This window comes from Ranitomeya variabilis, chromosome 7 (genome assembly GCF_051348905.1).
Source record: "Ranitomeya variabilis isolate aRanVar5 chromosome 7, aRanVar5.hap1, whole genome shotgun sequence".
Taxonomy (NCBI): Eukaryota; Metazoa; Chordata; class Amphibia; order Anura; family Dendrobatidae; genus Ranitomeya; species Ranitomeya variabilis.
In genome coordinates this window covers 186,033,399-186,155,294 of record NC_135238.1, presented here as the reverse complement: position 1 = coordinate 186,155,294, position 121,896 = coordinate 186,033,399, and the positions used below count along the sequence as shown (strand labels likewise).

Sequence of the window (121,896 nt, the reverse complement as noted above, 5' to 3'; positions counted from 1 at the left end):
CTGTGCTCTGCCTGGGGCCCCATATGCTGCCTGGGGCCCCTGTGCTCTGCCTGGGGCCCCATATGCTGCCTGGGGCCCCTGTGCTCTGCCTGGGGCCCCTGTGCTCTGCCTGGGGCCACTGTGCTCTGCCTGGGACCCCATAAGCTGCCTGGGGCCCCTGTGCTCTGCCTGGGGCCCCATAAGCTGCCTGGGGCCACTGTGCTCTGCCTGGGACCCCATAAGCTGCCTGGGGCCCCTGTGCTCTGCCTGGGGCCCCATATGCTGCCTGGGGCCCCTGTGCTCTGCCTGGGGCCCCATGTTCTGCCTGGGGCCCCTGTGCTCTGCCTGGGGCCACTGTGTTCTGCCTGGGGCCCCATATGCTGCCTGGGGCCCCTGTGCTCTGCCTGGGGCCCCATATGCTGCCTGGGGCCCCTGTGCTCTGCCTGGGGCCACTGTGCTCTGCCTGGGGCCCCATAGGCCGCCTGGGGCCCCTGTGCTCTGCCTGGGACCACTGTGCTCTGCCTGGGGCCCCATATGCTGCCTGGGGCCCCTGTGCTCTGCCTGGGGCCACTGTGCTCTGCCTGGGGCCCCATATGCTGCCTGGGGCCCCTGTGCTCTGCCTGGGTGTAGGACACTGGTGACGTCACTTATGTCCGGACATTAGCTCCGGACATTATCTCCGGACATTAGCTCCGGACATTATCTCCGGACATTAGCTCCGGACAAAGCCACGGAAGTTGGCACAAATTGCAGGAAGTAGTATTCTAGGCAATTATATATTAGATAAGGATTTTACAATACTAGTTCTGTTTTATGCTGAATACATGAAGTGTCTATTGGGCCAGTCTCACACGTCCAGATAATTCCGGTACCGGAAAAATCGGTACCGGAGTTATCCGTGTCCGTGTGCTCATGTGGCACATCAGTGTGGCACACAGGTGGCAGCCATGTGCCGCCCGTGTGCCGACTAAGGACCACACGGACCGTGCAGGAGACAGCGCTAGAGTTAAGCGCTGTCCCCCCTGCGTGTGGTGCTAAAGCCGGCATTCATTCCTTCTCCCCAGCATCGTTCGCTGGAGAGAAGGAATTAAAAATCTAGGTTTTTTTTATTTTTTTTGTGTTTAAAATAAAGTTTTGTCAGCGCCACCCCTAGGACTGGAAGTAGTACTCTGCCGGGAGGAATAAAGGTAATTTCCTCCTGGCTGGGGGCTCTCAGTGTCGGCGCTACACGGTTTCAAAACACCATTAACCTGCAGTTTATCCCCATATGTGCTGGTAAGTAGCATTATTTTACATGACCGGTTCCCACTTAACAAGGGGTTGGTCAAGTAGTAGTAGTGTTTTCCCCTTTAATTAAGACTTTGAGGTTGATATTGTCATAGTAAGTGTTTTGAACCTATGTACAAACTCTTATTAAAAGGGTTATCCGGGATTAGAGAAACAAGGCAGTTGTCTTTCAGAAACGGCGCCACCCCTGACTTTGGTTTCTGTCGGGTATTGCAGCTTTGCCCCGTTGAGTTGAATGGAGCTGATTTGCAATAACTGCACAACCATGATCAATGATTCATCGCCCCTGGGTGTCTTCTTCATGGTTTGATAGCTAACGGTAGGCAAGTGGACATTTTTTCAAACCATGCACAAAACTTCCCATCCTTTCTCAATTCAGAATTTTCCAAACTTGTTTGTATTTTTTCTTTTTAATAATTAAAAACATTGAAACCGGCTTTGTACATTTTAATAAAATACGTAATACGACCAATTGCTTTATTTGTATCTCCGTACAGTCGTTTGGCTTCTCTTATTATATTTGCGCACATTGTCAGAGGTATCTCTTGAGAATGACGACAGCAGCTCTCTCCGGTGATTCTCCTAGTAGATGTTACTGCATTAAATGAGAATAACGCTGTGTGGTCGACAGGATTCCTACATAAATTGCTCCGTGCTAAATCAAAAAGTTATTTCCTGGCTGAGCAAGTGATTTTCTAAAAGAAAATATTATTGAAAGAAAAAAAAAAAAGTTAATATTTCTGTACATATAATACATCATAATTAGTATTCAATTAGTATTCAATTAATATTACTAAATGCAGGGATTGCCTAACGAACAGATAATCCCTGCATGTGTTGCTGTTGTCAAAAGCCCCGAGACATGCAGCCGCGGGACTCCAACATAGTATTTGAGCAGGCAGAAGACACTCAGCACCCGAGCATGCTCAGATAACACCTTATCGCAGTACGCTCGCTGATGTGTTCCTCCAGTTCTGATTGAATCCAGAGCCCGGCAAAGGGTGGATCGTCTGATACGGCACAAGAAGGAGGAACTGCATGTCAACGTTAAATAATGCGAGATGCGCCCAGAGAAGAAGTGCAGGTAATAAAAGTATATTGAAGGGCTAGGTGATAACAACGTATTTTTGCTTTGTTTTTGGAGCAGACACTGAGCAAAAATTCTATATTTTTGGATGAGGATTTGGAGAGTTTCCGCTCAGTGGCTATGTGCACACAATGTCTAAACTCAGGTGAACCAACCAAGTTTCAAGTAAAAGACACTTTAAGAAACGAGTTATCTCCCCCCCCCCCCAACTCATCTTTTGGGTATGTGCACACATTGCGGATTTCCTGCGGATCCGCAGCGTTTTTTGCAGTGCAGAAACGCTGCAGATCCGCAAGTGATTTACAGTACAATGTAAATCAATGGTAGAAAAAAAAATGCTGTGCTAATGGTGCGGAAAATTCTGTGCGGAAACGCTGTAGATTAAAAGAAGGAGCATGTCACTTCTTTTTTTGCGGATCTGCAGCGTTTTTGTACCCATTCCATTATTGAAATCCGCAGAGGTAAAAAACACAGTAAATCCGCACAAAAAACGCGTCATATCCGCACCTGCGTCTTCTGCCAAGAGATGCAGAATCCGCACCAAAAAATCCTCAGCCTAATCCGCAACGTGTGCACATGGCCTTTGAGTTTTTTCGGTCATTTCCTGAACATTTTTTGGATGTTTTTTTTCCCACCTGTTTTTTTCTGCAGGGCTTTATAAAAGGTTTTCATGAAGTCTTTTTAATGTTTTCCAGTTGTTTTTTTCCCCTCCATTGAATAATGAAGACGCTGTTAGCGTTTTTTTCCTAAGCAAAAACTATTGAAAAACACTCAGACATTCAGGCGTCATTTGAGTTTTCCCGCTGACTTGAATTGTAAAGTACAGAGCGTTTTGCAAGCGGAAAAGGCTAGAAAAATTAACTTCTTTTAACTTCTTGATGGTTTTCGTTTGTTCAAGCAGTTAAAAGACATTCATAAGCCTGAAGATATGCACAGCAAGTTATTTTTCCATATTAATGCATATGTTCATTCTTTTGAACATTTGCATTTTCTTCTTTATGTTTTCTGCTGCAGAATCTGCCTGAAAAAAGACGTGTGCACGTAATTAATAAGCGGAAATTCTCCACAAAACTCTTCAAAAACTTGGAGGTTCTGCTTAATTTCTGCTCTGAAAACCCCTCAAAGAGGCCACACAGAATCTTTTTGCAGAGTTTTTAGATTTGTAGGAGGATTTGTACAGTTTTTACTTTGGGAACATAGCCCATAGGAGATTCTTTTAACGAGTTGGCGTTGGTACATATCAAAGCTGGTCAAAAAGTAGTGGAAGAAGAAAAAAATGGCTAGCAAACTATCCCACCAGACATTCAGTTGTGTCAGTATTGTTAAGCAAATCTCTCTTTTGTCCTAAAAGTACCTTCACACTAAACGATATCGCTAGCGATCCGTGACGTTGCAGCGTCCTGGCTAGCGATATCGTTGAGTGTGACAGGCAGCAGCGATCAGGATCCTGCTGTGATATCGCTGGTCGTTGAAGAAAGTTCAGAACTTTATTTGGTCGTCAGACCGGCGTGTATCGTCGTGTTTGACAGCAAAAGCAATGATACCAGCAATGTTTTACACTGGTAACCAGGGTAAACATCGGGATGCTAAGCGCAGGGCCGCGCTTAGTAACCCGATGTTTACCCTGTTTACCAGTGTAAAATGTAAAAAAACAAACACTACATACTCACCTTCGCATCCCCCGCCGTCCGCTTCCTGCACTGACTGAGCGCCGGCTGTAAAGTGAAAGCACAGCACAGCGGTGACGTCACCGCTCTGCTGTTAGGGCCGGCGCTCAGTCAGTGCAGGAAGCGGACGCCGGGGGACGCGAAGGTGAGTATGTAGTGTTTGTTTTTTTACATTTTACACTGGTAACCAGGGTAAACATTGGGTTACTAAGCGCGGCCCTGCGCTTAGCAACCCGATGTTTACCCTGGTTACCCGGGGACCTCGGCATCGTTGGTCGCTGGAGAGCGGTCTGTGTGACAGCTCTCCAGCGATCAAACAGCGACGCTGCAGCGATCGGCATCGTTGTCTGTATCGCTGCAGCGTCGCTTAATGTGTAGGTACCTTAATGCTACAGTGTATATATTTCCCAGGACTACAGACTGTTTGTATACAGATTAGGCAATTTTTCTACTTCTAAGCAAAAATGCTTTACTCTAGATGTAAAAAAAAATGTTATTCACTAACTGCAACCAAATATCTTACAAATGGATAGTAAATGCATAAAAGCATCGTATATTACAGCATGGTATAATAGTGATGAGTGAGCATGCTGAGATAAGGTGTTATCTGAGCATGCTCGGGTCCTATCTGAGAGTCGTTGGCGTGCTCGAAAAATATGGCAGACAACACATGCAGAGTGTCTGTTTTTACACAATCCCTGCATTTGTTGTGACTGTCGAACAGCCGCGAGACATGCAGCTGTGAGGATTCGAACATATTTTTCGAGCACGCCGAAGTCACAGTTAGGACCCAAGCATGCTCAGATAACACCTTATCCCAGCACGTTCGCTCATCACTATTGTATACTTTCCGGTAATATAACACTGGAAGAGCATTTTATTTTATGTGTAAAGTATAAATCTCTATAATAAAGCATGAATCGGATTGATCTTTGCCACCTACCCTGGTCAGCTCATGGTCTTATAGTGCGCTCGGGACTCTGGCTGATATTCCATCCATTACTGCGCTTAAAATAGGAAACAATATCAGAGGACAAAACGGAAGCACAAACGCACCGGGTTCCTGAGACATGACGCTGATTCATACAGTGACATGTACTGGGGTTTCCATCAAGAAATGTGCAGTTGACTTACATGTGCATTGCTGGAAGTGTAGTAGTTGGACCGGTGACATGGTGCACGGCCTGAGGAAACCCTCCCGCTTGCCCCATGCTGTTTGATGGCATCATTTGAGGCCACATAGGATATCCAATTCCCGGCTGCATTGTGGGCGCAGCAGGGGGAAGGCCTGGTGGTGTATAGTGGTGGTGATGGTGTACTGATGATGGACGCATCTTCTCAGCTTTCAGCATGACCGGGTTCCCAATATGAAGATCCTAAAATGATGAAGAACTGTTAAAAAGTGCAATAAATGGTAAAAGAGTTACACAATATTACATACCAGATATTTATGAATATATGTAATTAAAGGGAATCTGTCAGCAAATTTTTGCTATTTAATCTGAGAGCAGCTTGATGTTTGAGCAGAGACCCTGCTTCTAGTGATTTCACTTAGTGGACTGTGTTGCTGTTTCAATAAAAATCGGTGTTTTATCATCAGGAGATTATCACTGCAGGACTAGGTGTCTCCTGCCTCCTAGTCAACTGTTTTGCGTAACCCCACCCCCACCAGTGAGTGGCAGCTTTCTGTCAATATATAGTGTACACAAATCTGCCAATCAGTGGTGTGGGCACGGTTATAAAGAGCTCAGCATTCAGAGAACTGCCAGACCTGCAGCAGAGAAAACTGGGATTGTATCAATATTAAAGCAAGCAGCTCAATAAGTGACACATCACTGAAATCAGGGTCTCTGCGATTACTTCATGCTACTCTCAGATTACATAGAAAAATCTGCTGACAGATTCCATTTAAAGGGAACCTGTCATGGAAAATAATGTTAGTAACCTGCAGATATCAGATTAATCTGCAGGCTAAAAAAAAAAAAAAACACAAAAGAACAAAAACTTTACCTGCAAGTAACAAATACTTTGTCAGTTGAAAAAACATCCTGTAAAATAACAAAAACTGCTACATTTTAAGAATATAGAAATATAGAAAAGCCAAAAGCGTACTTGTGTCTGAGGTGGCGCTGGTGGCGCATTACCAGCAGCTTGTGACAAGGCCATGGGGGTCAGTGCTTTTAGCATCATGTTCTGCATAATGATCTGGTGCATCTGGGCATTCTGCATAAGCATCATTTCTACCATATCTGTAAGAAGAAAAGGCGATTCTAGACAAATACAGCTAGCCAGGAGTATGATTGGGTAGTTTGGAAATAGGCTTAAAGCAGATCAGTCATTAGATTTCACAACTCAAACTATATATATTATTAAATAGATTTCTGAGACCTGACAAAACTGGTGTACTCACTATGAAAATCCAGGTTCAAAATGTCTGTACAATCCTAGTATTAATATTACTTGGACTCAAGACATGGGTCCCAAATAAAGAGTGAGAAATAAAGAGTGCAAGTGGATTCAATCTCTACCTGCCCAGCCTGATTGACAGCTGCAGCATGTACTGAGCACTATGACATTTTAGTAACAGCAGGGAGGAGGCACACTGAGGAGTTTGCTTAATCAGGCTAAGGCCGGCGTCACACTCAGCGTATGTAAATATGGTCCGTTTTTTACGGCTGTAATACGCAGAAATGTTCCCAAAATAGTGATCCGTATGTCATCTGTAGGCAGGGTGTTGCAGCGTATTTTGCGCATGGCATCCTCCGTATGTAATCCGTATGGCATCCGTACTGCGATATTTTCTCGCAGGCTTGCAAAACCGACATCTAATGGATTTATGTGCTCAAATGTTCGTAAAAACATATATACAGTATATATATATATATATATATATATATATATATATATATATACTAGATGGCAGCCCGATTCTAAAGAATCGTGTGTCTAGAATCCATATATACTTTATTTATTCAAATGTAAGAATAGTACAATTAATAAATAATAGTAAGAAAGAACAAAAAATGGCTGCACTCACCAGCTCTTGACAATTCTTGTTATTTAAGGTACAGAGGTACAGTTACACAGGATCCATGAACATGCTTATGAGAGGGATGAAAGACATCAGACGACAACTTTGCGTGTTGTGGCAAATGCCACAACAACGGTTCTTTGCTTAAGAACAATAATGTAAATAATAAATAATATGTATCAATAACTATGTATATTGGTATGTTCTATGACATTTTAAAATATTTCATTATTATGTGGAAGGGCTCTTAGTACCCATACTGGCGCATACTTGTGTGCCCATGAGGTATTTTCACAGTAATTTTACATCTGATGGGTTGGTATGAAACGTTTTTAATCATCTCTTGGGCTTAGCTAAGCCTTCATTTTAAATAATTCTAATAAGTACAACAGAAATAAAAGCCTTTTTGTGTACCCAAATTTTTTGTGTTTATTTTTACAGAAGTGTAAAATTTAAGAAATCAACGTTCATAGTACACCGATGGGCTAATATAAACATGCCCATCAACCACGTCACGGTAGCCTTTGAACTGATGGGTCCTAACTAACTGATTCCTATTTCTTAATACTCAGACCTCTTTCACATCTGCATGTTTCTGATATTTGCAGAAGTAATGTTAAAAACAATACAACTTCCACACTTGGCACCAAAGAACTGACCTACAACACACTTTCAGCAAGTGCCATGCAATGTAGATGAAGCTTGGAGTTAACTTGCAGTAAATGCGGCAAACGCGGCTTCGACAATTGCATTAAATGCAGCCACAACAAAAACACTGGTAAGTGGAGATTTTGTGGCGAAAACTGCAGAAACCACATGTGCCGCACCTGCCGCAAGTGAAGTACAAATTCCGTATACATTGCATGCAACTTACAGCAAGAGTGGCGTGGGTCAGCCCTTAGGCAGGAAGTGCAGAAATAGCCTTTTTTCCACCATAAATTCTCCAAATAGCAGAAAAATGTTGATGTGAAAGCAAAATCTCTATTCTTTCCCTATCTATCTAAATATGTACCTATCTATATATCGATTTCTATGTACAGAACACACCTGGAGATAGAGATGTGTGTGAACAGCCATCCCACCCGTCTCTTACCTGTTCACAAAAACCTCACCCTTTTTAAAAACAAAATGAAATCTCTCAGCAGCTATACTGCTGGAGCTTCAAATACAGGTTCCTATCACCAAATACAGGCATTTGGATGATACACATCTTACATCTTGTACTTAATGTGTGTTCTACTTACCTATAAAAATATGTATTGATATATCATATTTCTAAATTTATGTAGATATGATATAGAGTTATTAACCCTATATGCTAATGAGTACGTATGTTATATACGTATTTCCTACATAAGTACTTAAAATCTATATGTCTATGGCTACACTAATTTTTTTTTGTTTTTGTTTTTTTTCCTTATCTCTATACATAGAATTTACCTATTGCTGTCTATGTTATTAGAAAAACTGAATAATGAAAAAAAAGAAAAGTAACTTTAAACTAAAATATTTTTGTAGATAATATTACGTGTGAAGACTTTAGTACTATCAGCCAATAATTGTCCTTGAAGTGGTGTATTAACCACTTTAACCCTCACATTGCAACATTGCTTCACCCTGGAAAAAGCAACATACAATTGACCATGGGCAAAAGCAGGTTCTGGTAGATAAATGCCAACTCGATGGAGGGTCTGGCCTTGAGATTTATTTATGGTCATTGCAAATGCGGGCTTGATGGGAAATTGTCTCCGTCTTAATTTAAAAGGTAATCCAGTCTCTGATGGACACAAATCAATTTGTGGAATGAATACCACATTTCCTGCTGCTGACCCACTAATTACTTTAGCCAGTATGATATTGGCATGTAAGGCAGTGACAATGAGCCGCGTACCATTGCAGAGACCTTTGTTCGTGTTCAGATTACGTAATAACATGACAATGGTGCCAATTTTAAGTTTCAGCCGATGTGAAGGCATTCCAGTTGGTGTTAGTGAATTCAAAAACTCAAGTGGGTATTGATCGAGGTCATCAGCTTCATCAGGATCGATGGAATCATCACTGATATATTCAGTATAGTCACCTATCAATAAATCCATGACTTGGGAATTGACTTTCTCAACGTCCTCATTTTTTGGACATAAAATTGCATGAGATGCAGCTGTATTTATGCTTTCGGTGTCATTCACATCAATACAAAGATTATCTCCAAAAATTTCAATTATTAAAGAGCCAGTGCATACCATGTCTGGAGGAATTTCAATTACATCATCTCCAAGGTTATGTTCATTAGATAGTTCACCATTTCCCAGTTGAAGCAACCAACTGCTGTAGTGAGGATCAATGGAGCGCATGTTGTTAATAAGTGGCAGGCGAGTAAAATGTTGCCAGTGTTGTGAATATTTTATACAGCTCTCTACAACATCAGTTCTTGTCCCATGAGGGATGACAGGAAGACATTGTCTAAAGTCGCCTCCAAAAACAATCACTTTACCTCCAAACGGTGTTTTTTCTTTGTGAGCTACATTTGTTGTCATGACATCACGTAAATCTCTATCAATGACATGCAATGCATATTTGGATAGCATTGTGCACTCATCAATAATAAAAAGTTTAGTGCTGTGCAAATCTTTTGCTGCATCGGTATCATTCTTAATCCTGGAAACAGATGTTTCATTCACAGGAATTGGAATCCCATAAAGAGAATGAATGGTTCGTCCACCTTGTAGCAAGTTGGCGGCAATTCCAGTAGTGGCAGCAGGTGACACAATGTCTCCTTGTCCTCTTAGCTGATGTAGGAGTAGATGATATAGGTACGTTTTTCCGCTGCCACCAGGACCATCAAGGAAAAAACACTTTGCTGTAGAATTAGTGTCTTCTAAAGCTTGAGTGATAGCATCAAAAGCAAAAAGTTGGTCCTCATTTAGAGTAGCTTTCATTTCAGCAGCTGCTGATAACTCATAATCTTTATCATACTGTGGGAGGAGGTGTTGTTTCTTGACTGGACGTGGCAAATTAAAATCAGTATAAGTTTTGCCATGAGCTTTAAGAACATGTTGGACATCTGTCATAGCATAGCCTTCACAATTGACACACTCCAGAGTGTCGGAGTGGTATGCATGGCAGTAGTCTTCTACAAAGTGTTCCTTAAATTCATCCCATAAGTCCCGAGGTTTAGCTGGAGGACCAAAAATACAAATGTAGGCAAACATGTCATGTAGCTGTGCTGGCATGTTGAGAATACTGGCATCAAGTAATGTATTTCTCCACAGACTATCATCAAATAGTAAGCCAAGAGCTAATGCCGCATCTTTGAAGGTTTCATGTGTGACTCCGTGTACAGTTTTTATGCTGTCAAAACTGGTTGCACCTTTGACATGTAACAATAACAATCTTAAATAGTAGCGTTCTTGGTCTTTCACACTGACAGTATACATTCGTCCAATCACAGAACCACCTGCTCGCTTTCTAACTTCCCAAGAACCTTCTTTCCAAACATAGTTTTCGGGAATTTCACGATATAAATAAATATGAGCATGATGGTCGTTCTGATTAAGCTTGAAGTAGGCCATAAGTGTAGAATTTTGATGGAGCTTTTGTTTGATGTTTCCAATAGAGTCATCCTCATGAAAATAGAGTGGCTGAGAATGCGGTAGATGTACAGCAAGGCGAATGATGCTATGAGATTGTTTATGCATTGGATATGACAATATTCGCCAAGCTGCCTCTGGTGCACTGACATATCTTGAATCCATGAATTGGTGTGTTTCATCATGTTGGATGTTAGTCTGGCAGATTTCAAGATTGGCTTTATCATGTCCTTTGTAGACGTATTTAAATAAATATTTCACAGCCTGAATGGAACCACAAACTTCGACATTTATATGGCACTTGTATTTTAATAGCAGGAACGGATTATATGGAACCACCCACGAATTGTCAATCATGTTAGAATGGTGTTGAAAAGATGGGCCAAAGTGTCTGCGATAAGTAGGATAGGCGTCCTTAGCTATGATGGTTCTTGGTTGCAAATCTTTAGGGAAACCTTTTGTACACTTCCCCAGATCCATACAGGGAGAATTTGGGTTGTGTTCTCCACACGGACCATGAATCATATGTTGGAGAACAATTTTATGGAGCTGAGGGTAGTGGGTAGGATTGGGAATTTCAGCCCACACTATATTGTCTATGTCCTCCTCAGTCCTTAATTTGGAGTTGCTGTCCAGAATAATCAAAATGTGAGCGTGTGGAAGGCCACGTTTTTGAAATTCAATTACATGAACCATAGCGCAAACTTTCCCAAATAACACAAAAGAAAAAAAGCACCACTCTATATGAATCGCACACCACTGATAAATAATGTAAAAGGGAAAACTTATTGATACAAATGTTAAAAACAATTAAAATGGCATAATGCCGTGAATCCCCCACTGGACGCCACAGAGATACAATCGGTAAGCAGACACATATGACACACAATTAACCTGGTAAAGCAGGTAAAAAATACAATATAATGCTAGGTGTCCGCACTCTCGTTGATACATAAGATGGCGCAAGCAATGTATAAAGATCCCCTCAGAGAGACAAGAGATAAACAATAGCACCTGGTAGGGAAATACATATGCCCCTAGTGCCCAAAAAGGTATAGGGTCCAAAGTGTTCTATGCCCCCGATCCAGCGGCAGATATGCTACGGGGATATAAATAACCAAAATATAGTGATAGTAAAGCATAAATAGACCCTGAAACAAATGGTATAGTTACCACAACAGAAGGCACTACCAGAACATGTGTCCAGCCAGATAAAAAGTGCTACAGGCAGAGTACCCAAAGGTGCCAGGAAATCAATGAGAGGGACCAAGCGCCGCAGGCAGGGCACAGCATGGGGCGCAAACCCAACGCGTGTCGCCGTCACTAAGGACGGCTTCGTCAGGGGAAGGTGCAAAAAAGAACGATCAATTAGAGTTTAAATACCTTATCGTGTGGCCAGGCCGTGAGCGGAAATGACGCGGGCAGGAAGAGAGACGCCCGTACTGGCAGACGTCTGCCAGTACTGCACAATGCGCATGCGTCGGAGACATCCAACGCTGCGCATCGTGTAAAGGAAAAGCCCCAGTTGCTGTTTAACAGGGACATGAGAAAAAGGTGTCTGGCGCTGCACATGAAAACAGGGGAAGTGACCCAATGTACTCATATAGCACAATGCGTAATTTGAAAAATAAAAAAGATAAGGACAAAACAAAGAAAAAGAAAAAGTGACACTGACTAACTAGCTAAATAAGTGCATGGGTAAATAAAAAGACTTAAACAGGTATAATGAAAAAGGATAAAACAAAGACAAACAAACCAAAAATGACACATGAAAGAAAACATATCGGGGAACCAAAAAAAAAAAAAAAAAAGAGAAAATACAAAAGGAGGAGTGTATATAATGATTTGATGGTTATGACCCCTCATGAAAAGAACTAATGAGAGCGAGATAACCAAGGTGAATAAATGTACATGACTTACAACCACCAAGGAGCCCCTTGATGAAGCCTATAGATGGAATACCGAAGCAGTATATGCACCGTTGCAAGAAAAAAGTGTCTAGAAAGTACAGTAGTAAGCAGGCTGCTCAGCCGAGCAACTGAAACAAAAAAAAAAAAAAAAGGCCGTGAACATGAATCCAGCAGTTATAATACAAGACTCTGATGGAAAGACATATAGGACTTGATCAGAAAACAAAAAAGGTAAGTATACGTGCACAAGATTTAGTACAAACAAACAGTTTGCTTTGATCCGTAATCGGCCGGTTCATGACGTATTTCTGATTCTTCAAAGATTCACTTAGTTCACAAGCGTAGACGTGACATATGACAGAAACGAAGAGCATCTCCAATGAGGTACGAGCCATAGATGTATACACCAATCCATAAGTATCAAGAAGGATAGAGGCTCGGTCCAATAACATCTAGTAAAGGAATCTGAAACAAAAGGATCATTAGTTAGCTTTAGCCCAAAAAGCCTGTATAAAGAAGATCCTCATTAATGCCAGAAGGGACCGTGGATCGCAATGAAAAAATCCAACGTGCCTCTTCTTGCAGGAGCCTATTTTCAAGAGACCCCCCTCTGCCCGAACCACAGACCCTCTCTAAGCCCACAACTCTAGCACCTGAATATTTACCCGCATGGCACAATAGGAAGTGAGCTGCCACTGTGGTGAGTATTTTGTCAATTATTAGTCAATTAGTCAATCATAATATCGCCTGCAGTGAGTGAAAGCATTGAATGTGATCTCCATGCTCCTCATCAGGATGTATTTATTACATTACTATGTACGTACCAAACACTTCAGAGGGATTGAGCTTTTCCAACAAGCGGCCACCTCGTTTGGTTTCATAGGTAGCAAATCCGCCATCAGAATTCTTCATACTAAGTAGCTACAGCACATCGAAATTATCAAGTTACATCACAGAAGACCACCAATTCCCACATACACGGCTGAACGTTTCTTACCACATCGACGGCATCCCGTAATCTGCTCCTCGGAATATGTTCAGATAAGAAAGAGCAGTTTTCTTGGAGCAGCATTGCAGACTTCAGCCCCTCTGCAGTACAATCTGCTACAATCCAACCACAGTCCCGAGTGCTGAATGGGAATCCGCCCTGGATTACAACAAAAAGTCATAGTACTGAAAATACTCAAAGGAAAACAAGATATCGGATACTGCGTTTCTAAAAGAGTCACTTGTTAGGAAGAATGATGTACGGTCATATAATTTGTATGGTAAATACACCTGCCCCCTCAGGAAACCTACAGATGACCATGAACACTCCTTTATAATATATACCCACCTTGTTCATCTGTCTGTAGAATTTCTTGTACTCTGGTGGGTTATCAGGTATCTGCAACATAAAGAAATTAATCATATATTATGTGTATGTGACTGACAAACACAACTGATCACAGAAAAAAAACAAGCCCTCATCTGACTTTGTCACCCAAAAACCACAATGTATGACTCCTGGGATGCCACAATAAATAAAAAGAACAGGCTTGCAGTTGTCGGTTATTAAAAATGTACTACTGTGTAACTTGTAGAGCTTGCATGTAATACAGAACAGTGCACGCTGCTCGATAGCATACTTTTCTCATTGCATCATGTAAGCTCTGTGACCTGTGCCGAAGCTAATCTAAGCTCAGATTCTTCATTTATGTTAATTTTATTTGTGTGTACGTATGTTGAGGAGAGCCATAAGATCAAATACTTAATTAACCTCAACACATAAGGTAATGGAGGGAAGCAACCTATAACATGTATTGTTTAACCTTACATAAGTTTTCCTCAAACAAAGTAAGACACTTAAGATGGCTGCCATCTCCTCTACCAGAGCCGTGTGCTCAGGTATATGAACAATGAAGACACTGAAGATGGCTGCCATTTCCTGTTTCAGCAGACCATGCGGTCTGGTATCCAAGATGACGCCCACCCAGATGACCTCATGGATCCACCCACAGTGACGCCCACTTTGATGACCTCACGGACCAACCCACCTTGATGACCTCATGGATCCGCCCATGGACTTGCTCATGCCCAACCCACTAACCAATGGAATACATCCGATCACTCCCATTTTAGAACTAACCGAGCCCCCTTACAGGAGATATATAACATTGTGTTTGACTAATAAATCCCTTCTTGGAGCTGAGCCACACATTGATCAAGAAGAGTTACAGCTGACTGTGTCTGGTGTATTTCTTTAGTGCACATGATCAATATCCATTAGGCCAGGAGTAGGCAACTAGAGAATTGAACATTTATATTAATTGTTCAACCCTAATATTTGGCCGCCCAACCTGGGGCCAGCAGAGGAGAGCCCTGAACCCTGGAAACCGGCGGGTGGAACAGCTGGATGCACTGAGTACCCCGAACCTGGAGACTGATCAACTCCTTAACAGAACACGGTAAGTCTGCTGATTTTTATAATCTGTAGTCTTTACCTGTGTCCTTCGGGGTATCCTGTGCAGATTGCCTGACCGTGTCCGGTTTTCTTGGTATCTGAAAGACGGCAGAAAGGGTATCTCCGCTGCTGGTCATTTAATTGCAAGAACCGTCACGTTTTAGTTGCCTACTGCCTGTTACATGTTGTGAAGAGGGGAGATGATTGGTAGTAAAGAAGAGAAATATTGTGTAAGGACAGTCAAAGCAGGTTAGTGTTTACAGAGGGCTACAGGCAAGTGATAAAACAGGAAAAACAGGGTATGTACTGGTAGTTAAAGAAAAGCATTGTGTTTGGAACAAAGCAGGTTACTAGGAAAGAATAAACAGGTTTGTTTACAGAAAGAAAAGCATGTGGTAGGACGAGAAAAACAGGTTTTGTTTTTAAAGAAGGAAAGAAAGCAAGTGTAGAAAAAAAATAAAATAATTTTTGTCTGTGGTATACGGTTGTCGCCTGTGATAAGATTTTCAGTTCTGTACAAGAGGACTAGGACCTTGAGTGAATTGACTCGGCCTAGGGGGACCCGGTAAATCTTGGAGCGAATTGGCTCAGTTCGGGCATAATAAATTGTGTAGCGGCTCATTGAAACTTGGAGCGAGTTGGCTCAGTTTGGGCCAATTAAATTTATAGTTTTTCTTTTTTTTGCCCCGTGACATCGAGTGAGTTGACTCTGCACGGGGACCGGTAAGTTAGGGAGCAATTTGACAAAGTAGGGAATAATTGGTTTGTAAAGTACGGAGCACGGAAGTCAGACAGGGACCACGTGACAAGAAGCAATAGGAGCTGAGTACTGCAGACTCAGTTCCCTTTAGAATCTCAGGTTTGAGTCATCTCCCCCGTCTTATTGTTTGTTTGGTGTTTGTTATCTTGATAGATAGATATATATATATACTGTATATCTATAGAAAGATGGAGAAATTAATGCAGTTCTGCCGTATGGGCACTAAGCCAAATTCAGATGGCAAGTTAGACTCATGCACATTAGTGGAAATTGTGTGGAATGCCAGAAGGGGGATGGTTACAGCCCCTGGAGTGGAAGCTTGTCTTGAGATAAAAGAAAAGGTATCCTAGAAGATAATGGATTGTCTATTGCTAGGGCAGGAGAAAGAGTCTCTGAAAGTCTGTATAAAAAAAAAAAAAAAAAAAAAAGGAAAAATTGGAAATTGGGTAGAAGAGAAAAGGAATAGAAAGAATAGAGTTTTGAGTTGTGTATTACAAAAATATATCCTGTGAGCGGCCACCACCGTATAATGGTGGCTCAGAGCCATGTGGTAAATGTAATGGTCGCCATTTTGTTAATGGCCAATGTGTTAAATGTAATAGCAGCCAAAATGGTGGCTCAGAGCCATGTGGTAAATGTAATGGTCGCCATTTTGTTAATGGCCAATGTGTTAAATGTAATAGCAGCCAAAATGGTGGCTCAGAGCCATGTGGTAAATGTAATGGTCGCCATTTTGTTAATGGCCAATGTGTTAAATGTAATAGCAGCCAAAATGGTGGCCCAGAGCCAGGTGCTAAATGTAATGGCGGCCATCTTGGTGGTGGTAAATATAATTCTGATAGCGGCCATCTTGGTGGTGGTAAATATAATTCTGACGGCAGCCATCTTGGTGGTGGTAAATATAATTCTGACGGCGGCCATCTTGGTGGTGGTAAATATAATTCTGACGGCAGCCATCTTGGTGGTGGTAAATATAATTCTGACGGCAGCCATCTTGGTGGTGGTAAATATAATTCTAATGGCAGCCATCTTGGTGGTGGTAAATATAATTCTGATAGCGGCCATCTTGGTGGTGGTAAATATAATTCTGACGGCAGCCATCTTGGTGGTGGTAAATATAATTCTGACGGCAGCCATGTTGTGGATGGCAAAGGTGTTAATTCTGAAGGCAGCCATGTTGTGGATGGCGAATGTGCTGCTCCTGGTGGTGAACATCTCAGATTAAGGCTACACGCCACATCACCAAATCCTTGTTACCCAGTAATGACCACTAACGGCCAATACTATATTCCTTCGGGAAGTGAACAGGCTTTACCCATGTTTCCTATCTCTGTTGTTTCCAATGGGGCACCAACCCTTTCCTCTATCACTCCTGTTGTGAATCCAGCAGTCCTCCCACCTGGATCGTCCCCAGCACCTACCCCTTCTACTGTCTTGTCCACTGCCAATTTAGCCGCACACCCACGTGAGATGCTCCAAGCAGCGGCCTCTCCTCCCAATGCTTCCACAACAGCACTCTCACGCAGCCTACATAACCCTATGCCCAGTACCTCACAGGCTGTCTCGCAGCCAAGCGCACACCTGTATGGGACGGTGGCGACTGTATCAAGGGGGGGCTCAATGTGGGAGGGGGATACCAATAGCACAGGAAGCACAAAGGGGAGGGAATGTTGGCAACCTATTTTTGAAAAAGAACTTCCTGAGGGACCCTTGTTAGTGGTGGGAAAGGGTGACATTACAACAGTGGAGACAGACGCTATTGTTAATGCTGCCAATTCTCGGTTAGAGCACAATGGAGGTGTAGCTAGAGCTATAGTGGAAGCAGGAGGGGCGACTATTCAAGCTGACAGTCATATCATTGTTGAGTCACGTGGTCAGATAGCTGTTGGGGACTTAGCGGTGACTAAAGCTGGCAGTCTCCTGTGTAGAATGATCATACACACTGTGACCCCTACTTATGACCCTATTCATCCAGACGTTAGTGCTCAACAACTTCATGCAGCAATAACTCGCATTAATGAGGACAGGACTGTTAAAGATTTTAAGACTGCCTGCGTCACCTGGAGCCCACACCATGATACTGGAGCTGCCCAAATAGAGCCCCTCATTCCAGGACTGTTACCTCCTCCGGGTCCTCATACACAAGGGACTACATCTGCACTCCCGGTGCCATCTCTACTCCCGCTTCAGGTGCCACCGCCAACAGTGCCAATGCTCATGTCTGAGGAGCCCACCCTCTATGTCAAGTTTACACCCCAGCAAGCTGCTACTCTGTTGAACCAAGTTCTAGATCCAGAAAAACAGCCGATGCCTTTCTACAGGAGCATGACGAGACATGGGACTCTGGTGTTGAGTTCTGCCAAGAACCTAAGACAAGGGCCTCGGATGAGTTGGCTGACCTATCAATTATTATTGTTGCCAAAGGTTTCCAGATGCCTCAAAGCTGATGCAGCCATTGTACGATGACGTCAGCGTTTCCACTATGTACTAAATCCGTGGAAACCTTCTATGCTCTTAAACAGGCCATACAGTCTGCACCAGCTCTTGGAATCCCAAATTATCAACTACCTTTTTACTTGTTTGTCAGTGAAGTAGCAGGACATGCTTCCGGAGTCCTAGCACAAAAACATGGGGGAAGAACAAGACCAATCGGCTACTACTCTGCCCGCCTGGACTCTGTGTCTCAAGCTTCCCCGACTTGCCTCAGAACTGTTCATGCTGCACATATGCTTCTGGACAAAACTTCTGATATCATCTTAGGACATCCGGTTCTCTTAATGGCTCCACACGACATAAAAGCTATTCTAGGCCAGACTCAACCTAAACATCTGTTGGTACAGCATCATATGAGACTCCAACGTTGGCTCTTGGTTCCGGATAATGTCACTCTTGTCCGCTGCAGCATCTTCAAACTGTCCACGCTGCTTCCTCTTTCCAGGGGGGATGTGGATGATACTGATGCTCTCGGAGAAGATGCCTCTACACACTCAGAGGATCATGACTGTCTTGAACAAATGCATGAAGAAGTAGCCTCCCAGAAAAAACGTGTCTGAAGACCCACTCCCACATGCTGACCTGACGTTCTTCACTGATGGTTCCAGATTTGCAGATGAAACCGGAAGATTCCATACGGGGTATGCCGTGGTTACACATGACCAGGTCATCTCAGCTGGATCGCTACCACCGCACATGTCTACACAAGAAGCGGAACTTAAAGCTTTGACGTTGGCTTGTCAGGAAGCGACGGAGAAGGTGGTCAACATCTACACGGATTCAAGATACGCTTTTGGAGTGGCTCATGACTTCGGCAGTATCTGGGCAGCCAGAGGATACCTAACGTCCAGTGGAACTCATCTAAAACATGCTGCTACCATGCAAGAACTTGTGGTCGCTCTGAATCTACCTTCAGAGGTTGCAGTGATCGAGATCAAAGCTCACGGGAGACTGGATTCTCCAGAAGCAAGGGGAAACAACTTCTTTGCTGACAAAACAGCAAAAACCTATGCTGTGGATCCATTTGGGAAAGAAAAAGCAGCGGTGTACGTGTCACAAGACACTGAAGAAGGGACTAAAGGCTCTCTTAAGAGGATCATCCATCTACATCAAGACAAGACATCAGATGATGAAAAGAAGTCATGGCAAGAAGGAGGAGCTAAAAAAGGATGAAGATGGAGTCTGGAGGGTGAACACAAAGGTCTACCCCGTAATCTGTACCCCTCAGTGACAGAATGGGCACACGTTATCACCCACAGAGGCAAGAATCAGATGAATGACCTGACCTGATGATTTGGAAGATTTATATGGCACCTGGGATCTCTACTGTTACCCAAAAATATTGCAAGTCCTGCCTTGTGTGTGCAACATGCAATCCAGCACCGCCTCAGAAAGTTACTCAGAAACATTTGGCTAAACCACTTTATCCCTTTCAGAGGATTCAGATTGATCACATTCAAATGCCAAAAGTAGGGAAGTACGAGTATGTACTGGAAGTGACTGACATGTTCTCAGGATGGCCCGAAGCCTATCCAGTAACCAACATGACTGCCAGAGTGACTGTTAAGAGACTGATGACTGAAGTAGTAAGCAGATATGGGGTCCCAGAGGTAATTGAGAGTGACCAAGGACCTGCGTTCACTGCAGCACTGACTAAGGAACTATGGACACTGGTGGGAGCGGATTTGGGTTTACATACTCCATATCACCCTCAGAGCAGTGGGAAAGTAGAAAGATTGAATGGCACCTTGAAAAATAAAATACTGAAAGCCAGTCAGGAGGTCAGACTTCCTTGGACAGACATTTTGCACGTTGCCTTATACTCAGTCAGAAACACTCCAAGGGGTCCCACTAAACTCACACCATACGAGATTCTTTTTGGGGGGCCACCGAGATTGGGTCAATATTTTCCACAACAGCTAGCCTTAGGAAGTGATACTCTTGTAAATTATGTAATTGTTGTTAATTGTTGTTACTAAAGAACTGTCAGTAACACATGTACGAGTTTTATCATCCATTCCAGGTCCAGATTCCAGTGAAGGTACCCATGCTCTCCAACCTGGTGACTACGTGCTTGTAAAGAAGTTCATCAGAAAAGACATTCCTGGAGTCGAGATTTAAGGGTCCCTACCAAGTGCTCCTGACTACTCCTACTTCGGTCAGGATTGCTGAGCGCCTCCTGGATCCATCTCTCACATTGTAAACTTGTTAGACAGTTAGGGACAGAGTAGGATCTGACCTGCTTGTCAAAGTCCAGCTACAAAGGGAGGTTTTCCGCAAGGGAAAACTTGTCTCAAACTGGTGAAAACTCCAATTCCCCCTCCCGGGCAAGACGGTCAGATCTAGGATGTGTACAACAGGGTTAGTCGCATGTGTGTATTTTACTCTAAGTAACCATGGAGATGGGAGATTGGAGAGTAATAGATCCAGCATGTTGGGAAGTCCCGAGGACATGGGTAACGCGCTCCGATATACCTCCGCAGTATACCCATAATTAGTCACACATTCTCTGGTGTCTATAGCATCCATATTGTCATGAAGCCTCTGATGTCATAATAACACTTAACATCGATGGGTTAGAGAACCACGGTGGGATCGAGATAAAAGAAAAGGTTAATAAAGTATTTAGGGGGGACTGTTGAGGAGAGCCATAAGATCAAATACTTAATTAACCTCAACACATAAGGTAATGGAGGGAAGCAACCTATAACATGTATTGTTTAACCTTACATAAGTTTTCCTCAAACAAAGTAAGACACTTAAGATGGCTGCCATCTCCTCTACCAGAGCCGTGTGCTCAGGTATATGAACAATGAAGACACTGAAGATGGCTGCCATTTCCTGTTTCAGCAGACCATGCGGTCTGGTATCCAAGATGACGCCCACCCAGATGACCTCATGGATCCACCCACAGTGACGCCCACTTTGATGACCTCACGGACCAACCCACCTTGATGACCTCATGGATCCGCCCATGGACTTGCTCATGCCCAACCCACTAACCAATGGAATACATCCGATCACTCCCATTTTAGAACTAACCGAGCCCCCTTACAGGAGATATATAACATTGTGTTTGACTAATAAATCCCTTCTTGGAGCTGAGCCACACATTGATCAAGAAGAGTTACAGCTGACTGTGTCTGGTGTATTTCTTTAGTGCACATGATCAATATCCATTAGGCCAGGAGTAGGCAACTAGAGAATTGAACATTTATATTAATTGTTCAACCCTAATACGTATATATATATATATATATATATATATATATATATATATATATATATATATATATATATATATATACACATATATATATATAAAAGCTAAGATTAGCTTCAAGATTCATCATCTCATCTTAAGTAATGAAGACAAAAAAGAGCAGCATAACCTGCAAGCTCTACAAATCGAAAGGCAAAACATTTTAATGAAATAATCAACTGCAAAAATAAAAAAAAAAATGTTCAAAAGATGTATATAGTGTTCACATCTCTTCAAGCTCCTTTTAACATTTTCCAAAACGTCACCTGTGTAATACGAAGAAATTCATGCGCCTTCTCCAAAGTTTTCTCAAATAGTTTTTTCCGGTGTGCTCCAGCCTGTAGACAGACGGCAAAAAAAAATAAAAAAAACAAAACAATAAAAACATACTGAAACAAATTATAAAAACTGATATGAAAAAAAAAATATGGGCTTTATTGTAATTTTTTTTCATGTTTTTTTTCACTAATGTAAATAAAATAAATTAAATCTTACAAAATGTCCCCGAGATGAGGCACAACTGCTTGTAGTTCACATACTTTACCTCTAAATATGCCTGTATTGCAAATGCCGTGTCCCAGAGCTGCGATCCATTTGTTCCCTGCGAAAAATGAACAGACAACTGTTACATTTTGGCTACACACGTGGACACAGCACATGGTACCTGCGAATGAAAAGCTACCAAGTTGTTAAAAATATCACTAAAATCTCACACGCACTCAGGCCTCATTCAGACGTCTGATTGTCGCGTACGAGTACAACTTGTGGTTTTCACGGATAGCACTCATACCCGTGATACACTATGGGGCCATTCACATATCCGTGATTTTCGAGGACCAAAAGAAGTTCTACACATGTCCGTTTTTGATCTAATTTTATGGAACCAAGGGAAAAAAAAATCATTATATATATATATATATATATATGTATATATATATATATTTTTTTTATTTCTTCTTTTTTAAATCCACCATATGGTCCCAGATCTCTGGCCTTTTTATCTAATGCCAATGTTTATGTTCTTTACCAAGGAGACGTTGCTCCCAGGGTTATCTAAGGGCGCATATGTAACCTGTTTTGCATAATTATCTTATGAGCCCTGCCGCCTTGTAAAGACTATGAAAATTATCACTAAATAAAAAAGGCCTATATTTCTGAAACTGTATGTCAGATTTATGACAAAAAATAAAATAAAAATATAGAAAAAATATCCCAAAACAAAAGAACGGTCAGGGGAGCAGCGAGAATAAAAATCAGAGCAAAACCTGACCACTTTAGACCTGGAACTTGGTAAACACTAGGGTAGCTCAATCAACATTTGTTAGGCAATTCAAACACCTCCTAGCAGAAACACAATTGCATCATCGTCACGGGGAGAAAAACAAAAACATGCTGGGAATCCCTTTGTTGTAAAAATTTTAGAGATTCTAAATTCATAAATCCCAACTAATCTCCTGACACGTCACGTTATAAAGTGTTCTACCATGTAGGCAACCTGACTGCTTGTAGGGCGAACAGGACCTCCAAAGGGCGATATACGGCAGGAAATATCTGGGTGCAGTGGTGTAAGCAACAAAGATACCAATAAAATAAAAAAGACATAGATTTCAGCCTTTAGTTTGAGGGTATATGCACACGTCAGGATTTCTTGCAGAAATTTTCCTGACAAAATCCGGACATTTCTGCCAGAAATCCGCATGCGATTTTTTTTTGCACGTTTTTTACGCGTTTTTTTTTTTTTTGCGGAATTTTTGCGTTTTTTCCCAGACACTCCAATTTCATGGGAAATCCGCAAAAAATCCGCAAAAATAATGAACATATTGCTTCTTTTTCCGGATTGCGTTTTTTTGCGGAAAAAAAGCAACATTTGCACAAAAAACGCGGAATGCATTCTAAATGATACGATGCATAATGTATGCGTTTTTTTATGTGGTATTATAGCGTTTTTATCAGGGAAATCCTCAAAAAAAACGCAAAAAAATCCTGAAGAAATCCTGACGTGTGCACATACCCTAAGGGTTTGTCCAGTAGCGATCTAAAGGAGATAGGAAATAGAATTTAAAAAAAATGATACTCATCTCCCAAAACCGGCCCCTCTCCTCCATAGTCAGTGTTGTGGGGCCAGTCTAGGAAGTATACTGAATAACAGGATTTTTGGTTGCTTACCGTAAAATCTGTTTCTTGGAGCCTCCATTGGGGGACACAGGAACCATGGGTGTATGCTGCTGCCACTAGGAGGCTGCCACTATGCAAATAAAAAAGTTAGCTCCTCCTCTGCAGTATACACCCCACCGACTGGCATTATACTCTTCAGTTAATGAGAAAGCAGTAGGAGATAAATAACAAGGTTGAAAACCATAACCACAAACTATCTAACTTCAAAATAAATGAGACTAAATCAGAAATGTTAAATCTAGGCATACCAAACAATATAATGAGGAAACTCAAATCTACATTCCCCTTCCCGTGGCAACCCAAAAGTTTAACTTACCTAGGAATTCAAATAAGTGCGTCTCACAAAGATTTATTTGAGCTCAATCTTAACAAACTATACCAAACTACAGCCACCAATCTCAGATCTTGGAAGGACCCCTTTCTTTCCTGGATTGGAAGAAAAAATATACTAAAAAGCCTCATTCTCCCCAAATTTATATACGTCTTCAATATGCTCCCAATCCATATACCCATATCCTTTCTAACTAAAGTCCACTCATTATTTTTTAAATATATACATGGCAAAAATGTAAACCCCGCATTAATTTCCAAACCCTCACCCTACCGAAAGACAAAGGTGGCATGGGTGCCCCAGACATTGTCAAATACTATCAAGCCTCTCACCTAGCTAGAACGATCCACTGGATCAGAAATGATAAAGGAAAACAACAATGGCTTCAAGTAGAGGAAGCAATGTCTCCCATGCCACTGCGCTCTATCTTATTAAACCGCAATAAAATACTAAATCTTAAGGACCATAAAAACAATTTTACGCTAGCTACCTTAAAAATCTGGAAGAAGTGGGGTGAAACCCTGGCTCCATCCTTCTCCCCATTGACCAGAGTCTCCGATTTGATAGACACTCTCCCCATATCCGCTGCCCGTATATCAATCGAGCAATTGCTTGAAGATGGGTCACTTCTCCCATTACATGACCTACGTAAAATTCCAGGCCTATCGGGCCTCACCTTTCTTCAACATGGGAAATTGGCCCATCTTTTCTCTCCACCAAACCGGCCAATTGATTTGAACAGAATACTAACTCCCTTTGAGGTCCTCTGTGCCAGATTTGAACCCCCTCGAAAAATTCTTTCAACGATTTACCAAACCTTATTAACCATAGATACACCCCTGAAACGAGCATACTTAGCCCATTGGGAAAAGGACATAGGGATCCCTCTAACTGAGCAACACATCAAGTATATCTATAAAAACTCTCATGGGCCCTCAAATTGCGTCCGCATACAAGAGAACTCTTATAAAATTATTACAAGATGGTATGTCACCCCCAAACAGATACATAAATGGCACAGAGCCTCATCTAATAATTGCTGGAGATGTGGGACCAATGAAGGAAGCTATTTTCATATCTGGTGGACATGCCCACAGATCTGTCCTTTCTGGAAAGAAGTATCCCAAGTCATATTTACACTTTTGGGTAAACGTGTAACACTGAAGCCAGAGAACCTTTTTTTGAATCTTCCGATTTGGCCTCAAGACAGCAAAGCTTCAAAACTAGCTCAATATGTTCTAGCAGCCGGGAAAACGCTAATCCCATCTAAATGGAACTCAACTATTACGCCCACCACCCAACAACTTTACCTTAAAATAGATCAGTTATACTACATGGAGAAATTAGCGGCAAGAGTCAATAATACTCACAGCAGATTTCTTAACGTCTGGTCTCCATGGACTCAATTCAGATCTCAATTAACCTTCTTAAGTTCAGTATCAGCTAAATGAACTCACCCTTGGTGCCCACCCTCCTGTCCCCCTCCCTCCACCCCTCCCTACTCTACACCCACCTAAGTCCCCTTATTCTTACCTTTTTTTTCTTTTCTCGTCCTCTTAGCCTACATCATCTTCCTATCACTTACAGATACAGTTCTTTTTTTATTGTCTGACATTCTTAAGTTGTACGTGAATGGATGTAATAATATACTTAATATGTCAATATTTCTTTTTGTTCGCTCAAAAGTTCATTTGTAATATTGCATATTATTTAATAAAAAGATCATTGAAATGAAATGAAAACCATAACCACAAGCTTGAGAACTGTAAACGTGAGAACAGTCATAGAACATAAAACAACAGAAACTGAGAAACATTGGGAGGGTGCTGTGTCCCCCAATGGAGGCTCCAAAAAACAGATTTTACGGTAAGCTACCAAAAATCCTGTTTTCTTTATAGCCTCTCATTGGGAGACACAGGAACCATGGGACGTCCCAAAGCAGTCCCAAGGGCGGGAAGAAACAGACTTCCATCAGGCCAGAGGACTCACCACTGCCGCCTGCAAGATCCTTCTGCCTAGGCTGGCATCCGCCGAAGCGTAGGTATGGACCTTGTAAAATTTGGCGAACGTGTGGATGGAAGACCAGGTTGCCGCTTTGCAAAGCTGTAGGGCGGAAGCCCTGTGGTGCACCGCACAGGAGGCGCTGACTGCCTGGGTAGAGCGAGCCTTGATCCCAGGAGGATCAGAATTGCCATTCTGATCCAGCGAGCAATAGTCACCTTAGATGCCGGTTGGCCTCTGCGCAAGCCATCAGGAATGATGAAAAGAGAATCCGTCTTCCGGAAAGTGGACGTTCTATCCAGGTAGATCTTCACTGCCCTGACGAGGTCCAGCTTGTTCAACGATCGCTCCAGAGGATGAGTCGGAGCTGGACAAAAGGAAGGTAGAACGATGTCCTCGTTGAGGTGGAAGGTGGAAACCACCTTAGGAAGAAAAGAAGGCGGAGGCCTGAGGACCACCTTGTCCTGGTGGATGACCAAGAATGGAGGACGGCAAGACAGGGCCGCCAACTCGGAAACGCGGCAGATAGAAGTGATGGCCACAAGAAAGGCCACCTTCCAAGATAGAACTGACAGCGAATTTGTAAATAAAGCCGTAGGCACAACTATTGGTTGTGGTGCTCAAGTAGGTGCCCAAACCATATAATATTAGAGATAACTTGGCACACACGTAGTGAGATGCAATAAAGATTTAATCAGTAAAGTAGAGTACATACAATAGACGTTTCGGTCAAAATTAGACCTTCATCAATGTACCTCTCTTAGAGCATTTTAAGCTTATGGGTCACCAAAGGGTTAAGCCCCACTCTTAGTAGAGAGTCAATAGAGAGTCAATTGAGAACTGGCCAAATCCGGCACAAGTGGAAGATAAGATAGACGCGGTATCCACCGCTCGTCCAGTGTGTGCTAGGCCCGAATCCAGTCCTGCCTGAAGGAAGGCCAAAATGGAAGGCAGGGAAAAGGACATAGATGAAATGCGGTTGGACTCGCACCAACGGAAGTAAGCCTTCCAGGTACGATAGTAGATCCTGGAAGAAGGCTTCCGAGCCTGGATCATGGTGTGAATCACCCGGTCCAAAAGGCCGGACGCTCTTAGAACTGCGGTCTCAACAGCCACGCCGTTAAACTGAGCGACCGAGAATTCAGGTGGCAGATCGGACCCTGAGACAGCAGATCGGGCCTGTCTGGAAGGCGCCAGGGAGCGTCCGCGAGAAGATTGACGAGCTCCGCGAACCAAGCTCTCCTGAGCCAATCCGGGGCGATCAGAATGAGCGGCACCCCTTCCGCTTTGATCTTTTTCAACAGTTTGGGAAGTAATGGAAAGGGTGGGAACAGGTAGGGCAGCACGAACTGTGACGAAGGAATGGTCAGAGCGTCGACGCCCACAGCAAGAGGATTGCGAGACCTGGAGACGAACTGCGGAACCTTCCTGTTCATTCGAAACGCCGTGAGATCCACGTCCGGAGTCCCCCATCGAAGACAAATCTGATGGAAGACCTCCGGATGCAAGGACCATTCCCCTGCCGCGAGACCCTCACGGCTGAGGAAGTCGGCAGCCCAATTGTCCACGCCGGGGATATGCACCGCGGATATCACCGGAACTGTTGCCTCTGCCCAGAGGAGGATCTTGGATACCTCGGCCAAGGCGCTCCGAGTCCCCCCTTGATGGTTGACATATGCCACCGCCGTGGCATTGTCCGTCTGGATTCGGATTGGAAGGCCCCTGAAAATCCCTTCCCAGTGACGAAGGAACATAAAAATGGCCCGGATCTCGAGGACATTGATCGGCAAGGTTGACTCCTGCGCCAACCAGCGGCCCTGTACAGTCAGGTGGCGAAACACCACACCCCAGCCGAGTAGGCTAGCATCCGTCGTCACCACTTGCCAGTGAACTGGAAGGAAGGACCTGCCCTGGGAGACGAGAGGTGACGTGAGCCACCAGTTGAGAGACTGTTTGACCAGGGGAGAGAGTCGGATCGGGCGGTCCAGGGAGAAGACAGACCTGCTCCACTGAGACAGGATGGCTTGCTGAAGAGGTCGCGAGTGAAATTGGGCGAAGGGAATTGCTTCCAATGTTGCTACCATCCTCCCTAAAACCTTCATGGTCGAACAGAAGGAGGGAGACCGAGAGCCCTGGAGCACGCGTATGTCCCGACGAAGAATGGATCTCGTCTTCGGGAAGAAAGACCTTGGTCTGACGAGTGTCGAAGAGCATGCCCAGAAAGATGATGCGCTGAGAAGGAATAAGGCAGGACTTCTTCTGGTTGACCAGCCACCCGAAACGGGCTAGGGTGTCGAGAACGATGGACAGGCTTTCGTGGGCCTGAGAAAAGGACGGAGCCTTGATGAGGATGTCGTCAAGGTATGGAAACAGAACCAGGCCTCTGACCCTCAAGATGGCCATCAGCGCCACCATGATCTTCGTGAAAACTCTTGGGGCGGTTGCAAGACCGAATGGCAGGGCGACGAACTGAAAATGTTCCTGAAGCACTGCAAAGCGCAGGTATCGGTGATGTCCCGGGAATATCAGAAGATGGGACGCACCCTGCCGTCTTTTTTCGGTACCACAAAGGTTTGAATAGAAACCTGTGAACCGTTCTTTTTCTGGGACGGAAACAATTACCCCGGCTTTGAGGAGAGAAGTGATGGCTGCAAAGAAACCCAGAACTAGAGTGGGATCTCTTGGAGATCGGGATTCGAAAAAACGATCCTGGGGTCGTGAAACGAACGCTATCTTGTATCCCGAGGATACAACTTCCCTGAGCCATGCGTCCTCTACTGAGAAGATCCAGACGTCCCTGAAGAAGAGGAGACGGCGGCCCAGCCTGGGAGGTGGGCTGACGACTAGCCGAGAGTCATGCCGAGGTGGTTCCTCCAGTCCTGGACCTGGAAGATCTACCCTGGGAGTAGCGAGGATGCCAGGAAGGAGTGGGCCTAAAGGATACCGTCTTCTTCTCTTGACGTGCCTGTGGCCTCTGTTGCTGCTGGGAGAAGGAATTCGATGCCGCAAAGCGACAAAAAGGCCGAAAAGACCGAAATTGATGTCTAGGAGGAGGGCGACGAGGCTTGGCCTGGGGAAGAAGGGAACTTGTGCGCCCTGTAGCGTCCTTAATGATTTTGTGCAGCTTAGAACCAAAGAGACGAGACCCCTGAAAAGGCAGGCTGTTAAGGGACTTTTTAGAAGACAAATCCGCCTGCCAGGCCTTAAGCCAAACGGTCCGGCGGATGGCAACCGCGTTGCCGGACGCCTGAGCCACACAAGACGCAGCGTCCAGGGAGGTGGAGACCAGATATTCACCTGCGTGAGAAATCTGGTTGGCAAGTTCCACCAGCTGTCCAGATGGAACCCCGTCCAGAATGCCCTGACGGAGCTGTTTGGCCCATTTGGATATGGATTTTGAAACCCAAGTGGAAGCAAAGGCCGGGCAAAGACTAGCTGAGGCCGCTTCAAAGGCTGACTTTGCGAAAGATTCTATGACTCTATTGTTAGAATCCTTCAGAGATGCTCCGCCGGACAGTGGGAGGACTGTGTTGGTGGACAGTCTGGAAACTGGAGGGTCCACCGAAGGAGAAGCAGTCCAATTAGCAGTGAGCTCCGGAGAAAAGGGATATAAAACGCCAAGTCGCTTTCCTCTCTGAAAGCGTCTGGTTGGGTTCTCTCTTTCTCTGGTCAGAATCTCTTCGAATTCCGGGTGAGGAGCGAAAAACTTGGAAGGTGGTTTAGCCCGTCTAAACGAAACCGCCTGATCTGCGGGTTCCGTAGAGGACTCCTTGATGCCACAGGTTAGATTTATCGCTCCAATGAGATTCTGAACGATATCCCTCATGGTAGCGATTTGGTTCGAATCCAGCTCCGAAACATCCTCCGAAAGCGCATCAGAGAACACCTCGCCTGACTCAGGAGAGGGAGGACGCCGACCGCAGAGGACCGAGTGGCGAGATGGAGCGAGAAGAGGACTCAGACCGACGTTCCTGTCTGGACCTTTTGCGGCTAATCAAGGAAGGCTTGGGCGGAGGCTCCTGCGACCCGCTGGCTACTGCGGGGGTCTGCAGAGTTAATCGGTCCAGCACGGACACCAGGGTTTGAGACACCCGTGTTAGATCGGCCACCGATTGTGACAGAGAGGAAGCCCAGCCTGGGATCCCCCATCCCAGGCTGGGCTTCCTCTCTGTCACAATCGGTGGCCGATCTAACACTGCTGCTCTTGTCCTCCTACTTCTTCCTCTTCTGCCTTAGTCAAGTACTTTGCATGTTAGTGCTGTAACAGCAAACTTCCCTCAGTTCAGTCCTCCGCTCTGTCAGGCCTGCAGCAACCCGATTGTTCCCACCGCCCAGGATCCCCCGGCCGATCCGCCCGAGAGTGATACCCCCTATCACTCTTGGGCGGATCGGCCGGGGGATCCTGGGCGGTGGGAACAATCGGGTTGCTGCAGGCCTGACAGAGCGGAGGACTGAACTGAGGGAAGTTTGCTGTTACAGCACTAACATGCAAAGTACTTGACTAAGGCAGAAGAGGAAGAAGTAGGAGGACAAGAGCAGCCCCCTTTAGAGTTAGACATATTGAAGAGGTCCCTGAAGAAAATGCGAGTGGGTTAAGGGACAGTGGGGCAGAGGGGGGTGTCAGTCTGCAGTGCAGAGCTACTCACGGCAGACGAGAAAACGGATACCAGGTTGCTGCCGGCCTGGATGTCCCCTGTTGTGAATTCTGCTTTTTGGCTCCCTCCGGTGGTTGTAAGTGGTAATGCAGTTGTTTCTGAGTGGCAGCCCTGGTCAGGTGTTTCTGCTGATTGCAGTTCTGACTGGGGTATTTAGGTTTGCAGGATTCATTAGTCCTTGCCAGTTGTCCATTGTTTTGGGAGGTTTTGTCCTTGCCTGGTTCCTCTGCCTTGCTGCCAAATCTACAAAGATAAGTGTCTGGTTTTCATGGCACACATGCCGTGTGCTTATGATTTAGTGCTATTCAGTGTTTTTTTGTCCAGCTTAGATTGTATCAGTGATTTCTCTGTCTTGCTGGATTCTCAGGAGTTGCAGATATACATTCCATGTCTTTAGTTGGATTGTGGAACTTTTTGTATTTTCTGCTGTGGATATTTTTAGTGTTTTAATACTGACCGCTTAGTATTCTGGTCTATCCTTCCCTGTTTAGCTAGAGTGGCCTCTTTTGCTGGAATCTGTTTTCTCTCTGTGTGTGTCCTTCCTCTCCTATTCACAGTCAATATTTGTGGGGGGCTGCCTATCCTTTGGGGTTCTGCTCTGACGCATGTGAGTATTCCTATTTCTATCTATAGGGGTATTTAGTCCTCCGGCTGTGTCGAGGTGTCTAGGGTTGTTAGGCACACCCCACGGCTACTTCTAGTTGCGGTGTTAAGTTCAGGGTTTGCGGTCAGTACAGATTCCACTTCTCCTGAGAAAGTCTCATGCGGCTCCAAAGTCACCGGATCATAACACTAACCTGAGGGGAATGAGACGTCCACGGAACTGTGATGGACGTCCTCTTCCCCTCCAACCGACAGGCTCTGGTGGGCGAGTGGGTGGGGGACGGAGCCAGGACCGGACTTCTAAGCACGCTGGTGTGCTAGGCTCTTGGTCCTGGAGAGGGATCTATGAGGATACGAGGTGGCAGTACACGCCGTACTCATAGTCCGTATTATGGGACTACAGGTGTGACTGTTCACCCTGTATCCCTCCGGAAAAACCTGAAAAGAAACGACACACATTGAGGTAGATAAGGGTCTAATGAAACACCCGTGTCCACCTCCTACTGACACTAAGCTAAACTGAAGAGTATAATGCCAGTCGGTGGGGTGTACACTGCAGAGGAGGAGCTAACTTTTTTATTTGCATAGTGTCAGCCTCCTAGTGGCAGCAGCATACACCCATGGTTCCTGTGTCCCCCAATGAGAGGCTGTCAGGACTCTGAACATTTTTTACCTTTTGTGCATTACTGCCCTTTTCCAACATGGCGTCTTTGGTCTCATGTGCACTTGTCTTCCTGCTATAAAACTCCACCCCAGCCTTCAGTCTGTGCTAGATTATTCTGCTTTGCATCCAGCTCCTTATTACTCCCTGGCCTTGCACTTGCACCTGCTCCTGTGAACCTGTTTTGGAGATCCTGCCACTCTGCTCTGAGTTCCTGCTGCATACATCAGTGTTCAGTAATCCTCCTTCATCTGCTGCTCGTTTTACTTCCATCTGCATTTGCTGGACATGTAAGCTGTTTCTGCTCTGCAAAACCTGAGACTATTAACCAGGCCTCCCTGGTTGAGCTAAGATATGATTTGAACTGCCTAATAGCATATCTATCTGTGTCTGGACTAAGTCAAGGATCTATTCGTGTCAAGTTTCCTCAAGTATAACTGTGCTTCATAGACTTTCTGTTTGTTTGCATCTAACTCTGAAGTTTCCTATTGACTGCTAAGCTGCGTTTATTATTTGGACCAAGTGTTGTGGACTTGAGTTTCTCTCTGCACCTGCTTGAATCACCGTGTGATAATATAAACTTTACCACTTATAAAACTGTGTCCTGTTGTCTTGTTCCACGCAAAGAGTCTCCTGAATTATCCCCTATAATTATTACAGAGGCGATAAAGAAATTTTTTTTCTCATCACCCTGTGCCCATTACTAAAGGGTTGTCTAGTTCCTATTTTCCAAGTGTATAGGAAGAAGAAAAGATTAAAAAGAATTCATTTACCTGCATTTTCATTCCATCCAATCCGAGCCTGCAAGAAGATCATTGTTTAAAGAAAAATGGAGAAAGGAACTAAGTTTCAGTTACATGTGGCAGCATAAAATAAAATATTTTTTTTTCGAGGTGAATTCTTATGCTACATTGTACAGTAACATCTAGCTCTAATAAAAAAAGAAAACAGGTGCAATAGTTTTAGGTCCCCATGTGCAGTACCTGAGACGCCTTTCCCTTCACAGCTCAGCTGTGTGTGTCACACTTGCAGATATCTTCTTCCTCTCAATGCACATGTTATTAAAGAGAATCTGTCAGTAGGATCCACCCTCCTAAGCCGTCTATATGGGCATGTAGGTCATAGGAAGCTGAATAACATGATACATTGATATCTGTGATCTGATGTCTTATTCCAGAGAAATCCACGTTTTTCTTATATGTAAAGGAGCTGTTCTAGGCTATGGGCCGGACACTGATCTGCATAAGAATCTGCCTCCAGAGATTAATTTTGAATGGCAGGGAGCGTTACCAGTGTAACTAACACAGAACAGTAGAACTGAACTTTGTCTTATTACACATTTGCTGCAGCTCTCACAGCTCTGCTGTATTGCAATACTGTCTGCCTGTGAGATGGAAGCTGAAGCTGAGAGGAACCTGCAGATGTGTCAGGTATAATCACACACAGCTCTGCAGTGAGATCAGGAGAGCAGAGAACGGACATTACACGTCACACTGGTAACCATTACACGTCACACTGGTAATACCCCCATCTATTTAAAACAAGCCCTGGAGGCAGATTCTCAGGGAGATCTATGTCTGGCCCATAGATCTTAACAGCTCATTTACACCTAAGAAAATTGTGGATTTCTCAGGAATAAGACATCAGATCGCAGATATCAAGGTATCATTATATTCAGCTTCCTATGACCTACATGCCCATATAATGCAGAGGCTGCTGTAATCATAGGATCTTATTAAGAACACGAGCACTAAGACCTGTATCTCGGCTGTTGTGAATTCTGCTTTTGGGCTCCCTCCGGTGGTTGTAGGTGGTAATGCAGTTGCTTCTGAGTGGCAGCCCTGGTCAGGTGTTTCTGCTGATTGCAGTTCTGACTGGGGTATTTAGGTTAGCAGGATTCATTAGTCCTTGCCAGTTGTCCATTGTTTTTGGAGGTTTTTCCTTGCCTGGTTCCTCTGCCTTGCTGCCAAATCTACAAAGATAAGTGTCTGGTGTTCGTGGCACACATGCCGTGTGTTTATGATTTAGTGCTATTCAGTGCCTTTTTTGTCCAGCTTAGATTGTGTCAGTGATTTCTCAGTCTTGCTGGATTCTCAGGAGTTGCAGATATACATTCCATGTCTTTAGTTAGATTGTGGAACTTTTTGTATTTTCTGCTGTGGATATTTTTAGTGTTTTAATACTGACCGCTTAGTATTCTGTTCTATCCTTCCCTGTTTAGCTAGAGTGGCCTCTTTTGCTGGAATCTGTTTTCTCTCTGTGTGTGTCCTTCCTCTCCTATTCACAGCAAAAAGTGGAAAAATACTTGTGGGGTAGCTGTGGACTGCCCTTGTAAGGGCGGGAGCTCTGGGGTTAGTGTACCGATAGCCCCATAGGGATTGATATAGGGATTGTCGTCCCTTCCTCCGGACCATTCCTGGACTAGAGTCGGTCCGATGCTCCCTAGCCTGCACCTAGGAACGGGTGAGATTGTTCCTTTTACTATATGCATTTAGCCACCAGTGGCACTGGTTATGTTGTATGTGCCTGCTACTGGCAATGTATTGTTTTTACATGCAACTAGGTATATCATGATGCCGCAAGTTATTTATTTATTCTTTTGCAGCTCTTTTACAGGATATATCCTAGTGTTATCTTGATTTTTCTTAAAGTATTTATACAGATTAATCAATTAATCCTGTTATGGGATAACTGGTCTTTGTGGTTATCATACCAATTGCTAAAGACCCCTGTCCCAGTTTTATTCACTTGGGTGTTTGGTTTAGGTTGTTTTGTGGTTTCAGCTAATAAAAGTTACGTTTTATTTTTTCCACAAGTATTTTTCCACTTTTTGCTTTGTTATATATCTGAAATATAGTGGTTTTGTCTATGTGACTTACAGTCACTACGTAGACTGTTGCTTTTTTTCTCTCCTATTCACAGTCAATATTTGTGGGGGGCTGCCTATCCTTTGGGGTTCTGCTCTGAGGCAAGTGAGTATTCCTATTTCTATCTATAGGGGTATTTAGTCCTCCGGCTGTGTCGAGGTGTCTAGGGTTTGTTAGGCACACCCCACGGCTACTTCTAGTTGCGGTGTTAAGTTCAGGGTTTGTCAGCACAGATTCCACTTCTCCTGAGAAAGTCTCATGCGGCTCCAAAGTCACCGGATCATAACACTCGACCCAGGGTGGGGAATCACTACTTACCAGAGGTAATCAGGGATGCGATCTACATGTTCCTGAAATGAAGGAGATTCTGGTCCATCGACATGCCACCGGACCAGCATATTAATCACTTTAGAGATCTGTGAAACAAGAAGATTTGTTTTTAAGACCAGACATTTTTAATAAAAAAAAAATAACTCATGTTTCCATGACACTTACTGGACCAATGCTGATACACTTTGTAAACCGGTCATCTGCTATTACATGGTCGTATAATTCATGCACCGCACGTCGGCGAAGGGCGGGAATGTGGTACGACTCGTATATATTCAGCAGGACTGTGAATAAAAGGGCAAAAATTACTGATCAAAATAAAATACTATATCTAGAGTATAGCTAAAAAATGTCGTTATTGTGCAGCCACATATATCTGCAGAATTACATAGGTGCAAATGCCACATTATTATTATTAATATTATTATTTATTTATATAGCAGCATTGATTCCATGGTGCTGTACATGAGAGGGAGCTACATACAAATTACAGACATCCCTTACAGTGAGCAAACTAACAATTACAGACTGATACAGAGGGGCGAGGACACTGCCATCGCGGGCTTACATTCAACATTCTGACCATAATCAGTGCCTCTTACCGTAAGCAATGTCCAGCAGTGCGCTGTGCGGTGTGTACAGGTCACAAGCAGCAACACAGTTCCTCTGCGTGGGCCAATTTATACTGCTATATTCCTGCACGTACAGCTCCTGCATGAGAAGCAGATGTGGAGATACTAGTGATGAGTGAACGTGCTCGGGTAAGGTGTTATCTGAACATGCTCGAGTGCTAATAGAGTGTCTTCGGAGTGCTCGAAAAATAGGTTTGACTCCTCGCGGACGCATGTCTCACGGCTGTTCGACAGCTGTAACACATGCAGGGATTGCCTGTTTGCTAGATACAAGTTCTTGTTATGCCTTTACCTGTCTCAAGCTGCGGATCAAGTCGTCCTCACAGGCCCTCAGACGTGTAGCATAGCAGTAACTCATGGGCAAGTAAACCTGACGGCAGTGACACCAGATGGTGCTGGGGTGGGCCGGAAACCACTGGGGAAGAAGCCTACAAGACAATGGTGGACGTTAGAGAAAATCAGTAAAGGAGAATTCACATCACTGTCCCTGCAAGATAGTTAGTAAGAGACAGGCGGTGACTAAATGTGACGCAGAGCAGTGCTGCTTAATAGGAGTTGTCCACTACTCAGAATCCCTATGTTTCCCTCTTGTAAAATAGTACCACCTATACTCACCTCCGGTGCTGGAGCCGTTCAACCGGTGTCGGCACCCATGTCTAATTGTTACGTCACGTGAGCCCCGGGAGAGCGACACCGCCGGAGGGGAGTATAGGTGTTATTATTTTACAAGGGGGGAACATAGGGATTCAGAAGAGGGATGTCGGAATAGTGGACAACCCTTTTGAAGGGAGCCTGAAAATGACTGATCACAACCAGTACCGGTGTGCGGTGCACCCTTGGCGTTGCCGAACACTTAAGTGCAAGAAATCCAATTTGCTTGAAACTTGATGCAGGGGTCCAGGCCCATAGTCGTATGACTTTTAGTATATCCCACTAATAAAGGTATGGATAATTTTCTGATGGTCACAGCCACCAATAATGTCATATCAGGTCTGAATAATTCTAAAAGAAACTCACCACATCTCCGGGAACAGCGTGTTCATTCCCTCCCAACTGTACACATTGAGCACAGCTAGCCAAAATTTCCCCCAAGAAGGAATTCCAATGGCACCACCTGCAACAAAAGTAAGATGCATTAGACCAAACATGGAAAAAATATATATAGATACTGACTATCTGCTGCAAATGGTCGGCAAGTGTGAGATGTGCTAAAGTTAAAAGCTCGTGTGAACCTACCCTTACTGTGAAGATTGTTGCGAGCGCAAGTCATATCTGGATCATCCTGCGACACTCCGAGAAGCCGCAGAGAGGTATAACTGAGAGCCGTGCCAAATACAGTGCTCTTGTCTTCAATATGCCTACGATTAGGAGAGTTATTTACTACGGGAACATAGAACCAATATCCATCATTGTCATGTACCATTAAAAATACACAGGAACTCAATATTGAGACACTTAATCGCGACTGCCAGAGCGTGTATTCCTCTACTATGGAAAAAAAGGCGCCACCTCAACACAACAATCTTCCAAGGGCTTGCCAAGGTGAATGATGTGACGCTTATGGAGGACCTGACCTCTACAATCAATAACAAACGTTTTTATAAATCTTGGTTTTACTGGCTGCAATTTAGATCCTGTGGTGAATATCTGGCTCTAACTGGGGATAACTGAATCCGCATTTTCTCTAGCCCCATCCTTACATACATCCACCTTTCACCTCTCCTTCCTGCCCTCCCACCTTCCCTCTCTTCTCTTTCTCTCTTCTGCTTCTCTCTCTTTTTCTTCTGAACTTACTCATATGTTGCTTTTAGATCACTTTGACCCAGATTATGTTTAGGGAATTAATATTCTGCCTTCAATCTATGTTTTATGATGAGGTCCTAGTCTGGGTGCCAGATCCTTGGAAATGATAACACTGTCTATGGTTACTACTTTCTCATCGTGATTTTTCTTCATTTTGGCACAGTTAGTGCCTTGTGATTGTATTTCTTTCCTTCTTTTCTAACTCAATAAATAAAGAAAAAAAACCCATAGAATCTATAATTACCAATTTGATTTTTGGCAAACAAAAAACAAAAAGAAGTAATTCACGACCAAATCCACGTCTAAAAAGAACTCATTAAAGGGGCTGTCCACCATTCGGACATGCCCTTCTCAGCTGCTATATTTCCCAGTATAAAATAAAAAAGCATCTACTAACCAGTGCCATTCCAGCAGCATCAGGTCTCCTAGGGCTCACTTAATGTTATGCCGCGTGAGCACTGCAGCCAATCAGCGGCTGCTTCATGTGCTGGTGAACGTGTAGAAGTCCGTTCCTTACAGGGCAGGTGCTGGCTTTGTTATATACAGTATATGTCGTTGACAGCGGCATTGAAAAAGTTTGGTTGCCAATACACGCCTATACCATCACCAATCGCGATGTGATTGGGGGTTGCCACAGCTACAGAATTGACATTTTTTGGGTCACCATGCCTTCCCCCCCAAAATGCAATGAAAAGAAATCATACATACCTCAATAAATACTATGGCTCGCTAATCAATACATAAAAAAAAGTCCTCACAGAAGAAAAATAAAGCTATTTGCATCAGAAAATAGCAATCGAAAACAATATATATATAAATTTAAATCTGCTAAAACAAACAAACAAAACAAGAACTATACTAGCTAGGTATGACTGTCATTGTACTGACCTAAGGAATCAATGTCAAGTCATTTTTTCCCACACACCTAATGCAGTAAACAGTAAAACCCAAACATTTGTGTTTTTTGCTTTTTTTTCTCACCATTTCATTCCACTTGAAATTTTATTTTACCCGTTTTTTCAGCCATTATACAGTTAACTCAATTATGCCAATCAAAACTATAACTCGTCCATCCAACAGAAAAAAAAAGTTATGGCTCTTGGAAGAAGGGGAGAAAAAAAAATAAAGGAAAATGCAAAAACAAACAAACAAATAAACAAACAAAATACCTGTTTAAAAATTAAATGGTAATGCAAAGTTTAAAAAAATAAATAAATACTCTGGAAACTTGTCAATTAACCTTTGGCTAGTGCTCTCACAGTCGGTCTAGATAAACCTAGAAGTAAACCTTAAGGGCAGTCTCACACGTCCAGATAATTCCGGTACCGGAAAAAAATCGGTACCGGAGTTATCCGTGTCCGTGTGCCCGTGAGCTCACGTAGGCCATACGTGCAGCACACGTGTGCCACCCGTGTGGCGAGTGGGTACCACACGGAGCGTGCAGACAGCGCTAAAGTTTAGCGCTGTCCCCTGCATCGTGCTGAAGCCGCCATTCATATGTTCTCTGCAGCAGCCTTTGCTGCAGAGAAGATATGAATAATAGTGTTTAAAAGACAGATCTATGTGTCCGCCGCCCCCCCACCCCCTGTGCGCCCCCCCCCCCGCTGTTCTGAAAATACTCACCCGCTCCCACGTTGGCTGTCACTCCTTCCTCTCTGCCCCGTGCCTTCTACTGTATGCGGTCACGTGGGGCCGCGATTACAGTCATGAATAGGCGGCTCCACCTCCCATAGGGGTGGAGCCGACTATTCATGATTGTAAATGAGCCGCCCCACGTGACCGCATACAGTGGAAGCCGCGGGGCAGAGAGGAAGGAGCGACAGCCAACGTGGGACGCGGGTGAGTATTTTCTGACCAGCAGGGGGGCGCACAGGGGGTGGGGGGGCGGCGGACACATAGATCTGTCTTTTAAACACTATTATTCATATCTTCTCTGCAGCAAAGGCTGCTGCAGAGAACATATGAATGGCGGCTTCAGCACCATGTGGGGGGGACAGCGCTTACTGTAGCGCTGTCTCCTGCACGCACACGGACTGCAGACGGAGAATGTCCGTGTGAGGTCCGTGTTTTACACGGACCCATTGACTTTAATGGGTCCGTGTAATACGTGCGCTCCCACGAATACTGACATGTCTCCGTGTTTGGCACACAGAGACACGGTCCGCAAAAAATCAATGACATCTGCACAGATGCATTGATTTTAATGGGTCTACGTGTGTCAGTGTCTCCGGTACGTGAGGAAACTGTCACCACACGTACTGAAGACACTGACGTGTGAAACCGGCCTAAAGGTATCCTGCACAATTAGGCTATGTTCACACGCTGTGGTTTTAGCTGCGTTTCCACAGCTGTGGGTCCGCAGCAGTTTCCCCTGAGTTTACAGTACAATGTAAACCTATGGGAAACGCAATCCGCAGTGCACATGCTGCGGAAAAAAACGTGCGGAAACGCAGCGGTTTACATTTCCGCAGCATGTCAATTCTTTGTGCGGATTCCACAGCGGTTTACACCTGCTCCACAATAGGAATCCGCACAAAATCCGAAATAAATCCACAGTAATTCTGCAGGAAATCCGCAGGTAAAACCCAGTGCCTTTTACCTGCGGTTTGGAAAAATCCGCAGACCCCAAAAAGACGTGTGCACATACCCTTATACATACAAAGGGCAAAGTCAGATGGCCGTATAGATCGGACAGAGATTGCACCTCAGTGCTCGGACAGAATGCAGTTCTCCTGACCTGAGAGTGACAGCTGCATAGAAATACATGAACCTGTCACGCTCGGGCTGGGAGAGTCACCGGCCAGTCCATGCATTGCAGTCTGATCTCAGTGCGATTTATACGGCTGTCTGACTGTGCGCATATACAGCGCACATAGATTCTGCACCCTGCTTTATGTATGCGGCATGGGTGATCACAAAATATGAAGTCAGTCAGATACTCACAGGCCCCATCCGCCATCAGGTAGCTGCACAGATCGCAGGTAGCGCACCATCTCCTTCTTGGTAGCGTCAGGGAGGGGTGTCTGTGTCACGTGACATACAATAAGGAGACCTAAAAAGTGTCACAGGTTTAGGCCACATTCACAAGTTTTTTTCACATACATGAAAAACTGACCAAGTTTCATCAGTGATTTTTGGTCAGAGTTTCATCCAAGTGTCATCAGTTTTTCTATATTCTTTTCCAACATAACACTCCGTAAAAACAGACCACACTCGGATGTCATCTAACTGCTGGCCATTTTTTTTACGGACCCTTAGGCTGCCGTCACACTAGCAGTATTCGGTCAGTATTTTACATCAGTATTTGTAAGCCAAAACCAGGAGTGGAACAAATAGATGAAAAGTATAATAGAAACATATGCACCACTTCTGTATTTATCACCCACGCCTGGTTTTGGCTTACAAATACTGATGTAAAATACTGACCAAATCCTGCTAGTGTGACGGCAGCCTTAGTCTTGCCGTGCTGTTTATGATCAGACACTCAGATCACAGTTGTTGCACTCGGTCTCCGGAAAATCACGGACATATGACTGACCGCATTCACTATTGTAGGTGCGAGCGCTATCCGTGGAAAACACTGATAGCACTCTTATGAGAAGTCTGAAGGAGGACTTACCGTGAGTATATTCTATGGCAGACAGATCTAGTCATAGTGGTCCAATGTCGCTGAAAAGCCTCACCTGGCATCAAGAACAGTGGTCCGCCATAATCCCCCGCCCAATGCCCATCCTCCGCTTGTAAGGCAGAATAAAAAGTTAGTCCATTTTCTGCTCCATCGTGGGCCGTATGCGCCTTGGGTAAGTCTTTAAAAAACTCGTTCTGCAGGAAGCAAAATCCGCGTTATTGATGATCAGCGCCATTTACAGATCCTAGAACAGATCAGACATTCAGCTCATCTGCTATGAACGCCGGGCACAGGGCTGCGCTCAAAGCAGATCGGCAATGACAAAAATGTCCCCAGAGGTGGACAACCCCTGGTGTTTGCTCTCCTGCAGTTAAAGGGAGGGTTTCACTTTCTAATAATAAAATAATATTATAGTTATTTAAAGGGATTTTAATACTGGATCATTTTTTTGCTCTAAAATCCTTAGCGTATAATACGGGCTGAATTTAAGTAGTCTTATGTACCGGGTCCAGCCCCAGAGAGTGCGCCTCCAGGGCAGTTTGTGGGCGATCTTCTCCCTCCACATAGCGCCAGGTTTGCCTGCCCTCCGTACACGAGAGGCGCCAGCGTGTGAGGTCTGTTGCTGGATCGGTCTTGTACGGACCCCCCCTTCTGCGGAGACGCCTGGAACAAAACATTGCAAAATTACTTTTTAGGTTTCTTTCATTACAATGACTACAGTACGTGGACTAAAATATCGGACAACTGCATAAATAGCAACTCCCATTTATAAGCAGGAGTGATGACATGAGTAGAATACTACAAAATCACTCCGGGGCTGTAAGCACCAAAAACTGATTCTATTCAAGGCTATATGATGCAATAGTGTTAGATCAGGCAGCACATTTGTAAAGTTTGCTTTTCTACAGTCTGTGCTCCCCCATATGCCTATGCAGCAGAGATTCCAGGGACCGTCCCCATACAGCTGCCTAATACTCACGTTCCTTCACTCATTTCTCTGCGCTTCACCTGGTTACAGTCTAACGATAGATCCATCCTTTAAAACCAAAGTGGCTACTGCATTAAACGCAAAGCATTCTAGGACTTGTAGTTCTTGAAGCTCCCCAAGCCCTAGTAAGTGTTACAGTAAAGGACTACATTTCCCAGACAACACCACGCCTCCAGATTTACGTCACACTATCCTGACATGAGCAGAGGCAGCAGGAACCAATCACGGCGCAGATAGATGTATACACGTAGGCGGGGCCATCAGCTACCAGCCAATGGGTGATGAGAAATATGGAATAGCGTGTTCCTTCCAGCGCTGTCGCTGCTGTAGTTGTGCAGCTGGTCTCGTAGTGAGAGGTCAGAGCTGTCGGGAGACGGAGAAGCTGCGGCTTTGTGTAGTGATAGCATTGACAATTACAGCACGACCTCATATTAGTGTGCGGATGGTATGCAGAGTGAAAGGAACGTGTTAGCCCCTTCTATAACACCCTGACACTCAGTAGGTGACATACACCCTGAAAGGGTCCTTCCTAAAAATAAAAGTTCTCCTCCTTCCATAGGTCCCACAAGTGGGACCCTCAAAAATGGGTGTTATGGGCTCACCTGGAGAGGTGGAGCCACTAAGTCGTTGTGCCAGGTGATGATTCAGTGGACTGGCCTCACCGGACAGCATGTGAATAGCGAGGACTAGCAGAGCTGGATGTGCAAGGCAGCAAGAGGAGCAGCACAGCTGGAAGTGCTAGATGCAGCAGAGTTAAGAATGCAGTCGGCACCTTGAACAGCAGACAAATAGGCTGTTGGATACCTTGATGCTGCAGAGTTGAGTGTGCAGACAGCACTGTGAATCAGCTGAAATGAGAAGGCGGACAAGTACCTCCATACAAGTGTGCAGACAGCTCCTTGGATTAGCAGAGATAAGTTGGTTGTCAGCTCCTGGTTGTAGCAGAGTTGTATGTGCACACAGCACCCAGGAACAGCAGAGCTGTGTTGGGATTAAGGCACCTTACTGCAGAAGAGCTGAACACAATCGGAAATGTGGATAGAATCCTATACAGTGAGTGGTAGCAGCGTGCACCTGCTACCTCAATACTCCGGCCGTGCACAGGTGCCTGACCTGAAAAGATCTTATCATAGGTGCGTGCCACGTTACTATAGGAACTCGACGTATACTGGCACAGATGGTGCAAGCTGTAGGGGAAGGAGGGAGAAAATCACGGGGCTGGAGTCAAACCACATGATTAAGGCTGGGGTTACACTTGCGAGAAACTCGCACGAGACTCGCGTTTCAATACCTGGCACTGCCGCCAGCACTCGGACTGGAGCGTTCAGCTGCATAGAAATACATGCAGCCGCACACTCCGGACCCGACTGCCGGCGGCAGTGCCAGGTATTGAGACGTGAGTCTCGTGCGAGTTTCTCGCAAGTGTAACCCCGGTCTTACAAAGGGGCTCGGAATCCCTAAGAAAAGGGCTCCGCAGCCCCCTCTTGTATGGAGCAGAGGTGCGAATTCTCATCCTCTGCTCCACTCATTGCCTATAGGACTGCCAGAAGAAGCGAGCGTTGTGCTCTGCTTTCTCCAACAATCCCAGAGACAGAGCTGAGACCAAGCTGGGCTCCTTCACTCCATTCAGGACCCCCAGAGACAAAGTCATCCTCTATCCAATTCCTCATTCCTTGTAAGGACGCAGACTAATTTGGCTTTCAATTATTTTTTTTTCATGCCCACCTTCTGATAGCAACAACTTTCAATTACATTTTTTTGGGAGAACAAAACAAGTGAAGCAAACAGCACTAGGATCCAACATTAGTCTGTTTTTTTCGCAGATCTAATGACTTAAGCCGGGGTCACACTTGTGAGTGCAATCTGAGAAACTCATGCGAGTCTCTCGCCTCAATTCATTCGAGACCGGAGCGTGCGGCTGCATAGAAATACACGCAGCCGCACACTCCGGTCTCGATTGTCGGTATTGAGGCTCGAGTTTCTTGCATTGCACTGGTAAGTGTGACCCCGGTCTAAGATGGATGATTTCACTTCCCAAATCGGATTCAAATTGGACATTTCTTCAGTTTTATTTACAAACTGCAAGAAAGTTCATGTAGAAAAGGCCAAAAAATATGAGAAACATATATAAAACACATCCAACAAAAATGAATGAATAAGAAGTAAAGCACAAAAATTAAGTTGAGCTCTATACATAGCTATGTCATATCATTTATATAGCTGTAGAAGAACTAAGGTTTGAGCCGGAGAATCAGAAAGCTCTGACTTAGTTTTCAACAGTCAGGCCCAAATGTTTTGAGACCGACACAAATTTTGGTTTTCAGATTTTGCTACTTCAGTGTTTTTAGACCTTTTAGTCAGATGTATCTATAGTTCCTGAAGAACAATTACAAGAACTTCATAAAAGTGTATAATATTTTATTGACAAATGGCAAAGACTCAATATACCGGTATACAGCGTTGTCCCTTACTTTTTCAAAACTCCTGCAACTCGTCCAGGAGTCTGGATATCAGCTTCTGGGCCAAATCCTGACAACACAATCTTGTCTAATCAGTGTTTGAAGTTTTTCACAATTTTTGTTTGTCCACTCGCTATTGTGACTTTAGTTACTTCTCACGGTAAGAATGTGAGGCAGAAAAGTCAGAGATTGCGGGGTCAATACCAAGAGAGCACGTACATAACCAAGGGAAAAGACAAAGTTGTAAAGGTACCGTCACATTAAGCGACGCTGCAGCGATATCGACAACGATGCCGATCGCTGCAGCGTCGCTGGGGAGCTGTCACACAGACAGCTCTCCAGCGACCAACGATGCCAAAGTCCCCAGGTAACCAGGGTAAACATCGGGTTACTAAGCGCAGGGCCGCGCTTAGTAACCCGATGTTTACCCTGGTTACCAGTGTAAATGTAAAAAAAACCCCAAACACTACATACTTACATTGCCGTGTCTGTCGCGTCCCTCGCCTTCAGCTTCCCTGCACTGTGTAAGCGCCGGCCCTAAAGCACAGCGGTGACGTCACCGCTGTGCTTTGCCTTACGGCCGGCACTGACACATTCACTGCAGGAAGCTCTGAGCAGCAGCGCGGACGCCGGGGGACGTGACAGACATCAGAGGGTGAGTATGTAGTGGTTTTTTTTACTTTTACAATGGTAACCAGGGTAAATATCGGGTTACTAAGTGCGGTCCTGCACTTAGTAACCCGATATTTACCCTGGTTACCATTGTAAAACATTGCTGGCATCGTTGCTTTTGCTGGCAAACACGACGATACACGCCGATCTGACGACCAAATAAAGTTCTGGACTTTCAGCAACGACCAGCGATATCACAGCAGGATCCTGATCGCTGCTGCGTGTCAAACACAACAATATCGCTATCTAGGATGCTGCAACGTCACGGATCGCTATCGTTGTTAAGTCGCTCTGTGTGAAGGTACCTTAAGTCAGGTCACAGTCCAGGGTCAATAACAAGAAATAGCGGATCAACGCAAAAGGAGGAGACAAAGGGATTTTCTGAACACAGTTCAAATGGTTAGGCCGGGGTCACATTTGTGAATGCAGCGCGAGTCTCTTGCATCAATACCCGGCACTCGGGACCAGAGTGTGCGGCTGCATGTATATCTATACAGCTGAACTCTCCGCTCCTGAGTGCCGGCCACAGTACCGGGTATTGATGCAAGTTTCTCTCATTGCACTTTCAAGTGTGACACTGGCCTTAGGCAACAAAATCAGGCTAACACTCACCAGGAAGCACAAACTACAGGGATCAGGGGCAGACAGATCAGGTAAATAGGCTGGGACAATCTCCAGAACACTGAACACCTGGAGAAAGTCCCGCACCTCCTAATCACAGATTGGACAGCTGACCTGTCAATCAATACACTGACACTCCAGCAATAATAATAATCTTTATTTTTATATAGCGCTAACATATTCCGCAGCGCTTTACAGTTTTGACACAGTATCCATCGGACAGCATAGAAATCACTCACTGAGTGGAGGAATTGTGACAGATTTTTGAGGATTGATCACAGATTTTCAATCTCTGCAGTTTCCTGGCCATTGGCGCAAAATTTCAATGTTTTGTTCCCCGAGTCTCTCAGTTAGCACATTTCTCTTTGTGAAATGCTGGGAAAAGCATTGTTCATCACCTAAATTCCACCTGGATCATTGGGAGAACTTGCTCTAGGAGGATGTCTACCATTCATTATTCATAGCAGTGTTCTAAGGTGAAACTCCTGTTCGCTCGCCTTTTCTTCCCCAATCATTCTTCTAGATGTCCCAAACAGTCTGAAGGGGGCTTCATCAGAGGAAATAACTTTACCCCAGTCTTCTGCAGTCCAACCCCTGTACTTCCTGCAAAGTTACTTTCTCTGATGAAGGCCTTTTTGGATTATTTAAGACATCTACAAGAATGATTGTCCTGTAAAAGTAAAAAAGTGCAACATTTTGAATGAAGCCGAATTGAAAAAGTGATTTTTAACCCCAAATAAAAAAAAACAACAACATTGACCCCAGCGGTGAACAACCCCATGAAATTATTTTTTATCAAGTTATCAAGGTGATGAGTTGTTTGTCAAGTTAGACTTGGATAAATCTGTAGTCTGATGCTGATTGAAGAATAATTTTAGCAGGTAGAGAGACTTTTCTGCACAGTGAGTCAAAGACCTCCATACCCAAAAGATAGGATCAGTAATGTCATTGTTGTCACAAATTTGGGGCTATTCAGGTGATAGAGTGTCCGTGTGAAAAACAAATTAAAGAATTAGCTATTTTCTTCCAAGACTCCATTTGTCTCCTATTTAAGTCTATGGGTGTGTAAAAAAATTGGATCCTATACAGAACATCCGTATTTCACCTGACTTTTTTAACCTAGGAAACGGTATTTGATCATATACATTTTTGAATGTAAATGTCCGAAAAAAGATCGCACACGGATGTAAAAATGGGACACAAGGAAAATCATCTGAGGTTTCTGGATGAAAACCGAACGATTATACATACACTTGTGTCACCCCTGCCTAAGTCTTATTGCTCCCAGGACAATATTTTGTATTTTTACTATTCTTTCTCTTCATTTCTGATTTTCATAAACTCTTGTCCAAGTTTACTTAGATCCTGTATCTCATTTTGCCTGTGGCGTACCTCTGGACAACAAGCTACCACAGTGCGCAGAATTGTTTTTCATTGTAAGGTAAGGCCACCATAAGATTTGCAAAGATGATAATTTACAGTCAGGACATTATCAAAATCCCCCTTTGTTGTTCGTAATGTTAATAAACGAACTCATCTCAAGGGAAATGCTTCCAATATTGCATTCAACTAGTAATGTTGGATTAGGCAGTCATCTGGGACACAAATTGTGGAAGTATACAAGTACAGGATCATCGAGTTAGCTCATACCTTCATGTCCTATAATTGATGCATAATTTGTTTTAGTTTACTTACACAGCCGATTAATTATCACAGCACTTTACAGACATCATCACTGTCCCCATTGGGGCTCACAATCTATATTCCCTATTAGGATGTCTTTGGAGTGTGGGAGGAAACCGGAGGAAACTCAGGGAAAACATATAAACAAATATAATTGCAAATATTCCATTTGTGCTTTCTCTGCCATCTGTGCACCCCATGACATGGAAGTGATAGATTATTCTCGGTCATAATGCTCTGAAGTCAGTGGCGTAAGTGCAGATCCAGTAACTCGGTTTATCTCCATTAGAACTTCACTTTCCTTCTCAAACATCTGTTAAAGTGAACAAATGATATGAAAACAATTAGCATTTATTAACATAGATTAATCCTAAATATCTGAATCCTTGGGTCAACTTTTATATTAGTGTTCCTTTATAAAAACAAACAAACCATAATATACAGGTCACAGAGACTACAGGTATCCCCAATGGCCAGAAGACCTTGCTACTACAGTTCAACAATAAAAGCAGCATTGTAACGGCCACGTATTTGTGGATCAGCAGCAAACATTTTCTTTAGTGGACAGGATGGAATGGAAAATATTTAGCATAATAGGCCACCTCCTGATATGAAAACCTGCTGCATGACCTCAAATCCTGAGTAGAAATATCAAATACTACTAGCACATCTTCTGTCTGCCAGGGCGCACCGCTTCCCTGCCTTCAGCCTTCCTGCTTGCCTCGTGTAATGGTGTGCTCATGAAGACTGACAGTTCACACCACTGGCATGTTTGCATCACTGGCCTGAACGTTGCTCTCTCCCGTGCTGTTAGTACAGACAGGTTTGTCTTTGCAGCATGGTATGGCAGGGACACCAAAGCTGCCCAGATCCAGCAATCCTGCCAACTTCAGAGTGGTGCTAGCAAGTTGTATAACTAAATATTCACCCGTTCTTGATATCGGAGAATAAGACGTACATTGCAAAGTTTCTTGTTTTTACAAGCACTTTGCCGTTTTGACCATTATCAAACATGAGACGTCTTTAAAGGTCCATTCTCTTTATTAATGGGTAAAGTTGTAAAAATGAGCAAAATTGCAAAGAGGATTTTTCATTTTTTTGTTTACTGCTTGTTGCCTTGTTTACTGACCATCAATGCAATCTAGCAACGGTGGCCGAGCATGTGCAGTGGTTACAACCTCTTTCTAATAGCTCCGGGTCCCAGAAGTTTCAGTGTAACTACGGTCTTCAAATGGTACGGAGGCAAAGCTGCTTCTGCTTGCAGCATTGGAGCACACAGTTTGGGCCAATTACAGGACTATACCACTAGTCTGTACTGTCAATCATGCAGGAGCACACTGCCCCTATCAAGCACGAAGCCAGGGGCCAAGGGAGCGGTGCGCATGCAGGGCCGGACTGGCCATCGGGCAGTTCTGGCAAATGCCAGAAGGGCCGGTGGCAGTAGTGGGCCGCTCGAGTGTGCCGCTGTCGGCACACTCTCCCCGCTGTCCAGGGGCGTACATAGATTTCACAGGGCCCCATAGCAAAATTGAGCAAAGGGCCCCCCCCCCCCCCGAAGAAGGGAGGGGAATAGGTGGCGCGCGTAGCGCGTCGAAAATTTGCATGTTAAGCCACGCCCCCTCCACAGCCACACCCTCTCCACATCCACACCCCCCAATTACACAGTGATCACTGGTGACATTATACACAGGAGCTCTGTATATAGTGTCAGTGTACAGGTAATACAGGGATCACCAGTGACATTATACACAGGAGCTCTGTAAAAAGTGCCAGTGTACAGGTAATACAGTGATCACCACTGCCAGTGACATTATATACAGGAGCTCTGTATATAGTATACAGTGTATAGTGTCAGTGCACAGGTAATACACTGACTCACCAGTGACGTCTCTAGCTGAAGTCCTTCATCTTTGCTTTTCTCATTCATGCAGCACAGACCGCCATCGCTTCTTCCAGCCAGGACTCGCCTCTGCATAAAAAAAAACACAGTTATCTAGAGCACATTCCCCACTTTTTCCCTTTCTTCTACACTACACATCTGAATACAGAGGTCCACCCACAATCAATATACTGTATAATTGGTTATTATGCAACCTCATAGATTGCAAGCTTACGAGTCCCCCATCATGTGCAGTCCCCCTTACCTCCCATTTCATGTGCAGTCCTCCTTACCCCCACTTCATCATGTTCAGCCCAACTCCCCCACTTCATCATGTGCAGCCCAACTCCTCCATCATGTGCAGTCCTCCTTAACCCCCAAATTCCATCATGTGCAGCCTCCTTTAACCCCCTAATTCCATCATGTGCAGCCTCCTTTAACCCCCTAATTCCATCATGTGCAGCCTCCTTTAACCCCCAAAATTCCATCATGTGCAGCCTCCTTTAACCCCCCAAATTCCATCATGTGCAGCCTCCTTTAACCCCCCAAATTCCGTCATGTGCAGCCTCCTTTAACCCCCCAAATTCCAACATGTGCAGCCTCCTTTATCCCCCCAAATTCCGTCATGTGCAGCCTCCTTTAACCCCCCAAATTCCAACATGTGCAGCCTCCTTTATCCCCCCAAATTCCATCATGTGCAGCCTCCTTTAACCCCCCAAATTCCGTCATGTGCAGCCTCCTTTAACCCCCCAAATTCCATCATGTGCAGCCTCCTTTATCCCCCCAAATTCCATCATGTGCAGCCTCCTTTAACCCCCCCAAATTCCGTCATGTGCAGCCTCCTTTAACCCCCAAAATTCCATCATGTGCAGCCTCCTTTCACCCCTCCCCACTTCTTCATTTGCAGTTACCCACCATTTAATTTAAAAAAAAAAAAAAAAAAAGGTTTTTTTATACTTACATCACCACTCGCTCCCTTGCAGCGCCTCTCTGCTAGCGTCCTGGCCGGGACATGTCGGCACGTGCGCGATGACGTAATCGCGCACGCCCGACACCTGACCCGGAAGCATAGAGAGATATCATGGAGGGAGCAGGAGCTGTGCAGCCGTCAAGCTGACAGCCGCGCACAAAGCTCCCGGACCCGGCGCGGACGTGTGCGCCGACTGTGACTGCTGCCGGCCGCTTCACAGTGCAGCGGCCGCGTCACAGTGCAGCGCACACGGCCGCGCACAATTTGATGTGCCGCTTTACAGCCACCACCAGGCGGCCGGCCCTGATCAGCTGCAGGGGGAGCGGCCCGGGGGGCATTTGCATCTTTGCAACCCGGCCCAGTCCGCCCCTGACTGGGGTCATAATCAGGAGCGAGCAGCCGTCGGTCGCAAAGGGTGCACGGTGACGTCACTTCCGGTCGCTCGGAAATGAGATCACCGCGCCCCCTATGTGACCTTCCCCCTCCAACTGCAGCGCAGCACCGTGGGGAAGCTTCCTGCTTCCCCACACGCTCATTTCCGACAGGGCCCGACAGCAAAGCCCTGTCGGCTCTCTCGCGCGCGCGCCCCCCCCCCCCCCCCCCCCCCCCCGGACGACTGGTCCCCGACCCGAGCAAAAAAAATTAACACAAAAAAAAAAAAAAAAATAGGTGGCGTACACACCATGGGGCCGGGCAGCACCGGGCCCCCCCGGCCGTGGGGCCCGGATGCGGCGGCACCCGTCGCATACATGGTGTGTACGCCACTGCCGCTGTCGGCGCACTCCCGGCCCCGCATTCAACTATACCTACGTCATAGACGCCGGTACAGTTGAATGCAATGATGGAGGAGAGAGCGTCTGCTGACGCCCCCTCTCCCATCATTCCCCGCTCTGCCTGCCGCTGACACTGCGGGTGCGCGATGACGTCATATCATCGCGCACCTGCTGTGTGTCCGGGCGGGCAGACTGCGACTGCTGAGACCAGAGCCAGAGCAGCGCGGGGCAGGAGGAAAGGTGAGTAGAGTGTTTTTTTTTAATCAATGAGTGATGACTGGATTGTGGAGCTATTGGGGGGGGGGGGGCTGTGCTGCATTACATTCTATGGGGGCTGTGCTGCATTATATTCTATGGGGCTGGCTGCATTCCATTCTATGGGCCTCTGCTGCATTATATTCTATGGGGCTGGCTGCATTCAATTCTATGGGCCTCTGCTGCATTATATTCTATGGGGCTGTGCTGCATTCCATTCTATGGGCCTCTGCTGCATTATATTCTATGGGGCTGGCTGCATTCCATTCTATGGGCCTCTGCTGCATTATATTCTATGGGGCTGGCTGCATTCCATTCTATGGGCCTCTGCTGCATTATATTCTATGGGCCTGTGCTGCATTATATTCTATGGGCCTGTGCTGCATTATATTCTATGGGCCTCTGCTGCATTATATTCTATGGGGCTGGCTGCATTCCATTCTATGGGCCTGTGCTGCATTATATTCTATGCGCCTGTGCTGCATTATATTCTATGGGCCTGTGCTGCATTTTATTCTATGGGCCTCTGCTGCATTATATTCTATGGGCCTGTGCTGCATTATATTCTATGGGGCTGTGCTGCATTATATTCTATGGGCCTGTGCTGCATTATATTCTATGGGCCTGTGCTGCATTATATTCTATGGGGCTGTGCTGCATTATATTCTATGGGCCTGTGCTGCATTCCATTCTATGGGCATGTGCTGCATTATATTCTATGGGCCTGTGCTGCATTCCATTCTATGGGCCTGTGCTGCATTCCATTCTATGGGGCTGTGCTGCATTCCATTCTATGGGGCTGTGCTGCATTCCATTCTATGGGCCTGTGCTGCATTATATTCTATGGGCCTGTGCTGCATTGTATTCTATGGGCCTGTGCTGCATTCCATTCTATGGGCCTGTGCTGCATTCCATTCTATGGGCCTGTGCTGCATTATATTCTATGGGGCTGTGCTGCATTATATTCTATGGGGCTGTGCTGCATTATATTCTATGGGCCTGTGCTGCATTCCATTCTATGGGCCTGTGCTGCATTATATTCTATGGGCCTGTGCTGCATTATATTCTATGGGCCTGTGCTACATTATATTCTATGGGCCTGTGCTGCATTATTTTCTATGGGCCTGTGCTGCATTATATTCTATGGGCCTGTGCTGCATTGTATTCTATGGGCCTGTGCTGCATTCCATTCTATGGACCTGTGCTGCATTCCATTCTATGGGGGCTGTGCTGCATTACATTCTATGGGGGCTGGCTGTATTACATTCTATGGGGGCTGGCTGCATTACATTCTATGGGGGCTGTGCTGCATTACATTCTATGGGGGCTGTGCTGCATTACATTCTATGGGGGCTGTGCTGCATTACATTTTATGGGGGCTGTGCTGCAGTACATTCTATGGGGGCTGTGCAGCATTACATTCTATGGGGCTCTGCTGTATTACATTCTATGGGGGCTGAGCTGTAATGCTGGATACAGCTGTAATTATATGTTATATAGTCGTGTTACACTCCCCTCACTTCTTGTAGCCTACAAGTGTACAAAGATATTATACAGTCACCATGTGACAAGTGGGCCTGTGTGACTTCAAATGCCAGGGCTGAATTTTAGTCCCAGTCCGGCCCTGTGCACATGAAACAACACCTTATGTCTGGAGCTACTGGAGATCTGTAAAGAGATCAAACCAGTGGTTTTCCGTTAAAGAAGAACTGTCACTAGATTCATACTGCTTGAACTACAAGCAGTATGAATCAGATGCTGGCTGCACATGTAACTTTAACTGTGAAATGCTGGGACATTTTAGTGAAAACACAGATTTAAAAGCTGGCCAGGGAGGATAGAGAGAAAGCTAGCTCATCAGGTGCTGTTCCTGTTCTGCTCTTGTTGATTTTCAGGTCTCTCCATGTATGTGCATTATGAACAGACCTGGCAGTAGATGACTCACGTCTCTACAGCCTTTTAAACTATGTTTTCTCTGAAACGGAGGAGCATCTCAAACTAAAAACAAACCTGGCTGTAATTGCACAGAAGAGTCTAATTTATGCTGATTGTAGCAGATTTCCTATAATAAAATAATACTGCAAATATAAGCCATTACTATATACTCATGTAAAGCTAAAAGCCTTGTAATATCAGCACAATCTTAATTTAAAAAGAAAAATCCCACAAAACTAACCTTTCTCCAGTCTTCTGGGCTATGATGAGTATAACCTAGTAGGTGACATAAGCCATGCACTGCCGTCACCTGGGAGAAACGTAATTTATATTTGAGTTTCCGTCAGTAGAAACACATTATAAATATTCACTGGAAGGAACAAGACCATAAAATGTGACCAGCCAGACTTAGGGCAGATTCACTTACTACACGCAGGGCCGGCGTTGGGGGCAGGCAGACCAGGCAGCTGCCTGGGGCCCCCGCTCCCCCAGGGGCCCCCAGCTAGCGGCAAGTCACGCAGCCGCTATGGGGCCCCTGTGAGGCAGGGGGGCCCGCCTGCCGCCAGCGCCGACTCCCCCGCCGCATTGAACTATACCAGCGTCTGCCGATACAGTTCAAAGCAATGATGGAGGAGAGCGCGCCACCTGACGCTCCCTCTCCCACACCTCTGACACAGCGGGTGCGCATCATCGCGCACTCGCTGTGTGTCAGGCAGTGCGGCGGCCGCCGCCGACACAGGAGCAGGGAGGGAGCAGCGCGGGCTCGGGGAGAGGTGAGGAGCTTGTTTTTTGTTTATTTTTTTTAACTAGACTATGCGGCCATTCTCGGGAGGAGAGAGGCGGGGAGGGAAGGAGGGATGTGGACAGTGCTGTATACTCCTGTGGGCTGTGCTGTATACTCCTGTGGGCTGTGCTGTATACTCCTGCGGGCTGTGCTGTATACTCCTGCGGGCTCTGCTGTATACTCCTGCGGGCTCTGCTGTATACTCCTGCGGGCTCTGCTGTATACTCCTGCGGGCTGTGCTGTATACTCCTGCGGGCAGTGCTGTATACTCCTGCGGGCAGTGCTGTATACTCCTGCGGGCAGTGCTGTAAACTACTGCGGGCTGTGCTGTATACTACTGCGGGCTGTGCTGTATACTACTGCGGGCTGTGCTGTATACTACTGCGGGCTGTGCTGTATACTACTGTGGGCTGTGCTGTATACTACTGCGGGCTGTGCTGTATACTACTGCGGGCTGTGCTGTATACTACTGCGGGCTGTGCTGTATACTACTGTGGGCTGTGCTGTATACTACTGTGGGCTGTGCTGTATACTACTGTGGGCTGTGCTGTATACTCCTGTGGGCTGTGCTGTATACTCCTGTGGGCTGTGCTGTATACTACTGTGGGCAGTGCTGTATACTACTGTGTGGGCAGTGCTTTATACTACTGTGTGGGCTGTTATATACTACTATGTGGGCTGTGCTATATACTATGAGGGTATATTATATTCTATGGGGGAGGCTGTATTATATTTATATTCTTTGAGGGGTGATGGCATCATACTCTATGAGGGGGCTACATTATACTATATGGGGGGGCTGCATTATATTCTATGGGGAGGTTACATTATACTCTGTGGGGGGTTACATTATACTCTGTGAGGGCTGCATTACCGTATTTTTCAGACTATAAGACGCACCGGACGATAAGGTGCACCCCAAATTTGGGGTGAAAATTGCAGAAAAAATATTTTTTATAAGATGGGGGTCCATCTTATTGTCCGAATTTACAGAATCTTACCTGAGGGCTGGTGGTGGCAGAGCAGGATCACAGGAGGCATGGTGTCGGCAGAGGTGGGGTGATGCGGTACGGCGTGCACCTGAGCAGGGTACCTTCCTGCTTAGGTGGGCGACGCCACGGCATGGTGTCCATGGGAGGGTGGCAGCAGTGGTTACCGACAGGTGCTGGGATGAGGAGGCACAGTGAGAGGTATGGCGTGAGAGAGTCCCTTTCCCCGGTGAGGTGATGCAGCAGCCCGGTAATGCAGCAGAGCCGGATGAATCCTGTTGTTATCGGTGGGCGCAGCCATCTTCCTGAGGCCGCGCGTGCGCAGATGGAGGGCTCTGCTGCCTGGGGCTTCAGGAAAATGGCCGCGGGATGCCGCGCGTGCGCAGATGGGGATCGCGGCGGCCATTTTCCTGAAGCCGAGTTCGCATCTCGGCTTCAGGAAAATGGCCGCCACGATCCCCATCTGCGCACGCGCGGCATCCCGCGGCCATTTTCCTGAAGCCCCGGGCAGCAGAGACCTCCATCTGCGCACGCGCGGCCTCAGGAGGATGGCCGCGCGCACCGATAACAACAGGATTCACCCGGCTCTGCTGCATTACCAGGCTGCTGCATCACCTCATCGGGGAAACGGACCCCGCTCACTGCGCCTCCTCATCTCCACACCTCTGCCGCCACACCTCTGCCGCCGCACCTCTGCCACCGCACCTCTGCCGCCACGGTAAGCCTGCATTGCGACTATTAAACGCACCCCCCATTTTCCCCCCTTTTTTTGGGGGGGGAAAAGTGCATCTTATAGTCCGAAAAATACGGTATACTCTGTGGGGTGGCTGCATTATACTATATGTGGGTTGAATTATACTGTATCGAAGACTATGGGGAATACATTATACTATATGAAGAACTATGGGGTGCATTATACTATGGGAAGTGAATTGTACTACATGGATGACTATGGCGGTGCATTATACTATATGGAGCACTGCGAGGAGTGTATTATGCTATATGGAGGACTGAGGAGTATATTTTAATATATGGAGGACTATGAGGAGTGTATTATACTATATGGAGGACTATGGGAAGTGTATAATACTATATGGAGGACTATGAGGAGTGTATTATACTATGTGGAGGACTATGGGGCACATTATATTATATGGAGGACTATGGGGTGTGCATTTTACAATATGGAGGACTATGGTACACATTAAAATATATGGAGGACTATGGGGTGTATTATACTAAACAAGCAAAATGCTGCATATTTATTGGGTGATTGGATTGTTTATGCCGGAATAAAAATCATTGTTCTCATCAGCACATCGCCGGTGTTAACTGTAGATGTGCTGCTGATAACATAATACTGTATGGTGATCTGTTAGTGATCTACTAGTGATGGTTCTGTCCCCTTCATTCTTTCTCAGATGGTGGAAAGAGGCAGGGAAACAAGCGTCCAACGACTTCAGTATTGTCGATCACACTCGTTTAGCGGCCTGAGATCAGCGCATGTAAATACAACCGAAATGCTTCTGTATGATGCGCAATACTCGTATGTTAGCATTTGGGGCCCCATTTTAAACTTTGCCTAGGGCCCCACTTTGCATAAAACCGGCCCTGACTACACGTAGTCGCTTGTGGAGCAGATACTAGCGAGGGTAGTTATGTTTCACCAGTAGATCTACCCCTGAATGTTAGGTGCTACTCTCAGTGAGGACACAACTCTTTACACATTCCTGAAGCATCAGTACAAGTAATAAATCCTTTGCTTCTCTACTTTTTTTTTATTTTTACCAAATCTTCTACAAGTCCTTATCCAACTCAGCTCAGATCCATTTTACTATGTCGTACCTCGCAACAACCAACCTTTGAGCTACAAATAATTTGCCATGGGTTTACCATGACAGATAAGAGCCAGAAGATCGCAGTGTCTGATTTCTCCTACTCCTGCACTGTTTAGAAGCACTTCACCTTCATATTAAGCGGTACAAGTTTCTTTTAGCAGTGTAGAATCTGCTCAGTTGAGAGTTCTTAGAAGCTTTCCTGCATTAAGGCTCTCAGCGGTTCACTGGTAGCCACACCCCTCTCCAATATATTCTGGGCCCCGTCAAGCACTCATTGCCAGAGCTAGCTTATGCTGCATGGTTAGGAGATGGTGGTTTCTTGTGGTTTAGTGGATTTATCGGACACTGTTGCTAGGTTTTGGTTGTGTGATAATTCCCTTCCTTCCCTTACTTTGTTTTTTTCCCCATTCTCAACTCCCCGGTGTTTACCTCTGTTGTTTGTGTGAGTATATTTGTATGACTGGGAATTTTCCTTTATCCCTGTTTTTATTACCTACCTTGTTAGTTTGGTTGGTGTATTACGGAACACTACTACTCTCCTCTTCCCTGGGTGGGGAAAGGGTACAGACTGAGCTAGGATTCAGGAGCTAAAGCAAAGTATGTGGTGCCGGCTTCTTCACCATAAGAAGTAATTCGGTGCATAAGGCAAGATAAGGCGCCCCTGGCGTTAGGGACAGGAAAGGAGCCCCTGGTCCCGGGACACCCGACAACAGAGTCGTGACAAAATTGTTGTTGATAGCATGATAACACCATTTGATTTCCATTCTCCAAAACTTACAGTCAAGACATTGTTAAAATCCTCCTGCTTTTCTTCACACTGGTGATATATAAACTCTACTCCAAGGTAAATGTCTCCTAAATTGTATTCATCTGGGAATGCTGGATCAGGCAATAATCCGGGACACAAATTCTGGAAGTATACATGGATTACACACTGTCAGATGCAGCTAACACATATTGTATATAAGTGCAATTACTTAAAGAGTTGCTATCACCTGAGCAAAAGTTGCTTGTATGCAGTTTTTTTTTAAATCTGCCATATGATTCTAAATATATGGGCCTTTTTATCTAATATTAATTTTGATGGTGTTTACAAGGGTGCGTGGCTCACAAGAGAGGATCCTCAGGGGCGTGTCTTTAGGCTCCTCTGAATTATTACTCTGAGCCACACCCCCTTATAAAGACTATAAAAATTAGCACTGAATAAAGAAGCCTATATCTCTGGAACGGTATAGCAACTAAAAAAAAGCAAAAAAACTGAGTGCTCAGGGGAGTGATAGGAATAAAACCAGAGCCAAAAGTGGTTACTTTTTATACCTGGTGACAGGTTCCCTTTAAAGACAACCTGCTCTGCTATTTGGTGTACCTCATGAAATGGAAATGATAACACGTCTGTAGCTTTGTCTTGTCGTCTATAACGTTTGTTCAGTTGTCGGATCTTGGTATCATTTATACATATTACCCCAACATCAAACCTCTTCACACCGAGACAGCTTCTGGTAATTTCTAGATTCTTGCGTAAATGGGCTCTGCGAAGAGGGATCACATGCTGCAGGTTCCGTATAAGAAGAGACATTACCCTGTTGGGACAAATAATACATAGAGACTTGGGGTACAGGTGTTGTCTGCTTTGGACGATGTCTGCATGTTAGAAGGGCTCTTGGACAATAAGATGACGACAAAGTTTTCCATCTCCAGGACCGTCCACTGTATTCAGAGGGATAACCAGACAGCAAATGATTTATTTCCCTACAGCTCTACCACAAGCAAAATTACAGGGGTTCTGAGACAAAACAACCGATGACCTGCTGTATCTGTAGGATAGGGCATCATCATGAGATCGGGGGTGGTCCAACACTTGGCACCTGAGACAATCAGCTGAAATCAGCCCCAACGGTTACCAGATACCAGCAATGTGCAAGGTGAAGCACAGCAGCCCCGTACCATGCTAGTGAGTATGACACGCCGCTGGCATTTTCATGAAGGATCTTCGGCTTCATAAAGTATGCGGATATGGTGGCCTTTATAATTTGCTGTGTGCTCACGATAAGTTTTGGGTGACTTTTTGGATGTTGGATATTGTCCTGTGTCCCAAGACTCCAGAGTCACTCAGACAGAGAGGCGGTGTCGAGGGCGGGCAAAGTAACAAGAAACAGGTCAGTGATGACCCGTGCTGCAGACTCACACAGTGCAGTGTGTGCGTGCGTCCCTGTCTTCTCCTCTCTGACTCACACACACAGTCAGTCAGCTCAGCTGTTTCCTTGGACTGTGCTGGCAGAAGTCAGTGAGGTGAGGTCGGCACTCGCACCACGCTGCGCACGGGCTGCAGCCTGCTCTTATCAAGAGCACAGACTTGGCGCCGTCGGCAGCAGTGCGAAAGATGATCATTTCATCAAGTGAAGGAGCGAGCAGCTGCCGTGCAGCACTTCAATCACATCACATTCTTCCTCTTTGGTACAGCCTGCTCTGCGCCGGGCCCCGGCTATAGAATAAATAAACTATGCTAAATAAACGTGCACCGCATGCAGGGCAGGGACAAATCACAAATGAAGGAGGATGGGGGCGGGGCCCACCGGAGGATTCTCCGGTGTCCCGGTGCCCCAGTCCGAACCTGATCACACACACTAGAATTAGGCGTGGATCGTGCCTGACTCTGCCTAGACGACTCTTCACAGCCTGAGAGGTAACTACCCCTAAAGAGAAATATAGCCTCACCTTGCCTCAGAGAAATTCCCCAAAGGAAAAGGGCAGCCCCCCACATATATTGACTGTGAGTTAAGAGCAAGGCACAAACACAGGAATGAGACAGGTTTCAGCAAAGGAGGCCAGACTTACTAAATAGACAGAAGATAGATAAAGGGATCTTTGCGGTCAGCACAAAAACTACAAAAAGCCACGCAGAGTGAGGAAAAAAACCCCCGCACCGACTCACGGTGCGGTAGGTGCCACTCTGCAACCCAGAGCTTCCAGCTAGCGAGACAATATCATGATAGCCAGCTGGACAGAAACTTAGCAGGTACTCAGAAATATATTCAGCACACAAATGAACAACAAATGAGCTTAGCAGGGACTTAGCTTCTGTTGAAGTAGACAGGTCATCAGGAGATCCAAGTGAGATCTGAACCAGTACTGATACATTGACAGCTGGCATCAAGTAACGATCTGAGCAGAGTTAAATAGAGGAACCAGCCCAGTCCTAAACGATGCAGCTGAGGAAGCCACTTCAAGACCAGCAGCTCCACTTTCAGCCACCAGAGGGAACCCACGGACAGAACTCACAGAAATACCATTCCTGACCAAAGGAGGGAGTTCAAGAACAGAGTTCACAACAGTACCCCCCCTTGAGGAGGGGTCACCGAACCCTCACCAGAACCCCCCGGCCGATCAGGACGAGCCAAATGAAAGGCACGAACCAAATCGGCAGCATGGACATCGGAGGCAAGAACCCAGGAATTATCCTCCTGACCATAGCCCTTCCATTTGACCAGATACTGAAGTTTCCGTCTCGAGACACGAGAATCTAAAATCTTCTCCACCACATACTCCAATTCTCCCTCGACCAACACCGGAGCAGGAGGGTCAACGGAAGGGACCATAGGCGCCATATATTTCTGCAACAACGACCTATGGAACACATTATGGATGGCAAAAGAAGCTGGAAGGTCCAAACGAAATGACACAGGATTGAGGATTTCAGAAATCTTATAAGGCCCAATAAAACGAGGCTTAAACTTAGGAGAAGAAACCTTCATAGGAACATAACGAGATGACAACAAACCAGATCCCCAACACGAAGTCGAGGACCAACACGGCGACGGCGGTTAGCGAAACGTTGAGCCTTCTCCTGTGACAATGTCAAATTGTCCACTACATGAGTCCAAATTTGCTGCAACCTGTCCACCACAGAATCCACACCAGGACAGTCCGAAGGCTCAACCTGCCCTGAAGAGAAACGAGGATGGAAACCAGAATTACAATAAAAAGGTGAAACCAAAGTAGCCGAACTGGCCCGATTATTAAGGGCGAACTCAGCCAATGGCAAGAAGGTCACCCAATCATCCTGATCAGCAGAAACAAAGCATCTCAGATAGGTCTCCAAAGTCTGATTGGTTCGTTCAGTTTGGCCATTTGTCTGAGGATGGAAAGCCGAAGAAAAATACAAATCAATGCCCATCTTAGCACAAAAGGACCGCCAAAACCTTGAAACAAACTGGGAACCTCTGTCCAACACAATGTTCTCCGGAATGCCATGCAAACGAACCACATGCTGGAAGAACAACGGAACCAAATCAGAGGATGAAGGCAACTTAGGCAAGGGTACCAAATGGACCATCTTAGAGAAGCGATCACAAACTACCCAGATGACCGACATCCTTTGAGAGACAGGGAGATCTGAAATAAAATCCATAGAAACATGCGTCCAGGGCCTCTTCAGGACCGGCAAGGGCAAAAGTAACCCACTGGCACGAGAACAGCAGGGCTTCGCCCAAGCACAAGTCCCACAGGACTGCACAAAAGAACGCACATCCCGCGACAAGGAAGGCCACCAAAAGGACCTAGCCACCAAATCTCTGGTACCAAAAATTCCAGGATGACCAGCCAACACCGAACAATGAACCTCCGAGATAACCCTACTAGTCCATCTATCAGGGACAAACAGTCTCTCCGCAGGACAGCGGTCAGGTCTATCTGCCTGAAACTCCTGTAGAACCCGCCGCAAATCAGGGGAGATGGCAGACAAAATTACCCCCTCTTTGAGAATACCAGCCGGCTCAGAAACTCCCGGAGAATCAGGCACAAAACTCCTTGAAAGGGCATCAGCCTTCACATTCTTAGAACCCGGAAGGTATGAAACCACGCAATCGAAACGGGAGAAAAACAGCAACCATCGAGCCTGTCTAGGGTTCAACCGCTTGGCAGACTCGAGATAAGTCAGATTCTTGTGATCCGTCAAGACCACCACGCGATGCTTGGCGCCCTCAAGCCAATGTCGCCACTCCTCGAATGCCCACTTCATGGCCAACAACTCCCGATTGCCCACATCATAATTACGCTCAGCAGGTGAAAACTTTCTAGCAAAGAAAGCACATGGCTTCATCACAGAACCATCAGAACTCCTCTGAGACAAAACAGCCCCTGCTCCAATCTCAGAAGCATCAACCTCGACCTGAAAAGGGAGTGAAACATCTGGCTGACACAACACAGGGGCCGAAGAAAAACGATGTTTCAGCTCCTGAAACACCTCAACGGCCGCAGAGGACCAATTTACCACATCCGCACCTTTCTTGGTCAAATCAGTCAGTGGTTTGACAACACTAGAAAAATTAGCGATAAAGCGACGGTAAAAATTCGCAAAGCCCAGGAATTTCTGAAGGCTCTTTACAGATGTAGGCTGAGTCCAATCATAAATGGCCTGGACTTTAACTGGATCCATCTCGATAGTAGAAGGGGAAAAAATGAAGCCCAAAAAGGAAACCTTCTGAACTCCGAAGAGACACTTAGACCCCTTCACAAAAAAGGAATTAGCACGAAGGACTTGGAACACCATTCTGACCTGCTTCACATGAGACTCCCAATCATCCGAAAAGACCAAAATATCATCCAAATATACTATCATGAATCTATCCAGATACTTTCGGAAGATGTCATGCATAAAGGACTGGAATACAGATGGCGCATTAGAAAGCCCGAATGGCATCACCAGATACTCAAAATGGCCCTCGGGCGTATTAAACGCGGTTTTCCATTCATCGCCCCGCTTAATACGCACAAGATTATACGCTCCTCGAAGATCTATCTTGGTAAACCAACTAGCCCCCTTGATCTGAGCAAACAAATCAGACAATAGAGGCAAAGGGTACTGAAATTTGACCGTGATTTTATTAAGAAGGCGGTAATCTATACAAGGTCTCAGAGAACCATCCATCTTGTGTTATGATCCTAGTGGCAAGGATCGCAGGTCGGACTAGCTAAGTAACTGAACAGACTACTAGCTCTGGGGAAGTGGTAACTAGATTGACCGCAACCTGATCCTATCCGCAAACAACTATAGGCAGCCGTGGAACGTTACCTAAAAATCCTAGACGTCTCGTCACGGCCTGAGAAACTGACTATTCCTGGAGGGAAAGTAAGTCCTCACTTGCCTCAGTGGAAGACCCCAAAGAAATAGAATAGCCCCCCACAAATATTAACGGTGAGTTAAGGGGAAAGCACAAACGCAGAGATGAAATCAGATTTAGCAAATGAGGCCCGCTAATACTAGATAGCAGAAAATAGGAAGGAAACTGTGCGGTCAATAAAAAACCCTATTCAAAATATCCACGCAGAGATTGCTCGAGCCCCCGCACCAACTAACGGTGCGGGGAAAGCAACTCCGTACCCCAGAGCTTACCAGCAAAAAGAAATCACATGTTAGCAAGCTGGACTAGACTCATCATACACAGAAATCATATTGCAGGCAGATGAGCAAAAAATATTCACACAGAACTTAGCTTATCCTGAAGAGGCAGAAAACGAGATAATCAGGAGTAATCAGAATAGCACTGAATACATTGACAGCCAGCAACAAGTGGAAGTGAAGCAGAGCTAAATAGGAGCCTCCCTGGTGAATAACGAGGCAGCTGATCCAGCAGACCCGCAGGATAATAAACCAAACCACCAGGGGGAGCCAAAAAACCAAAGTCACACAATACCATCTGTGACCACAAGAGGGAGCCTGAAAACGGAGTTCACAACAGTACCCCCCCCCTTGAGGAGGGGTCACCGAACCCTCATCAAAACCCCCAGGGCGATCAGGGTGAGCCACATGGAAGGCACGAACCAAATCGGCCGCATGAACATCAGAGGCGACAACCCAGGAATTATCCTCCTGACCATAGCCTTTCCACTTAACCAAATACTGAAGCCTCCGTCTAGAAATTCGAGAATCCAAGATCTTCTCCACCACGCATTCCAATTCTCCCTCAACCAGCACAGGGGCAGGAGGCTCAACCGAAGGAACCACAGGCACCACATACCTCCGCAACAACGACCGATGGAACACATTATGAATAGCAAACGAAGCCGGGAGGTCCAAACGAAATGACACAGGGTTAAGGACTTCCAAAATCTTATAAGGACCGATAAACCGAGGCTTAAACTTAGGAGAGGAGACCTTCATAGGAACAAAGCGAGAAGACAACCACACCAAATCCCCAACGCGAAGTCGGGGACCCACACAGCGACGGCGGTTGGCAAAGCGCTGAGCCTTCTCTTGTGACAGCTTCAAATTGTCCACCACATGATTCCAAATCTGATGCAACCTATCCACCACAACATCCACTCCAGGACAGTCAGAAGACTCCACCTGACCCGAGGAAAAACGAGGATGAAACCCTGAATTACAAAAAAAAGGCGAAACCAAAGTAGCAGAACTAGCCCGATTATTAAGGGCAAACTCGGCCAATGGCAAAAAAGTCACCCAGTCGTCCTGATCAGCAGAAACAAAACATCTTAAATAGGTTTCCAAAGTCTGATTAGTTTGGTTTGGCCATTCGTCTGAGGATGGAAGGCCGACGAAAAAGACAAATCAATGCCCATCTTAGCACAAAAGGTCCGCCAAAATCTAGACACAAACTGGGATCCTCTGTCGGAAACAATATTTTCAGGGATCCCGTGCAAACGAACCACATTTTGAAAAAACAGAGGAACCAACTCGGAGGAGGAAGGCAACTTAGGCAAGGGCACCAAATGGACCATTTTAGAAAAACGATCACACACCACCCAAATGACCGACATTCTCTGAGAGACAGGGAGATCTGAAATAAAATCCATGGAAATGTGCGTCCAAGGCCTCTTCGGGACAGGCAAAGGCAACAACAAGCCACTGGCACGAGAACAGCAAGGCTTAGCCCGAGCACAAATTCCACAAGACTGCACAAAGGAACGCACATCCCGCGACAAGGAAGGCCACCAGAAGGACCTAGCCACCAAATCTCTGGTACCAAAAATCCCAGGATGGCCTGCCAACAACGAAGAATGAACCTCGGAAATAACTCTGCTGGTCCATTTATCCGGGACAAACAGTCTCTCCGGTGGACAACGGTCAGGTCTATCCGCCTGAAACTCCTACAGCACTCGTCGCAAATCTGGGGAGATGGCAGACAAAATCACTCCTTCTCTGAGGATACCAGCTGGCTCTGAATCACCAGGAGAGTCAGGCACAAAACTCCTAGAAAGCGCATCAGCCTTCACATTCTTCGAACCAGGCAGGTACGAGACCACGAAATCAAAACGAGAGAAAAACAACGACCAACGAGCCTGTCTAGGATTCAGCTGCTTGGCCGACTCGAGATAAATCAAATTCTTGTGATCAGTCAAGACCACCACACGATGCTTAGCTCCCTCGAGCCAATGTCGCCACTCCTCAAATGCCCACTTCATAGCCAACAACTCCCGATTACCAACATCATAATTCCGCTCGGCAGGCGAAAACTTTCTTGAAAAGAAAGCACATGGCTTCATCACAGAGCCATCAGAGCTTCTCTGCGACAAAACAGCCCCTGCTCCAATCTCAGAAGCATCAACCTCGACCTGGAAAGGAAGGGAGACGTCTGGCTGACATAAGACCGGAGCCGAAGAAAACCGGCGCTTCAGCTCCCGAAAGGCCTCCACAGCCGCAGGAGACCAATTAGTAACATCAGAACCCTTCTTGGTCAAATCCGTCAATGGCTTAACAACACCAGAAAAATTAGCGATGAAGCGACGGTAAAAATTAGCAAAACCCAAGAACTTCTGAAGACTCTTAACAGATGTAGGCTGAGTCCAGTCATGAATAGCCTGAACCTTGACTGGATCCATCTCAATAGCAGAAGGAGAAAAAATGAAACCCAAAAAAGAGACCTTCTGGACTCCAAAAAGACATTTTGAGCCCTTCACAAATAAAGCATTGGCACGCAGGACCTGAAACACCATCCTGACCTGCTTAACATGGGACTCCCAATCATCTGAAAAAAAACAGAATATCATCCAGATACACAATCATAAATTTATCCAGATATTCGCGGAAGATGTCGTGCATAAAGGACTGAAAGACAGAAGGAGCGTTAGAAAGTCCAAAAGGCATCACCAAGTACTCAAAATGGCCTTCGGGCGTATTAAATGCAGTTTTCCATTCATCACCCTGCTTAATACGCACAAGGTTATACGCACCACGAAGATCTATCTTGGTGAACCATCTAGACCCCCTAATGCGAGCAAACAGATCAGATAACAATGGCAAAGGATACTGAAATTTGACCGTGATTTTGTTTAGAAGGCGATAATCAATACAAGGTCTCAAGGAACCATCCTTCTTAGCCACAAAAAAGAACCCCGCACCAAGAGGGGAGGAGGAGGGGCGAATTAAGTCCTTTCTCCAAAGACTCCTTTATATAACTCCACATAGCAGCATGCTCCGGCACTGACAAATTGAAAAGTCATCCCTTAGGAAACTTACTACCAGGAATCAAATTTATAGCACAATCACAATCCCTATGAGAAGGTAGAGAACTGAGTTTAGGCTCATCAAATACATCCTGGTAATCTGACAAAAACGCAGGGACCTCAGAAGGAGTGGATGAAGCAATTGACACCACAGGAGCGTCGCCATGAATTCCCTGACAACCCCAACTTGACACAGACATTGCTTTCCAATCCAGGACTGGATTATGAGTCTGCAACCATGGCAGGCCCAACACGACAACATCATGCAAATTATGCAATACAAGAAAGCGAATCACCTCCTGATGAACAGGAGTCATGCACATGGTCACTTGTGTCCAGTACTGAGGTTTATTCGTAGCCAATGGTGTAGCATCAATTCCCCTTAGTGGAATAGGGAATTTTAAAGGCTCCAAAACAAAACCACAGCGCCTGGCAAATGACAAATCCATCAGACTCAGGGCAGCACCTGAATCCACAAAAGCCATAACCGGGTAAGATGACAGGGAACAAATCAGGGTAACAGACAAAATGAACTTAGGCTGTAAAGTACCGATGGTGACAGATTTATCAATCTTTTATGTGCGCTTAGAGCATGCTGAGATAACATGAGCTGAGTCACCACAGTAAAAGCACAACCCATTTTGCCGTCTATTTTTGCCGTTCACTTCTGGTCAGAATTCTATCACATTGCATAGACTCAGGTGTCTGTTCAGAAGACACCGCCAAATGGTGCGCAGGTTTGCGCTCCCGCAAACGCCGATCAATCTGAATGGCCAGTCATTGACTCATTCAGACCTGCAGGCGTAGGGAACCCCACCATGACATTCTTAATGGCTTCAGAAAGACCTTTTCTGAAATTTGCAGCCAGGGCACACTCATTCCATTGAGTAAGCACCGACCATTTCCGAAATTTCTGGCAGTACACCTCTGCATCATCTTGCCCCTGAGAGAGGGCCAACAACGCTTTTTCAGCCTGGTTCTCAAGATTAGGTTCCTCATAGAGCAATCCAAGGGCCAGAAAAAACGCATCCACACTGAGCAATGCAGGATCCCCTGGAGCCAATGCGAAAGCCCAATCTTGAGGATCGCCACGCAAGAAAGAAATAATAATCTTAACTTGCTGAACAGAATCCCCAGAGGAACGAGGTTTTAAAGAAAGAAACAACTTGCAATTGTTCTTAAAATTCAGGAACCTAGATCTATCTCCAGAAAACAACTCCGGAATAGGTATTCTAGGCTCTGACATAGGACTGTGCACAACAAAATCCTGAATACTTTGTACCCTTGCAGCAAGATGATCTACACTGGAGGCCAAACTCTGGATATCCATGTCAGCAGCTGAACTCCAGAGCCACACCAAGATTAAGAGGAGGAGAGAAGCCAGACACACAGCAGCTAGACACACGGCAGCAAAAAAAAAAAAAAAAAATATCTCCAAGCTTCTTTTCTCCTGCTTCTGCCATGCAGTTAACACTTTATGGGCCGGCTGTACTGTTATGATCCTAGTGGCAAGGATTGCAGGTCGGACTAGCTAAGTAACTGAACAGACTACTAGCTCTGGGGAAGTCGTAACTAGATTGACCGCAACCTGATCCTATCCGCAAACAACTATAGGCAGCCGTGGAACGTTACCTAAAAATCCTAGACGTCTCGTCACGGCCTGAGAAACTGACTATTCCTGGAGGGAAAGTAAGTCCTCACTTGCCTCAGTGGAAGACCCCAAAGATATAGAATAGCCCCCCACAAATATTAACGGTGAGTTAAGGGGAAAGCACAAACGCAGAGATGAAATCAGATTTAGCAAATGAGGCCCGCTAGTACTAGATAGCAGAAAATAGGAAGGAAACTGTGCGGTCAATAAAAAACCCTATTCAAAATATCCACGCAGAGATTGCTCGAGCCCCCGCACCAACTAACGGTGCGGGGAAAGCAACTCCGTAACCCAGAGCTTACCAGCAAAAATAAATCACATGTTAGCAAGCTGGACTAGACTCATCATACACAGAAATCATATTGCAGGCAGATGAGCAAAAAATATTCACACAGAACTTAGCTTATCCTGAAGAGGCAGAAAACGAGATAATCAGGAGTAATCAGAATAGCACTGAATACATTGACAGCCGGCAACACGTGGAAGTGAAGCAGAGCTAAATAGGAGCCTCCCTGGTGAATAACGAGGCAGCTGATCCAGCAGACCCGCAGGATAATAAACCAAACCACCAGGGGGAGCCAAAAAACCAAAGTCACACAATACCATCTGTGACCACAAGAGGGAGCCTGAAAACGGAGTTCACAACACTCTTGGCCACAAAAAAGAACCCTGCTCCTAACGGTGATGACGACGGGCGAATATGCCCTTTCTCCAAGGACTCCTTTATATAGCTCCGCATAGCGGCGTGTTCTGGCACAGATAAATTGAAAAGTCGGCCTTTAGGGAACTGTTGTGAACTATAGTTCTTTGCTCCCTCTTGTGGTCATTAGCGGTATGGCACTTGGAGTGTCTTTCCCCAGGTTGGCACTCACCTGCTTCGTTTGGCTTGGGTGTGCCTATATAAACTTCCTGGATTCTCTGTATTGTGCCTGGATTCGTTGTTATCAGACCTTGTCTGTTTTCTCCTGTCTCCTGGTCTCCTGATTTTGCAAGATAAGCCTTGCTTTCTTATTTTTGTGCATTTGAATTTCCCTTATTTTGTTCCAGCTTTGTTTAAAATGTGATTCCTGATTTTTCTGGAAGCTCAAGGGGGGCTGTTATCCTCCCCCCACACCGTTAGTCGGTGCGGGGGTTCTTGGATATTCAGCGTGGATATTTTGTAGTGTTTTTTGCTAACCGTATAAGTCATCTTTCTATTTTCTGCTATTAGTCAGTGGGCCTCTCTTTGCTAAATCTAGTTCATTCTTACGTTTGTCATTTCTTCTTACCTCACCGTTATTATTTGTTGGGGGCTTGTATTATAACTTTGGGGTCCTTTCTCTTGAGGCAAGAGAGGTCTTATTTTCTCTGAAAGGGTTAGTTAGTTCTCCGGCTGGCGCGAGACGTCTAGAACCAACGTAGGTACGTTCCCCGGCTGCTGCTAGTTGTTTGTGCTAGGATCAGGTATACGGTCAGTCAAGTTACCACTTCCCTATGAGCTGTTTTTTTGTGTTTGCAGACTTAGCTGGTACTCCTGAGATCCTCTGCCATTAGGATCATAACAGGGAAATTACTACCAGGAATCAAATTAATAGCACAATCACAATCCCAGGGCACTGGACTTGGGCTCATCAAATACATCCTGGTAATCTGACAAAAACTCAGGTACTTCAGAAGGAGTGGAAGAAGAAATTGACAATGCTGGAACATCACCATGGGCCCCTTGACAACACCAACTGGACACAGACATTGATTTCCAGTCCAATACTGGATTATGGACCTGTAGCCATGGCAAACCCAACACGACCACATCATGCAAATTATGCAACACCAAAAAGCGAATATCTTCCCGATGTGCAGGAGCCATGCACATGGTCAACTGGGTCCAGTACTGAGGCTTATTCTTGGCCAAAGGCGTAGCATCAATTCCCCTTAATGGAATAGGATGCTGCAAGGGCTCCAAGAAAAAACCACAGCGCCTGGCATACTCTAAGTCCATCAAATTCAGGGCTGCGCCTGAATCCACAAACGCCATAACAGAGTAGGATGACAAAGAGCAAATCAAAGTAACGGACAAAAGAAATTTAGGCTGTATAGTACCAATGGTGACAGACCTAGCGGACCGCTTAGTGCGCTTAGGACAATCAGAAATAGCATGAGTGGAGTCACCACAGTAAAAACACAGCCCATTCTGACGTCTGTGTTCTTGCCGTTCAGCTCTGGTCAAAGTCCTATCACATTGCATAGGCTCAGGCATCTGCTCAGAGGACACCGCCATATGGTGCACAACTTTCCGCTCCCGCAAACGCCGATCGATCTGAATAGCCAAGGACATTGATTCAGTCAGACCAGCAGGCGTGGGGAACCCCACCATAACATCCTTAAGGCCCGCAGAAAGACCCTTTCTGAAAATTGCTGCCAGGGCACACTCATTCCATTGAGTAAGCACAGACCACTTTCTAAAGTTCTGACAATACATTTCAGCATCATCCTGACCCTGACATAGAGCCAGCAAGATTTTCTCTGCTTGATCCACAGAATTTTGTTCGTCATAGAGCAATCCAAGCGCCAGAAAAAACGCATCTACATTAAGCAATGCAGGATCTCCTGGCGCAAGGGAAAATGCCCAGTCTTGAGGGTCATCACGCAACAAGGAAATAATGATTTTTACTTGCTGACTAGGGTCACCAGAGGAGCGAGGTTTCAGAGCAAGAAACAGTTTACAATTATTCTTGAAATTCAGAAACTTAGATCTAACCCCAGAAAACAAATCAGGAATTGGGATTTTAGGCTCTAGCATAGGATTCTGAACTACATAATCCTGAATGCTTTGTACACTTGCAGTGAGATGATCCACACAAAAGGACAGACCTTGAATGTCCATATCTACACCTGAGTCCTGAACCACCCAGAGGTTTAGGGGAAAAGAAAGGCAAAACACACTGCAGAAAAAAAAAATGGTCTCAGAACTTCTCTTATCCCTCTATTGAGATGCATTAACAGTATGTGGCCAGCTGTACTGTTATGGACCTGGTGGTTAGGAGCACCTGGAATGACCTGATAGTCAAACTGCCAGAATAGAGCGAGCTCTGGGAAGTGGGAGCTCTGCTGACCGCAATCCTAATCCTATTATCACACACACTAGAATTAGCCGTGGATCGCGCCTGACTCTGCCTAGACGACTCTTCACAGCCTGAGAGGTAACTACCCCTAAAGAAAAATATAGCCTCACCTTGCCTCAGAGAAATTCCCCAAAGGAAAAAGGCAGCCCCCCACATATATTGACTGTGAGTTAAGAGGAAGGCACAAACACAGGAATGAGACAGGTTTCAGCAAAGGAGGCCAGACTTACTAAATAGACAGAAGATAGATAAAGGGATCTTTGCGGTCAGCACAAAAACTACAAAAAGCCACGCAGAGTGAGCAAAAAAACCCCCGCACCGACTCACGGTGTGGTAGGTGCCACTCTGCAACCCAGAGCTTCCAGCTAGCGAGACAATATCATGATAGCCAGCTGGACAGAAACTTAGCAGGTACTCAGAAATATATTCAAAACACAAATGAACAACAAATGAGCTTAGCAGGGACTTAGCTTCTGTTGAAGTAGACAGGTCATCAGGAGATCCAAGTGAGATCTGAACCAGTACTGATACATTGACAGGTGGCATCAAGTAACGATCTGAGCAGAGTTAAATAGAGGAACCAGCCCAGTCCTAAACGATGCAGCTGAGGAAGTCACTTCAAGACCTGTTGTGAATTCTGTTTGTGGGCTCCCCCGGTGGTGTTTTATGGTAGTGCCACTTATGTGCCTTCTTCTATCCCTGATTACCTGTTGCCACCCATTAGGGGAGTTTCCTATTTAAGGCTGCTTGGCTGTTAGTTCTATGCCGGCCAACAATGTATCAGTAGCATTCTGTTGCATTCTCCTGCCTCAAGTTCCTGTTCAGCTAAGTTGAATTTTGTTTCTAGTTTATGCTATTTCTTGTCCAGCTTGCTGCAATGTGACTCTCTGTAGCTGGAAGCTCTTGTGGACTGAAATTGCCACTCCAGTGGCATGAGTTGTCACTGGAGTTTTAAAGTAATTTCAGGATGGTGTTTTTGAGTAGTGTTTTGAAGTTGACCGTGAAGTAACTCTTTCCTATCCTTCTGCTATCTAGAAAGCGGACCTCACTGTGCTAAATCTGCTGTTCATCCTACGTATGTCTTTTCCTCTTAACTCACCGTCAATATCTGTGGGGGGCCGCTATCTCCTTTTGGGGTTCATCTCTGGAGGTAAGGCAGGCCTGTATATTCCTCTGATAGGGGTAGTTAGATCTCCGGCTGGCGCGTGGTGTCTAGGGCATCGTAGGAACACCCCTCGGCTACTTCCAGTGTTGTGTCAGGTTCAGGTCACGGTCAACTTTAGTTTCCATCACCCGAGAGCTAGTCCGTTTTGTTATTTTTATTCCCCTGCCATTGGGGTAATCATGACAAAGACCGGCAGCTCCACTTTCAGCCACCAGAGGGAACCCACGGTCAGAACTCACAGAAATACCATTCCTGACCACAGGAGGGAGTTCGAGAACAGAGTTCACAACAGGTCACCAGAGGAGCGGGGTTTCAAAGCAAGAAACAATCTACAATTATTTTTTGAAATTCAGAAACTTAGATCTATCCCCAGAAAACAAATCAGGAATTGGAATTCTAGGCTCTAGCATCGGATTCCGAACCACATAATCTTGAATGCTCTGCACCCTTGCAGCGAGTTAATCCACACAAGAGGACAGACCCTGAATGTCCATATCTACACCTGAGTCCTGAACCACCCAGAGGTTAAGGGGAAAAGAAAGACAAAACACGCTGCAGAGAAAAAAAAATGGTCTCAGAACTTCTCTTATCCCTCTATTGAGATGCATTAACACTTTGTTGGCCAGCTGTACTGTTATGGACCTGGTGATTAGGAGCACCCGGAATGGCCTGATGGTTAAACAACAAGACAGGACAAGCTCTGGGAAGTGGGAGCTCTGCTGACCGCAAACCCTAATCCTATCACACACAATAGAAATAGCCGTGGAGCGTACCTAACTCTGCCTAGATGCCTCTTCACAGCCTAAGAGCTAACTACCCCTAAAGATAGGAAATAAAGCCTTACTGTTATGGACCTGATGGTTAGGAGCACTTGGAATGATCTGATAGTCAAACTGCAAAAATATAGCGAGCTCTGGGAAGTGGGAGCTCTGCAGACCGCAACCCTAATCCTATTATCACACACACTAGAATTAGCCGTGGATCGTACCTGACTCTGCCTAGACGACTCTTCACAGCCTGAGAGGTAACTACCCCTAAAGAGAAATATAGCCTCACCTTTCCTCAGAGAAATTCCCCAAAGGAAAAGGGCAGCCCCCCACATATATTGACTGTGAGTTAAGAGGAAGGCACAAACACAGGAATGAGACAGGTTTCAGCAAAAGAGGCCAGACTTACTAAATAGACAGAAGATAGATAAAGGGATCATTGCAGTCAGCACAAAAAAACTACAAAAAGCTATGCAGAGTGAGCAAAAAACCCCCGCACCAACTCACGGTGCGGTGGTGCCACTCTGCAACCCAGAGCTTCCCGCTAGTGAGACAATATCATGATAACCAGCTGGACAGAAACTTAGCAGGTACTCAGAAAATATATTCAGCACACAAATGAACAACAAATGAGCTTAGCAGGGACTTAGCTTCTGCTGAAGTAGACAGGTCATCAGGAGATCCAAGTGAGATCTGAACCAGTACTGATACATTGACAGCTGGCATCAAGTAACGATCTGAGCAGAGTTAAATAGAGGAACCAGCCCAGTCCTAAACGATGCAGCTGAGGAAGCCACTTCAAGACCAGCAGCTCCACTTTCAGCCACCAGAGGGAACCCACGGACAGAACTCACAGAAATACCATTCCTGACCACAGGAGGGAGTTCGAGAACAGAGTTCACAACAGTACCCCCCCCCCTTGAGGAGGGGTCACCGAACCCTCACCAGAACCCCCCGGCCGATCAGGACGAGCCAAATGAAAGGCACGAACCAAATCGGCAGCATGGACATCGGAGGCAAGAACCCAGGAATTATCCTCCTGACCATAGCCCTTCCATTTGACCGGATACTGAAGTTTCCGTCTCGAGATACGAGAATCTAAAATCATCTCCACCACATACTCCAATTCTCCCTCGACCAACACCGGAGCAGGAGGGTCAACGGAAGGAACCATAGGCGCCATATATTTCTGCAACAACGACCTATGGAACACATTATGGATGGCAAAAGAAGCTGGAAGGTCCAAACGAAATGACACAGGATTGAGGATTTCAGAAATCTTATAAGGCCCAATAAAACGAGGCTTAAACTTAGGAGAAGAAACCTTCATAGGAACATAACGAGATGACAACCAAACCAGATCCCCAACACGAAGTCGAGGACCAACACGGCGACGGCGGTTAGCGAAACGTTGAGCCTTCTCCTGTGACAATGTCAAATTGTCCACTACATGAGTCCAAATTTGCTGCAACCTGTCCACCACAGAATCCACACCAGGACAGTCCGAAGGCTCAACCTGCTCTGAAGAGAAACGAGGATGGAAACCAGAATTACAATAAAAAGGTGAAACCAAAGTAGCCGAACTGGCCCGATTATTAAGGGCGAACTCAGCCAATGGCAAGAAGGTCACCCAATCATCCTGATCAGCAGAAACAAAGCATCTCAGATAGGTCTCCAAAGTCTGATTGGTTCGTTCAGTTTGGCCATTTGTCTGAGGATGGAAAGCAGAAGAAAAAGACAAATCAATGCCCATCTTAGCACAAAAGAACCGCCAAAACCTCTAAACAAACTGGGAACCTCTGTCCGACACAATGTTCTCTGGAATGCCATGCAAATGAACCACATGCTGGAAAAACAACGGAACCAAATCGGAGGATGAAGGCAACTTAGGCAAGGGTACCAAATGGACCATCTTAGAGAAGCGATCACAAACCACCCATATGACCGACATCCTTTGAGAGACAGGGAGATCTGAAATAAAATCCATGGAAACATGCATCCAGGGCCTCTTCGGGACCGGCAAGGGCAAAAGTAACCCACTGGCACGAGAACAGCAGGGCTTCGCCCGAGCACAAGTCCCACAGGACTGCACAAAAGCACGCACATCCCGTGACAAGGAAGGCCACCAAAAGGACCTAGCCACCAAATCTCTGGTACCAAAAATTCCAGGATGACCAGCCAACACCGAACAATGAACCTCCGAGATAACCCTACTAGTCCATCTATCAGGGACAAACAGTCTCTCTGCAGGACAGCGGTCAGGTCTATCTGCCTGAAACTCCTGTAGAACCCGCCGCAAATCAGGGGAGATGGCAGACAAAATTACCCCCTCTTTGAGAATACCAGCCGGCTCAGAAACTCCCGGAGAATCAGGCACAAAACTCCTTGAAAGGGCATCAGCCTTCACATTCTTAGAACCCGGAAGGTATAAAACCACAAAATCGAAATGAAAGAAAAACAGTGACCATCGAGCCTGTCTAGGGTTCAACCGCTTGGCAGACTCGAGATAAGTCAGATTCTTGTGATCCATCAAGACCACCACGCGATGCTTGGCGCCCTCAAGCCAATGTCGCCACTCCTCGAATGCCCACCTCATGGCCAACAACTCCCGATTGCCAACATCATAATTACGCTCAGCAGGCAAAAACTTTCTAGAAAAGAAAGCACATGGCTTCATCACAGAGCCATCAGAACTTCTCTGAGACAAAACAGCCCCTGCTCCAATCTCAGAAGCATCAACCTCGACCTGAAAAGGGAGCGAAACATCTGGCTGACACAACACAGGGGCCGAAGAAAAACGACGCTTCAGCTCCTGAAACGCCTCAACAGCCGCAGAGGACCAGTTCACCACATCCGCACCTTTCTTGGTCAAATCAGTCAGTGGTTTGACAACACTAGAAAAATTAGCGATAAAGCGATGGTAAAAATTCGCAAAGCCCAGGAATTTCTGAAGGCTCTTTACAGATGTAGGCTGGGTCCAATCATAAATGGCCTGGACTTTAACTGGATCCATCTCGATAGTAGAAGGGGAAAAAATGAAGCCCAAAAAAGAAACCTTCTGAACTCCGAAGAGACACTTAGACCCCTTCACAAACAAGGAATTAGCACGAAGGACTTGGAACACCATTCTGACCTGCTTCACATGAGACTCCCAATCATCCGAAAAGACCAAAATATCATCCAAATATACTATCATGAATCTATCCAGATACTTTCGGAAGATGTCATGCATAAAGGACTGGAATACAGATGGCGCATTAGAAAGCCCGAATGGCATCACCAGATACTCAAAATGGCCCTCGGGCGTATTAAACACGGTTTTCCATTCATTGCCCCGCTTAATACGCACAAGATTATACGCTCCTCGAAGATCTATCTTAGTAAACCAACTAGCCCCCTTAATCCGAGCAAACAAATCAGACAAAAGAGGCAAAGGGTACTGAAATTTGACCGTGATTTTATTAAGAAGGCGGTAATCTATACAAGGTCTCAGAGAACCATCCCTCTTGGCCACAAAAAAGAACCCTGCTCCTAACGGTGATGACGACGGGCGAATATGCCCCTTCTCCAAGGACTCCTTTATATAGCTCCGCATAGCGGCGTGTTCTGGCACAGATAAATTGAAAAGTCGGCCTTTAGGAAACTTACTTCCAGGAATCAAATAAATAGCACAATCACAGTCCCTATGAGGAGGCAGGGCACTGGACTTGGGCTCATCAAATACATCCTGGTAATCCGACAAAAACTCAGGTACTTCAGAAGGAGTGGAAGAAGAAATTGACAACGCTGGAACATCACCATGGGCCCCTTGACAACCCCAACTGGACACAGACATTGATTTCCAGTCCAATACTGGATTATGGACCTGTAGCCATGGCAAATCCAACACGACCACATCATGCAAATTATGCAACACCAAAAAGCGAATATCTTCCCGATGTGCAGGAGCCATGCACATGGTCAACTGGGTCCAGTACTGAGGCTTATTATTGGCCAAAGGCGTAGCATCAATTCCCCTTAATGGAATAGGATGCTGCAAGGGCTCCAAGAAAAAACCACAGCGCCTGGCATACTCTAAGTCCATCAAATTCAGGGCTGCGCCTGAATCCACAAACGCCATAACAGAGTAGGATGACAAAGAGCAAATCAAAGTAACGGACAAAAGAAATTTAGGCTGTATAGTACCAATGGTGACAGACCTAGCGGACCGCTTAGTGCGCTTAGGACAATCAGAAATAGCATGAGTGGAGTCACCACAGTAAAAACACAGCCCATTCTGATGTCTGTGTTCTTGCCGTTCAGCTCTGGTCAAAGTCCTATCACATTGCATAGGCTCAGGCATCTGCTCAGAGGACACCGCCATATGGTGCACAACTTTCCGCTCCCGCAAACGCCGATCGATCTGAATAGCCAAGGACATTGATTCAGTCAGACCAGCAGGCGTGGGGAACCCCACCATAACATCCTTAAGGCCCGCAGAAAGACCCTTTCTGAAAATTGCTGCCAGGGCACACTCATTCCATTGAGTAAGCACAGACCACTTTCTAAAGTTCTGACAATACATTTCAGCATCATCCTGACCCTGACATAGAGCCAGCAAGATTTTCTCTGCTTGATCCACAGAATTTTGTTCGTCATAGAGCAATCCAAGCGCCAGAAAAAACGCATCTACATTAAGCAATGCAGGATCTCCTGGCGCAAGGGAAAATGCCCAGTCTTGAGGGTCATCACGCAACAAGGAAATAATGATTTTTACTTGCTGACTAGGGTCACCAGAGGAGCGAGGTTTCAGAGCAAGAAACAGTTTACAATTATTCTTGAAATTCAGAAACTTAGATCTAACCCCAGAAAACAAATCAGGAATTGGGATTTTAGGCTCTAACATAGGATTCTGAACTACATAATCCTGAATGCTTTGTACACTTGCAGTGAGATGATCCACACAAGAGGACAGACCTTGAATGTCCATATCTACACCTGAGTCCTGAACCACCCAGAGGTTTAGGGGAAAAGAAAGGCAAAACACACTGCAGAAAAAAAAAATGGTCTCAGAACTTCTCTTATCCCTCTATTGAGATGCATTAACAGTATGTGGCCAGCTGTACTGTTATGGACCTGGTGGTTAGGAGCACCTGGAATGACCTGATAGTCAAAGTGCCAGAATAGAGCGAGCTCTGGGAAGTGGGAGCTCTGCTGACCGCAACCCTAATCCTATTATCACACACACTAGAATTAGCCGTGGATCGTGCCTGACTCTGCCTAGACGACTCTTCACAGCCTGAGAGGTAACTACCCCTAAAGAAAAATATAGCCTCATCTTGCCTCAGAGAAATTCCCCAAAGGAAAAAGGCAGCCCCCCACATATATTGACTGTGAGTTAAGAGGAAGGCACAAACACAGGAATGAGACAGGTTTCAGCAAAGGAGGCCAGACTTACTAAATAGACAGAAGATAGATAAAGGGATCTTTGCGGTCAGCACAAAAAACTACAAAAAGCCACGCAGAGTGAGCAAAAAAAACCCCGCACCGACTCACGGTGCGGTGGTGCCACTCTGTAACCCAGAGCTTCCCGCTAGCGAGACAATATCATGATAACCAGCTGGACAGAAACTTAGCAGGTACTCAGAAATATATTCAGCACACAAATGAACAACAAATGAGCTTAGCAGGGACTTAGCTTCTGCTGAAGTAGACAGGTCATCAGGAGATCCAAGTGAGATCTGAACCAGTACTGATACATTGACAGTTGGCATCAAATAACGATCTGAGCAGAGTTAAATAGAGGAACCAGCCCAGTCCTAAACAATGCAGCTGAGGAAGCCACTTCAAGACCAGCAGCTCCACTTTCAGCCACCAGAGGGAACCCATGGACAGAACTCACAGAAATACCATTCCTGACCACAGGAGGGAGTTCGAGAACAGAGTTCACAACACCTTACCTTGCCTCAGAGAAATTCCCCAAAGGAAAAGGCAGCCCCCCACAAATATTGACTGTGAGTTAAGAGGAAAGTCACAAACACAGGAATGAAACAGGTTTCAGCAAAGGAGGCCAGTCTTACTAAATAGACAGAAGATAGAAAAGGGATCTTTGCGGTCAGCACAAAAAAACTACAAAAAAAACACGCAGAGTGTGCAAAAAGACCCCCGCACCGACTCACGGTGCGGAGGTGCCACTCTGCACCCCAGAGCGTCCAGCTAGCAAGGCAACATCATGATAGCAAGCTGGACTAGAACTTAGCAAGTACTAAGAAATATATTCAGTACACAATGAACAACAAATGAACTAGCAGGGACTTAGCTTCTGCTGGAGTAGACAGGTCATCAGAAAGATCCAAGAGAGATCTGAACCAGTACTGAGACATTGACAGATGGAATCAAGTAACGATCTGAGTGGAGTTAAATAGAGAAGCCAGCCTAGCCCTAAACGAGGGCAGCTGAGGAAGTAACTTTAAGAACCAGCAGCTCCACTAACAGCCACCAGAGGGAGTCCACAGACAGAACTCACCAAAGTACCATTCATGACCACAGGAGGGAGTTCGAGAACGGAATTCACAACAGTAATTGCCGCCATCAGCCTGCAGGATCTAAAAGAGGGAAAGTATATAATTATAGTATAAACTAAAATTCTGCTATAAGGCCCTTCCGCAGTCACAGACGGCTGACAACAGAGAGCAATAGATGACAGCCGGGCACTCCTAGCCTGATACAAGAGGAGATTGTATTTTTCTGAGCAGATATCAAGGACAAGGTTCCTTCATTCTGTTTGGCTGATAACAGAGAACAATAGAAGTACAGCAAATAGAGGTATGATAAGGCTCCGGGGCTTTGGACACCGCACAGATAAGGTTCCATACACATTATACTGATGTCCCGCTGAACTCCCCAATATCGACAGTTTTTGCCGATGGTCTAATCTGTATGGGGGCGACTGATGGTTGGAGAGATGGCGAGCGGACATTGATTTATTTTTGCTCTTTTAGGCGCCTTGCACCCGCAGCACTGTGATTGCTCGCACTGTACAGAATAAAGGAGGACGTGCTGCACCAATACCGCGTGCGTCGCCCCTTCTCCCCTCCATGTATACATCGATCTGAGAGAATTTTATTTTTCACCTTTTTAACCCCCTTAACCCCTGGAGGTATTTTCGTTTTTGTGTTTTTGTTTTTCGCTCCCCTCCTTCCCAGAGCCATAACCTTTTTAATTTTCCGTCAATATGGCCATGTGAGGGCTTATTTTTTGCGGGGCGAGTTGTACTTTTGAAAGACATTGGTTTTACCATGTTGTGTATCAGAAAACGGGAAAAAAATCCAAGTGCGGTGAAATTGCAAAGAAAGTGCAATCCCACACTGTTTTTTTGTTTGGCTTTTTTGCTAGGTTCACCAAATGCTAAAACTGACCTGCCATTATGATTCTCCAGGTCATTACAAGTTCATAGACACCAAACATGTCTAGCTTATTTTTTATAAAACACCTATAAATATGAAACGACAACCAAAGATTTTTGACTAAAATATAAATTTTATCTACTATATAATTGTCTAAGGGTACTTCCGTCTGTCTGTCTGTCTGTCGCGGTTATTCGTTCGCTGATTGGTCTCGCCAGCTGCCTGTCATGGCTGCCGCGACCAATCAGCGACGCGCACAGTCCGGAAAAAAATGGCCGCTCCTTACTTCCCGCACTCACTGCCCGGCGCCCGCATACACCCCTCCGGTCACCGCTCACACAGGGTTAATGCCGGCGGTAACGGACCGCGTTATGCCGCGGGTAACGCACTCCGTTACTGCCGCTATTAACCCTGTGTGTCCCCAACTTTGTACTATTGACGCTGCCTATGCGGCATCAATAGTACAAAATGTAATGTTAAAAATAATAAATAAAAAAAAAAACCTGCTATACTCACCCTCTGTAGTCCGCTGAGCCACTCGCGCAGCCCGCCATCTTCCATTGCAGGTTGCGGTGGCAAAGATGGTATGGCAGAATGATCTGCCATGACGTCACGGTCATGTGACCGCGATGTCATCACAAGTCCTGCGCGCCTGCGTGGAAAGGACCTGCCGTGAGGTCACGGTCATGTGACCGCTACACGGTCATATGACCTCGACGTCATCACAGGTCCTGCGCTCAGACCAACCCTAGGACCGGAAGCTGCCGTGGACTACAAAGGGCCCTTGGAAAGGTGAGTATATGTTTATTTTTTATTTTTTAACCTGTGACAAACGTGGCTGGGCAATATACTACATAGCTGGGCAATATACTACGTGGCTCTGTGCTGTATACTACTTCGCTGGGCAATATACTACGTGACTGGCCAATATACTACGTGGCTCTGTGCTGTATACTACGTGGCTGGGTAATATATTACGTAATTGGGCAATATACTACGGCGCTGAGCAATATACTACGTGGCTGGGCAATATACTACTTCGCTGGGCAATATACTACGTGACTGGCCAATATACTACGTGGCTCTGTGCTGTATACTACGTCGCTGGGCAATATATTACGTAATTGGGCAATATACTACGGCGCTGAGCAATATACTACGTGGCTGGGCAATATACTACGTCGCTGGGCAATATACTACGTCGCTGGGCAATATACTACGTAACTGGGCAATATACTACGTCGCTGGGCAATATACTACGTGACTTGGCAATATACTACGTGGCTCTGTGCTGTATATTACGTCACTGGGCAATATACTAAGTGACTGGGCAATATACTACGTAAGTGGGCAATATACTACGTCGCTGGGCAATATACTACGTAACTGGGCAATATACTACGTCGCTGGGCAATATACTACGTGACTTGGCAATATACTACGTGGCTCTGTGCTGTATATTACGTCACTCGGCAATATACTACGTGAGTGGGCAATATACTACGTCGCTGGGCAATATACTACGTGGCTGGGCAATATACTACGTGACTGGACAATATACTACGTGGCTCTGTGCTGTATACTACGTAGCTGGGCAATATATTACGTAATTGGGCAATATACTACGTCGCTGAGCAATATACTACGTCGCTGGGCAATATACTACGTGACTTGGCAATATACTACGTAACTGGGCAATATACTACGTGACTGGGCAATTTACTATAGCTGGGCAATATACTACGTCACTGGGCAATATACTACGTGGCTCTGTGCTGTATACTACGTCACTGGGCAATATACTACGTGACTGGGCAATATACTACGTAACTGGGCAATATACTACGTGACTGGGCAATTTACTATAGCTGGGCAATATACTACGTCACTGGGCAATATACTACGTGGCTCTGTGCTGTATACTACGTCACTGGGCAATATACTACGTAACTGGGCAATATACTACATCGCTGGGCAATATACTACGTGGCTGGGCAATATACTACGTCGCTGGGCAATATACTACGTGACTTGGCAATATACTACGTGGCTCTGTGCTGTATACTACGTGACTGGGCAATATACTACGTGACTGGGCAATATACTACGTGGCTGGGCAATATACTACGTCACTGGGCAATATAGTACGTGACTGGGCAATATACTATGTGGCTGGGCAATATACTACGTCACTGGGCAATATACTACCTGGCTGGGCAATATACTACGTGGCTGGGCAATATACTAAATACTACATGGCTGGGCAATATACTACGTGGCTGGGCAATATACTACATGGCTGGGCAATATACTACATGGCTGGGCAATATACTACATCGCTGGGCAATATACTACATGGCTGGGCAATATACTACATGACTGGGCAATATACTACATGACTGGGCAATATACTACATGACTGGGCAATATACTACGTCGCTGGGCAATATACTACGTGGCTGGGCAATATACTACATCGCTGGGCAATATACTACATGACTGGGCAATATACTACATGACTGGGCAATATACTACGTCGCTGGGCAATATACTACGTCGCTGGGCAATATACTACATCGCTGGGCAATATACTACATGACTGGGCAATATACTACATGACTGGGCAATATACTATGTCGCTGGGCAATATACTACATGGCTGGGCAATATACTACGTCACTGGGCAATATACTACGTGGCTGGGCAATATACTACGTCGCTGGGCAATATACTACATGGCTGGGCAATATACTACGTCGCTGGGCAATATACTATGTGACTGGGCAATATACTACGTCGCTGGGCAATATACTACGTGGACATGCATATTCTAGAATATCCAATGCGTTAGAATCGGGCCACCATCTAGTTATAGACATAATGATAACAATATTACAATAAAAGAAAGGACCACCAGGTGGCAATAGAGTGCAGATTATCATTAAAGGGTATAGTAAATCATATAAAACAATAAATTTCTAGGGTAAACAAAAATCATACCATGGACATATAAATCTCAACGTAAAAAAGTACATTAATTAAAGTTGAGGTATATTTCATTTCATTGCACTGTTCTCATTTCATATTATATTACATATAACAAGATAGAGAATAAAAAATAAAATGAACGTTGTGCATGCATCCAAATTAATACTACAGGTGTACCAAATGAATTATATTGCACTACGTGTTCATGATTCAATATAAAGTGCATATATGGGGTAAGTACCCAATTTAAAGTGAACACTGTGCATTTATTAAAAATATATAAATAAATAATAGGCCCTCAAATAAATACCATAACATCCCATTCACAATGAACATAAATGAGGGGAATAAATAAACAAATGAGACCTAATAATTATAAGGTGCACCAAACATAATCATATGAAATGTTACCATGGTCAAACATACCCTAATGATAAGCCCGCACGGCCCAACGCGCGTTTCGCTTCAGCTTTGACGAGGGAGACCAGAGCGAGGAAACTTGATGATCATGCGCTTTATCTACATGCTATAGAAGCGATCAGCCTGCAAAAAATGATTGTCCCATAGTGGGACAAAGTAAAAAAGTTGGAAAAAAAATGTAATTGTAAAAATATAAAAAAAATAAAAAATCAAAACTAATAAAAAAATCAATATATATTTTATCACTAAATAAATATTTGAATGAAAAAATCTAAACAATAAAAAATACACATATTTGATATCGCCGCATCCGCAATGACCCAACCTATAAAACTGTCCAAATACTTAACCCCTTTAGTGAACACCATAAAAAAAAACGCTTTATCATCATACCGCCGAACTAAAAGTGGAATAACACGCGATCAAAAAGATGGATATAAATTCCCATGGGACCACTGAAAATGTCATCTTGTCCCGCAAAAAATAAGCCCCCATATAGCTCCATCAGCGAAAAAATAAAGTTATAGTCCTCAGAATAAAGCGACGCAAAATTTTTTTCTATAAAATAGTTTTGATTATATAAAAGCGCCAAAACATAAAAAAATTATATAAATGAGTTATCGCTGTAATCATACTGACCCGAAGAATAAAACTGTTTTATAAATGTTACCAAACGTGGAACGGTATCAACACCTCCCAAAAAAGGAAATTCATGAATAGCTGGTTTTTGCTCATTCTACCTTCAAAAATCGGAATAGAAAGCGATCAAAAAATGTCACGTGCCCGAAAATGTCACCAATAAAAAGTCAGTTCGCCCCGCAAAAAACAAGACCTCACATGACTCTGTGGACCAAAATATGGAAAAATTATAGCTCTCAAAATGTGGAGAAACAAAAAACATTTATTTTATTTTTAATATTAATTTTAATATTTTAGCGTGTGACAGCTGCCAAATATAAAAATCCGCTATAAAACCCCACTATAACGTCTCTTTCACACGTCCTGATATTTCCGGTACCGGAGATGTCAGTGTCCACGTGTGTAATACTTGCGGCACACGTGTGGCATGCGTGTGCTGCATCAATACCACAAGGACTGGCGCCAGGGAAGAAGTATTACAGTAAGCGCTGTTCCCCGGTGCCGGGTGCTGAACACGGTTCTCATCCTTCTGCCCTGCTCTGCCGGCGATCAGCGCGAGCAGAGGAGAAAGATGAGAGTTATATTTAAGTAATAAAAGAGACAGCAGGTGGCAGCTGAATCTAGGACTATTACTCCCATGATCCCACCCCTGCTGCAGCTAATATCAGTGACAGCAGGAGCAGCGTTTGGCGTATTCATCTGCCGCTCCTGCGCTGTAAATAATTACGGTAATTTAAAAAAAATAACACTGTGTGGGTTCCCCCCTATTTTTGATAACCAGCCAGACAAAACTCACAGCTGTGTGCTGCAACCCTCAGCTTTCAGCTTCAGCAAGGCTGGTTATCAAGAATAGAGGGGTCCCCACACTGTTTTTTTTTTTTTTTTTTTTTACTTATTTGGTCCCCCCCATTTTTGACAACCAGTGACCGAAGGTAACCTCTATGACGTCACCCTTGAATACTGACGCTGCGTCGACTTCGGTGAGATCCCCGCTAGCACCATGTGCGCTCACTGTGCTAGCGGGGATCTGATCGCAGCGCAGCCAGACTGGGAACGGAGCTCAGTGACTGAAGGTGACCTCTATGACGTCACCTCTGGTTACTGACGCTGCGTTCCCAGCAGCTGATTCACCAGTGGTTTTCGGCCGAGACGGTGGCATCTTAGCACCGTCCAGGTTGAAAACTGTATATCCTCCCAGACATAGATTACTGCGTGGGACACAAAGCTGGACAGGTATGGGTATATTGTTGCTTTTTTATTTCATTTTTATTACAGGAGATCGAGGGCTTCAGTGGAATTAGGCAATGCAGTAAGTATGGTTTAATTGAGATTAATAAAGGAGTCTGTGACATTTTTTCAAATAAAGGACTGTATTCCGGCTGTGTCTTATTTACCATATAACTATAGGCTTAGTAATGGATAGGTGTCCATTACTAAGCTGTGAGCTTGATATCACCTGAAAGGTGACATCAACCCCCCACAAATATTACCCGACTTGCCACCGCTACAGGGCAAGTGGGAAGAGCAGGGCACAGCGCCAGAATTGGCACATGTAATAGATGTGCCTTTTCTGGGCAGCTGTGGGCTGCTGTTTTTAGGTTGGAGGGGTCAATATCCATGGCCCCTTACCAGCCTCAGAATACCAGTTCCCAGCTGTGAGCTTTATCAAGGCTGGTTGTCAAAAACAGGGGGACCTCATGCCATTTTAAAAATTATTTATGTAAATAATTTAAAAAAAAAACAGCGTGGGGACCCCTCTATTCTTGATAACCAACCTTGCTGAAGCTGAGAGCTGTGGGTTGCAGCCCCCAGCTGTGAGTTGTGTCTGACTGGTTATCAAAAATAGGGGGGAACCCACGCCATTTTTTTAAAATTACTGTTGCCTCTTTTATTACTTAAATGTAACTCTCATCAATCTCCCCTGCTCGTGCAGATCTCCGGCAGAGCAGGGTAGAATGAAAAGAGCCGTGTTCAGCACCCAGCGCCGGGGAACAGCGTTTACTGTAACGCTTCTTTCCTAGTGCCGATGCGTGTCACATTGATGACATCCATGTATGTTATGTGAATGCACGTGTGCGGGACGTTTTATGGCCCGTTCTGACATTAAAAAATGGACATGTCAGCGTGTTTTGCCCACGGACACACGGTCTGTGGAAACACACTGACATGTGCACAGACCCATTCACTTGAACAGGCATCTCTGCATGGCTAAGCAGTAGTGTACAGCCACACATGGGGTACTGCAACGTTCACTAGAAATTGTGGGACAAATTTTGTTGCCATTTTACCCATTTATAAAATATTTGGCTGAAACAAAATTTTGGTGGTAAAAATGCAGTTATTTTGTCCTCACTGCCCAATGGTATAAAATTCTGTGGCACACCCATGGTGTCAATATGATCACTGCACCGCTAGATAAATTCATTGAGAGGTGTAGTTGGTAAAATGGGGTCACTTATGGGGGGTTCTGATGTTTTAGCTCCTCATGGGCTCTCCCAGTGGGTCATGGCACCTGCAAAACATAACAGTAAAATCTGGCGCTCCTTCCTTTTTGTGTTCCGCCAAGAGCCCAAACAGTGGTTTATCCCCACACATAGGGGGTATCAGCGTACTCAGGAGAAATTGCCCAATAACTCCTGGGATCCAATTTCTCCTGTTAACCTTGAGAAAATAAAAAATTGGAGGTGAAAAGATCATTTTTGTGGAAACAATATGATATTTTGTTTTTATGGCTCTACGTTATAAACTTGTATGAAGCACTTGGGGGTTCAAAGTGCTGACCATACATCTAGATAAGTTCCTTAGGGGGTCTACTTTCCAAAATGGGGTCACTTGTGGGGGGTTTCCACTGTTTAGGCACACCAGGGGCTCTCCAAATGCGGCATGGCGTCCTATCTCAATTCCAGCCAATTCTACATTGAAAAAGTAAAATGGCGCTCCTTCCCTTCCGAGCTCTGCCGTGCGCCCAAACAGTGATTTACCCCCACATATGGGGTATCAACGTACTCAGGACAAATTGCACAGCAACTTTTGAGGTCCAATTCCTCCTGTTACCCTTGGTAAAATAAAACAATTTTTTTGTGAAAAAAAGTTAAATGTTCATTTTTTTAAAACATTCAAAATATTCCTGTGAAACACCTGAAGGGTTAATAAACTTCTTGAATGTGGTTTTGCGCTCCTTGAGGGGTGCAGTTTTTAGAATGGTGTCACTTTTTTACTTTTGGGTATTTTCTATCATATAGACCCCTCAAAGTGACTTTAAATGTGACGTGGTCCCTAAAAAAAAATGGTGGTGTAAATATGAGAAATTGCTGGTCAACTTTTATCTCTTATAACTTCCTAACAAAAAAACATTTTGGTTCCTAAATTGTGCTGATGTAAAGTACCGTATTTTTCGGACTACAAGACGCACTTTCCCCCCCCCAAAAAAAGGGGGAAAAATGGGGGGGGGCATCTAATAGTCGCAATGCAGGCTTACCGTGGCGGCAGAGGTGCGGTGGCAGAGGTGCGGTGGCAGAGGTGTGGTGGCAGAGGTGTGGCGGCAGAGGTGCTGGGATGAGGAGGCGCAGTGAGCGGGGTCCCTTTCACCGGTGAGATGATGCAGCAGCCCGGTAAGCAGCAGAGCCGGGTGAATCCTGTAGTTATCAGTGGTGGCGGCCATCTGCCTGAGGCCGCGCGTGCGCAGATGGAGTGCTCTGTTTTCCGGGGCTTCAGGAAAATGGCCGTGGGAGGCCGCGCGTGCGCAGATGGAGATCGTGGTGGCCATTTTCCTGAAGCCCCGGGAAGCAGAGCGCTCCATCTGCTCACGCGCGGCCTCAGGAAGATGGCCGCCACCACCGATTACTACAGGATTCACCCGGCTCTGCTGCTTACCGGGCTGCTGCATCACCTCACCGGGGAAAGGGACCCCTCTCACGCAGTGGTGTGGGGGGGGGAGCACAATGCGGGGGTGGGTCACTGGGCCGCGGCAGTGAAAAAAGCAGTGGAAAAAGTGAGTACGATGTGAGCTGTCATGTGCCTGTGCGGTGAGCGGTTGTGCTGGACGCGTATGGTATGGGGCTTCTGCACCCTCATGTGGAGAGCAATGGCCGAGCCTTGATGCAATACACAGTTACTGTTGCTCTGAGCTTTTATTTCACTGCTGCCTGGTTATACGCCGCACACCGCAGCCGCGCATACACACAGGCGGCGCGGCCAATATGGAGGCTGCGTGTGAGGCGCTCGGCAGCAGGCCGCAATGCTAGTTTCGGTCGAGATGGTAAACAGCGGCCCAGTCAGTAATGGAGCGCTGTCACTGCCAGCCTGTAGTCATGCGTGTCACTGCCCAGCCAGTACTGGAGCGCTGTCACTGCCAGCCTGTGCTCATGTGTGTCACTGCCCAGCCAGTACTGGAGCGCTGTCACTGCCAGCCTGTGGTCATGTGTGTCACTGCCCAGCCAGTACTGGAGCGCTGTCACTGCCAGCCTGTGGTCATGTGTGTCACTGCCCAGTCAGTAATGGAGCCCTGTCACTGCCAGCTTGTGGTCATGCGTGTCACTGCCCAGCCAGTACTGGAGCGCTGTCACTGCCAGCCTGTGCTCATGTGTGTCACTGCCCAGCCAGTACTGGAGCGCTGTCACTGCCAGCCTGTGGTCATGTGTGTCACTACCCAGTCAGTAATGGAGCGCTGTCACTGCCAGCTTGTGGTCATGCGTGTCACTGCCCAGTCAGTAATGGAGCGCTGCCACCGCCAGCCCTCAGGTAAGATACTGTAAATTCGGACAATAAGACGGACCCCCATCTTATAAAAAATCTTTTTTTCTGCAATTTTCACCCCAAATTTGGGGTGCGCCTTATGGTCCGGTGCGTCTTATAGTCCGAAAAATACGGTAGACATGTGGGAAATGTTATTTATTAAGTATTTTGTGTGACACCACTCTCTGATTAAGGCTATGTGCACACGTTGCAGATTTGCCTGCGGATTTTTCCGCACAGAATCTGCATCTCTTGCCAGAAAACACAGCTAAAACTCAGAGCATTTTTGGTGCGTTTTTTTTGTGTGGATTTGTATGCGTTTTTGAAAGCTAAATAAAGGTCTATTATTGAACAAAAAAAAAGAATTGTGATGTCATTTCTTGTCCAACCTCTTCATTTACACACTGCATTGAAGAATAATGTTTACACACACAGAAAGATAGATGTTTAGTGATAAACATAGCAAAATGGTACATAAAGAGTTAAATAAAGACACACACACAAATTCTGCATTAGCCGGGGTCACACTTGCGAGAAACTCGCCCGAGTCTCACCTCAATGCTCGGCACTGCCGCCGCAAATCGGGACCGGAGTGTTCAGATGCATAGAAATATATGCAGCCGCACACTCCGGTCCCAAGTGCCGGCTGCAATGCCGGGTATTGAGGTGCGAGTTTATCACAAGTGTGACCCCGGCCTTAAACGCAATATCGGTTTAATCTGAAAAAAATTGCATGGGCTCCAGCGCAATTTTCAAGTCCAGTGTGGGAAAGCCAGCAACTGGGGGCCAATGTTTGTAGCCTAGGAAGGGGTTAACACGTATGGAGCTTCCCAGGCTATGAATACAGGTCCTTCTCAAAAAATTAGCATATAGTGTTAAATTTCATTATTTACCATAATGTAATGATTACAATTAAACTTTCATATATTATAGATTCATTATCCACCAACTGAAATTTGTCAGGTCTTTTATTGTTTTAATACTGATGATTTTGGCCTACAACTCCTGATAACCCAAAAAACCTGTCTCAATAAATTAGCATATCAAGAAAAGGTTCTCTAAACGACCTATTACCCTAATCTTCTGAATCAACTAATTAACTCTAAACACATGCAAAAGATACCTGAGGCTTTTAAAAACTCCCTGCCTGGTTCATTACTCAAAACCCCCATCATGGGTAAGACTAGCGACCTGACAGATGTCAAGAAGGCCATCATTGACACCCTCAAGCAAGAGGGTAAGACCCAGAAAGAAATTTCTCAACAAATAGGCTGTTCCCAGAGTGCTGTATCAAGGCACCTCAATGGTAAGTCTGTTGGAAGGAAACAATGTGGCAGAAAACGCTGTACAACGAGAAGAGGTGACCGGACCCTGTGGAAGATTGTGGAGAAGGACCGATTCCAGACTTTGGGGAACCTGAGGAAGCAGTGGACTGAGTCTGGTGTGGAAACATCCAGAGCCACCGTGCACAGGCGTGTGCAGGAAATGGGCTACAGGTGCCGCATTCCCCAGGTAAAGCCACTTTTGAACCATAAACAGCGGCAGAAGCGCCTGACCTGGGCTACAGAGAAGCAGCACTGGACTGTTGCTAAGTGGTCCCAAGTACTTTTTTCTGATGAAAGCAAATTTTGCATGTCATTCGGAAATCAAGGTGCCAGAGTCTGGAGGAAGACTGGGGAGAAGGAAATGCCAAAATGCCTGAAGTCCAGTGTCAAGTACCCAGTCAGTGATGGTGTGGGGTGCCATGTCAGCTGCTGGTGTTGGTCCACTGTGTTTCATCAAGGGCAGGGTCAATGCAGCTAGCTATCAGGAGATTTTGGAGCACTTCATGCTTCCTGGCACCTGCTCACAGTGCCAAAACCACTGGTAAATGGTTTACTGACCATGGTATTACTGTGCTCAATTGGCCTGCCAACTCTCCTGACCTGAACCCCATAGAGAATCTGTGGGATATTGTGAAGAGAAAGTTGAGAGACGCAAGACCCAACACTCTGGATGAGCTTAAGGCCGCTATTGAAGCATCCTGGGCCTCCATAACATCTCAGCAGTGTCACAGGCTGATTGCCTCCATGCCACGCCGCATTGAAGCAGTCATTTCTGCCAAAGGATTCCCGACCAAGTATTGAGTGCATAACTGAACATTATTATTTGATGGTTTTTTTGTTTGTTATTAAAAAACACTTTTATTTGATTGGACGGTTGAAATATGCTAATTTATTGAGACAGGTTTTTTGGGTTATCAGGAGTTGTATGCCAAAATCATCAGTATTAAAACAATAAAAGACCTGACAAATTTCAGTTGGTGGATAATGAATCTATAATATATGAAAGTTTAATTGTAATCATTACATTATGGTAAATAATGAAATTTAACACTATATGCTAATTTTTTGAGAAGGACCTGTATCAGCCCGCAGCTGTATATTTAGCCTTTACTGGCTGGTAAAATAGGGGGACCCCCCCAAAAAAATGATGTGGGGTCCCCCTATAATTAATAGCCAGAAAAGGGTATACAGATAGCTGCGGGCTGATATTCATAATCTAGGAAGGGACCATGCATATTGCCCCCCCTGCTACAAATACCAGCTCCCAGCCGCCCCAGAAATGGCGCATCTGTAAGATGCGTCAATTCCGGCACTTAGCCCCTCTCTTCCCACTGCCCTGTAGCGGTGGCATATGGGGTAATAAGGGGTTAATGTCACCTTCCTTTGTATTGTAATGTGACATTAAGCCGGGTTAGTAATGGAGAGGCGCCAATAAGACACCTATCCATTATTAATCCTACAGTAGTGAAAGAGTTAAAAAAAGACACTGCCAGAATAAAGTATTTTAGTATTCTTAATTTCACCATACTTACAACCACGCCTAATTCCCCGAAGTCATCAATCACCTGAAAAAAATTAAAAGTAATAAACCAACTGTGTACTTCCTGTTCGACGCAGTCCAATTAATAATGAGTGTCCCATGACAATCTCCCCTATAGAACAGTGACATCAGGAGATGTCACCGCTCTATAGGCCTCTAGTGACACACTGACAGGAGACAATGGCTCTTGCAGTGCTATAACTGAGGGTTCAATGAGTTCATTGCTCTCACTTTACGGCACTGCTGCGTGAGAATTTTCCCACGCAGCTGGGCCGCAAGTGACAGTATGAAGTATACTGTACCCATAGCGGCGGAGGGATACAGTGCGGAAGGATACCTTCCACCATTGTATCCTGGAGCCCCTGAGAGCAGTCGCATCTTCCGATGTGACAGCTCGCCACGGGAGATCGTTGTGGGACACTCGTTATTACATGGATTAATGCAGATCATTGACTTTAATGGGTCCGTGTAATAAGTGCGCTCCCACGAACACTGACATGTCTCCGTGTTTGACACACGGAGACACGGTCCGCAAAAAATCAATGACATCAGCACAGATGCATTGATTTCAATGTGTCTACATGTGTCAGTGGCTCCGGTACGTGAGGAAACTGTCACCACACGTACCGGAGCCACTGACGTGTGAAACCGGCCTAATCCTGCGGTTTTGACTAAATCAATGGAAGTCAATGGGAGCAGAAATGCTGCCGATCTGCAAAAAGAATTGACATGGTCCTTTTTTTGATCTGTTGCGTTTTCGGTGCTGGCCGTACAAACTCCGCCCACAACGTACATCCTGACTCTGGCACTGGTGTCAGGACCTAATCTTTCATTGCATGCCCTTCAGGGTTCAGTAGTGATCACTGTGTGTGTGCTAACAGAGCAAGGAGAAATGAATGAGCTGGTGGCAATCAAAATACAGCTCCCTGCCTAAGAATGTGGTCCAGGAGAATCTGCCCGGGGGCCTGATAAAAGGTCATTGAGGGCTGTAAATGGCCCTGGGGCCGGAGGTTCCCCACCCGTCATAAATGGACAGTGGTCAGAATTGTAAAAATTGGCCCGGTCATTAACATGCAAACCACCCTTGGGGGTAAAGGGGTTAAAAAATGAAACAAGAAAACGACGCAACCAGAAAAAAATGGAAAAAATATGAAGAAAATTTACTGATATTAAAAGATGACCCAAAAAATAGAAAAAGTAGAAAATAAAAAACCTTTTCCCCATTGTAAAACACTTTATTACTTTATTATCTCCCACAGCCTCATAAGTCTAATGATCATGTAACCGCTGCACGGCAAACTCGGCTCTGCTACACGGAAAACTCGGCTCTGCTGCACGGCAAACTCGGCTCTGCTACACGGAAAACCCGGCTCTGCTACACGGAAAACTCGGCTCTGCTGCACGGCAAACTCGGCTCTGCTACACGGAAAACCCGGCTCTGCTACACGGAAAACCCGGCTCTGCTGCACGGCAAACTCGGCTCTGCTACACGGAAAACCCGGCTCTGCTACACGGAAAACTCGGCTCTGCTGCACGGCAAACTCGGCTCTGCTACACGGAAAACCCGGCTCTGCTACACGGAAAACTCGGCTCTGCTGCACGGCAAACTCGGCTCTGCTACACGGAAAACCCGGCTCTGCTACACGGAAAACTCGGCTCTGCTGCACGGCAAACTCGGCTCTGCTGCACGGCAAACTCGGCTCTGCTGCACGGCAAACTCGGCTCTGCTGCACGGCAAACTCGGCTTTGCTGCACGGAAAACTCGGCTCTGCTACACGGCAAACTCGGCTCTGCTGCTACACGGCAAACTATGCCTGGCTATAACCACTCAGTCACTTGTACATGTGCCAAACAGCAAACTCCGCTCTGCTGCATCCACACACACTGAAGTCTCACACAACTTTATTTATACAATGTTTCTGCACACAAGACTTCACAGCTGGAGGAGGAGGAGCCCTGACACCAGGAGGACCGCGCAGTATATACTCACATGGTCGTGACGTCACGGAAGGTCCTATAGCACCAACAGCAGCCACATACGAGCCTGGTCACATGGGCGTGACGTCACGGAAGGTCCTATAGCACCAACAGCAGCCACATACGAGCCTGGTCACATGGGCATGACGTCACGGAAGGTCCTGTAGCACACTGTGTAATATTATCTAGCAATCCGTCCTCCCACCACCAGGTGTCGCTGGATATCTCTGCGATGACGCTCTGTCCACTGTGGTATAAAAGGAGCGATGCCACGGCGACGGCGCCATTTTATTACACGTGCGATGTGGAGAGGAGGTTGTGTGAGCTGTGAGGGCAGGAAACTTGTCTGTGACACCATTACACAGCGAAGCTATGGTAGTTAGATAGCAGACAGCACTCCTTGCTGTAAATGCCGTTAGTGGGAATATGTTCTAGGGATTTAGTGATTCCATGAGGTAAAATTACCTCACATGATGGTTCCTGTGAAGAAAGCCAGAGCGGTGTCTGAGAACTATTATATAGACGCTGAAATGTCAGGAAATCTGTAGTGTTAGTTCAGAACTTAATCTAGCAGAAAATCTCACTAATACATGTGCTGTTGTAAATGAGGAAACTGCCGAGATGAGGGGGAAACATGCCGCAGAGCGGACAAAAAGTGATCGTAAATGATCAATAGCGACAGCAAATGACGGCACAAAAGTGACCAAACACTAAAGGCTGTGTGCACACGTTGTGGATTCTCTGTGGATCCGCAGCGTTTTTTTACCGTGCAGAAACGCTGCAGATCCGTCAGTGAGTTACAGTACAATGTGAATCAATGAGAAAAAAAAAATGCTGTGCTCATGGTGCGGAAAATTCCGTGCGGAAATGCTGCCGATTAAAAGAAGCAGCATGTCACTTTTGTGTGGATCTGCAGCGTTTTTGTACCCATTCCATTATAGAAATCCGCAGGGGTAAAACACGCTGAAAACCGCAAAAAAAAAATGCAGCAAAACCGCAAAAAAAAGTGACAAATTCGCAGCGTTTTCTGCCAAGACATGCAGAATCTGCACCAGAAATTCCTAAGGCAAATCCTTAACGTGTGCACATAGCCTTACTAAATAATACAGAGATCCTCCAAGAGCGAAGGAAGCGATGAGAGAAAATAATTGAGCGCAAAAGATGGAAAAATCAGCACATTATGTGTAAATTTCATTAAAAAAATGCAACAAAGCAGAAAAATGATAAAACTACAATAAGTTTATAGTTGGGAGGAGAGAAAACGCCACGGAGAGCTCCATAAAGGATCTGAAAATCACAGTATTAAAAAGATCTAATTAAAAACAGACGAGGCAGAAACATGATCTTACAGCGCCGTAATGCAAAATAAAAACGGCGTATTAGTGACCACAGGAAAAAGAGGGAAAAACGTGCATTTTAAGGCGCAAAAAGAAAAACAACTACATTTATTCTGCCTTTGCTGAGGCAGCGCACTTATGTCATGAGGCTAATCCTCCAGAAACCTGCAGTAAATCGTGTGTCCACGGCAGCAGTCCATGTGTACACGCCCTGTGTATATACCTTACATGTATATGAGCAGGCAGTTGGGTATTACTGCTTACACCTAAGGACTTGTTCACACGTCAGGTTTTCTTTTACGACTTCATGTTTTTGGCAAATGTCACTCGTACCTATAGGACTGTGTGCAAACGTTGCGGATTTGTGACAAACCCTGAAGCAAAACAGGGTTTTAGCAAAGTGAATGAGAAACCTGACGTCATGCACACATTGAGTCTGTGTTGCAGATTTGGTGCTGAAAATAATCTTCATGTCAGTTTTCTGTGCGTTTTTACCCAGCGTCTTTCACGATTGACTTCACTCTTTTCAGTCAAATGCAGGGCAAACACGTTTTTACAGCTGTGTTGTTTCGGCCACGAGATGCAGAAATGGTTCAGAAATGTTACTCAAGCTTGTGCATATACCCTAATAGTTAACGGGGCTATTCACACGTCTGCCCGAGGGGTCCGCGCAAAATCGTGGAGACCTGTCCGATAGTGATCTAAGTGTTGGAAGTAAATTGAGGCAAGCCTATAGCTCCAGGAAGAAATCATCAGTCAGCACTCAGATGTCATCTGTGCAGAGTCCGTTCTTCATTGACTGATGAACTTTTTCTGCTTTCTTACCTGAGAACAACTAATAAGACTCTGACAAACTTTGATGATAAAAATTGACACGCGACCAAACTGATATAAAATATCAATGATGAAACTCGGACCGATTTTTTTCGTTCAAGTATATGTCTATATAATTCTCTTCCATGATCTACTGAGTTTTATCATCAGATATTACTGATCACACAACTCTGAATCTCTATTTTGGAATTAACATTTTTGAAGTTTTTAGGATATTCTAAGATGTGTTTTTCCTTTATTTTCTCACAGTTACGTCATTTTCCGTATCCCTATTTATCCTTTTGTGGATAAGTTATATTTTTCTCTTGCGTCATGTTGAAGTACAGATAAGATTAATTTACACTTAATCATCTTTATTAATACTGTAAATGCAAGAAAACAGCTGATGCCTGATATGCAGTGTGGAATTAATAGTGATATAAAAACGAGTAAAAAAAAAAGTGATTCCATCATTTTGTGTTTTCGATTTACATGTGTGTGGGGTGAGTGTAGTGCCCATATTAGTGAGGGTGTTGGTGATAGTTTCCTTCAAACAATTGTACCTGCTGATTCCAGGTCTTTCTGTAGCTTGAATTGAAATTGAAAAAAAACCCCCTAATAATTGTAAGAAGTGTGGTAGGTCTCAAAACGGGGAGATGCAAAGGCCTGGTTGGGATGGGCATGTGGGGCAATAGTACTGGGAATTCCTCCGTCTGCCATGCTTCCTACAAAAAATAGTACTGGGAAGCACTCTGTCTGCCATGCTTCCTACAAACCCGGCATCTTATTTGAGGATACCTTTGGGTGGGAGTGCTAGGGACAGGGCGAGGCTAATGGCGCTCTGCAAGTCTCCGGGCATCTTAAGAGTCGAAGGCTTCCCCCTGTGACATCGACTCAATCATGAGGCCCTCTACAATTTTTTTCCTGAAATTGGGAGGAATGTAAGCGGTCCTTGGGACGTTTTATACAAAGCTGTTGTTTGTGGCAGCTTGGATATGATAGATTGCCACCTTTTTGTACCAGGCCGTCGTCTTCTCCACCGGGTATTGTTGCAGAACCTGGTCTGACAATTCAATGTCTCCCATGTATTTATTATAGTCTGTGACGCAGACCTTTTTTTCCTTGTCCCTGATGGCGCCCTTGTTTCTGACCGTCACAGTGGTGTCCGCATGCAGTGTAGACGTCCTTCCTGTCATTCCACTTCACTGCAAGAAGTTGGTCACTTGCGAGTGAGAATGACGCCCCCCTCTCCAAACGTCTGGACGCAAACTCTGACGGAAACCCCACTCTGTTTTTCCTGACTGTCCCACAGGCCCCTGTATTTGAAATATAATAATGTATTTGTAATAATTGCCTGTGTAGACGTGGTACCCTTGATGAAGAAAGGGCGTAATTAGCTCCAAGGCAATTTTGCCAGGGATGCCAGATGTCTGGGGGCAGTTTAGGGGGTTGACTTGGCGGTAGGTTCCTACCTTCATAAATTTGGAAGGTGGAAGTGTACCCTGATGAGCTCTCACAAGTTTTTTACATTTTTATGCCATATTTGCCTCGCTTGGAAGGGATCAATTGGCGGAATGACAGATGGCCCTTGTAGCACATCAAAGACTCGTCGACCGCCACATTTTTCTCTGGGGTATAGGAATGTGCAAATTAATTTTGTATTAGAGAAATTAGGGGTCTCTACTTAGCCGATCATAGCTAGAGTCATTATTATTATTATTTTTTTTTTGGGGGGGGGGGGCTTGGGAATTGTCACTGAAGTGGAGGATTCTCATCAGGGCTTCATAATGGACTTGGGACATGAACGCTGCAAATACGGGTGTGCTGTGGACAGCTTTAGTTGCCCAGTAGGAGCGGAATGTGTTTTTTTTACTAAACCCATAATCAGGATAAGGCCTAATTTTTTTTTATTTGTGGGACATTTGTTGGGATCTGGGAACGGAAATGAAAGGCAGTGGGTTTTCGGGAGATGTATTGTTAGGCATACAAGTTTGTTTGGTGGTCAATTAATTCTAGGACTTCTGGGCTAATGAAAATTTGGAAAAAAATAATGGAAGTAAAGTTGGTGACATCTAGTCTTATTCCAGGGGCTGCAGAAAAAGGAGGAATTTGAAGGGAAAATGAAGAATCATTATACCAGAGCGTTGGGGGGACTGCAGTACTTGGTCCTGCCTCTGATGCTTTAGCAGTAATGAACGACTCCGCTACCATCAGGCTGTGGGATCCTGTGGAGGAAGAGTCATTGTCACTGCCTGAAAACTGCTCTGCTTCAGAGGCAGATTCAGTTTCACTGCTGGAGCAAAGTTGGCTGTATGTTTGCTCTGCGCTGAATGTTCTGCGGGCCATTTTTATATTTGTCTGGCTAATGAAAAACTAACCCTAATCTGACTAATTCAACAATAGGGTCCAAAACACATAATTTAAGGTGCTAGACACTCCAAATTACAATTCACACTAATCCTAAATAACGACCATTTACCGCCTTCGGATATAGATATAGAGAGATTCCGGCAATAATTTCTTTTAAAAAATTGCAATTTATTGACACATGATTAAAAATATACATCAAAAGAAAAAAGTAGGGAGAAAGGCTAAAAAACAGGGTGGGAATAAACCTCCAACAAGGGGATGTGTTTCATAACCAGTAAAGCTGTGCCCCCCATGCATTTTAAGATAAAGATCAAATCACGGACAGCAGTCCAATGCTCACACTCACATTAATGTTCCCATAATGGCAATTTCATGGTCAGAATAAATGTAAATAAACCTTGTTTTGTCTACAGAAACAAATCCATTTTTCAGAAGTGGTTTAATGTACACCACGCTTAGTGCAAGGAATACTTAGTATCAAAAGGGCATTTGATGTAGACAATATTCCAAAATACATTAGAAATAACATCTATATTGAGTATTAAATTACAACAACAAAGGCATGTTAAATCAGTGGTGCTAAGTAAAAAATGAGTAGGGCGTTTACCTGGCATTTCAAGTGCATGCCATGGGTGATTGCTTTTCGTTTGTGCACGGAGTCCCTTGCATTAAGCGCGCATGCGCGAGATTTTTTCTTCAGGTACCATCACTTGTTGTGCGCACACGCGCTCTCCCTTTCTCAGAACTTCCGGTGACGCCACATCAGGTGACCCGCATGCGTTCCACATGCGGTTTACTGAGCGCCACTACGGAAGTTCAATTTACCAAATGAGGCAAGAAGCGAGCGCGTGATGCGCCGGGAAAACACTGTGATGAGTCACCGGTCGCTGCCCTATGACACTACCCTTTCACGGCATACACCAATGATTAGATCGGTACCATTATCTTCTGTTTGCTTATTGGGTAATGTACTATATAAAATGCACCATTCCCCAACATTACTGCAATTTAATACTCAATATAGATATTATTTCTAATGTATTTTAGAATATTTTGTCTACATTAAATGCCCTTTTGATACTAAGTATTCCTTGCACTAAGTGGGGTGTACATTAAACCACTTCTGAAAAAGGGATTTGTTTCTGTAGACAAAGTTAGGTTTATTTACATTTATTCTGAGCATGAGATTGTCATTATGGGAACATTAATATGAGTGTGAGCATTGGACTGCTGTCCGTGATCTGAACTTTACATTAAAGTGCATGGGGGGCACAGCTTTACTGGTTATGAAACACATCCCCTTGTTGGAGGTTTATTCCCACCCTTTTTTAGTCTTCATATTTTTTCTTTTGATGTATATTTTTAATCGTGTCAATAAATTGTAATTTTTTTTTTTTAAAGAAACTATTGCTGGAATCTCTATATCCGAAGGTGCTAATCTAACACTAGTATTTTTTTCTTGCTAACTCTAAGCCTAGTAGTGTAATGCTAACCCTGATATGTGTAACCCTAACCGCAAAAAAATTATATATATATATAAAAAAAAATAATAGAAAATATTTTTTTAAATACATCCCCTGACAATGGGGTTGTGGGGATTACGGAGAACGTGGGTGGGTAATTGGATGTTTTTTGATGCAGAAATTATTTTTTCAATTCTGACAGGGCAGCGCTTGAACTTTATTCTAGCTCTCTTCTCTCCCAGAACAACTACAAGGAGAGAAGAGAGAGGGACAGCCCAAGTGCTGCCAGATTTACTAAATATTGGGGGTTTTGATCACTGTGATAGGGTCTATCACAGTGATCAAAACCCAGCAGCAAATGAGATAATTCTCATCGGTTGCCGGGTGCAGGCAGGCAGATCTTGGCGGGCGCACTGTGTATGCGCCCGCCATTTTCTTTCTGTTGGAGGAAGGAGGGTGGGACCGGGGGACAATGATCTGGTACATAAGGTACATTGGGGGACCCTATTTCTTCTCGTATGTGTGATCACTTCAGAAGAGAGAAATTAAATGGAAAATCACACTTTTTTTTCCGGTCGCCAATATACCGTTTATAACTGTGATCGCCGGAAAACATAACTGAATCATGTTCTCTAAGGGTAGCCGAGACCCCAGAGAAATTGCGACGCTGAGGGGGCCCTATAAACTGTTTAAGTACCTTTAACTGCCGCCGTTAAAAGGCGTATTGGCGGTTGTTAAAGGGTTAAATATGCTGAAGTTTTTAATACAAAGGGTGCATGACACGTCAAAATTCAACCATAGTCCGTTAATGAAATATCTAAACAAAATGTATTACATATTGTGTGCAATCATTAAATACCAATGTAAAATACATAAGATTACGCATTACTTTTTATTTGAGACTTGGGAAAAAAAACTATCCTTTTTGGTTATATCTGATAAGTGTCAGGTGATTTCAACTGACTTGGTGTTGTCATACAAAAGACATGAGTGAGATATATAATCATCAGTGATTTGTGTGTGTAGCTTATGTGCATGTACTTTACTTTTAAAATAATTATTTCCTTTAAACAATGGCCTGGGATCCACAAAAAATGCATTAACCAGCAGAGTAAAAGAAGACAGCTGTGGGCCGATGTTCATAGTCTAGAAAGTGGGTAATACCCATGGAGTTTCCCGGGTTATTAATATTAATCAGCTCACAGCTGAATGCTTAGCCTTTACTGGTTATTAAAATGGGGGCCCCCACCCAAAAAAATTAAGAAGGTTTCCTCTGTAATTAATAACCAGCACAGGCTTGGCAGACAGTAGCAAGCTGATATTAATAAACCTGAAAACCTATAAAGATGTCCTCAGGGCCAAAAGAGGACATACCCCTAAGCCATAAACATGTAAACCAACAAGAAAGAAAAGGGATGGATCAATAAATGATATCTGAATAATAATGATTTTCATTGGCTCACAATACTGCCATATACAAAATTCATACCAAATAGGGGTTTATTTAATAAATACAAAATATTTTATTTGAAAAAATATATAAATTCACACAGACAGGGTGAAAGGTGAGACAAGAATGATGGCGTAGCTTCAGGACATATGTGTTTCTCACCAGTGCGGTTTTTCGTCATCTATCCACACTGTGTTTTAACCGTTGTTCTTGTCTCACCTTTCACCCTGTCTGTGTGAATTTATATATATTTTTTAAAATAAAATATTTTTTACTTATTAAATAAACCCCTATTTGGTATGTATTTTGTATATGGCAGTATTGTGAGCCAATGAATATCATTATTATTCAGATATTATTTATCAAACCATCCTTTTTCTTTCTTGTTGGTTTACAAGCTGATAATAATAGGCTAGGAAAAAAGGCTGTGACTATTGGCCCTCTTTCATACTAAGCACATCAGCTCTCAGTGCGCATCCATCCAAAAGGCACATCCATAAAATGCGCTAATTCTGGCGCTTTGCCTCACTCTTCCCACTTGCCCTGGTGCTTTGACAAATGGGTTAATAGGGTGGAGATTGATATTAGCTTTGAATTGGCAGCTGACATCAAGCCCAATGGTTAGTAATGGAGAGGCGTCTACTGCACAGTAACATAATGAATAAAAATTGGTTCAATATTACACTGGAGGAGCCGGTGTTTGTGCATAAACTATTGGATTTGGATATCTCATCATTTCTATTTGTTCCCTAATTTTATCCAAATGTTTCTCAGCATCTTAAAAATCAGATGAAAGTGGATATAACCCCAGGTGTTTTGTTACTCGGTTCTGCAGTGTTATGTACAGTATTTCCTCATACAACTTAACCCCTTAGTGACAGAGCCAATTTGGTACTAAATGACCGAGTCAATTTTTACAATTCTGACCACTGCCACTTTATGATGCTATAACTCGGGAACGCTTCAACAGATCCTGCTGATTCTTGGATTGTTTTTTCGTGACATATTGTACTTCATGTTAGTTGTAACATTTCTTCGATATTACTCGTGACATATTGTACTTCGTTAGTTGTAACATTTCTTCGATATTACTTGCATTTATTTATTAAAAAAACGGTAATATGGCGAAAATTTTGAAAATTTAGCAATTTTCAAAATTTGAATTTTTATGCCCTTACATCAGAGAGATATGTCACACAAAATGGTCAATAAATAACATTTCCCATATGTCTACTTTACATCAGCACAATTTTGGAAAAAAAAAATATACTAGGGAGTTTAAGGGTTAAAATTTGACCAGCAATTTTTTATTTTTACAGCAAAATTTACAAAACCATTTTTTTTAGGGACCACCTCACATTTGAAGTCAGTTTGAGGGGTCTATATGGCAGAAAATGCCCAAAAGTGACACCATTCTAAAAACTGCACCCCTCAAGGTGCGCAAAACCACATTCAAGAACTTTATTAACCCTTCAGTGGCTGCACAGGGACTGAAGCAATGTGGAAGGAAAAAATGAACATTTTACTTTTTTTCACAAACATCAGAACCAATTTTTTTTTATTTTTACAAATGTAAAAAGAGAAAATGAACCACATAATTTGTTGTGCAATTTGTCCGGAGAATGCCGATACCCCGTATGTGGGGGTAAACCTCTCTTTGGGTGCACAGCAGAGCTCAGAAGGGAAGGAGCGCCATTTGACTTTTTCAACATAGAATTCCCTGGAATTGAGATCGGACACCATGTCGCGTTTGGAGAGCCGCTGATGTGCCTAAATAGTGGAAACCCCCCACAAGTGACCCCATTTTGGAAACGAGACCCCCTACGGAACTTATCTAGGCGTGTGGTCAACACTTTGAACCCCCAAGTGCTTCACACAAGTTTATAACGTAGAGCCGAAAAAATTAAAAATCTTTTTTTTTTTCACAAAAATGATCTTTTCACCCCCAATTTTTTATTTCCTCAAGGGTAGCAAGACAAATTGGACCCCAAAAGTTGTTGTGCAATTTGTCCTGAGTATGTTGATACCCCGTATGTGGGGGTAAACCTCTGTTTGGGCGCACTGCGGAGCTTGGAAGGGAAGGAGCACCGTTTTACTTTTTAATCTCTTAATTGTGAGAGCGGATGCCATTTTGGGTTTGTAGATGTGCCTAACAGCAGAAACCCCCCACAACTGACCCTGTTTTGGAAACCACACCCCTCAAAGATTTTAATCAGGGGTATATTGAGCAATTTGAAACCCACATGTACGACACAGAGTTTGATAACATTAGGTCGTCATATTGAAAAAATTAATTTTTTTCCACGAAAATCTTGTTTTAGACCTGAATGTCTCACTTTTTCAGAAATAACATCAAAAAGTGGACCCCACAATTCGTTACCCACTTTATTATGAGTGCAGCGATATCCCGTATGTAGTCAAAGTTCTGTTTGGACAAATGGCAGGGCTTGGACAGAAAGGGGCACAATGTGACAAATTTGGCTTTATTTGAAATTGAAGATCCAGGACCCATTCAAAGCTTCTAGAGACATTGAGCAGGAAAGAAAATCCTTCCAGGAATTATTACTCACAGAGGGAGGCATGCTCCTAAAACACAACGGCTGACTATAAAATTGGTCTTGCTAACAAAACAGTTGTCCCGCATTTGCATATATTGTAGCAGGAAGAATAAACTGTACTGGAATGAAGGGCAAAATGTGGAGGAAAATGCAGCCAACTATGTGGCAAAGCGGAGTTTGTTCCAAAGATGAAAGAACACCATCAGGGCTAGAATGGCAGACACTTTCAGAGACTGGTCGTACAACGTCCTTTTAGCTCCATCAATCCCTATATGAGAGACGAATGTGCCAATAGACGTGGTACACCATAGCAAGCTCCCACCCGCCAAGGTCAGAACCTCTATATGCACAAAACAACCAGTTCTCTATAGAAAGTATTGTCTGGTACCAGAGGTTCGGCAAGAACAATAAAGTAAAGACCACAGTGTATAAGTACGGAACTTCCTAATTTTTTTAGAAATCCTACAATAAAATGATCATGCCCGTATCATCAACATAAATATAAGTAATATAAATGGAAGCCAAAGTTTTGTGTAGCAAGACAGTCGTAAAAACAGTCAAAGTTAGATAAATGGTCAAAAATGTTTGTGAGTAATCAAGGTCTAGAATTCATTTTCAGATGATCTCACTTTTCAAGATCATTTCTGGGGTCCACATTCTAACGCTTATTGACATGGGTACGTGGACGAGAATTTGTTGGAATAGTAGTTTGGTATGGGATAGATCGAGTCCTAGAATTTTCAGATGACCTGACTTTGCAAGAACATTTGTGGGGTCCACACTCTAGAGCGTACAGACGTGGGTACGTGGATGAGAATTTGTTGGGATAGTAGTTTGGTATGTGATTGATCAAGTTTTGGAATTAATTGTGAAATGGGGTAAAATGGGATCTACTAATTAAAATATTATTTATCAATTGTTCCAAATTGTTCTACTTGGGCCACTAAGCAGAAAATAAAAATTCTTGAAAAAAACAAACTAATAATTGTGGGTGGTGTGGTAGGTCTCAAAACGGGGAGATACAAAGGCCTGGTTGGGATGGGCATGTGGGGCAATAGAATCGGGAATCACTCCGTCTGCCATGCTTTCTGCAAACTCAGCATCTTTTTGAGGATACCTTTGGGTGGGAGTGACAGGGACAGGGTGAGGGTGAGGAAAATGGCGTTCTGAAAGTCTCCGGGAGTCCTCGGAGTCGAAGGCTTCCCCCGGTGCCAATGACTCAAATATGAGGCTCTCTACAACTTTTTCCTGAAAGTGCAGGAACGTAAGTGGTCCTTGGGATTTTTTATATATAACAAAGCTGTTATATGTGGCAGTTTGAATGAGGTAGATTGCCACCTTTTTATACCAGGGTATGGTTGCAGAACCTGGTCTGACAGGTCTACGCCACCCATATGTTAGTTATAGTCTGTGACGCAGACTGGTTTCTCCTTGTCCCTGGTGGCACCCCTCTCTCTGACCGTTACAGTGGTGTCCGTATGCAGTGTGGAAAGCATGTAGACGTCCTTCCTATCTTTCCACTTCACTGCAAGAAGTTGGTAGCTTGCAAGTGAGAATGACACCCCCTCTCCAAACGTCTGGACACCAACTGTGACGGAAGCCCCACTCTGTTTTTCCTCACTGTCCCACAGGCTCCTGTATTTTCAGCATGGAGGGATTTATATAGGGGGATGCTCGTGTAGTAGTTGTCAGTATACACGTGGTACCCTTGATTGAGAAAGGGCGTCATTAGCTCCCAGACAATTTTGCCTGGGATACCAATTGTCTGGGGGCAGTTTGGGGTGTTTATTTGGCGGTCCCTACCTTCATAAATTAAGAAGGTTGACGTGTACCCTGATGAGCTTTCGCAAGCTTTGTATAATTTTACGCCTTATTTGGCTCTCTTGGAGGGAATAAATTGGCGGAATAACAGACGGCCCTTGTAGCTCATCAAGGACTCGTTGACTGCCACATTTTGCTCTGGGGTATAGGAATTTAGAAACAAAGTTTTTAGGAGGGAAATTAGGGGTCTTAATTTATTTAGCCGATCGTAGTTGGGGTCAGTTCTTGGGAGAGCTTGGGAATTGTCACTGAGGTGGAGGAATCTCATCAGGGCTTCGTAACGGACTCAGGACATGATGGCTGCAAATACAGGAGTGCAGTGGACAGCTTTTGTTGCCCAGTAAGAGCGGAGAGTGGTTTTTTTTACTATACCCATATTCAGGGTGGGCCTAAGAATTTTTTTATTTTTGGGACATTTGTGGGGATCCAGGAACGGGAATGAAAGGCAGTGGGTTTTTGGGAAATATATTGCCGGGCATATAGGTTTGTTTGGTGGACGATTAATTGCAGGACTTCGGGGCTAATGAAAATTTGAAAAAAATCAATGGGGGTAAAATTGGCGACATCTACTTTTATTCCAGGGACTGCAGAAAAAGGGGGAATTTGAGGGGAAAATGAGGTGTCATTATACCACAGCGGTGGGGGGACTGCGGTACTTGGTCCTGCCTCTGAAGCTTCAGCAGTGACGACCGACTCCGCTACCACCGGGCTGGGGGATCCCGTGGAGGAAGAGTCGTCATCACTGTCTGAAAACTGCTCTACTTCAGAGGCAGATTCTGTTGAGCTGCCGGAGCAAAGCAGGCTGTAAGCTTGCTCCGCGCTGAAAGTTCTGCGGGCCATTTTATTTATTTCCTCCCCTAACCCTAACCCTAAAAATTTTTTAAAAATTATTAGAAAAAAATATTATAATTTTTTTTTTTTCATAATCCTCTGCTGATGATGCAGGGATTACGTAGAACGGTAGTGGGTAAATGGGATGCTGGCGGATGTAGAAGTATGTTTTTTTATCACTGACAGGGCAGCACTTGAAATGTAGTTTCTCTCTCTTCTCTCCCAGAACAACTACAAGGAGAGAAGAGAGGTACAGCCCAAGTGCTGCCGCGTTTATCAAACATTTGGGGTTTTGATCACTGTGATAGGACATATCACAGTAATCAAAACCCAGCGGCCAATGAGTAAATTCTCACTGGTTGCTGGGTGTCTGCTGGCAGATCATGGCAGGCGCACTGCGCCTGCGCCCGCCATTTTCTTCCAGCAGAGAAGAAGGGGGGCCGGGAGCTGTGGGCTGGGGACGTGGGACCAGGGACCGGGAGACATTACGACATTACCTGCGGGGGACTTCTAGGTATGGTGTGGGGCTCGGGGGACTCTATTTCACTCCCCACTGATGTGCGATCACATCAGTGGAAAGAGAAATGCAAAGCAAACTTTTTTTTTTTTTTACATACTATATGCAGCGATCGCAACCCCGGGGGTCTGTAAAGACCCCCGGGATTCCGATCGCTCCTGGGGTCGGTAAAAACTGACCCTAATACACTGCGGGGGAAGCTATGTTTTGGCGGGCGCATCTGCACATGCGCCCACCATTTTGGAGCCCAGAGAAGACGGAGGAGGGACGGGGGGGGGGGGGGTACCTTTTTCGGTACATAACGTACCGTGGGGGGCTCGGGGGACCCTATTTCTCTCCCCTCTAATGTGCGATCACATTAGAGGGGAGAGAAAGAAAAGGCAAGTAAACGGTTAATTACCGGCGATCGCAAAAGCCGACCCGAATCATGTTCTCTGGGGTCTTGGCTACCCCCGGCAGCCGAGACCCTGGAGAAATTCGGACTCTGGGGGGCGCTATTTACTTTTTCCACAGCGCCCCGTTAATTAACGGCGCTGTGGTTTAAGTACCCTTAGCGGCCGCCGTTAAAAGGCGTATCGGCGGTCATTAAGGGGTTAAGAACATGAGTGATTAATGTCGTTTTGAGTGCTGATGGTGTCGGTTGCTGAGGATTTTTGTGGGGCCTGTGGATTAGTGACTACTTACGGATTTGTGGTCTCAGAATGGGTAGTTGTTTATTTTAGTAGTATCCCTTCTAATATTTTTCTTATTGTTGCTGTTAAAAGAAATTCCTATTGTTTCCAGAGTATGAAGGGGTTTTGGAAGAAAATATTTTTTTTTACATATGTTAATATGAGGTTTGACTGTTATGATACCATTGACGACAGTCTAAAAAATAAAACCTTTTAAAAGAGTTATTTAATTTTAATGTGTAATGTTAAGGATTTTATATTGGTTTGTAGTATGTTTCTCAATAAATTTTATTAACATTTTATAATCAGGATGGGGGGAGGGAAGGAGAAGGAAAAACGGAAAGGAATAAGGAAAAGAATGGATTTACATGCAACAATTCAATACATATAGATAAATTACAGAAACAAAAGATTTACACAAATCAATTCTAATGTGTAGCTAAAGTACAGAGCACAAGTGTAAACCTAAAACAGCAACACCTACTCTTAAGGAAATAATACCAGCCAACAGTGCCATTCGCTAGCAAATTTGTTGAAGCAATTGTTTGGCAAAGCTAAATTGTTTTCTTACTATTTGTGTAAATACATTTTATTTATTAAATCCTGTATAGAGGGAATAATAGGGGATTACCAAAAAAGAGCTATATTAATTTTTGTTACTAGAAAAAAATGGAGAATAAGTTGCCTCAAAGACGGTTCTATTTGGTCAGCATTTAAAAAGAGTAGGGCAAACTGAGTAGATAGGGTAAAATTTTTATTATTTAAAATCTGACCAATCGGATGAAATTTCTGCCCATAAGGGTTTAATTTTTGGACATGACCAGTAAATATGCAGAAGGGTTCCAATCTGCCCGCACTCTCTCCAGCAAAATGGGGAGTTGTCTGCAGGAGTATAATACCATTGAGATAATGATTTGTAAAGCGACTCTTAAAGTGCCATCGAAATAGTAGAGGAATGCATTGAGGAAATATCTCGTTCCCAATCGTCTACATCAACCGAGCTGTGAAGGTCTGCTTCCCATTTGAGCACATATGGTGATTTAAAAAATTCATTATCATTGGTGAACCATTTATAGGGATACTGAATGCTCCAAAATATACCATGTCCTATGTTACTTAGCATATGAACTGAAGGTTCTGAAAGAGGTGGTTTATTTTGAAGGAAAATCCCTACTCGGTTTTTCAAAATAAAATATTTTCAAAAGGCAGAAGAGGGTACCCTAAATATGGACTTAATCTGAGCAAACGGGTAAAAAAAACTTCCCATCATATGCATCCTGAATTTTCGTGATCCCCACATCAGCCCAGATAGGGTCCATACTGAATTCAGTATTTAATCCCAATGAAAGAGAGAGGAAGATTTTGATGAACTCCGATTTAGTGGTATGTCTCTTGAGCCTCAGAAGCTTTTTCCATGCCTCAACTAAAGCCAGAAAAATAGGGTGTTATAGACAGTCCTATTTTTAATAAGTAGATATGGAACGATTCTATTTGGTGGAATTCCTTTATTAAAGGATACCTCCAAATCTAGCCAGGAGAGCTTTTATTTATTAGGCCACCAACGTAGACTTTGTCTTATTAAATTGGCGTAATAATACGCCGTTACATTGGGAAGCCCCATTTCACCGTGCAGTTTATTTTTTTATTTTTTATTTTTTTTAATTAAAATAAATGATTGATACATTTCTGGGTCTTTTGTAATTAAAATATACTGTCAAGTTTTTGCATCCCTACCACTAAACGATCGTGTCTTCAATTAGGTATTGAGTGTTGAACATGGGCTGAAGTTCCAGCAGATGAGTCGATCGAGACAAGTGGTGCGACTGTCTGGTCTTTGTTAAGGGCTTCTTCCTCAGATTCCTGAGTGAAGTCTCTAAGTTCTCTCATTAGATTATTGTAGATTGCTATTTTATCTCTTGTTGGATCCGTGATTTGTTTAGAAGCAAGAACTTCCTTTGGAATATTTCGAATTGTTCTATTTAGATCTTCTCGGGTCACACTTATTTCCGCCAGAGTAGCATCATTGGCAATAAGAGATTTTGCCACATCGAGTGATTTCTCTATCCCGAACCATTTTGCTTCGATAATATCACAATTATAGTTCAGACCATTTAGATTCGAACTAGTTTGAGTGCCGTGCCCCAATGCAAAGCTATACAGGCTAATGAATCTAGAAGGAGTGAACATTTCTGCATGTTTGTTACCTGTAAAATGGTAATATGCAGAGTCAGGCAGGTTCTCGTCATAATGCTCTGCACATGAAGCTAACACGAGAAGATCCCGGTATAGTGCCGGAGAGGCTAATAAAGGAGATCCAGAAAAGGCACCATATTGGGATGTGATCATGAAGGCTGTTAGCCCTTGATTCATTATATAAGGGTCCATCATTTGGATGACTTTCCTGAATTTTGTTTCGCTGGATCCCCCAGACTTCAGATAGATCAGAACTTTAACAATAAGTCGTCTAACTGGAATCTGGTTTCTCACATACTCACAGAATTTCTGTACCTTATCCGCTGTAAGCATATTCTTTTTACTTACGGCAAGATCTTGAATGGGTCTCTCTAACCTTGTTGCATAGGCTCCTATAGCTTGTTCTGGATTGGTGGCCACTTTAGCGATCGTCATCCAATAATGACAAATCCTGTCGATCTCCTCATCTTTTCTCTCTCCCATATTCTCTATCTTCAATATCAGAATCTTTAAGAGGCGAACTGCCAAGATAAGACTCCAGGTATTCTTGAATATAGGTACTGGTGGCTCCCCTTCTGTGACAAGAAAGGATCCAACTTTGATCTAAAATGGGATTTTTGAGAAAGAGAACCTCAGTCAGACTTACAGACAGCCCACTATCTCGAGAGAATTCATGTAAATCTGTCTTTTGGTCAAATAAGCCCTGGAAAAGGTATGATATCAATCCACTCAACCTGCCTTCTTCATTGTTCCGTTGGTCGTCCCACATAGAGAAGAAAGCTCTAAGTGCAAGTGCTTTTGCTAATGGTGGCAATCCATGGATTGTAAAATATTCAACCTGGGCGCATTCTTCAGCAGCTAGTGAGCTGGTCACATATGCATCCTTTTTCTTCCAATCACCCGTATGCAATCGACTCAAAGCACCAAATTTATTACTTTGTGATCTCAGCATTTTGATCCAGATCCAGTACCAGCTATTCCTATCTATCTAATTGTTTCTCCCTCCACCATGCAGTTTATTTTTAAATAACTGATTGGTGGCTATTCTGGCTTTTTTGTTTCCCCAGACAAAAAGGTTAACATGAGATTGAATACTGGTCAAAAATGGGGTAGATATCATTAATGGAAGGGATTTAAGAACATATAAAAAATTGGGCAAAATAATAGAATTAATGATGACAGCCCTTTATGTTCGTAAAAATTGAGAGCTTTACTGATGGATTTTATGAGAATATCCAAATTAGTAGGGATCAAAGAATTAATGTCTCTTGAAAATTTGAGTCCTAATTATGTTATATGTTTTCCACCCAACTCCAAGGGGATATACTTTTAATATCATGTTTTTGAGGTTTGGTTAGGTTAAAATGGAGGATTTTTTATTTAATCACATTTATTTTGAAATACGAGATAAGTGAAAATGTATGAAGTGGCATCTGTACTTTACGTATGGAGTTAGTTGGATCTGTCAGAGTCAGTAAAATGTCATCATATAGACTTATTTTGTAGTCTCTAGAGTTTGTTCTAATACCTTTTATGTCATCCCTTATCAACTGAGCAAGGGGCTCAACGGCCAAAGCAAACAATAATGGGGAAAGAGGGCATCCCTGTCGTGTTCCATTAGAAATGTTAAAAGGGGAAGAAATTTGATTATTTACATAAATTTTATCTTGTGGGTTGGAGTATTAGGGCCATGATTTTGGTACTACAAGTGACATTGAAACCAAATTTTTGGAGGGTAAGTTTGATTATTAAGATTACAAATCAGAATATGGAAGTGCCCATTTTTATCTAAAATTTCTGCTATTCAAAGGATAAAGAATTTTTATTCAAGGTGACAACTCCTGCCCTTTTACGTGGAGTTTGAAGATTCGGGGGTGGGGAGGGGGGGGGGAGGGGAGGAAATCATTAAGGGGGAACAAGCAACATGAGCTGGAGTTTCGTGACACAATTGTTAGAAGAAATCCATAATCTCAACATTTATTGGAAAAATTTGGCTGACTGTGCTTATAGTGTTCCGCATTGTTCTGACTGGTGGGAGGAGAATCCATTTACAATGATGAACAGTCTAATATTGAGTTCAATACTTTGCAGCCCGGCTGTGTGAACAGGTGCTATGATTCGTTCGCCCCCATTTCTCAAATTCTGTTCTTGGTATTGCAGATTATCTTGGTAACCACTCCACCTCTCTTTTACTTGGGCTTTGCATGCGCGGCCCCACTTTTTTTTGTGGGGGAGCAGCTTTTCTCCCTTTTTTAGGTGGTGCCTGGTTCTCATTATGCGCAGTCCCACTTTTTTTTGTGGGTGCTGCAGCTGTTAAGAGGATCAGCTTTTCTCCTCTTTTCAACAGATGGTGCCTGGACAGAATCTACAGTAGTACCATGAGCTGCCCCACTTTTTTATTTTTTTTTGTGGGGGAGCAGCTTTTCTCCCTTTTTTAGGTGGTGCCTGGTTCTCATCATGCGCGGCCCCACTTTTTTTTGTGGGGGAGCAGCTTTTCTCCCTTTTTTAGGTGGTGCCTGGTTCTCATTATGCGCAGTCCCACTTTTTTTTGTGGGGGAGCAGCTTTTCTCCCTTTTTTAGGTGGTGCCTGGTTCTCATGTGTGGCCCCACTTTTTTTTGTGGGGGAGCAGCTTTTCTCCCTTTTTTAGGTGGTGCCTGGTTCTCATCATGCTTGGCTTGAACTTCTGTGAGTGCTGCAACTGCAGAGACATATTTTCTTAAACTATATCTAGTTGTTGAAAAAGCCACTTCAACCCTCAAGGGGCTTTCAAATCCAGGAGTCGTTGCTGGTGAAGCCGGAGGAGCCGCTGGTGAAGCCGGAGACTGTGCCGAAGTCGCTGGTGAAGCCGGAGACTGTGCCGAAGTCGCTGGTGAAGCCGGAGACTGTGCCGAAGTCGCTGGTGAAGCCGGAGACTGTGCCGAAGTCGCTGGTGAAGCCGGAGACTGTGCCGAAGTCGCTGGTGAAGCCGGAGACTGTGCCGAAGTCGCTGGTGAAGCCGGAGACTGTGCCGAAGTCGCTGGTGAAGCCGGAGACTGTGCCGAAGTCGCTGGTGAAGCCGGAGACTGTGCCGAAGTCGCTGGTGAAGCCGGAGACTGTGCCGAAGTCGCTGGTGAAGCCGGAGACTGTGCCGAAGTCGCTGGTGAAGCCGGAGACTGTGCCGAAGTCGCTGGTGAAGCCGGAGACCGTGCCAAAGTCGCTGGTGATCCCAGAGACTGCCGAAGTCGCTGGTGAAGCCGGAGACCGTGCCAAAGTCGCTGGTGAAGCCGGAGACCGTGCCGGAGTCGCTGGTGAAGCCGGAGACCGTGCCGGAGTCGCTGGTGAAGCCGGAGACCGTGCCGGAGTCGCTGGTGAAGCCGGAGACCGTGCCGGAGTCGCTGGTGAAGCCGGAGACCGTGCCGGAGTCGCTGGTGAAGCCGGAGACCGTGCCGGAGTCGCTGGTGAAGCCGGAGACCGTGCCGGAGTCTCTGGTGAAGCCGGAGACCGTGCCGGAGTCTCTGGTGAAGCCGGAGACCGTGCCGGAGTCGCTGGTGAAGCCGGAGACCGTGCCGGAGTCGCTGGTGAAGCCGGAGACCGTGCCGGAGTCGCTGGTGAAGCCGGAGACCGTGCCGGAGTCGCTGGTGAAGCCGGAGACCGTGCCGGAGTCGCTGGTGAAGCCGGAGACCGTGCCGGAGTCGCTGGTGAAGCCGGAGACCGTGCCGGAGTCGCTGGTGAAGCCGGAGACCGTGCCGGAGTCGCTGGTGAAGCCGGAGACCGTGCCGGAGTCGCTGGTGAAGCCGGAGACCGTGCCGGAGTCGCTGGTGAAGCCGGAGACCGTGCCGGAGTCGCTGGTGAAGCCGGAGACCGTGCCGGAGTCGCTGGTGAAGCCGGAGACCGTGCCGGAGTCGCTGGTGAAGCCCGGAGACTGTGCCGGAGACCATGCCGGAGACAGCGGCGGAAACGGTGCTAGTTTAGGAAACTTTCTTTTTGGCCCCTTATATTTGCCAGTTGCAGCATAAGTTCCACAAGCTCCAATTCCCGTGATCTGAGTGAGGAAGTTGAGTTCTACTGCTTTTTGTAAAGCATGCTTTATCAAGTGTTTTCTGTTCTTTAAATGCAAATGAGGACATTTTTCAATTAAACATTTTTGGATTGCATATACCGAGGCTCTGTTCCGATATGAACAAGCACGGAAAGCATCCATTACCCCATCAACTATAGTAAGTTGCTCCATACCCACTGCTCCAGGTCATGATGTGGTTTCTGTTTCATGCCAGCTCCATGTTCTGTGTCTCTGCTCTCTGCATGCTTCATGGCTGTGTGTGTGGAGTTTGAAGATTCAAAACTATCAGGGTAGTTTTTCAATGAGAAATCTGGGTGTTTGTTGAGTTTAAATTTAGATTCCTGTGTGCAGACTACATCAGCAAACAATTTATGTATTTCTCTCTGTATGGAAAAACGTTTATTTGGACTGTTAATCCCCTCACATTATACACTCACCGGCCACTTTATTAGGTACACCTGTCCAACTTCTTGTTAACACTTAATTTCTAATCAGCCAATCACATGGCGGCAACTCAGTGCATTTAGGCATGTAGACATGGTCAAGACAATCTCCTGCAGTTCAAACCGAGCATCAGTATGGGGAAGAAAGGTGATTTGAGTGCCTTTGAACGTGGCATGGTTGTTGGTGCCAGAAGGGCTGGTCTGAGTATTTCAGAAACTGCTGATCTACTGGGATTTTCACGCACAACCATCTCTAGGGTTTACAGAGAATGGTCCGAAAAAGAAAAAAAATCCAGTGAGCGGCAGTTCTGTGGGCGGAAATGCCTTGTTGATGCCAGAGGTCAGAGGAGAATGGGCAGACTGGTTCGAGCTGATAGAAAGGCAACAGTGACTCAAATCGCCACCCGTTACAACCAAGGTAGGCCTAAGAGCATCTCTGAACGCACAGTGCGTCGAACTTTGAGGCAGATGGGCTACAGCAGCAGAAGACCACACCGGGTACCACTCCTTTCAGCTAAGAACAGGAAACTGAGGCTACAATTTGTACAAGCTCATCGAAATTGGACAGTAGAAGATTGGAAAAACGTTGCTTGGTCTGATGAGTCTCGATTTCTGCTGCGACATTCGGATGGTAGGGTCAGAATTTGGCGTAAACAACATGAAAGCATGGATCCATCCTGCCTTGTATGGAGCATCTTTGGGATGTGCAGCCGACAAATCTGCGGCAACTGTGTGATGCCATCATGTCAATATGGACCAAAATCTCTGAGGAATGCTTCCAGCACCTTGTTGAATCTATGCCACGAAGAATTGAGGCAGTTCTGAAGGCAAAAGGGGGTCCAACCCGTTACTAGCATGGTGTACCTAATAAAGTGGCCGGTGAGTGTATATGTGCAACCTAATAGTCATTTATGAAAATAATGGGCCGTTGACTACTTGCTATGGAATGTGAGGGCCTGTAAATCGAATATATATGAAAATAATGACAAAATTACATTTAAGAAATATCACTATAAGAAATTTATCACAGTCCACTACAGGGAAACCAGTACAACGGCTTCTCCTTCTTGTTCGAGGGAAAGTCCGTGATTTCATTACTTTGCTGTATAATAGATCAGGCTTTTTCCTTACTGTTAAAAATGGGATGTCGCTTTGTCTGCTGTTATCTGCTTTCTAATCCATGTGTCTGTCCTTTCCAATTTCATCAACCTTGAGATTAGTCGTCTAGTTGGACTTTTGCTTTCATCTTTTAGAATAATTTAAGGATGAAGATCTCCAATCAGAAGTTTCTCCATGTCATTAATCTCACAACTATTCCCCCAAAAAATGGCTCACCAGTCTGCTGCCACTTTGTCCTTTCTTCCTGCATTACACATGCACTGGCCAAAAGATAGGTTTACATTTATATTTGCTAGCAAAAATGGTTGCTTGTGTTATGGAGTGTGGCCAGAACTTTTGCTGGTGAAGGTAAAGAGACGTAATAGAGGAGAGAGTCCCTGTGAGAGAGCCAAGTGTAGCAACAGCAGGGGGACTGTGTAACTGAATGAAACTTATCAAAGCACGTCAGAAGGGTTGTGTCTAAAAGCGCTCACGAGTGCGCATCACCTTGAAATCATGTAAGAGCCTGTGGGAATAGATGAAGAAAGAGGACATAAAAGAAATATTGGATGGGTAGAGAAGAATGTTGATATAAAAGACAGATACAAGGAAGAGAAAACAAAGTAATGACTGGGAAATAAAAGTGAAACATGAAAAGATGAAGTATTGATGTTGGGAGTAAAGAGAGTGAAGCTAATTTTTGTATAAACTGCATATCACTCAACATCAAATCTGATTCAGCTCATAAGGCTGTTAGCCATTCTGATGTTTTATGATGGATCACTGTTTTGACTTGAGTGACCCAAATTTGTATTGGTGTTGCCATTGTAGTAATAATATGCCTTATTGTCAAAGTGAGTCTATGCTTATCTCTGATGGTTTACCATGTTTTGGGGGACAAGTGTCAAGACTCATATGCTCCTCTCTCATGGCTTTTAGCATAGGAATCATCCCTGACGTTTTCAATTTCTGATGCATAAATTGAAATAATTAACATTTCCTATCTAACTTGGAAATCGAAGTCAGAAGCTGCGACTCAACCTGTTTGACTTTTTGAGATAGCCACCTTTCTTAAAGTTGGAATAACTTTGAGGGCATAATATAAGTCTGTTTGCACCAATGGTAACTTAAATCCTTTCAGGAGTCGAGAGAGGAGGAATCTCCATGACATTGTCATACATTTCTGTAGCTTCCTGACGTCCTTGGATCTCTCTTTGAACCAGTTGATATGACATTTGAGATATTGATCACTGGTTTTGGATAAGCCCATCAAGCCCGCCATGGCACAAGATAATGTTGGTAATATTGAGAACAATGAGGCAATTGAAGTGAGCTTCAGAAATAATTTTGTTGGTCTAGATTGGTTTCGACATCCAAAGTGTCCATCTTTCATCTCCTAAAAGTAAGGTGATGTTATATTCCCTGTTTTAAGCAATGTGGTGTGTATCTGGCATGACTCCCTTTGTTTTATTAATCTAACTAGTCTCGTATGTCTCTGTACCTGCTCTATGACTTGGAACCTCAATTGAGTGTTTTGCTTTTATCAAGGACATAATGGGTATAAATCATATTAAACAAACAAGCCTGCAGTATTATCAAAGGATAACGTGTAGTCAAATGCATTGAGATATAGGGAGTAAAGACTTGTATTGTAGAGGAGCTGAGTATTAGATGTGGCTTTGTGCAGATTGGAAGGTGTGGACAAATGGTTCTCTGTTGGGTGGCTTTGTGCAGATTGGAAGGTGTGGACAAATGGTTCTCTGTCGGAGTTTGCAGGTGACCGTTGAGTGTTGAGATTTCTATTGGTCATCTGTAGTAAATGTCAAGGATAACTCTTGTTAGGTATTTGTTATATATTCTTGTAATCCTTGTTAGTCTGAAGGTGCCTGCCATCTGACCAAATTCTACAGTGGAAAAATCAGAATGCAGTGGACCCATGTGGTTAAGATAACGGTAACATATGTGCAAAAATACCGATGAAACAGCCAATCTTGACTTATGAATCCGTTGAGGGGGTGGATGCTTTGTATACTAATTAATGCACAGCATCCAGGTTAACGGTCTATTAGTGACGTTCATACTATTCGATCAGGCGGGCTACCCAGTGCTTTCCAAATCCATCCCATATGAACAGACACCACAGTTTACAAGACCAAATGGGCCCCACTGCACCCTAAAAAATAAAGTGCAGAAAATACATATAAAAATATGTGAGGTATTGTTCAATATTTTGGCCAAGATAAACCTAGATGATGGAGCTTGACCGGGGTCATATGCCATCTGGTTAGTATCTTCTATGAATTTTCCTGTAGCAGGATACAGCAAGAAAAACCCTGGGCAAACTGTTGTGAATTCGCTTTTTGCTCCCTCTAGTGGTTACTAGTTTTTTGGACTCTGGTTTTTCTGTCATCCCTTTTATCCGCACCTGGGTCGTTAGTTAGGGGTGTTGCTATATAAGCTCCTTGGACCTTCAGTTCAATGCCTGGCAACGTAGTTATCAGAGCTAGTCTGCTGTGCTCTTGTCTACTGATCCTGGTTCCAGTTATATCAGCTAAGTCTGCCTTTTGCTTTTGCTATTTGTTTTGGTTTTTGTATTTTTGTCCAGCTTGTTCCAAATCTATATCCTGACCTTTGCTGGAAGCTCTAGGGGGCTGGTGTTCTCCCCCCGGACCGTTAGACGGTTCGGGGGTTCTTGAATTTCCAGTGTGGATTTTGATAGGGTTTTTGTTGACCATATAAGTTACCTTTCTTTATTCTGCTATCAGTAAGCGGGCCTCTCTGTGCTAAACCTGGTTCATTTCTGTGTTTGTCATTTCCTCTTACCTCACCGTTATTATTTGTGGGGGGCTTCTATCCAGCTTTGGGGTCCCCTTCTGTGGAGGCAAGAAAAGGTCTTTTATTTTCCTCTACTAGGGGTAGCTAGATTCTCCGGCTGGAGCGTGTCATCTAGAACCAATGTAGGAATGATCCCCGGCTACTTCTAGTGTTGGCGTTAGGAGTAGATATATGGTCAACCCAGTTACCACTGCCCTATGAGCTGGATTTTTGTATTCTGCAGACTTCCACGTTCCTCTGAGACCCTCGCCATTGGGGTCATAACAGCAAACATCAACATCCTGGAGATCTGATCGTCTGAAAAAGTAGTATTAAATTCAGATTCCCAGGAGTAAATAAAAGACGGTTTAGAGTATTGAGAAGGGGTAATAAGTCGGGAGTATATGCGAGATATTACTTTATATCTAGCTGAACCCGTTTTAAGCATGAGATCCAACCATGACCAGTTGGACTTGTGTGGGAATTGTTTTCTGAATTGCGTAAGAATACGTTTAGTGTGGTGTTCTTGAAGGACATTTTTTGGGGAAGTCAGAGCGTTGCTAGGCCAAATATCGTTTTTAAAAGTTTTTTCATCATAAAAATTAGTAAGAGAATCCATAGGAAGCTTCGACCATAAGTTATATGAATCCTTGAAGTTAGGGTCAACTAGATAAGGAATGACTGCAATGGGGATTAATGATGAAGGGAATGACTCTGATGGTAATTCATTTAAAACGGAGCGTCTGATATGCAGGGTAGCTGAGGTTATATCGTCCAGGACCAACGAATCCAACGGTTTTGAACGCGACCATAAGAATGGAATTCCCCCATTGCCCAATAGAGCCATATCTATCATGTCCGGTATACCCCTCTCGAAGCCGAGTGCAATTCTCAGCCATCTACTTAAGTGTATAATAGATATAAGGGTCAGGGACTCCCAAACCACCGCATGAGGTGGGATATGTTAACAATTTGAAGGGTAGCCTAGCTGGTTTATTTCTCCATATGCATTTAGATATTAAGGACCTTATATTTTTGAAGAAAGTAAGGGGAAGACGAATGGGGACCATACTCATACAGTATAATAATATAGGCACCAGGTATGCTTTAAATACGTTGATATGTCCTATCCACGATAGAGTGGGTAAATTATACGATTTCATCAACGTGTCTAATTTCTTTAGTAAGGGTAAAAAGTTAGAACTGAATAAGTCCATGGGATCTTTGATAACCCAGACTCCCAAATATTTTATGGAGGATGCAGACCAAGAGAAGGGGGTTAGTTTACGCAAATTATATAACTGAAAGTTTGATAAGGTAATATTGAGAGCTTCCGATTTAGCGTTGTTAACTTTAAAATTTGATAATTTACCAAAATAATTAAGTATATTAAGGATAATAGGAAATACTTTAAAAGGATTAGAGATAAGGAAAAGCAAATAATCTGCGAATGCTTATGTTTTTATTTCCATTCTGCCTATCTGTAATCCCCTGACCTGATCCTCCTGTCTAATTCTCTGTATCAGCGTTTCGATAACAAGTATAATGTCAGCAGGATTTTATTAAGTAAACTACAGACACTAATAATCTCAGGCTCCTTATAGAACATGAGTGGAGTGGCCATGATGCATATTGATATGTGACTCTTAATCTCTTTTTCTGTAAATAACCTGGATTTTCTATGGGTGGGTAACAACGTCCGATGTATACTTATGTTTTCTATATGTGTGTTATTGTAATATGTTCTATTTTTTGATAATATAATAAAAGGTTTTATTGGAAAAATTGCTCCTTCGTTGCCTCTATTGGTATACAGACACTGTCAGGTTGGCAGTGTTAAACTGATTCAAATTATACTTGGGGTGAAGAAATCCGTCTTGTGATTTGGTTTTCAATTAATAATATGCTTGATCTCCAGGGCAGGACTTTAGACAGAGTCTTATTTTCCTGCTTTAAGCCAGAGAAACAAAGGAGAGACCCGCCCACAAGCTGCCCCAAAATACAAACATGTTCCTCACCATAGATGCCACAGCATCTCAATCAGATTAAGGTCAAGACTTTGCCTAGGCCACTCCAAAGTCATAATTTTGTTTTTCTTAAGCCGTTCAGAGGTGGACTTAGGGTACTGTCACACAGTGCAATTTTGATCGCTACGACGGCACGATTCGTGACGTTCTAGCGATATCGTTACGATATCGCTGTGTCTGACACGCTACTGCGATCAGACATCACGCTGAGAATCGTACGTCGTAGCAGATCGTTTGGAACTTTCTTTCGTCGCTTGATCACCCGCTGACATCTCTGGATCGTTGTGTGTGACAGCGATCCAGCGATGTGTTCGCTTGTAACCAGGGTAAACATCGGGTAACTAAGCGCAGGGCCGCGCTTAGTAACCCGATGTTTACCCTGGTTACCAGCGTAAACGTTAAAAAAACAAACAGTACATACTTACATTCCGGTGTCTGTCCTCCGGCGTCTCAGCTTCTCTGCACTGTGAGCGCCTGCCGGCCGGAAAGCGTGCAGAGCGGTGACGTCACCGCTGTGCTTTCCGGCTATGGTGCTTACACAGTGCAGAGAAGCTGAGACGCCGGGGGACAGACACCGGAATGTGAGTATGTACGGTTTGTTTTTTTAACGTTTACGCTGGTAACCAGGGTAAACATCGGGTTACTAAGCGCGGCCCTGCGCTTAGTAACCCGATGTTTACCCTGGTTACCCGGGGACTTCGGCATCGCTCCAGCGCCGTGATTGCAAAGTGTGACCGCAGTCTACGACGCTGGAACGATAATCATACGACGCTGCGACGTCACGGATCGTGCCGTCGTAGCGACGAAAATTGCACTGTGTGACAGTACCCTTACTGTTGTGTTTTGGATCTTTCATGAGACGTACAGGAGGGCCTCCTGAAAAAATGTTCCCATTATAAGAAAGTTGGTCTCCCATAGTGTTTGCCTATGCATTGAATGCAAGGCCTGCCCTGCCCCAAAGTTACAGGCACCAAAATAAGCCTTTGAAACGACGTAGTGGATGGCCACTTGAAAACCAAGTTCACATTCATTTGGTACTCCCATACTGTTTGCTTATGCATTGAATGCAAGGACTGCCCTGCAACAAATTCACACGCACCCCAATAAGCCTTTGAAATGACGTACTGGATGGCCACATCTAAACCATGTTCACATTTTTCATTTGGTACTCCCATACTGTTTGCTTATGCATTGAATGCAAGGACTGCCCTGCAACAAATTCACACGCACCCCAATAAGCCTTTGAAATGATGTACTG

General features: G+C 44.7%; 2 protein-coding genes across 9 annotated transcripts; both read right to left on the bottom strand.

The window, feature by feature from the left end:
• Window positions 1–1,703: 1,703 nt before the first annotated feature.
• Window positions 1,704–42,324, bottom strand: LOC143784336 (lanosterol synthase-like). 2 transcript variants are annotated; one of them, XM_077272517.1, is made up of 21 exons: window positions 42,172–42,324; window positions 41,696–41,855; window positions 41,248–41,386; window positions 40,508–40,616; window positions 36,998–37,119; window positions 36,779–36,875; window positions 36,054–36,189; window positions 35,732–35,840; window positions 35,295–35,413; window positions 35,118–35,215; window positions 32,706–32,733; window positions 22,051–22,107; window positions 21,773–21,844; window positions 13,885–13,935; window positions 13,546–13,695; window positions 13,373–13,469; window positions 12,559–13,013; window positions 6,133–6,269; window positions 5,155–5,396; window positions 4,964–5,022; window positions 1,704–1,961 (listed from the first exon to the last, which is right to left on the bottom strand). In XM_077272517.1, the coding sequence occupies exons 1-17, from the start codon at window positions 42,225–42,227 to the stop codon at window positions 12,877–12,879; spliced, it is 1,737 nt and encodes a 578-aa protein (XP_077128632.1). In that variant the 5' UTR covers window positions 42,228–42,324; the 3' UTR covers window positions 1,704–1,961; window positions 4,964–5,022; window positions 5,155–5,396; window positions 6,133–6,269; window positions 12,559–12,876. The 2 variants fall into 2 exon arrangements, with proteins under 2 accessions (XP_077128632.1, XP_077128631.1); XM_077272516.1 differs by lacking the exons at window positions 13,373–13,469; window positions 13,546–13,695; window positions 13,885–13,935; ... (11 more) ...; window positions 41,696–41,855; window positions 42,172–42,324 and having other exon boundaries at window positions 6,133–12,871.
• A 3,735-nt stretch (window positions 42,325–46,059) lies between these two features.
• LOC143784344 (endoribonuclease YbeY-like) lies at window positions 46,060–94,335 on the bottom strand. 7 transcript variants are annotated; one of them, XM_077272532.1, is made up of 7 exons: window positions 94,206–94,271; window positions 92,208–92,240; window positions 83,984–84,100; window positions 58,405–58,618; window positions 57,817–57,948; window positions 53,669–53,737; window positions 46,061–47,928 (listed from the first exon to the last, which is right to left on the bottom strand). In XM_077272532.1, exons 4-7 carry the CDS (start codon window positions 58,612–58,614, stop codon window positions 47,833–47,835), a joined length of 507 nt encoding a protein of 168 aa, XP_077128647.1. In that variant the 5' UTR covers window positions 58,615–58,618; window positions 83,984–84,100; window positions 92,208–92,240; window positions 94,206–94,271; the 3' UTR covers window positions 46,061–47,832. The 7 variants fall into 7 exon arrangements, with proteins under 7 accessions (XP_077128650.1, XP_077128647.1, XP_077128648.1 ...); XM_077272533.1 differs by lacking the exon at window positions 92,208–92,240 and having other exon boundaries at window positions 94,206–94,250; XM_077272530.1 differs by lacking the exons at window positions 83,984–84,100; window positions 92,208–92,240 and having other exon boundaries at window positions 94,206–94,335.
• Window positions 94,336–121,896: the final 27,561 nt, after the last annotated feature.

Bases quoted from the DNA above. Each gene is read 5' to 3' on its own strand.
- LOC143784336 (XM_077272516.1), bottom strand. From the start codon at position 11,334: ATGGTTCATGTAATTGAATTTCAAAAACGTGGCCTTCCACACGCTCAC.
- LOC143784344 (XM_077272529.1), bottom strand. From the start codon at position 59,038: ATGAAGCCGAAGATCCTTCATGAAAATGCCAGCGGCGTGTCATACTCA. The intron at 57,949-58,404 runs GTACACCAAATA...GTATACTTCCAG, and splicing joins TATCATTTCCATTTCATGAG to AATTTGTGTCCCGGATTATT. The intron at 53,738-57,816 runs GTAAGTTTTGGA...CGTTTCTCCCAG, and splicing joins ATTTTAACAATGTCTTGACT to GTGACGGCAGTGCATGGCTT.